General features: G+C 53.3%; 6 protein-coding genes across 9 annotated transcripts; 4 read left to right on the top strand and 2 right to left on the bottom strand.

Moving 5' to 3' along the window:
* Positions 1–1,334: 1,334 nt before the first annotated feature.
* On the bottom strand, positions 1,335–23,069 carry TMEM8B (transmembrane protein 8B). 3 transcript variants are annotated; one of them, XM_033164266.1, is made up of 13 exons: positions 22,975–23,069; positions 17,619–17,808; positions 14,966–15,173; positions 13,713–13,846; positions 12,447–12,718; positions 10,086–10,438; positions 9,257–9,353; positions 8,959–9,082; positions 8,223–8,365; positions 7,730–7,908; positions 5,288–5,434; positions 3,492–3,608; positions 1,335–1,704 (listed from the first exon to the last, which is right to left on the bottom strand). In XM_033164266.1, exons 1-13 carry the CDS (start codon positions 23,048–23,050, stop codon positions 1,360–1,362), a joined length of 2,385 nt encoding a protein of 794 aa, XP_033020157.1. In that variant the 5' UTR covers positions 23,051–23,069; the 3' UTR covers positions 1,335–1,359. The 3 variants fall into 3 exon arrangements, with proteins under 3 accessions (XP_033020157.1, XP_033020158.1, XP_033020159.1); XM_033164267.1 differs by lacking the exon at positions 13,713–13,846 and having other exon boundaries at positions 17,619–17,738; XM_033164268.1 differs by lacking the exons at positions 14,966–15,173; positions 22,975–23,069 and having other exon boundaries at positions 17,619–17,709.
* A 6,783-nt stretch (positions 23,070–29,852) lies between these two features.
* On the top strand, positions 29,853–40,191 carry FAM221B (family with sequence similarity 221 member B). Of its 2 annotated transcripts, XM_033164229.1 has the most exons (7): positions 29,853–29,912; positions 31,963–32,474; positions 33,109–33,252; positions 35,872–35,982; positions 36,975–37,178; positions 38,583–38,702; positions 39,935–40,191. In XM_033164229.1, exons 2-7 carry the CDS (start codon positions 31,973–31,975, stop codon positions 40,132–40,134), a joined length of 1,281 nt encoding a protein of 426 aa, XP_033020120.1. In that variant the 5' UTR covers positions 29,853–29,912; positions 31,963–31,972; the 3' UTR covers positions 40,135–40,191. The 2 variants fall into 2 exon arrangements, with proteins under 2 accessions (XP_033020120.1, XP_033020119.1); XM_033164228.1 differs by lacking the exon at positions 36,975–37,178.
* A 3,175-nt stretch (positions 40,192–43,366) lies between these two features.
* TAF1C (TATA-box binding protein associated factor, RNA polymerase I subunit C) lies at positions 43,367–57,128 on the top strand. The gene is made up of 14 exons (XM_033164688.1): positions 43,367–43,432; positions 43,570–43,669; positions 44,791–44,903; positions 45,002–45,097; positions 45,642–45,712; positions 49,647–49,885; positions 50,052–50,180; positions 50,283–50,400; positions 51,073–51,144; positions 52,020–52,155; positions 52,333–52,461; positions 53,510–53,687; positions 54,282–54,419; positions 55,976–57,128. Exons 3-14 carry the CDS (start codon positions 44,841–44,843, stop codon positions 57,118–57,120), a joined length of 2,514 nt encoding a protein of 837 aa, XP_033020579.1. The 5' UTR covers positions 43,367–43,432; positions 43,570–43,669; positions 44,791–44,840; the 3' UTR covers positions 57,121–57,128.
* Positions 57,129–58,863: 1,735 nt separating this feature from the next.
* On the top strand, positions 58,864–66,036 carry HINT2 (histidine triad nucleotide binding protein 2). Its single transcript, XM_033164147.1, has 5 exons — positions 58,864–58,955; positions 62,636–62,779; positions 63,506–63,610; positions 65,277–65,349; positions 65,899–66,036. The coding sequence occupies exons 1-5, from the start codon at positions 58,893–58,895 to the stop codon at positions 65,988–65,990; spliced, it is 477 nt and encodes a 158-aa protein (XP_033020038.1). The 5' UTR covers positions 58,864–58,892; the 3' UTR covers positions 65,991–66,036.
* Positions 66,037–81,724: 15,688 nt separating this feature from the next.
* SPAG8 (sperm associated antigen 8) lies at positions 81,725–90,299 on the top strand. Its single transcript, XM_033164195.1, has 7 exons — positions 81,725–81,885; positions 83,882–84,230; positions 85,857–86,031; positions 88,117–88,162; positions 89,542–89,656; positions 89,812–89,874; positions 90,143–90,299. Exons 2-7 carry the CDS (start codon positions 83,964–83,966, stop codon positions 90,263–90,265), a joined length of 789 nt encoding a protein of 262 aa, XP_033020086.1. The 5' UTR covers positions 81,725–81,885; positions 83,882–83,963; the 3' UTR covers positions 90,266–90,299.
* A 238-nt stretch (positions 90,300–90,537) lies between these two features.
* Positions 90,538–125,722, bottom strand: NPR2 (natriuretic peptide receptor 2). The gene is made up of 22 exons (XM_033164105.1): positions 124,592–125,722; positions 110,387–110,589; positions 109,666–109,779; positions 103,441–103,576; positions 102,255–102,349; positions 101,877–102,003; positions 101,523–101,607; positions 99,947–100,067; positions 99,638–99,712; positions 99,460–99,537; positions 97,318–97,422; positions 97,028–97,099; positions 96,461–96,620; positions 96,066–96,227; positions 95,039–95,207; positions 94,086–94,232; positions 93,431–93,554; positions 92,470–92,538; positions 92,151–92,325; positions 91,857–91,955; positions 91,472–91,563; positions 90,538–91,188 (listed from the first exon to the last, which is right to left on the bottom strand). Exons 1-22 carry the CDS (start codon positions 125,358–125,360, stop codon positions 91,120–91,122), a joined length of 3,246 nt encoding a protein of 1,081 aa, XP_033019996.1. The 5' UTR covers positions 125,361–125,722; the 3' UTR covers positions 90,538–91,119.
* Positions 125,723–138,257: the final 12,535 nt, after the last annotated feature.

Here is a 138,257-nt window from a genome sequence, read left to right as displayed (position 1 = left end):
CAAGCCTACAAGACCCCCAGAGGTGGGTGCTGTGTGGGCAGCCTAGGGGTCTGTTTCCAAGGAGCCACTGCGGCTTCTCCTCTTCCTCCCCCCCCCCAGTCTTCCAGGCTTCCCTTTCTCGTGCTAAAACCAAGAATGAAGTCCCTCCTGAAGGCTCCCTGGGCACAGTTTGGGTCTTTCTGAGGGCAGCCAGGCTGAGGTGCAGAGGTGGCAGTGCCCTGTTGCACCTGGTGAGCCCAGGGAGGAGTGGCTGGGCAGCAGGCGGGCAAGGCTCTTTAGCAAGCTGGACGGTAGCATCCTGCCCCTCCGACTGAGCCAGCTCTGACTGGTGCATTTCCAGTGCCCGCCTAGCCAGGCGCACAGACCTCCCGTGAGAAGGTGAAAGGGGCAAACGGCGTCAGCTGGGGGAAAGACACAAGAGACACCCTCTATGCCAGAGTGGCGCTCAGGGGCAGCGAGCATGGTACCCTCCAACTCCCTGCAGGCCCAGCCAGTGGCCAAGGATGAGGGGAGCTGGGCACCTGGAAGCGGGGGGGGGGGGCTGTCCCGTTTTGCCACCTGAGGCAGCAGGGGAATGTGCCACCCTCTGCTCCCCATGCCATGCCCACCCAAACATGTTGAGAGGAGGAGGGCCTTCTGCAAAGCCTTGCTGCTTGTCTGCGAGCCCCCCACCCCCGGTTGTTCTGGCAGTGGTGGAAGCAGCCGGGTGGGCCTTCTGCCCCCTGAGGAGGCTGTGGGCCAGCTCTGTTTGGGAGGCACCCCTTTGGCCACACCCAGACACAATGGCTGCTTTCTCCTTCTTGTGGGGCAGTCAGTGCCCCCAAGGACATTGTGGGTCCCACCCACAAGCCCTGGAGCATTCAGGACCCCCAGAGGCAGCTTCTGCAACCCTTGCCCCACTCCTGTTTGGGGCTGATTTCCCCCCTCGAGTCCTGGTGCTGGGGAGCTCAGCACACAGCTGCCCCCCTCCTCCTTCTCTTTCTGTGCCCTTCTTTCCCTGCCCCAGGCCTGTCCGGGATTATAGGTCCATTGGCACCATTGGCACATCAGGTGGTCTTTGCAGCAGCCCTGGAGCTGACAAGGGGGCGACTCAGCTCCTTGTAATGGATCCTGGTGGTTCTGCAGCCGCAACTCCTCCTCCTCCTCCTCCTCCTCCTTTCCTGCCATGGCCCTGCAGGCAGCCGTGTGGGCATCCCATGGAGGAACCTTGGAATGTTACTTGTGAGGTGGGTCTGGGCACAAGCGTCCCGGCAGGTGGGCATGTCTCTGGCTGTGATGCCCTGGGAGAGGGACCCTTCCCCGCCTGCCAGCAGCTCCTGCCTGCCTGCCTGCCCCCCTCCCCAGGCAGAGCGTCCCCCATCAGCTGGTGCAGACACTGGTGACGGAGGCCCCCGCCCCAGGGTCCACCAGGCCCAGCTCCTCCTGCTCGTTGATGCAGAGCTGGTAGCCGCAGCCTTTCCGGCGAGGGAGGGGGCCGGCCAGGCCGGGGGACTCGGGTTTGGCCTGGGGGGGCAGCAGGAAGCCCACACTTCCGGCGATGAGCATGTGCCAGATGCTGTGGATGTAGAAGTAGTTCTCCTCCGTCTCCACAAAGGCGTAGAGCAGCACCGCCGAGGCCGCGATCAGCGCTCCAGGCAGCAGGTAGAAGGTCCAGCGCTGCCACGTAGGAGGGTAGCAGTGCCTCCGGCGGATGCTACGGGCCGTCTGCGGAGGAAGGAGAGGGGCGTCAGGACCAAGCGACCCAAGTCCAGGGGGTTTGGGGAGAGACAGGGCTCCCTCACACCCTCCACGTTGCGATCCTAGTATCGTAGCATTGGAAGGGGACCCCTGGGGGTCATCTAGCCCAACCCCCTTGCAATGCAAGAATCAGAGCTAAAGAGCCCCGGGCAGACAGCCACCTGACCCCTGCTTGAAAACCTCCATTTCCTTCCTTGCATTTGTGCCTCCCATTGTGGGGAAGGGCTCCAGTGGTTCGTGTGGGGTGTGATCCATGAGAGGCAGTCAAGTACAAGATTCCTTGAAGTGCTAGAGAAGACATGTGAGGGAATGTTTGTTCCAGCCAGTCAAAACTTCCTGTTCCTCCTGGCTGGAGCATCCTTCCTTTTGCATGTGATAGAAGGGGGGCGTGACCTAACCTGTCCAGGTAACGAGGACGAGTCACGCAGCACCCTTCCCTCTTTTTGACTTCCTTCTTCGTTTGACCAGCTTCAGCTAGCAGAAGCACTGGGATTATTCCCCCATATGGGGTAAAGGTAAAAGTAAAGGTACCCCTGACCGTTAGGTCCAGTCACGGATGACCCTGGGGTTGTGGCGCTCATCTCGCTTTATTGGCCGAGGGAGCTGGTGTACAGCTTCCGGGTCATGTGGCCAGCATGACTAAGCCGCTTCTGGCGAACCAGAGCAGTGCGCGGAAACACCGTTTACCTTCCCACTGGAGCAGTACCTATTTATCTACTTGGACTTTGATGTGCTTTCGAACTGCTAGGTGGGCAGGAGCAGGGACTGAACAATGGGAGCTCACCCCATCGCAGGATTCGAACTGCCGACCTTCAGATCAGCAAGCCCTAGGCTCAGTGGTTTAACCCACAGCGTCACCCGCCTCCCCCCATATGGGGTAGATCCACATGTTCATACAGTCATACTTCTACGTACGTATCCCACTGGATACGGAATCTTTGGGTTATGGCCACGGCAAACCTGGAAGTGTATACTTCTGGGTTTCGCCGCACGCACATGCGCAGAAGCGCTCTATGCACCTTGCGCATGCACAGAAGCGTGCCTCTATTTACATAATTTTTGGGGTGTGAATGGACCCCCGGAACGAATTAAGTTCGTATCTGGAGGGTCCATTGTATTTGTAACTAAGTCTGCTATCAGGAATGCAACTATGAACTGATGTAAGTGAACTTCTTTTATTGACTTTGAATAAGATTGTGGCATCTTTATTCTTTTAAGAGGGATTCAAGGGAACTCACCAGGAACGTACAATTCAATCTGAGACAGACTGAATTGTATAATAGTGAGAGGCTCACACGAGCCTGCAACCAGATATCTGCTGTGCATGTGAGAAGGGGAATGTAACTGCTAAGTAAAGGAACTTGCTAGCGCAAGTTAGGAAGGATATTAATAAACAATATACCCTCTCCTGCCACCCTGAACATTCCCATAATTCAATTTCATTCCTATTCCGGGCTGAAAGAGGTGAGAGGAGAGGCCCTGATCTTTCGAGGAGCTGCTGATTTGCTTCCACCACACTTGGACCTGCATTTACTGATTTATGACATTTGTAAGACACACCTTCTCTAGGTGCCATACAAATAAGTTCTCTATTCATGGAAGCAAACCAGAGATGGACCGGATTTCAGGGGCCAGAACCCCAGATATGTAAGCCAGCTGCCCAGCACCTCTCTGATGCCAACATCTTTGCCAAGCTGCTGTGCCTGCCCCCAACCCTTCTGGCTAGAGGGCGAGCAAGCCGTGTCCCTACTCACCCAGGCGACGGCCATGATCCCTAAGGCAAAGAGGCTGGGGCCCAGGAGGTTCCAGAGCCCATGTCGATCCAGCTGCAAGGCCATGGAGAGCAGCATGGCACCCAGGAGGTACAGCACCTGCCCAGGGGAGAAAGTGGGGGATTGTGTGACTGGAGGGGGGGCGGATGAACGCTTTGGTGTGGATGCTGAAAATGCACAGGCAGTGAAAGGGTTAAAACCATGTTGTGGGGGGCGGGGGAGCCGAGAGGTCTTCCAAAGATGTGGGGAGGAAGAGGAATGTCTTGAACTCGATTCTTCCTCTGTGCCTGAGAAGTTCCTTTTTGCTTTGTCCAATTACAGTGGTATCTTGATTCTCAAACACTGAAAACCCAGAAGTGTTCCGATTTTCAAACATTTTTTGGAAGCCGGATGTCTGATGAGGCTGTCGGCTATTGTTTCCGGGGCGCCTGCACCAATCAGAAGCTGAGCCTTGGTTTTCAAACATTTCAGAAGTCAAACAGACTTCCAAACATATTATTTTGTGTTTTTGTTTTTGAGGCTTTCGGTTAATTTGTTTTTGCGACTGTGTGGAACCCAGTTCAGCTACTGATTGATGGATTGTGTGACTGCAGAAATGGATGAAAGGCCCCCCCCCCCCATCCAAACAATGACTATCATCAGTGCAGAAAAGAAAGAAAAAAAGTACCCATATTTTTCCGTCTATAAGACGCCCCCCATGTATAAAATGCCCTTATTTTTGCGGGAACAGCCAATTGCCAGTCCACCCTTGGCACTATCCATGTATAAGATGCCCCCTAATTTTTGACATTTTTAAGGGAAAAAACCTAGCCATACACAGAAAAATAAGGTAATTTTAATTTTTATAATTACAATACTGACCTATTTATTTTATACTACAGCATATTGATTCTTGCTTTCATTTTATGGATCAATGGTCTTGTCAGATATTAAAATCCATGTTAAATTGCTGTTTTAGGGGTTGTTTTTAAAAGTCTGGAAGGGATTAATCCATTTTGCATGACTTTCTATGGGAAAGGGCGCCTTGGTTTTGGAACAGACTTCCAGAACGGATTAAGTTTGACAACCAAGGGAGCACTGTGGCTGCCTGATTGCAGTTCTGCTTGCTATGCAACTTAATTTCTGTACATGTGGAAAACCCATCTCTCCTGCGCCAACTTACTCCAGGCTTTTCAGAGGCTTTCCCCAGGGGCGCTAAGCTGAATCCCACCCACCCCCATATTGATGGGGCTGCTATCCCCTGCTGCTGCCAGCCGAGTGCCCGGGAGCCCTCCCTGTGCCCCCCTCCACACTGAGGATCTCCGCTGGGGATGCGTGGGGCAAAGCGTCCATTACCAGCTGGTGGGGGGGCAGGGATGGTGGGCTGAGACGGCCTGGCTGGAGCAGCCAGACTGGGGGTGGGGCTTGTGCATGTGATGTCATGAGTGCGCAATGCCCCCCCCCAATGTTGGGCGCCACTCAGGGCACCTGGATCTCCCCTACCAAGGCCCTGGCTGCCTCCTCTCCTCTCCTGGTGAGGCTCCCCCCCTTCTTCCAAGGAAGCCCCCCCCCCAGCCACATAAGTGGCCACACTGGTCCTGCCACAAACACCCGTGATTCACTGTCGGCATCCCGTGTGGCACTGGCCTCGCAAGGAAGCTCTTCCCCTGTCCTTCTTGCCAAGCCTGTTGCAGATCATAGAATTGTAGAGTTGAAGGGACCCCCGAGGGTCATCTAGCCCAACCCCCCACGATGCCGGAATCACAGCTAGCGACTCCCTGCACCTTCGGTCACCTCACCTGCTTAATGACCATCTGGAGGCGGGCCATGGCAATGACGGTGACCCAGACGGACATGAGGGACCCCAAGAAGTCGCAGAACTGCAGCACGTCGTAGTCCATGATGCAGAAGACCACGATGCCCGGCTGGTCACAGGCGTGGTAGAACTGGAGGGACGGAAGAGGGAAGGGGCACCGGAAGATGACTCTGGTCATGCCAAAGCTCTGCGGGACTTTCAGGTGCCCCACAGCGTCTTTGCTATTCTGGCTGCACGCGATGCCCTGGCGGGGTCTGAACTGGCGCTGACTGAGAAGGAGCGGGGGGGCAGTGTGGGGAGCGCAAGGGAAATGCCCCTCTCCCCATGTGAGAGCGAGGAAAGTGTCTGGGAAGCGGCTGTGAGGCCCCAGGCCCACCGAGAAGGCAGGTGTCCTCTTCTCTCATTGCTTTGAAAATGAGGCGGAAGAGCTGAAAGGCGTCCCAGGGACAGAAGTAGCTGTTGGTGAGGTTGGCAGTGCCAAGGCGGCAGTCCCAGGGAGGCACAACACTCCTGCATTGCATTAGCAGCAGAGGCAGCAGGCGGGGGGGGGGGCATTTAAACAACTCCCCACCAAACCCCACCACAGCCTCTGACTAAGGCCAGGACAATGACTGTTGACACAGGCACCATACATACACAACAGGAGACCAGTCCATGAATTTGTAGCAATAAGCAGATATCATGTATCGTACTCTTGACAATCCAATATAGAATTAAATAATAATTCAACGGCTTGACCCATTTCCTTGGTTCCAAGGGCTAATGACTTCTCTGGAAGAGGGGAATCCAGGTCTCCCCTGCTTCCATAATCCCTTAAGCATAAGGTCACATCCTCCTTCCCCCTCCACAAGGTGGGAATTTAGCCACACAACAAGAGGCAGGAGGCGATCAAGGGCAACACATACCCCAGACAGAAACCCATTGGGATGGTGGATTGAATCCTGATACTTTCAAGGGAGAAGCCAGGAACGTCTTGCAGCCAGGGGGATGTGTAAAAACTTTTATTGTTCTTTGGGAAAGAGGGTAGTTAAAAGGTGTTGGGAACTGGAGTTATTGACGGGATGGGCTCATGTTTCTACATGCCAAACACTCCTACTCTGTGACATATTTGTGATGTATCGATGATGCTGTTGAAGAATGTATTATGGGAAATGGGGAGAGGTCTTAAAAGTTCACACAACCCCACGCTCAGGGTTCTTACTCCATGTGTGTGTGAACCTTGCTGCAACAAATAAAGATCAGGTCTACTGACCGCTGTTTGCTTCTTTACTTGGCCAGAGATTCCTTCTTTTGCTGACCAGGAGAGACCCGTGGGGAGGGGCACCCCGACCAGCTGGGCACTGGAGCAAACCTGCACCCACACTTTTTCCTTCACAAGGGGCACAGGAGCTGAGCTGCGCTTTGCCCTGAGTGTAACTGCTGGGGTTTTGCTTCATTTTAACTTGGCTGCAGACTCCTTTTTGAACCTGACTGATTTCTGGACCCTGGCGAAGTTGGGAAACCCCTTTTGCAGGGGTACCCCAACTTTTATTGCTCTTTAACCTGTTGGGGCTCCGTGTCGTGGAGTCAGTGGACTGGGGGACTAGGCTGGTCCCCTAAATGTCCCCAGTAAATTAGAGTATTAAAGTCTAGCGCCTCCTTCCCAAAATCCAGGAAGCTTCTCAGGATGGGAGGTGCAATCCTCTCACTGACCCCCCCCCCATCGCCTTCACAAGCTGTCGTCTCTGGGCCTAACTGTTCCCCTATGAACAATTTCACTGCATGCCGCTGTTGGGGCTCCTGGCAAGACCTCTTGGGCCTGGACTCAGTGGCGTCGCTAGCCTCTGCGCTGCTGGGGGCGGCGGCAGCGCAGAGGCACCCCCTGGGGGAGGGGCACGACGCGCGCGCCCCGTGACGTCATCATGACGTCACGACGCACGTGTATACAGAAAGGGGGGATTTCCCCCTTTCAGAGGCTTTTTTCGGCGGGGGGTGGTGACCATCGAGGAGGGGGTGACAAGCGTGACCCCCACCTCGCTGGTCGGGCCCCCCCCGCCGAAAAAAGCGGCGGAAAGCGGAAAAAGAAGCAGAGCGGTGCTTAAACGCGCCTGCTCTGCTTCCTTTCCAGGCTTTCCCCGCCCCCCCCCCGCGGTTTTTTTCGGCGGGGGGTGGTGACCAGCGAGGAGGGGGTGACAAGTGTAACCCCCACCTCGCTGGTCGGCCCCCCCCCCCCGCCGAAAAAAAGCGGCAGAAGCACCCCATCCGTGTGCTGCTGCTCCCGGGGTGACGGAGGGAGCAGCGGCGCGTGGGAGTGGCGGGAGGGGCCGCCGCTTGTCACCCCCACCCACCGCTGCTCACCCTGTCACTGGGGGCGTACCGCCCCCAACGCCCCTCCCCAGCGACGCCCCTGCCTGGACTGCCCCCCCTCCTGCCTCCTGCCGCTCACCGTGGAGAAGAACATGGTGAAGATGTAGACAGCAGCCTCCAGAATGTAGTTGTTGCGGACAGCGATCACCACCGGAGGCACAAACATGAGGTTGCTGAGGCAGAGAAGGAGGGTGGAGAGGAGCTGGAAGCCGTAGGAGAAGGCGGCTGTGTTGTCGGTGCAGCCCCAGCCGCTCCAGCCTGAGAGAGAGAGAGAGAGAGAGAGAGAGAGAGAGAGAGAGAGAGAGAGAGAGAGAGAGAGAGAGAGAGAAGAAGGAGGAGGAGGAGGAGTCAGGGCTGGCAGCCACAGGGGGGACCCAGAACAAGAGATGCTGCCGTTAGGGATTGAGCCTGGGACCTCCCACTGAGCTGTGGCCCCTTCTTCTTCTTCTTCTCCTGGGTGCAGAGCAGGGCAGCTTGCTCTGAGAGGACGGCGACAGCATCGCTCAGCCTCCCTGGGGTTGCAGGTGACCCAGGCTCCCCGCTCTGCAGCCCAGACTCCCGGAGCAACTCACCCGCTTTGCACTCGCAGGCCGCATACAGGTAGTTGTTGGTGCGCAGGAGCTTGCACTGGCCGTAGGGGCCGCAGTCGTTAATGCAGGGGGACAGGTAGGTGCGCAGGTAGACCTCGGCCGTCACGTTGCTGCAGGGCTCCAGGCTGGCAGGGGGAGAAGGAAGGCAGCTGAGGACGGGGCAAGGGATCCGGGATCACTGTGGGATGCCTGTGGGAAGGGGCCTGAAAGGGAGGGAGGCAGTGTGGTGTAGGGGTTAGAGTGCTGGGTTAGGACTAAATGATGAGTGGGGGGGGCAGCGAATTCCTGCTTTGCAGGGGGTTGGACTTGATGACCCCTCTGGGTCCCTCCCAACTCTACAATTTTATATGCCCTTTGAGGCCCTTGGAGAAAAAAAGGGCTGTAAATGTAACAAACAAGCAGATGGAAGAAAGCCTTTGCAGAAGAACAATGGGGGCCCCTCCACCCCACCCCCCAGGCAAGGGTCAGGTCTTATTCGTCTTGCAGGTGTCAACCCCAGGCCCAGTGGGGTGCAGTGGGGCAACTGTGCTTGTGATGATAGCAAACACACACCTGGATCCCACTGGGGTGGGGGAAGAAGTGGCTTCAGGGGCTGTGTGGGAACAGCACGGTCCCTGGAAGGAACAACCCCCCCCCCCGGTTCCCGCCAGCCCCTGCTGGAAAAGAAGGAGCCTTGGGGAGAGGGCAGGGTCATCGTCTCTCCTGCTGGCAGCCTCACCCACGGTCGGCGGCACAGAGCAAGCGCAGACTCAGGTACCAGCTCCCAGTCTGGGGGTACGGGATCCGCAAGCAGGTCAGGGGGGCCGTAGCGTTGATGGACAGGAGATACCCCGCCAGCAGCTCTGCCAAGGGAGAGGAAAGCAGCAGGTGAGCCCAAAGGGTGGCCCAGAACGTCACCCGCTGGCCACCCACCCACCTTCCCCTCCTGGCAGGGGCTTCTCCCCTTCACTCTGCAGGGAGGGCAGCCCTGGCAAGCCACCAGGAGGGGGGAGAGGATAACCTGGCATGAACCTTACCTGTCTCGCAGGTGACTGAGGAGTTCTCTTCGGATGCCAACGGGACCTCATGATTCAGGCAGGCAAAAACGGTGGCGTTCTCCCCTCGCAGAGAGGACTATGGAAAGAGACGGCAGCCTCTGATCTTACTGAGTTGTCAAATGTGCCGTTGAGCTCATTGCCTCAAGCAGTCTTGCATCTGGGGCAGGGTGGTGTCTCAAACCCACCAACACTTACCCCTGGACCACTTGTGAACTGCTGAGGGTCTTTGTGGACCACTCACAAATTTTTCTGCCTGTTGTAGAAATTGTAATGTGCCGGGCCACATGTGTGATTTTAGAATTTCAATTTTCATTGCTTCACTTATTTCTTATGTTGCATTTCAGTGCATTAAATCCGATATAAGAAAGAAAAGAAGTAATAAAAATACAATTAAAAAATCAATGTGGATATTTAATGTGGACGCATTGCAGACTACCTGAATGAAGGGGTTCTAGGTTTGGTTTCAGTTTTGATTTTATATTATGTATTTTGTATTCTCATTTTGCATTTTTCTGTTGTGAACTGCCCTGGGATCTTCAGATGAATGGTGGAAAACAAATTTAATAGATGAAGAAGCAGAAGAAGAAGGTCACAGACGGCTCATCATCAACAGACCACAGTCTGGGAACCCTTGAGCTAGGACACAACAGATGGAGGTTTAATATATTTTAAATAAATTTTATAATTGTGGAATGAACCCTTCCTGAAGCTGGGGCCCCATAGGCCTGAGCTCCCCACTCCCCATTAGCCGCTTCCTTGCCAGCGCTTCCCTTGCCTCCTGCCCCCCACCCCCTGCCTGGAGACTCACCACGTTCAGCCTCAGCTCCAGGTTGAGGGCTCCTCCGCTGTCCAGGATGGGCAGGAGGTTGATGGCAAAGATGGCCGGCCGGTCGGGGGGCACCGAGACGTTGGGGCCAAAGAAGATGTAGAAGTGGACGGAGAAGGTGTCCAGCTCATTGCGCAGGGTGGGGCGGATGGGGCGGCATAACTCGCTGGGCGCTGGCCCTGGGCTGGGCGCCGGGCGCTGGGTGCTGTTGAGCACGGAGGGAGGCAGGACCTCTGCCAGGGGCAGCCCCCCCATGGAGCCAAAGGAGTGGGGCATGTTCAGGCTGGAGCCAGGCAGCTGGAAGAGGGCGCGAACCAGGCCAGTCCGAGAGCAGTCTGGGGAAGGGGGGAAGGAGCAGAAGAGGGGCAGGTCAGGGGAGGGGTGCTCAGCAGGGCCCCCTCATCCCCACCAGGTCTGCCTGCCTGCCTGTCCCCTCCCCTGGCTCCTGGACCCCCCAGGCTCCAAACCCATGCTGGGCAAAGGCCTGGAACCCCCCCTCCCATATGGTGATGTGTAATGATATTATTTTAATATTATAATAATATTATAAAATAAAAAAAATTCCTTCCAGTAGCACCTTAGAGACCAACTAAGTTTGCTATTGGTATGAGACCAAATAAGTTTGTTATTATTTATAACCCACCCATTTGGCTGGGTTTCCCCAGCCACTCTGGACGGCTCCCAACCAAATACTGTATTAAAAACACAATACAACATTAAACATTAAAAACTTCCTTAAACTGGGCTTCCTTCAGATGTCCTTTAAAAGTAAGATGCAGTAGTTGCTTATTTCCTTGACATCTGATTCATGAGTTGGGGGGGGGGGGTGTCAGTCTGTATGTTGTCCTGAGCCCCTTGCTAATGGGGCCATTGTAAGATAATGCCCATAGCTTGCCATTTAAGCACCTTGTCAATAGCCCTTTGTCTCTCCCCCCCCCCATCTGACTGGTACTTAGGAGGAGAAAGGCCAGGGCTATTCTGCGTGAGCTGAGCTCAGAGCTCAAAGCAGGCAGAAGCTGGGAGAGAGAGCCGTGCAGGATTTCTCCTAGAATCCAAGGCTATGGCTTTGGGAGAAGCAAGAGCTTTTGGGGGGTGTTAGTGCTGTGAGCCCTCAGGCTCAGGTTGTATGTGGGGGGGGGGAACAAGGTAAAGGACCCCTGACAGTTAAGTCCAGTCACAGACAACTCTGGGGTTGCGGCGCTCATCTCGCTTTACAGGCCAAGGGAACCGCCGTTTGTCTGCAGACAGCTTCCAGGTCATGTGGCCAGCATGACTAAGCCGCTTCTGGCAAACCAGAGCAGTGCACGAAAACGCTGTTTACCTTCCCACCAGAGTGGTACCTATTTATCTACTTGCATTTTTGGTGTGCTTTTGAACTGCTAGGTTGGCAGGAGTTGGCAGGAGCTGGGACCGAGCAACGGGAGCTCACCCCATTTCGGGGATTTGAACCGCCAACCTTCTGATCGGCAAGCCCAAGAGGCCAAGTGGTTTAGACCACAGCACCACCCGCATCCCTCAGGTTGTATGTATGTGAACATAAAGCCATATATCCTATCAGGATATGTATACCTATCTCTATACATATACCGCTTGAGGTGAACTGGGAGGTGCTGCCCTGCTCTGCCACCAGCACCATGGCTGTGCCACCCATCCTGCTACCTCTGCCACTGGCGGAGAATCCAGCTCCCATTCTGGGGAGGTCTTGTGAGATTTCCGTGAGATCTCATGAGATCTCGCTGGAAATCAGCACCGATGCCAGCCTGACCTTCTCCACTGGCAGCGGAGGGGCACCTGCGAGGGCACCACCACCTTAGGGGATTTAGTGGGATATTTAAAATGCAGTCAAACCAACAATCCACGTTTTGCTAGACAGGCGCATGATGGGAACTGAAGCTCACGGAGTTTTCCTGTAACTTTGCAAGAGGGAACTCTGTGAGAGACACCCCCACTGTGCCCTGATAGTCACAAAGCTGTAGATATTCTTACCTGCAGGGTCTCTTCCTCATCTCTTCACCACCAAGCCAGAAATGTGAGGACACCTGCCAAGTCTGAGCTCCAATTCAAGCTAGACTTAAGGATGTCTTTGTACCCGAATTACCAGTGTAAGCCTGTCTGAGCAAAGCTGCTATATCTGAGTATTCTGAGTAAATGTTATTTGCACCCCCCCCCCTGGGCAGTCCTCCTCTTTACCCACCCCCTAAGGATTGAAGGAACCTCTCTGCACCTTTCCTTGTTGTCCGCCTGCAGATTCCCAGGAGGCCTTTGTAGACCCCCCCCCCTGCTCTGCTCCTCCTGTCCCAGTTTCTCCCACCCCGCAGCCGCCCCTCCAAGCCCCTCGCTCACCCTTCAGCTGCACCACCAGCTGGAAGTTGACGTTGGTGGCCACCCCCAGGTACTTCTCCACCAGGATGTAGTACCAGTTCTGCCAGAAGGGGAGGTCCAGGGCCAGGCGGCAGGTGGGGCGCCCCCGGCAGTCCACGGCGGTGGAGTTGTGCAGGGGGGGCGCCTTGCCACGCACTTTGAGCCACAGCGGGCAGCCCTCCCCACTCTGGTTGGCGCCGTGGCAGTTCCTCAGCTGCACCAGCACCCGGGATGTGTAGCTCGGGATGAAGACCCTGGAGAAGGCAGGAGGAGGAGGTTGGATGGTTGGTCCAGGGGTCTGAAGGGCTCCCACTCTGCCCGTCAGCCCCGACTCTCCCTTCAGAGAGAAGCAAAGTGTCTTTGAGCCCCAGGACTGGTGGCTCTGAGCCAGGAGGAGCTCATCCCAGGCTGCCTGCAGGGGGCCATGTGAGGTGGCTGCCTCGGGTGACAGCGGAGCAAAGAACAGACTGCTGGGTGCGCAGCATGGGCTGGTTATGCCAGCCTTCAGTGGAGGAAGCTGCTGGCCCACTCCCAGGGAGGAAGGAAGGAAGAGTCATGGGCCAGTCTGGCTAGAATAGAGGGGGGGGAGGCATTTCTCCATTGCCATTTGTCTGGCACTGGCCCTCTCCTGCTGGGCAAGGAAAAGTAGAGTTTGGGGAAAAACTAGGGAGCAACTAAGGAGACCCTCAGCTTTTCTTTAGGGATGCAGTTCCAGCCCTTGAGCATTGGGATGGGTTGGGGGGGGGCAGGATTACTGGGGGGGGAGACCCTGCATCACCCCTTCTTGTTTGCCATGCGGACTTCCAAGGAAAGGCAAGGATGAATCCAGCAGGAAGGAAGCCACGCAGGGCTTGGGCCAAAGAAGGCTGGGACCGGCATTTATTGATTATGAAAATCTGTCCAGTCTTCCTGTAGGTGTCCCACAGCATGATTAATTATGCAAATGAGGTCACTCTTCACGCAGATGCACCTCTAGCATTATTCATTATGCAAACGAGGTCACTCTTTGTGTATATGCTCCTCTAGCATTATTAATTATGCAAATTAAGTCGCTCTTCCCATAGGTGTCCCTCTGGCATTATTAACTATGCAAAGGAGCTTATTCTGCCCCTTTAGCATGATTAATTATGCAAATCAAGTCGCTCTTCCCCTGGGGACCCTGCTAGCATTTTCCCTGCTCCTCCTCTTCCCTACAAGCAGGGGCAGGGCATCGGGGGGGGGGGGGCGCTGTCTCCTTTGCGCACTCACTTGTACAGCAGGGAGCGGTTGTGGGGGGAGAGGACGTGCTCCGTCACGTAGCCAGGGTACAGCACCCCAATCCCCACCAGGCGCTGGACGATGAGCTGGGGCTGGAAGAGGTACTGGCAGTCCTCAGCGAGGCCCTGTTGGCGGGGGGTGTGTGTGACACGGTTAGAAGGCGGACCCCCAGCACCCTCAGTTGAGTGAGTGGCCCAGATTCACCACCAGAATTTTCAGAAGGACCCCCCCACACACACACAAACACCCAGTTGCCAGGCACCCCACCCCCAGCAAGCTATAGTCTGGCCAATCACAGCAGCACAACATTCCCTCCCCCACGCCTGCTCCCTGGTGATCAGCTGTGATTCCTGGGGCTGGACTAGATGACCCTTTGTGCCTCTTCCAACTTGTGGTCTGCAAAGAGGGCAAGCGGGGCTGTGCCCTGGCAGCCCCCTCTCCCCACCATCCCCATCACCCTCTGACCCCCGCTGCTTCAGATTTCCACAGGGCTGCACCAATTGCCCCTCTCCCTAAACCCCCTGCGCAAGTAGGAGTAGGAGGAGGAGTAATTCATTATTTATACCATGCCTATCTGGCTGGGTTTCCCCAGCCACTCTGGGCTGCTTCCAGCAAAATATAAAAATACAATAAAATATAAAAATACAATAAGTGGGTGGGTTGAAGCCCCCTGCCCAAGACGTTGGGTGCTTGGCTTACAGCTGGGGCCGCTGAAGGCAAGGAGCGGCCAAAGAGGGGGCTGGAGGTTCTGAGTGGGACTGGGGTGCTGGCATTCATCCCCAAGAGTTGAGCTGTGATGAGCTGCCTTGCAGTGGGTCACATTCCCTTGGGCGCTCATGGACGCTCCTCCCTGGAGGTTTTCAAGCCGAGGTTGGATGGCCGTCTGTCCCGGATGCTTTAGTTGAGATGCCTGCATTGCAGGGGGCTGGGCTAGATGACCCTTGGTGTCCCTTCCAACTCTACGAGACCACCTGTCCTCACAGCCCAGGGCTTTTCACCTTGACTGCTTGCCACATCTCACTGCTTCAGGTCTTTCCCAGCCCTAGTCAAGAGACTCTCTTAACTGAAGGAAAAGCCTTAATAAAAACTATTTTAAAATAATAATAATGAAGGAGTCATCCTCACCTGGGGCCAGCCCACCCATGAGGCAAGGTGAGTCAACCACCTAGGTCAGGAAACTCTGAGACCCTTCCCCATCACCAAGCCCAAGATCTTCCCCACCCCAGACTCAGCGGCCTCCTCACCTTGACGGAGATCTTGCCCTGCTCTTTGGGCAGGTGGGCAGCCAGGAACCAGTCCCCAGGCAGGGGGCTGGTGATGTTGAAGACGCCGGTGGTCCGGTTGGGCAGGGTCCAGGTGAGCGTGAGGGCAAAGGAGCCTGGCACAGCTGTATCCCGGGGGAAGTGGGTGCGCAGAGGGTTGATGACAGGGGGCGCCCCGGAGCGGAAGTACCTGCCAAGGAAAGAGGGGGGAGGTGAGCAGTGGAGCCAGGGCAGCTCTGGAGGGAAGGGTGTGTGTGTGTGTGTGTGTGTGTGAGACAGAGAGAGCGAGAGACACAGACACAGACCCAGAGACGAAGAAGAAGACGAAGAAGAAGAAGAAGAACAGAGAAGTCAGAGGGAGGGAGAAAATAGGGGGTGGGTGGGTGTCTTTATTTATTTATTTATTTCATCCTGTGCCCGGACCAGCAAGCTACAGCAACAGCAACACATTCAAAGTTCAAATGAGGGGTGATTGATTCATAGACTCGTAGAATTGTAGCATGGGAAGGGACCCTGAGGATCATCTAGTCCAACCCCCTGCAAGGCAGGAATATGCAGCTGTCCCATACAGGGACAGGAAACGAATCTGCAGCCTTGGCGTTCCTAAACCTCTCTTTTGAGTTGGGGAAATCTATCCCCAGTGTAGTCCGAGCAGATTCCTGTCCAGCCTCTCTCTCTTTTTTGGGGGGTGGGTGTGTGCGCTCCCAGGACAGAGAGTGCAAGCCTGCCATGGCCCCCTTGACAGCCCCCCCCCTACAGTCCGTCCTCCCTCCCTCCTTTCCTTCCCAGAAACAAATGCTTGCCTGCTTGCCATCCCATCAACGCCTCCAGCCAAGCTTCAGGCCATCAGGGCTGCTGGGGGCAAAGAGGGTGCTTGGGGGCATTGGAGGCAGCTGCCTATTGGCTAAGGCCGATGGTGGGGCAACGCAGTTCACACTCCCCCATGCCTGGAATAGTTCAGGAAATGTTGTTGCAGCTCACTCATCTCTCTGTCCAATCTCCTTCAACATGGGGGGGGGGGGCCTGCAGAACCTCTGCTGCAGGTTTGCCAGACGGGCAATGCCAAAAGTGCGACAGATGGGCCACCCTGTGATTCCCTCCCCCTGCCCCACTGCCATGCCTCAATCTCCCCTTCCCCCACCACTCTGACCTGGCCTGGCTCCCCCCACCATGAGCCCCTGCAGGTGGAAGGAGTGGGACCCTCCTGCCGGAGGGGGGGGGCTGCTTTCTTCTCCCCCAGGCTTGCTTCAGGCTTGTTGGGGACTTGGCAGGAAGTGATTTTTCATCCCCTTTCCCCATTTTCTCCTGAGGGGAAGCAGATGGCGGCGGGAGGGGGAGGGGAGTGCTCTGGTTGCCTTGGAGAAGAAACCATTGCTTCTTCCTTCCGCTTATTCTTTCAAAATTTCATTTCAATGCTGGGTTATTAATATTGATTTTCAGCATGGTGGTCTGTGTGTTTGTGCGTGTGTTTGTGTGTTTGTGCTCACGTCTCTGTGTGTGCAGCTTGGTACGGAAGGAGCAGAAAGATGACTCACGCAGAAGATGGTTCCCTATCTGGAAATCTCAGGAAACGTTCCAGGCAACAGATGGCCCCCTTGGCCAGTGGCTCTTCCACCCTCTGAGCCTGGCTGGAGATGCCCACCAGAGTCACCTGGGTGCCCTGGAGGGAGCTGGGCCTCTTTGGGGGAAGCCATGGCCACCCAAGAGGCACAAGGGTGCCCAGGTCCTCTGGATAGATGTGGTGAGACAGCTGGGACTTCTCCTTGCCATAGCTACCCATGCCCTGGTAATATCCAGATTAGATCACTGCAATGCATTATACAAAGGGCTGCTTTTGAAGTCTTCCCAGAAACTTCCATTAGCCCGGAATCCTCACTGGGGCAGCTTGAAGGAATGTGCCTCAGCAGCCCCACTGGCTTCAGGTCCTCCTCCAGGCTCCATCACCGTTCAGTCCATAGCTTGGCCTAGGGGCCCCTCAAGGATTCTGTCCTCGTTTGTGCATTAAGAGCCTCATCAGAGACAATTCTCCAGGTGCCCCCACCATCAGAGATGAGGGCAGCCTTCCCCAGGCAGATGCCCCCACCAGGTGTCATCAGCTGCGTTTGACATGCCTTTGCCATTTTAAAGTTTGATGCGCATCTCTTAAATATTGTAAACTGCTTTGAGACTCGAGGTGAAAGGCTGCTTCGATTTTATGTTTCAATCAAATGAAATGAGCCATAATTTGGACTACACAGGTACCTGGAGTACAAGGTTCCCTCGCTAGGAGGGGGAGGGTCTGCCCCATTCTGAGCATTCCCCAAGAGATCCTAGATCAAGAAGCACTTGGCTGTCCATTTGGCCTCAGGAGGGATGGTGTTGCAGGGCAGGCCTGGCTAGCAGACTGCAGGCTCATGAACCCCCTCCAATCTCATTGCAACATAGACACCGCAGGAGGATGCAAAATGAAGAGGCAACACCCAGCTATTTCTCCTGGAAGCAGCCGGGACCCTGTCCCAAACCCAGCACTGCCCACTCTGGGGAAGCTGTGGGCACAGGGGTGGCAGGAGTCTGGGCAGCCAAGAGGCTGAGGCATCCTCCCTCCCTCCCTCCCTCCCTCCCTCCCTCCCTCCCCCGACTGGTTCCCCTGACTCACACAGTGATGCTTCGGTCTGGGCACTGGTCCCCAAAGGTGCCCCCCTGCTCTTTGAAGGTGATGAGGTTCCAGACGGCCACGACCGTGTCCTCTGGGATGCGGAAATGGAAGAGCTCGATGCTGGTGAAGGAGCGGAATGGGTTCAGCTTGCGGGGGGTCCGGGTGAAATAATCGGTGACAAAGAGGCCTTCTGAGAGAGAGAGGAGGAGAGGAGAACAGTGGCAACACTGGACCAGCGCTGGGCTACAGGACACCTCCTCAGAGTAGCCCTTCCTTCCCCCACCTCCTTCACCAGTCTGCTAGGTGAGCAAAGGATTAAGGCACATGGAGTTTCCTGCTTAGTCCCAGGCACTCTGTGAGGTCACTTCCTCTGCTTGCCCAGGTGGGAAGGGAAACAACAGGAATATCACTTTCTCCCACCTGACGAACAGCTTCTTTCTTGTCATGCAGCCATAGGGAGAGGATACAGGCCCTGGGCACAGACACCATCTGTGATCTAAACCATATATTTTGGCATCTAGAAATCTGTTTTGCCTGATTTGTTTCACTGCTGTTTTCTGCTTGATTCACAACTGCAACTTAATGTTTTTATATTCTTGCATTACAGACTTCTGGGTTGTTATTTTGTTCAGAGGGATAATTGTAGAAAGTGACATAGCTTTGTCCCATGTTTCCGTGTTAATGCTGCAAAGGGTGGTATATTTTTAACTCTGTTAAACCAGACTCTAATCTTGCTCAAGTGAGTAAGCATAAGGATAATTAATAAATAATATATCCTATTATACTTTCCAAATCCATCCCAACAATTCTCCCCCTTTATGTTGCAATGCCCTGTCCGTGTGGCCAGCCCCTCTCCAGACATCTCTCACAGGGGCAAACAGTCAGTGAGCCCCATGCATTAGCTTTTCCAACCCTGCCAGGAATTAGGCCCATTGATCCACCCCCTGCCATCCTCCCCTGTCTAGGTCAACCCCAAATTGCAGATCAAAGCTAGAAATGACCCAACCCAGGAGAGGATTAATACACAAACCTTGTTCTTCCCAGCTGCTGCCCTTCCCACCACATCCCTTGTGCACCTGTGTGAGACACAGCCATGAACATGCTGGGGGGGGCAACGCCTCACTCCCCATCTAAATCTGCCCCACTAGAAGTGGCTCCCTCTTCCTTGGCAGATTAACAGATCTCCTTCCTGCTGAGAGAGAGGGGAGATTTTGAGGTCCTCCTAGGGGTTGGCCAAGTTGGTCCCCACCAAGGATACAGGCCCAGGGGAGGGTGCAAAAACTGCACCTCTCCACTCTGTGTAGGCTCCTCTGGTGAGGAGGTTGCAAGGCAACTTAGGTGCACCTCTGCTTTTAGGGTGTGACACTGAAATAAGAATCCAACACCCTTTCGTGTTAAGAGACTTTCCTCCAGCACTCCTCAGAGCAGAGAGCCTTCCGTCATCCTCCTGCCCTAGCCAGCCGCAAACAGCCCCCCCTTTAGCCTCCACAGATCACCTGTTGCCTAACAGGTAGGCATTGCCTGGCACTCCCCACTCCATCCCTGTAGGAGCAGCCCAGATTAACTCATTTCCAGCAGGAGGAGGAACAAGCAAGAAATCGCAAGGCCATCCTGTGCAGAGCAGCTTCTCCCCCACTCTGCAGAGGATGAAAAAAGCACACGCCCCAGCTTCAGAAGTGAGAGAAGGCAGCAGCTGACAAAGAGAGGAGCCCCTGCCATGGCTGGTGTGTGGGAAGAGAGAAGCAGCATGGCTCTGGAGCTGCTTCCTTTGTTCCACAGAAGACTGATGGGAACCTGCTCTGCTTCTCTCTGCTGCAAGTGGGCAGCAAGGAAGGGGGAAACCAAGACTGGCAGGTTTGCTTATTATGCATTAGCAGCCCCAAGAAGCCTGTAAAGAGCCTGCTGGATCTGACCAATGGCCCAGCTAGTCCAGCATCCTGATCTCACAGTGGCCAACCAGATGCAGGATCTGAGCACAAGAGCAGCTCTCCCCTCCTGCAGTTCCCAGCAACTGAGATTCGGAAGCATTGCTGCCTCTGACTGTGGAGAACAGAGCAGAGCCATCCTGGCTAGCCGTTACTGACATCCCGTTACTTCATGAATTTGTGCAATCCTCTTTTAAAGCTATCCAGGCTGGTAGCCATCACTGCCTCCTGGGGGAGTGAGTTCCACGGTTTAACCCTCTGCTGCATGAAAAAGGGTTTTCTTTTATCTGCCCTGCATAGGCTGATTCTCTCCCTCTCTCCTCTCCACTCCCTCCAACATATGAGAGTGCAGCTGCCTACAGGTTCCTTACCTTTCCGTCACCAGGGGAGCATTTGGAGTTGTTGCGGCCTTCACAACAGTGTCTTACTTAACACACCATGTGTGGCCTATAACCAGACTGGCTGCTTCACTCTGAACCAGCCAAAGTTTCTGAACACTCTTCCAGGTTGGCTCTCTGGGGAGTGCATTGCAGTAGTCCAAGCAAGATGTAGCTAAGGAATGTCTCCATCTGGCCAGGTCTGATGTCTACGCAAAAGCCCCCCTGGCCACTGCTGGAGTCAGGACATCCAGGCCCAGGGCTCAGTCTGGGTGTCCCCCCCCCCAAACTGCAAGCAGCCCCCTCCTTGACAGGCTGAGCCTCCTTGTCCTTCCCTGGCCTTTCTGTTCTCCTGGCTGCCTTGCCTAGACTGAATCTGAGGTGCCTCACCCTCCTCAAGCCTATTCCCAACTTCAGGTGCTGATTCAAAACTTGGTTCAAACTCCTTCGATTTACCGGTAAATGGAAAGGAGGGGGAGAGTAAGCTTGGTGTCATCTGCATATTGGTGACACTGAACCCGCAAACCCAAAGCAACCTCACTAGTTGCCACCTTTCTCCCCCCCAAGAGTTTTGAACCTCCATCTGCACCAGCCAGCAGAGTCAACAGAAAAGAACTGTGCAAGTTTTGGTCCAAGACAGCACGAGGGCTTGAGGCTGGGCATGGCTGCCTCCGTTCAATGGCCAAGGGGTGTGCCAATTCCCAGCAGCAGCTTCCTCAGGTAGGGCTGGGCAAACCACACTGCCGGGCAGTGCCAACAGCACTGAGCTGGCTACCAAGGGCCTGGCTTGACAGCTTCCCAGCCGCCCCCTCCCTTCTCTGTGAAGCGCAATGTACCTAGGTGATTTTATATAACAAACAAGCAAGCCTGGAGCCCCTTTGCAATGGCACTGCATCTGAATCTAGCGGCCTCTCCTGAGACCTTCTGCTGCCTTTAGGATACCCAGATTTGGGGAAAGGAGATCACAGGATGGCTTCTGAACTACCTCCCAGCCACGATGCTGGCAATCCCTTTCTCTCTCTCTCTCTCTCCCCCCCCCCCCCGCATTTGCTGGGCAAGGGCATACTCCACCAGAGAGCGGCGACGTGCGCATCCCAAGTCTCCAGAGAAGACAAAGAGGAGATGCCTTAATGAGGGCGATCCCCTCAAAGCCTGCGGGCGAGCGGCCTTAATGGGAAATCCCAGCAGGAGCTGCCCATACTCCGGAGCCTCCCAGGGGCGCGCGGAGGAGACAGCCCAGCCGGGGGCTTTGTGGGAGCAAAGGAGCTGACGCCCCCCCGCCCAGGCACGTCCTTCGCGAGGCGTGTTGGGAAGCTCATGCATGTAAACAGAAGAGGAAGAGGAGGAGGAGGAGGCGGCTCCGGCTCCGGCGGCGCGGTGGTTCCCTCCGAACAAAGCCCGCGCATCGCATAGGGCCCAGGCTGTAAATCAAGCTAAGTGCTGTCAGCCTCCGCCATAAAATACTTTTTTGTAAGTTCAAGGGAGCACATATAATATTCTGCCAGCCATTTCCCTCTCCATGAAAATGATCTCATTATTCTTGCTGAAAGCCATCAATTACCAGGTAATTAAATGTCCTGGGATGTTAGTGACAGTATCACTAAATCTACGACCGGAGTTATGAAGCCGGGCAAGCCACGGACGCCGCCGGCTCCAGAGAACGATCGGCGGGCAAGACCCAGGCAGGAGGGTGTCCATTAAAAAAGGCAAATGTGTCCCGTCCCCCGTCCCCCGCGCGCATGACCTCCTATTTAGCGAGGGAGGGGGCGAGTAAGACCGGGCGGGGAGAGTGGGAAATGGGCCAGCGAAAGCAGCGAAGGTGGCAGATCCCCAGTTGGGAGCCAGGAGAGGAATAGGCAATGAGAGCGCCGAGGGAGAGCCCTCGTGGTTTATTTAACCAGCAACGTAATGATGGATAATTTATTCCCGTGATTGAATTTAGACGGAGAGGACAGGAAGGGTCCACCGAGGCTGCAGACAAAGGGGACTCTGTGCGCGGGGGAGAGAGAAGCGATGGTACGATGGTACGGAGAGGCGGCTCGGAGGAGGACAAGGCGCTTGCCTGTAAATCTCTTCCCAAAGCCCATCTGGTCTGTGTGACTCGCACATCAGGCGAAAGGGAAGCTTAAGCCCCCGGGGAGGCCGGGGCTTCCCCCCTCCCACATACACACCGCACATCCTTCGACCGCTGCCCCCTCCCTCCTTCCCGACCCGTGGAGGGTCTTTGCATCACTCCCCTCACTGTCCCTCACTGTAATGTCCTCAGGGCAGAGACCTGGCGCGCGGGTGTGTCTGTCCACTTGTTTTACTCTGGAAAACAACATTATTATTCATTAAATTTCTATAACGCCCTACATCCGAAGATCACAGGGCGGTTTACAGTATAAAACACGAACTGCTGGTAACCAAAACAAAATAAAAAATAAAAAAATTATTTCCAGTAGCACCTTAGAGACCAACTAACCAGTTTAAAATTCAGAGGGAGGGAGGGACACCTCTGAGGCTCAGGCTTCCCTGCCCGATTATCTCAAAGTCCCTTTTTTAGGAGAAGGGCGTAAATCCTTAGTGGTCGGAAAGTGGCGAGCAACTCCACAGAGAACTACCGGGTAGAGGGCAGATGGGGCCGGTCTTTCCCTCGGCCATTCGGGAAGGCTGTGGTGACCCTCTCTCCGGCGGCCTCCCCTCCCCCAGCCAGCTGGAAGGCAGCTCCAGCTCCAGGCCGCCCCCTCCCTCCTTCCCGGCCGGCGAGGGAGGCTTTCAGCACCAGGGCGGGGGACAGCACCCCAGGCCTCAAAAGCCCCGAAGGCGGCTCTCCGAGCAGCGGCCTCTCTTTCAGCACCGGCGCCCAGGCCAGCTCCCGGGGCGGCGGCAGGGCAGCCGGAGCGACGCCTTCAGCACCACGATGCGCTTGGACAGCTCCCGGGCCGCCGCGCCCGTTTCTGTTCCCGCGGGGGAGGCGCAGACGCAGGGCTGGTCCCGAGACTCCCTTGCTGCACGCGCGTTTCGGGGGGGGGCGCCCTCCCTCCCCCCAGCGCTCTCCCCTCCCCCACTCACCGGCCGGGCGTCCCAAGCTGAGCCAGGCGAGCAGCTGGAGCAGCAGCTGGAGCCGCCCGAGAGCCGCGCGGCCCATGCTGCGCCCGGAACGGAGCCGAGCCCAGCCGAGCCGCTGCCGCCGCCGCCTCCCCGCCCGCCTGGACGCTGGGGCTGCCGCGCTCCAGCAACAGCAGCAGCAGCAGCCATGACGTCAGGCTCAGCTGCCGCCTGGAGCCTCCGCGCGTCCCCCATTGGCCCAGCGCACGAGGCTGCCTGGGGAGGCCACGGTCCATTGGCCGGCTGAGCTGCCCATCACTCACCGCTCTGCAGCGCCTGCCGCCTCCGGACCAGAGACCGGCCAGATGCTGAAAGAGGAGGAGGAGCAGGTCGCCTGGCGGAGCTGCCTGGCTGGGGGAAGTTCGGAGCGGAGGGGCGTTTCGAGTGCCTTCGTAGAGCAAGGGAGAGACTCTGAGAGGGCCCTGGGGGTGAGCCAACGGGATCTGCTGGGCCTATCTGTTCCTAGCGCCCACCCGGGAGTCTGGGCTTCCCCACCAGCTTCCAGCTCAACAGAGGGAGTAGGAGGGCATTCCCTCCGCTGACTGGGTCGCTACCCCCAAACCAGAGTGTCCTGCCCAAGCAGAGGATGAATGCTGGGGGAGGGGGGATTGTTGGCCCTCGCAAAACAACTTGACTGATTCCTCCCTCCGCCCCCGCAAGACAATTGCAGGGGAATATGTGGAGCTTGACGCACAGACACATGCATCGCTTCCACTTTTTCGCTTCCCCGCTTACAGCTCAGCGTGAGGCACCTGTATTCCCAGATTCGCGGGCATGACTTAAGCAGCTTCACAGCCCCATCTGGGTGTGACCCCCGAGGGAGCATTGCCTCACTTCGCCTTTTCTGCCGGCTGAGCCACCGGCAGCTGCAGAGACCTGGCAGGGAGCAGCGGAGTCCAGAGACAGCCCTGTCCTTGTGGCAGAGAGGCAGAGGCAAGGCTGATGTTGAACACGCGACTGGCCGCGGCAGGCGCGCGGAGTCCCTCTGTGCATTGTTTCTTCCTGTGCGCCCCCGCCACGCTCCCGATAGAAACACGCGAGCGAACAAAAGTAACTTGTGAAGCATCCTTTGAATGCCACCCTGATCAAGTAGCCGAAAGGGGTCTTCTTGAAGGTCTCTTGCTGAGCTGGGATAGTCGCTGTGTTTGGAAGGAAAGCAAAACAAAACAAGAGCCTGCAGGATCAATAGCCCATCTAGTCCAGCCTCCTGTTCTCACATTGACCAGCCAGATGCCTGCGGGAAACCCACAAGCAGGATCCCAGCACAAGAGCCCTTTCCCCTCCTCTGGATTCCAGCAACTGGCATTCAGAAGCATTGTTGGCTCCAACTGCTGAGGCAGAATAGAGCCACTGGCAATAGTCCTCTTCTCCATGAATTTATCTACTGTAATCCTCTTTGAAAGCTCTTTAGGTTGTTGGCTAGCATTGCTTTCTGTGGGAGTGAGTTCCACATGAAAAAGTACTTTCTTTTATTTCTCCTGAATCTTCCAACATTCAGCTTCATTGAGTTCATCCATTTTTCTCCATATAATCACAGAATTGTAGAGTTGGAAGGGACCTCAAGGGTAATCTAGTCCAATCCCCTGCAATGCAGGAATCTCAACTAAAGTAGCCATGACAGGTGACCATCCAACCTCTGCTTAAAAAGCACCAATGAAAGAGAGTTCACAACCTTTTAGGGTGTCCTCCCAGTTTGGTGTCATAACAACAACAACAACAACAATTTATTATTTATACCCCGCCCATCTGGCTGGGCTTCCCCAGCCACTCTGGGCGGCTTCCAACAGAACATTAAAATGCAATAATCTATTAAACATTAAAAGTCTCCCTAAACAGGAGTCTAAAGTTGGATGAGCATCCCCTCAATTCCATCATCCAAGTCATTTATAAAGAAATAATAAAAACAATTCCTTCCAGTAGCACCTTAGAGACCAGCTAAGTTTGTTCTTGGTATGAGCTTTTGTGTGCCTGCACACTTCTTCAGATACCTGTGCATGCACATGAAAGTTCGTACCAAGAACGAACTTAGTTGGACTCTAAGGTGCTACTGGAAGGATTTTTTTAAATTTTGTTTCGACTAGGGCAGACCAACATGGCTACCTACCTGTATTTATAAAGACATTGAACAACAACAGGCCCAGGACACAACCCTGCAACACCCCACTTGTCACTTTTTCCCAGGGTGATGAGGAACCATTAATGAGCACTTTGGTTTCAGTCAGTCAACTAGTTTCGATACTTTAACTAATACTAAGTATCATTAAGAAGAAATTAAGTTATTAATCAACTCTTAAATTAAGTTTTAGCTGAATCCCTATGCTGTATATGTATTAACTAAATTGAGGTAAAATGTTGTTCTTGATGGGTTGCTAGATTTGATATTGTTTAAATTGCAGTCTTGCTGCCTCGTGTTTTTTAAATTGTCTTACGTCAAGTTGTTTTAAATTCTATGTTTTGTTCGCTTGTCTGATTTGTTCTTGATATGGGCCAATGGCCGTAATAAATTTTACTTACTTACTTACTAGTCAGTCAACTAGCCACAAATCCACCCAACAGCTCATTCAACCTACATTTTACCGGCTTCTCTGCAAGAATATCATGGGGAACTTTGTCAAAAGCCTAAGATACACTACATGCACAGCATTCCCCTGATCCACCAAACTTGTAACTATCCAAAAAATAGATTCTTTTGACATGACTTGTTTTTGAGAAACTCATAGTAATCACACCATCCTTCTCCAAGTGCTCACAGGCTGACTGTCGAATGATCTGTTCTAAGATCTTTCTATTGAATGGATTTTATATGCAAGAAAGGATATCTTTTACAGTTTATCCTCCCTATTACTCACATGTGTGAGCAGAAAGTTTAAAGTAATCAGTTTTGCATTTAGAAGTCATACGCTTAGTTAGCAGAGTTTAAAATACCATCCTTTGCAGTATTAAAGTGGAATATTTGGGATTAGGCTGTGTAACCTTATTTTTATTTACTCAGGCTGTGGCAACAGACTTTATTTTTCCATGTTCCTTCTTAATAAAATAATTACACAACTGACAGTAAATTAAGCATTAAAATAGTATTTATTCGCATAAAGTATTGCACTCAAGTCCAGCAGTCAGTAACAGAAACCAGGCAGGCAAATTCTACTTATAGATTATGAAAGGCATAGTTTACTTCAAGAATGGAGTCTCTGCTGAAGCCGAGACCAGGCAGACATCCATCTGTCTCAGAAGTATTTTGGCAAAGGGAATGAGTTTTGAGGCAGGGGAAAGTAGAAAGGATTACACCCTTCTCTCTCCCCCCACCTCCCATATGCCATAAAACCCAAGGGAAGAGAAGCCACACAGTCCTCCTCTAGTAATCATGTAATTCTGTGAGTCTTAACCCCTTCATAGCCTTATTTAGCAAACATGCATTTGTTATTTTGACTGCAAATTCCCACTCTTTCCTGATACCAGCATCAAGCTGACCAGTCTGTAATTACCTGGGTCTTCTTTCTTCCCCTTCTTTGAAGATGGGGGACAGCAACATTTGCCCACCTCCAGTCTTTGTGATCTAAATCACAGAGCCTAGGGCTTGCCAATCAGAAGGTTGGCAGTTCAAATCCCCGTGATGGGGTGAGCTCCTGTTGTTTGGTCCCTGCTCCTGCCAACCTAGCAGTTCAAAAGCATGTCAAAGTGCAAGTAGATAAATAGGTACCGCTCCAGTGGGAAGGTAAACGATGTTTCCGTGCGCTGCTCTGGTTTGCCAGAAGCAGCTTAGTCATGCTGGCCACAGGACCCAGAAAAACTGTCTGCAGACAAACATCGGCTCCCTCGGCCAGTAAAGCGAGATGAGCGCCACAACCCCAGAGTCGTTTGCAACTGGATTTAGCTGTCAGGACTCCTTTACCTTTTTTTTTTAGTCTGCAGGGACATCACCTGTTTTCCAAGAATTCTTAGATTATAGACAGAGGCTTGATGCTGTGCAGAATTTTATAAACTCTTATCATATCACCCCTGTTACTCACCTTTTATCTAAACTGAAATGTCCCAAATGTTTCAACCTTTCTCCATAGGGGAGTCTCACCATCCTCTTGAATATTTCGGTTGCCCTTTTCTGAACCCTTTCCATCTCTACACCATCCTTTTTGAGTTGAGGCAACCAGAACTGTACACAGTACTGCAAATGTGGCTGCACTGTAGATTTGTATAATGGCATTATGATATTGGCTGTTTTATTTTCACTTCCTTACCTAATGCTCCCTTGCATGGAATTTGCCTTTTTCATGGCTAATGCACACTGGACCGACAGCTTCATCAACTCTCCTAGGATGCCAAGGCCTTGCTCCTGGTCCATCACTTGCAGTTCAGAACCCAGGAGGGTGGAGATGAAATTAAGATTTTCTCTCCTTCATGCATCGCTATGTAGTATGTAGCACGCATACTACAGTGCTACCTTGGTTCTCAAGCTTAATCCATTCCGGGAGTCCGTTCGACTCCCGAAACCATTCGAAACCAAGGTGCGGCTTCCGATTGGCTGCACTCAACCAGAAGCCACGTTGGACATTTGGCTTCTGAAAAACATTTGCAAACCGGAACACTTACTTCAGGGTTTGCAGCGTTCAGGAGCTGATTTGTTCGGCAACTAAGCTGTTCAGGAACTATTTGCCCTTTTCCCATTCACTCAGTTTGCAGAGGTTCTTTTGGAGCTCTTCGCAATCTCTTTTTGTTTGAGCAACCCTGAACAATCTAGTGTCATCAGCATAGGCACTTGGAGCCTGAGAGTAACCACTCCTGGTGCTGCAGACGCTGGGCTGACATGCAGGATGGTCCCTGCAGCTCCAGAGCAAGAAGATGCATAGCGGGGCTGGGACTTGGGCATGACTGACTCACTCTAGGCTGGCGGTGGGGTGGAGGGCTTGGAGCATGTCCTGCCAATCTAGCCTTGGCATCTTCAACCCCAGAGGAACTGTAATGCGATGTAATCTAAGGCACTGAGAAGAACACTGCAGGCCCGTCACCTTACAAGGATGGATGGCTGCCAGCCCCCTAATTCATCACACTTTTCCTCAGAGCACCCGGGGGGGGGGCATTTTTACATTGCCCTGTAATTTTGCTTTGATCATGCAAGTCCAGGGCCCTCTGCACTGCCAAAGCCTTGCTAAAAGTACAGATGGATTTATGGCACAGTCAAATCTGGTCCATAGCTGAAAGATGAACTCAAAAACTAAGCTGTACTAGAGGGTGAACAAAGAATATTCACTTCCGACTATTTGGCAAACATTTATTCTATATACAAATGATGATGACAATGTTCAAAAGACCCTGTGAAAAAGATGACTACTTGGAATTCTCTGTGACTTTTCAGCTTTAAGTGAGAATGGCACAAGGACAGTAGCCTGATATTTATAGATGAAACATTTTTTTAAAAAAAAAGGTTACTTACCTGTAACACCAATACTATGACTACTAATGACAATAATGATACTTTTTCCCAGGAATGGCAAATGAAACAATCCAAATTTGCATTTTCAATGTGCCTGTTTGATTTTCATTTTTATCCCACTGTATGATAAAAATTTCTTTATTATTTCTTTATTCTTGTACACTGTGGAAAGGTGTGTTCCTGCTTTAATAATTCAAATATTAGAACCATAGAATTGTAGAGTTGGAAGGGACCCTGAGGGTCATCTAGTCCAACCTCCTGCAATGCAGGCATAAATTAAATTTCAATTTAAAAAGTGTCAAATGTGCACCAGGAAAATCAGACGGTGTAGCCCATTTGTGATATTATTTCACCCCCACATCTGGAAGTGTGTTCTAGCACCCTGGGGCACTCTGCAAAGAAACTGATCTATAAATCTGCAATAAGCTGTGCTTGAAGACGGCTGGTGGTGGCTGCTGCTGTGCTTCTGTCTTCTCCGTTCTGTTCCTGAGTCTGTGCTCCCCCCGCCCTCCCACAACCGAAAAGAAGCCTAAGGATCCGAATGTGGGAATGTTGAGGGTGGCAGGAGAAGATATACTGATTATTAATATCCTTCCTAACTTGCACTAGCAAGCTTCTTCACTTAGCAGAGTGCATTCCCTTTCTGAAGCAGCAGAAAGCTGGTTGCAAACTGGTGTGAGTTTCTTAAGACAATAAGCAATTCAGTCTGGCTTGTCCAGAATGAAATGTGTTCTAATACTCCTGGTTGGTAAGACCCCTTTGAATCCCTCCTGAAAGAATAAAGGCACCACAGCCTTATTCATAAGCAACAAAAAGTAGTTTTACTTATGATCAGTCAGAGCCCAGTGTGATCCCTGAAGGCAGGCTTAAGGCTTAAAGTTACACACAGGTTTACCCCATGTGCTTACCAGGAAGTACACTCAGAAAAATACTCCTCAGCCTAGGATCTCCAATCCTTTGCAATCCTTCAAAAATACTCTACGCTGGGGCCCATAACCCTTTGTGGGCATGTTGAGGGTGGCAGGAGAGGATATATGGATTACTGATATCCTTCCTAATTTGCACTAGCAAGTTTCTTCACGTGGCAGAGTGCCTGCCTTCCCCTTCTCAACTGCAGACCTTCCTGGGCAGACACAGAGTCACCTGAGGGGTCTCATGCCCAGATGCTCAGACGCAGGTAGCTCATGCACATTCCCTCGATGGTCGAGACGGTGAGGAAGCCCAGATCCTGCACGTGTCCCGGCAAGGAAGAGGAGGCGTGGGTGGTCCTGCACCCAGCAGAGAGAGGGGCACCCCGGCACCCCCCTTGCTCTGCTGCAGGCACCCTTGGAACCCAGCTGGCTGCTGTGGCAATAAACAAGGCTTCTGTCGCCATGGCAATGCTCCCTCCCTCCCTCCCTCCCTGCGGCCAATGGGATGAGGGTTCCCTGGCTACAGCTGGCCTGGTCTGGCCTGCCCTGTGAGAAGCCCAGCAGAGGTAGGAGAGCTGCAAAGCCCGGCCAGCGGCCACCAAGCGGCAGTCCTGCTCCCCACCAACCCAGCTCCCCCCCCCCGCTACGGAATGACCAAGCTGTCTCGACACACCCCATGCCCACCCCCACACCCCGGCACAGGATCATCTTCGGGATGGCCCTTTCACAGCCCTTGTATCTGTTTAGCAGGGCTTAGCACGACTCAGTCTCCAAATACAGACCCTTTGTAGGGCAGAGAGGGCCCTTCAGAGGCTCTGGGTGGGTGTGGCCCAGGAGTGGCCTTCTCTGTGGTGGCTCCTAATCTGTGGAACTCCCTCCCCAGAGAGGTGTGTCTGGCACCTTCATTATGAGACGCACCTCCTTACCCTGCCCTCTGCCACATGTTGTGTATTTTTAGGACCCAGCTCATTTCTACAAATTTAGGTTGTTTTAATATTGTGTCTCAGACTTGGGGCCTTAGGGTGAATTGTGGGTAATAATAATAATAATAATAATAATAATAATACTAATAATAATAATTTATTTATACCCTGCACATCTGGTTGAGTTTCCCCAGCCGCTCTGGCTGGCTCCCAATCGAGTGTTAAAAACAATACAGCATTAAATATTAAAAACTTCCCTAATTAACATTCATAATCACAATAGGCAGTGTGGTGTAGTGGTTAGTGTTTGACCAGGACCTGGGAGAGCAAGACTGAAATCCTCACTCAGCCATGTAGCTCACTGGGTAACCTTGGGCCAGGCACTCAGTCTCAGCCCATCCGACCTCGCAGGGTTGCTGCGGATAAAAGGGAGATGAGAACCATGTCCACCACCTTGACTCCTTGGAGGAAAGGTGGGGTATAAATGAAATAGATTAAATAAATGAAATAAGAACAGTTCAGTGGCAGAACACATCCTATGTTAAGCTATGGAACTCCCTCCATGAGGAGGCAGCCATGACCTCTAACGTGGATGTATGCCTTTAAAAGAGGATTAGGAAAAATGATAGAGGACAGGGGGGTATCAGTGCTACTAGCCAGGATGGCAATGCTCTACTCCAGAGGTTTTCAACCTTTTTGAGTCCACGGCTCACTTGACCAACTACGTGTTTTTCTGTGGCACCCCTGTGGGGCCCAGTTAGGTCCCCCCTTGCCTGCAGAGCCGGCAGCCTCTCACCCTTTTCCAAACACCCTCCCTTGTGGAGTGTTCCCTCAGCTTCTTCTCCTCTCCCCTCTCCTTGGGGGTCCTCTGGGCAGCCGCTGCTGCCCCCCGTCTCTGAGCTGCCCTCCTGCCCCAAAGAGAGGGGCCTCCCAGGGCCACCCTTCAACCATGGAGCTTATAGCCAGGGCTGCTGCAACAAACAGCTGTGCAAGCCTTTGGGAGGCAGAGACGCAAGAAGGCACCAGAGGAGGGAGGGAAGGAAGGGAAGGAGGCCAGAGGCCAGTGCTGCCCATGGCACCCCTGACCACCATTCAAGGCACCCCGGGGTGCCACGGCACACTGGTTGAATACCACTGCTCTATGCAGTTGGAGACAGCAGTTCTCCTGGAAACCCCAGGAGGAGAGCGCTGCTCTTCTGCCCAGACCCTGCTTGCAAGCTTCCCATTGGGCAGCCACTGAAAGAACAGGGTGCTGCTGGACTGGAAGGGGCTACGGGCCTGATCCTGCTGTGTATGCAGAAGGTCCCAGACTTGGACCTCAGCACTTCCAACTAAAAAGGCCTTCTGTACTGAGGCCTCCTGCTGCCATTAGAGAGCAAGGAGGGCTGTTTCCGGTCACAGCCGAGGAGGCCCAGCTAAGTGGCCAAGGGTTCAACTCCAGGCAAGGTCTCCCCTCCCTGTGCTCACGCAACCAGGCTGTGTCCCTCTGGGTGTGAGATGCCAGAGTTGAGTCTCTGCCTTTTTTGGCCAGTCTCCAGCTGCTGCTCCTTCCTTCCTGTTTGGTCTCCAGCACCACCGTTGCCTAGTGACACACAATGCTGCCCCCCCTTCCCTTCCCTTCTCCGGCTGCACCCTGGGAATCCAGGTCAGCCCAGCCCCTGCCCTGCATTCACTGGCCCTGTTTGCATCCCAGAACAGCCAGCATGGAAGAGGAACCCACTGAAGACGTGCCCATGGGACCCTCAGAGGAAGAGCAAGAGCAGGGGGGTCAGAGGACCTCCTCCACCGCCCTGGAGGTGGAAGAGGAGATTATCCTGCCTGCTACCACTTCCTTAGATGACGAAGACGATGAAACCATCTTGCCCGTGTCCACATCCCTGGAAGGGGAAGATGGTGGCAAGGAGACGTCCCTCCCGCCTTCGGAGTGGGAGACCTCTGAGTCGCTGGTCCCGCGGGAGCAGAGCCCCAGCAATGAGGGGTCTTCTTCCCAGCCTCTGGAGAGCTCTGAGCCCTCTTCTTCCTTGGCCTCCTCACCTTCCTCATCACCCGTCTCCTGGAGGATGCAGAGGGACAACCAACTGCAACCCCTGGAGGAAGTGGAGGACACCGAGGAGACCACGGCGGAGCTCAGCAGCGTCCTTCCCCAGAGGAGCCTGGAGAAGAAAGCCAAGAAGAAGGGTGCCGTGGTCAAGAAGGGAGCTCTGAGTAGGTGACGCAGCAGGATCCGGCCCACAGGGGAGGGGGATTCTTGGGGAGGACTTTGGGTTGGCTGTGCCTAGGAGGAGGGGGTGAGGGTTCTAGGAGAGCAGCATGTGGCACCTGGAAGCTCTCCAGGACAGAGAGCCACAGCATCATAGAACTGTAGAATTGGAAGGGATCCCCAAAGGGCATCTAGTCCAACCCCCTGCAATGAAGGAATCTCAGCCAGATCACACTTGACAGATGGTCACCCAGCCTCTGGTTAGTGCTTAAAAACCTCCAAGGAAAGAGAGTCCACCACCTCCCAAGGGAGACCGTTCCACTGTCCAACAGCTCTGACTGCCAATATTCTACTGTGTTACCATCTTCCTTAGTGAGCCATGCAAACTGCTGTTCAAAATAATGTTTTTTGTAGAGCAGGGGCACAGGGGGTGAGTTTATGGCGGGGCCCCGAAAAAGTTTGAGAACCACTGATTCAAATCATTCCTATTTAGCCTTTCTGCGCTGAAGTGAACTGAGCAGATCACGAAGCACAAACTCTCGTTGGGCTGGGCTTATGAGTATGAGTAAATAGCAACCAGTCCATCGGAAGCCATTCCTCTCCTAATCCTGAAGGGCCGGATCCCGTCTCTCTTCCCAGACTACACAATGAGGCCTGTTGTGCCAGCTGAGAAGGCAGAGCTGATATCCGTGGCCAAAGCGATGCACCGGGAGAACTTTGGCAAGAACGTCAAGGAGCTCTTCCACCTGGAGAAGGAGGCAGCCCTGAAGTCCATCGAGACAGGTGGGGGGAGATGCTCCGACCTGTAAAGTGTGTGTGAGTATGCACAGGCACATGTGCAAAGTCCTGCTTTTAGGCAAACAAAATCCAAGGCACGCATGCGCGGGGGGGGGGGACCCACCTGCCTTGGCAGCAGCGCATGTGAAAAGCAACTCGGCATCAATGCCAACTGCAAGCTGAACATGAGGGAGCATGTTGGGCTGTGGGTGGCGCTGGGGTCTAAACCACTGAGCCTCTTGGGCTCACCGATCAGAAGGTCGGCGGTTCAAATCCCATTGCTCTGTATCAGCGTCTGCCAACCTAGCCATTCAAAAGCACACCAGTGCAAGTAGATAAATAGGTAGATTCCACCTAAACATTAGGAAGAACTTCCTGACAGTGAGAGCTGTTCGGCAGTGGAATTTGCTGCCAAGGAGTGTGGTGGAGTCTCTTTCTTTGGAGGTCTTTAAGCAGAGGCTTGACAGCCATCTGTCAGGAATGCTTTGATGGTGTTTCCTGCTTGGCAGGGGGTTGGACTGGATGGCCCTTGGGGTCTCTTCCAACTCTAGGATTCTATGATTCTATGGTACCGCTGCGGCAGGAAGGTAAACAGCATTTCCATGTGCTCTGGCTTCCATCATGGTGTCAGAAGCAGTTTAGTCCCTCTGGCCACATGACCCAGAAAGCTGTCTGTGGACAAACGCTGGCTCCTTCGGCTAGAAAAGTGAGATGAGCGCCACAACGCCATTGTCGCCTTTGACTGGACTTAACCTTTACCTTTTACCTTTATGAGGCAGCAGTGTGACACAGCTGCAAGTGCAATTTCAGGCTGCATAAATAGAACCGTAGTCTCCAAATCAGGAGAAGAATGAGTTTCATTTTATTCTGAGCTAGTCAGGTGGCAGTCCTCACCTGAAGTCCTCTGCGTGGTTCTGGAACAGCTTCAAAGGTTGAGGGCTCCAGGGGAATGGAGAGCTAGTCCTGTGTGGACAGGTCAGAGCAACTGGGTGGGCTGAGTTGAGCCTGGGGAAGAGAACATGAGGGTTGGGGGACAGGAGGGTCTTCTTCTTCTTCTTCTTCTTCTTCTTCTTCTTCTTCTTCTTCTTCTTCTTCTTCTTCTTCTCCTCCTCCTCCTCCTCCTCCTCCTCCTCCCAAGGCCTGATGGGATCTCATGGCACAGAAGGGGGCTCTGTGGCTGGTTCCTTGCTGCCTGTGAGGGCAAACGAGGCAACAGTTTGCCAGTGGAGCCAGTGGGCTTTCCCTTCACGGAAACTCCTTGAGCAGAGGCTAAATGCCCACCTGCTGGTGTCCCTCGTCCTGACTCTATGAATCCCTCTTGCTGCTCGAGGATGCGCTAGGACAGCAGACAGCCTCCCCAACCTCCACTTCCGAGGGTTCCTGGTGGGACGCCACGGCTCTAGACCATTTCTGCCATTTGATGTACTGGAAGCCCAGCATTTGGGGGCTGAAGAACTCTCTTTCCTCTCTCCCCAGGTAAGACATGAGAGGACCATAGATGCCAACTGCGCTGTGCCAGCAGGGACAGCCCCCATGAGGAGATGTCAGGCTCCCCACAGTGTTTCTGCCACCCCCAAACCATACCGGCCGAGGAGGTAATCCCCATTCCCAGCAGTGGGGTTATGAACAGGGGAAGTGGCTGGATCCTGGTCCTGTCCGTTGGCCCACCTGGCGCAGCGTGATCCGCTGTGGCTCTCTGGGGTCTTGGGCAGAGAGAGAGGGGCTTTTCCCAGCCTCCCAACCCAAATCCCGTGAGGTGGAGGGGGCAGGGGCAGAACCCAAGAGCTTCCTCAGGCAAGCAGCACCCCCACGCCCAAAGTCTGTTTGAGTGTAGAATGAAGGGCGCAGCTTGGCATGGGATGCCCCTCTTTCTCCCGGCCCAGAAGCTGTTGGGCAGACACGAATGGTGGTGGCAGCCCTCTCCCACGGGGTCAGGATGATGCCAAGGAGGCATTTGGGCTCTAGTCTAGAGGAAGGATGCAGGAGTAGATGGGCCTCTGGCTTTTATGCGCTTACAATGTGCCTTCAAAGCCCATTCAGAGAGCAAAGGGTTGTGGGCACTGTAGTTGACCCTTCAACAGCCTCCGTCCTTCCCACAGGGGTTAGGCTCAGCCTGGTAGAGGCAGCGCCTGGTGGTCTGGAGTGGCCAGGCCCAGAGCCCAGGTATCAGGGAAGGAGTGGGGGGGGAAGCTCCTCCCCTGTGCCAGTTTGGGGGTGTCTTCTATGAGGGTGGCAGCTTTGGAATCACCCACCTGTCTAGGCAGGGCATTTGAAGGGCCTTAGCCCTTCCCTGCTCTCCTTGCTCCCTGGCGGCTGTGCAGCATCAATGACCCCTTTCAATAACTTGGAGCAGCGCAGAGAGCTGCCTTCTACGGAGTCAGACCTAGCTCAATATTGCCCACCCTGACTGGCAGCAGCAATGGCTCTCCAGAGCTTCAGACCGGGGTCTCTCCCTTTCCTGCCTGGAGAGGCTATTGAGGACTAAGGAGGAGGGGTTATGCAGGGTGGGATGGGTACAGGGATGTGCCAGGCTTGGGTGGGCATGGCCTGGTGTGCCTGGCCCAGGCAGTGGGTGGGCTCAGCTCCCCTGCCTCCTGTCTGCCTGAAAAGCCGCCTCTCCCGCAGGCCTCTATATCGGCTGGCGCTGCCCCGAGTACCTGTGGGACTGTTTCCGCGTGGGCGACGAGTCCAAGTGTTTCTGCGGGCATCTGCTGAAGCAGCACCAGGTCTATGTAGGTAAGTCATGGGGGGGGGAGAGAGGTAAGGAGCTGGCAGTCAAGTCGTTGGTCCTGTCTGAGAGGACAGAGGGAATTGCGGGCATCGGAACCAAGGGCAATTCTGAGCCCTGCAGTGGAAGTGGCAGTCCCCCCTCCCTCTTGATTTGTCCACAGCCCTTGATGTGCTGAGGTATCCTGCTTCTGTCCATGGAGGTTCCACTTAGCTCTCATGGCAAATGGCTCCTGTTCAATGTGCGCTCCGTGAATGCGTCCAATGCTAATGAGGGCACTCAGGAGGCGAACGCAGCCATCATCTCACAAAGAAACGCTCCATGGCTAGTTCAATCATGGAATCCTCCAGGGGTTTTCAATTCGTGGATCCCCAGAATCAGCGGTGGAGGAAGCCGCTTGGGCGTCTGGGGTGGGGCACCCAGGGGTGAGACGAGCTGCCCACAGGGGTGGGGCGAGGGCGGGGTGAGCCACCCATAGTGGCAGTGCACACTGCAGGGCCTCCAAGGAGTCTGCCTGCCGTTTGGGCAGCATGGAGCCTGCAGGCGCCCAAGCCACCGCGTCCCTCCTGCGCGCTGCAGGCCCTGCGGTGAGTGCCACCCGGCATTTTGTCACCCTCCTCAGTGGTGACACCCAGGGCGACCCGCCCCCACCGCACCCCCTTCCTACGCCCCTGCCCAGAATGAGAAGGGACTGGGGACACCATGCAGACTGACCCCAACCCCAAACTCACAACTGTGCTGTGTTTCCTCTACAGTGTAGATAAAAGCTGACACACCTAGGGCACGCCCGCGGCAGGCTCTGCTGCGGCAAATCTTGCAAAGTGATGGCACAGGAGATATGGGGCATGTTCCGCTCCACAGGGTGGGGCATCTGTCTCCTGCCTTTGTTTTTGATTCCCCCAAAGGACTTCCCCTCCTTGGGCTCCTCCTGTCCCCCCAGCCCCTCCCTTCTCTTGCTAGCCACTCCTCCTGACCAGCTGGCTGCTGCTCCTTTCTCCAGAGAGACGGGCGACCGTGCCCTGCACCCTGCAGGGGTGCAAATGCCAAGCCTTCATGTTCATCCCTTCCCGCCCAGAGGAGGTTGGCGAATTCTGGCTGCGGAGGAGAACCGGCTTCGACCCAGCGGCCTGGCGCGCCAAATGCCGCTGCAAGCACACCCACGAGGAGCACACGCCAAACGGAGCCCGTGGCTGCAGTGCCCGAGGTGGGTGTGGGGTGGGGTTCCCCTCCCCACTCGTGTCCCTCGGGTGCAAGGAAGGGGAGAGGGTGCCTGGCGTGAAGGCCCGCCCACTGCAGTGGGTTGGACTAGATGACCCTGAGGGGACCTTCCAATTCTACAATTCTGTGATTCAGGCAGTGGGGTGGGATGAGCCGTTTTGTGAGGTGGGGCAAGTGGGTTGCACCATGCCAGTGAATCTTCATTTCTCTCTGTGCCTAAGCCCATATCCTTGAGGGTCTCTTGGCTGCTCCTGTAAGAAATAGGATTTCAGGAGAATCAGAACCAGAATTTCCATTTGTACCCATTCAGATTGAAAGAGCAGTTTTCACAGAGAAAGGACTGGGGCAAAAAGAAAAGGGCACTCAGACACAGCACTTTAAATTGCAGAGCTGTGCCTAGAAAGTGTGGGGCAAAAGCTAAGTGTGGGTGAGCCCTCTGGTTTTACAGAAATCACTTGTGGCTCTGCACTCTAAGCAGCACTTGTTCTTGCTGTGGGGGACACAGTTTATAAACCCTTGAAATAGCCCCCGCCCAAGGGGCTTCTTTAGGGTCTTCCCATGAGCCCCAGGAGAACTGAGAGGGGCAAGCAGCTGGCCCTTACATGGTGTCCTGCCCCCACCCCAGACAGGACTCCAGACCCTCCAAGTGTCCCTATTTTCCAGGGACGTCCTTGTTTTAGAGAAGCCATCCAGGTTTCCCACTTTTCCTTAGGATGTCACTACTTTGATCTGAGAAATGTTGGAGGGTATGGAGTTATCTGACCCCGAGCCACCAGAAGGCATGTTTAAAATGTTTAATATTTTTATATATGTTGGAACCTGCACAGAGTGGCTGGGTAAACCCAGTAAGATGTGTGTGTGTGTGGGGGGGTATATATAGTAAAATGATCATGATGGAATGGAACGTCCCTATTTTCATCGAAGAAATGTTGGAGGGTATGGGACTCATGGAGGGCCACTTCACACACTTCAGCCACTGAACAGAGGCCTGGTAACCCTCTCTATATTGCACAGACCCACCAGATCCTCCCATGCCTGGAAATGGGGGGCCCAAGTGGGCCTCTTCCCCCCAGTTTCTTCACAACAACCCTGCAAGGTTGGTTCCTGCCTTGCTTGAAGCTGCTTAACGTGATATTCAGGGCAGGTAGGTAGCCATGTTGGTCTGTCATAGTCAAAACATAGAAGGGTGCATGCACACGAAAGCTCATACCAAGAACAAACTTAGTTGGTCTCGAAGGTGCTACTGGAAGGAATTTTTTATTTTATTTTGTTGTGATATTCAGGGCTGTGTGGGATCCTCTCCCTGTTGCAGAGATGCCCCCCACATCCCACCCAGGCTGGCAACCCCACCCCCCAAGCACTGATGCCCCCCTCTCTTCCCGCCCTCTAGGCTGCTCCTGCCTGGCTTTCACCTCCAACTTCTTGTGTGCTGCCTGTGACCGGCGCTGGGAGGAACACGAGACTTTCTTTGAGTCGGAGGAGACACGGCGCAAGGGGGGCCGGCCGTGCGGTACGGGCAGGAGGGGAGCAAGGAAGGAGGGAGGGAGCGGGCACTGGGGGACACATTTCCCCCTGCCTATCCCTCTGGTGCCCACAACTGAAACTAGCCAGTTTCCCTCCCTCCCATCCCAATTCCATGGGGCTCTGCTCCAGCGGAAGCTCGTGAAGCACCGAGGGCATCCCCACATAGAGCACATTGCAGTCGCCTGGCCTTGAGGTTGCAAAGACATAGATTAACACGCTCTGCAGCTCTCTTTCCTTGGATATGTTACTCCAATAAGCCAAGCCAGACCTGTGTGCTCTCAATTTACCGTATTTTTCGCTCCATAAGACACACTTTTTTCCTCCTAAAAAGTAAGGGGAAATATCTGTGCGTCTTATGGAGTGAATGGTGGTCCCTGGAGCTGAATTGCCCAGGGGCCAAAAGAGGATCATGCTTTTTGTTTTACAAAGAGAAAAGGGGGTGTTGAAAGGCCCCCGCTCAGCAGCTGATCAGCAAGAGATCGGGAGAGAGATAAGAGTCCCGGCTCCCTTTCAGCCCCGCCCTCCTTTGTTGAATGTGCTACAGAGGAAGGTTGTTTGTTTCCCCAGCGACATGTGACTGGCTGATTAGATTATCTGTCTGGAAACTGTAGAAAAGGCTCCCTTTCCTTTAGAAGCTGCAGAAATGTGAGTTGAACACCATAAAAACAGAGCTTTTCCTCTTTGCTTTTCCCCCTTTGCAAAAAAGCTGCAAAACTTTTAGCTGATCCTCAAAAAAAATTTTTTTTCTTGTTTCCTCCTCTAAAAACGAGGTGCGCCCTATGGTCCGGTGCGTCCTATGGAGCGAAAAATACGGTACCTTCTGGGATTGGGAAGGTCACCCTAACTTTTCACAAAACCTCTGCCAGCCTTGCCATGGAGCCTCTGAACTCTGCATCTTAGCTGGGATTCTTGCATTGAAGGGGGTTGGGCTGGATGACCCTTTGGGGTCCCAATTCTATGAACAAAGCATGATCCAGGCCCAGAGGCCTCCCTCATTTTCATCCCTGCAGTTATCCTCATGTCCAAAATCAGATTCTACAACCATCTGGGGATTTTTCCACACGACATTCTGGTTTCAAAGCCTCCCCGATCCTTCCTGGAGAGCTAGCCTTTGGGTGCTCTGTCCTCCTGGCTCCCCTGGCTAGTGACTCGCTCCGGGGCCCTTCCTCCTGCCCCTCATGCCAGGCTCCGTCCCACACCTGCCTCTCTTTCCCCCAGGAGAAGCCTATCTGCCTTTTGCCGAGATGCCCGAACTGCGCGATGCCGTCCTGACGGGGCGCTCTGAGGACAGCTCTGCCTACCAAGCCCTGCAGGGCCAGGCCTTCCCGGCCCTGCCTGCCCCCTCTGGCTCACGCGCTCTGCCTCTTCCCCCCTCAGGGCCCCGGAGGATAGTGGAGAAGGACCACAAGAAGGCTTGAGGGTGGCCGGCGGACGGGACCCACCCACAGCGAGAGGCAATAAAGAGAGGCTGCTCTGACCTGCGGTGTCTGGGCGTCTCTTCCGGGCCCCTGTGGGATGGGGGGAGGGCTCTGCGGAGAATCCAGGGCCAGAGGGGGCTCTGGGGCAGGAGAGGGGTGATCCTTCTCCCCAGAGGAGTCAGGGTGGGATTCCCCCATGTAAGAACACCAGGATGGCCGGCTGGATCATCTAGTCCTGTTCTCACAGGGGCCAAATACTCCAAAGAAGCTAGGGATCTGGATAGACTGCCTGTGGCCCTGAGAAGAGCTTGGCCAAAGCGTCCTGTTCTCACAGGGGCCAGCCGGATGCCACAAAGGGAAACCCTCAAGCAGACCTGAGCTCAGCTGTAATTCTCCTGCGGCTTCCAGAAACTGGCATTCAGAAGCAACGCCGCCTCCAGCCGCAGAGGCAGAGCGCACCCATTGTGGCTAGCAGCCCTCGATAGCCCTCCCCTCCACCAGTTTCCCCTGTTTCCAAGTTGGTGGCTGCCATGGCCTCCTGTGGGTGGGAGTTCCACAGATTAATGATGTCCTGTGTGAAGGACTTCCTTCGCACAATGAGGCCCCCGCAGTAGCTGCCTCGCAGGGAGAATCTGGGCAGCTTTTTCTGAGCCAGCTGCCAGCTGGGGCTTCCATGGCAGCCTTTGAGAGGGGTCTTCCTTGCCAGCTGGCAGGTGGGCTTGGGCAGGGCCCCAAAGAATGAGCCAGGGGGTGCCACCCTCCAGGCCAATGGGTGGGCCCAGTGCCTTTTTTTCTAGAAAAGTGTGGGAATGTTCAGGGATGCAGGAAAGGATATACCAGTATTATTTGATTATATCCTATTCCAACTTGTGTTAACATATTCAACAACATCAGCAGAGTTTACATTCCCCTTTTAAACACACACAGTGGATGCGTTGCTCAGGTTTGCTAAAACCTCTATAATAATACTGTGCTAGTGTTTTCCCCTTATTCCCCCTTAAAAGATAAGACACGACACAGTCTTCTATAAAGGTATAAGAAGTTTACTTACAGACATCATGTTCACAATAGGATCCCAGAAGGCAGACTTTAGCTTAGAAAAAGTAACATACTTGTTGGAGACTATTCCATAGGGGAGATAGCTCCTTTTGTCCTCTCTTGGCTAGAGGCTAGAGGCCAAGAGAGCATCTTTAGCTAAGCAGATGTTGCTTGCTTAAAGAGCGAAGTCCAAAGAGAGAGAGGGAGAGATGGCGTCTGGCGCCCTTTGTTTTTGTTACCTGCACACAGGTGAGGCCACACCCACCTCCAGTCACATGTAGAGGAAGTCTGTCGCAGGACAGGAAGTTTTGACTGGCTGGTCCAGACATCCCCTTCTATGTCCACTCTTGGGATGTTGTACTTGACTGCTTTTGTGTTTCACATCCCACATAAAGAAGCTGAAGTTGTTACAGGAAGGGCTTGTTTTGGCTCTGGCCCCAGCCTCCCCATTTGCCTTGCAGGGGACTGGACTCGATGACTCTCAGGGTCCCTTCCCATTTTGCGATTCCTCAAAGTCAGACGGCTTCCCTCCTGCCCGCCATCGTACTACCCGGGGCTCCTGCCGCACTGGCGTTGGTGACTTTGGTGCCTCTAGCGGCTCCTGTGCCCGCCCTGTCCCAACCATTGTGAGCGCTGCCCGCGATGTGTCCAGCGCACACTCAGCCAGCAGCAGAACTTGCTGCATAGCAGGGGAAGAACATTGCTCACCACAATGCCCATTCTCACATTCCCCGAGGAGTGGGACTTGTGCTCTGGCCAGTCCTTGGGGGGGGGGCAGTGGCAAGGCTTTCCCCATGACGCAGCTCCCCATGCGGCTGAGTGTCTTGCAGGGGGAGAGGAGCTGCCGGTACTGCCCGCTGGTATCTGCAGAAAAAAGCACTGGGTGGGCCTTTCCTCCACCTTTCTCACTAGCTGGTGGTAGGAGCACAATAGCCAGAGAGTTGGGTGGAGAGATGAGCTGGAAGCCGGAGAAACAGAGACCTGCTTGCTCTCTGCTGGGTATCCAAAGCTGTGACTGTTTGGGGGTTGGTGCTGTGAGCCCCTCCAGCCTACGCTCAGGTTGTAGAGCTGTGCAAATGAAACTGGATCCCCTAAACAGCACAATGACAGGACACTTGAGCAAGAAGAATGGGAGGAGGGTGGCAGCAGGGGAAGGATGAGGCCCTGCCCGCTTAGCCTCTGCAGGATGGATGGTGGGCAGGGCCGTAGCTAAGGGGTGGTGAGGAAGGTCCCTGCCAGGTGAGGGAGGAGCACAAAATCAGCTAAAAATCTGTCTATAAATAAAAATATCAGCTGGGGGGGGGTGCAAGATCACCTAGCCATGGCTCTGATGTTGAGACCCCCTTGTGGGATGAGCCCCTTTGTGGGCTGACAGGGCAAACTCCTTGCACCTTCCGCTTGCCCCATTCTAAGCAGCCCAGGCCATCAGAGGAGACCCCCCCCCCTCGGTTCACTCATGACACATTGCTTGTGGCCAAAGATGTCTGGGCTGGACGGGAGAGGGGCAGAAAAGAGGACCCAGCTGCCAAGGGAGCCCACGTGGCTGTGCTGCCCTTGCCCCCTTCCTGGCACAGGGCTTTGTTTGAGCTGGAACTTGTGAGAACTCATTTCGGGCACCTCCCAGGTGGGCACCCTTGCTTGCCATTCGAAGTTAAGAACCTAAGAGAATGAGGAAGGTGTTCGCCGTGAGTTTCGACACCTCTTTTTCTAGAAAAGTAGCACTGGACGTTGCTGTGAAATGGACCCAGGAAAAGAGGGGGGTCAGCTGAGACTCACCCGCCTGCATTTCCATCTTTGCTTGTCTACTTCTCTAAGCAATCCGCACGCAACTATTGAACGGATTGCTTATGGACAAGTATAACGATATTTGGATCGCGTCTATAAAAAAATATAAATCTGAGCAGCGACCCCGCCCAGCCCACCAGCGAAACGAAGCGTTTCCCGGCGGCGCCCTCCCGCCGCTAGGGGGAGCCGGAGAACCTCCCTCCCGGCCCCTCTAGGCGCCGCCTCCGTGGCCGCTCCTTCCGCCTCGCCCGCCCCGTGGTCTGCGAGCGCGCTCGGCTCTTCGGCTCCCTCCGCCGCATCCTCCGGGCTGCGAGTTCGATCCCCGATGGCGGCGGCGGCGCCCGCCTTCCCGAGCGCCCTCTTCCCGGGCTACTTCCAGGCGGGGCCGCCGAGCCGCCACTCCCGGGCCAACCCGCTGGTGGGCGGATGGGGCTGCTACGGGCAGGTGCTGCCCGACCCCGCGGCGCCCGGACAGGTGAGGGGCCGAGGACGGGGGTGGAAGGGGAGGCCGGAGCCCAGCCGCCTGCCTGCCTGCCTGGCTGCCGTCGGGGGTGGGCAGTGGGGACTCCCTTGGCAAATGCACGACCCCCCCCCCTTCTCTGCGCCCCGCAGGACCCGCCGCGCTTCGTCCCCCGCCGCCTCCCGAAGCCCGTCGCGGAGAGATGGACGCCCAGCGAAGCCGCCCCGCTGCCCCTGACGCCGCCCAACGCCGGTGAGAGGGAGCGCCGTCGGGCAGGGAAACCCGGGCGGGACTCGGGGCTGCTCCGGATCCCAGGAGCCAGGGAGCCGTCGGGGGTGCTACTTAGATAATATGGGGGGGGGGCAGATCACATGACACGGTGCGCGCACGTTATTTGAATGGCAACGCCCATCAACTTGGGTGGGCATGTCTTATTGGGGGTGGGCAAAAACCCCTGGCCCCTCGGAGTTGGCGTCCATGGATGCTGCTGAGCCCGCAGGATGAGGCCCACACCCCACCTAGTCCAGCATCCTGTTCGCACAGTGGGCAAATGCCCCGAAGAACTGAGTACAGGTGGGTAGCCGTGTTGGTCTGCCATAGTCGAAACAAAATAGGAAATTCTTTCCAGTAGCACCTTAGAGACCAACTGAGTTTGTTCTTGGTATGAGCTTTCGTGTGCATGCATACTTCTGTTTCAGTGTATCTGAAGAAGTGTGCATGTACACGAAAGCTCATACCAAGAACAAACTCAGTTGGTCTCTAAGGTGCTACTGGAAAGAATTTCCTATTTTGTTCCGAAGAACTGAGATAGACTGCCTCTAGGCCTGGAGGTTCCCAAAGAGCATCAGGAGAGCCAGGCTGCTGGATCAGGCCAAAGGGGGTCCGTCCTGTTCCGGCATCCTGTTCTCGCAGGGGCCAAGCTGATGCCCAGGGGAGACCAGGGAGCAGAACACAGTCACAACTCTCCCCTCCGGTGGGTTTCCAACAACTTGTATTCGGAAGCTTTGCTGCCTCTGTGGAGGGAGAGCAGAGCCCTTGTGGCCACCAATAGCCTCTCCTTCTCTAGGGATTTATCCAGTCCTCTTTTCAAGCCATCCAGGTTGTGGCCACGCCTGCCTCCAGTGGGAGGGAGTTCCACAGTTTAGCCCTGCTCTGCGTGTTGAGCCAGGGGGACTCCTGGGCTCTGGCCCTGCTGGCAGCTGCTTCCTTTGGAGTCACTGGCAGGCTCCTGTGAACTGGCCGTTTGCCCTCTGGGGTGTCAGGCAGAAAGAAGCCTTTGCCTGGAGACATTGGGGACCAAACGCAGGGCAATCAGCCTGTGCCCAAGAGGTGCCCGCTGTGCCAGTGGCAGATGGACTCTCCTTCTCTCCCAGGCTGCAGGGTGCCCCCCGTGACTCCCCAGGATATCATTTTGCAGGGAAGGATGATGCGCTCCTCGGAAGCCACCCACACTGGCGCTCAGGCTGCCCTGGGCTTTCCAGATCAGGTAGTCAAGAGGGGGCCACCAGGGAGGGGTTTGGAGGGCATCTGTGGGGGGTGAGACCCCGGGCAAAGGCCCAGCCTGTTCCCTCTCTGCTCCCGCAGCTGGGCGCCTTCTTTGTGGACTATCCTGATGTGGCCTTTGGCACCATGGGCCGGCTCCTCCAGGACAACTTCTACCTGGGAGATAAGTCAGTCCGGGTGAGTGACCCTCCCTTGTCGCTGCCCAGAGTGTGGGGTCCTGCCCCCTGGCATGGGGCAGTGCAAAGAGATGCTGGGGGAGGGAGGAGCCTCCTTCAAGCGGGGAGTTTGTTTGTTTGTTTGTTTGTTTGTTTGATTGATATCCCACCTTTTAATACATGGATCTCCCCCTCCTCTTTTAACCCCCCCCCCCAAAAAAAAAATAACCCAGTGAGCTGGGTTGGACTGGGCCAAGAGGCACTGACTGGCCCAAGGTTGCTTAGCTTCATGTCCAAGTGGGGGATTCGAACCCTGGTTTCCCAGTCCGACACTCTAACCACTAGACTGCAGTGCTGTCGTGACTTGAGGCATGCTTGGATTCCCTGCTCTCTTCCGTTCACTCCTGGCTGCCCCCGTCTCTTCTCCTCCGTCAGGAGGAGGAGCAAAAACTCTCCCCTCCCAACAACCCTGCCAGGTAGGCTAGTCTGAAAGGCGGGGGGGGCAGAGAGTGAGACTCTTTCCTCGGGCTTCGACTGACCCACTTGGCTGCTTCCATCCCCTGCAGGGGGAAAAGCGGAGCAACGTCCGCCAGGTGAGCTCCCTGCTGAAGCACATTGATGCCCCTGATGCCGTGAGGTGAGTGACTCTCCTCGGCCGGGGTGGGGGGCAAAAGTGGGGCAGATGGGTCTTGGGGCTGTTCCTCAGCCACTGATGTTCACAGATGTCTTGTTGCTCTGAGCTTGGAGGTCCTGAGTGCAGTGTTCGAAATTAGCCAGGCACCAGGTGCATTTTGCGACTGGCACGGGTCCAGTGGCGGCCACGGGGAGATCACTGGGTGCCAGGCTGGCAATTGACACCTCCCTCTGGCCAGCCCCTCCACCTTTCTTGCATCTATATCCTGCCTGGGTCTCCAAGGAGGGCACACTTCACCCCCTACAACCCCGTAAGGCAGGTTAGAGTGTGACTGGCCCAAGGTCACCTCCGTGGGAATTCGAACCCTGATCTGCACTCTAACCCCTGCCCCACACTGCCTTCCTAATAATAATAATAATAATAATATTTATTATTTGTACCCCGCCCATCTGGCTGGATTTCCCCAGCCACTCTGGGCGGCTTCCAACAGAAATCAAATACAAAAATATCAAACATTAAAAACTTCCCTAAAAAGGGCTGCCTTCAGGTTTTTTCTGAATGTCAGGTAGTTGTTTATTTCCCTGACCTGTGATGGGAGGGCGTTCCACAGGGCGGGCGCCACTACCGAGAAGGCCCTCTGCCTGGTTCCCTGTAGTTTTGCTTCTCGCAGTGAGGGAACAGACAGAAGGCCCTCGGCGCTGGATCTCAGTGTCCGGGCTGAACGATGGGGGTGGAGACGCTCCTTCAGGTATACAGGACCGAGGCCGTTTAGGGCTTTAAAGGTCAGCACCAACACTTTGAATTGTGCTCGGAAACGTACTGGGAGCCAATGCAGATCTCTCAGGACCGGTGTTATGTGGTCCCGGCGGCCACTCCCAGTCACCAGTCTAGCTGCCGCATTCTGGATTAATTGCAGTTTCCGGGTCACCTTCAAAGGTAGCCCCACATAGAGCGCATTGCAGTAGTCCAAGCGGGAGATAACCAGAGCAAGCACCACCTTGGTGAGACAGTCCGCGGGCAGGTAGGGTCTCAGCCTGCGTACCAGGTGGAGCTGGTAGACAGCTGCCCTGGATACAGAATTAACCTGCGCTTCCATGGACAGCTGTGAGTCCAAAATGACTCCCAGGCTGCGCACCTGGTCCTTCAGGGGCACAGTTACCCCATTCAGGACCAGGGAATCCTCCACACCTGCCCTCCTCCTGTCCCCCAAAAACAGTACTTCTGTCTTGTTAGGATTCAACCTCAATCTGTTAGCCGCCATCCATCCTCCAACCGCCTCCAGGCACTCACACAGGACCTTCACGGCCTTCACTGGTTCTGATTTGAAAGAGAGGTAGAGCTGGGTATCATCTGCATACTGATGAACACCCAGCCCAAACCCCCTGATGATCTCTCCCAGCGGCTTCATATAGATATTAAAAAGCATGGGGGAGAGGACAGAACCCTGAGGCACCCCACAAGTGAGAGCCCAGGGGTCTGAACACTCATCCCCCACCACCACTTTCTGAACACGGCCCAGGAGGAAGGAGCGGAACCACTGTATAACAGTGCCTCCAGCTCCCAACCCCTCTAGCCGGTCTAGAAGGATGTTATGGTCGATGGTGTCAAAGGCCGCTGAGAGATCCAGCAGAACTAGGAAACAGCTCTCACCTTTGTCCCTAGCCCGCCGGAGATCATCGACCAGCGCGACCAAGGCGGTTTCAGTCCCATGGTGAGGCCTGAATCCTGATTGGAAGGGATCCAAATGGTCCGCTTCTTCCAGGCGTGCCTGGAGTTGTTCAGCAACCACTCGCTCAATCACCTTGCCCAAGAATGGTAGATTTGAGACTGGGCGATAGTTGGCCATATTGGCCGGGTCTAAAGATGTTTTTTTAAGAAGCGGTTTAATGACCGCCTCTTTCAGCGGGGCTGGGAAGGCTCCCTCACAGAGGGAAGCATTCACCACCCCGCGCAGCCCATCGCCCAGCCCCTCCCGGCTAGCTTTTATAAGCCAGGATGGGCAAGGATCAAGGAGACAGGTGGTTGGTTTCACTCGTCCAAGCAGCCTGTCCACATCCTCGGAGGTAACAGACTGAAATTGATCCCACGCAACTGGACTAGACAGGACTCTGGCACTCTCCCGCCCTGGCCCTGCTCCCACGGTGGAGTCTATCTCTTTCCGAATCTGAGCGATTTTATCCGCGAAAAACTTTGCAAACGCATTGCAGGAGATCTTGGGGTCCCTACCAGGCCCCGATGACGAAGGTGGCTCCGATAGATTCCGAACCACCTGAAAGAGTCTCCTGCTGCTATTTTCCGCAGATGCAATAGAGGCGGTGAAGAAAGTCTTCTTTGCCGTCGCTATCGCCACTTGGTAGGCTCGACGTTGAGCTCTAACCTGTGTTCGGTCGGATTCAGAATGGGTTTTCTGCCACCGGCGCTCTAGCCGTCTCAACGATTGTTTCATCGCCCTCAGCTCCGGGGAAAACCACGGGGCTGTCCGGGCTCCATGCAACCGGAGAGGGCGCTTCGGAGCCAAACAGTCAATAGCCCTGGTTAGCTCCACATTCCAGCGGGCCACCAGGGAATCGGCTGAAAGGCCATCAACATGGGATAAAGTATCCCCTACCACTCTCTGGAAACCATTTGGATCCATTAAGTGGCGGGGGCGGACCATCCGAATTGGTCCCACCTCCCTGCAGAGGGGAAGGGTTGCGGAGAAGTCCAGTTGCACCAGGAAGTGATCTGACCATGGCACTTCTTTAGTTTCACTTTTTTTTAATGTCAGATCACCAACATCCATAGAGGTGAATACCAGGTCTAAGGCATGTCCTCGGCTATGAGTTGGACCAGACTTATTCAGGGTCAGCCCCATGGAGGCCATGCTTTCCACGAAGTCCCGAGCGGCCCCTTGTAAGGTCGTGTCGGCATGGATGTTAAAATCCCCTAGGACGACCAAACTAGGTGACTCCAGGAGAACATCCGCCACGACCTGAAGCAGCTCGGGCAGGGAATCCTTGGTGCAGCGGGGAGGTCGGTACACCAAAAGGAATCCTGTACTGCCCCTATTGCCCAACTTCCAGAACATGCACTCAGAGAACTGGGTCTTCCCAATAGGACGCCTGGTGCAAACTAATGACTTCCTAAAAATCACTGCAACCCCCCCTCCCCGCCCACAAGGCCTGGGTTGCTGTGCGTAAGAGAAACCTGGTGGACAAGCAGCGGCAAGGACAGGCCCATCTGCCTCGTCCAACCAAGTCTCTGTTACACATCCTAGTGTCCTTCTGCTGTGGGGCAGCTCTATAAATTAAGTTGGCCAATAAATAGGGGGAAAGTGAAATGCCACTTACAGAATATTTTCCTTGAAGCTTGAATTTGTTTTATTCTGGGTTGTTTTATTTGATCTTTTAATGTGTTGTCAACTGCCTCGAGATGCTTTGGCTGAGATTCCAGCATTGCAGGGGGTTGGGCTAGATGACCCTTGGTTCCCTTCCAAGAGTCTATGATTCTAGTGAAATGAAATGAAATGACTTTAGAAAGCAGCCCTGCTTAGGGAAGTTTTTAATGTTTGATGTTCTATCGTGTTTTGAATATTCTGTTGGGAGCTGCCCAGAGTGGAAACCCAGCCAGGTAGGTGGGGTATAAATAATAAATTATTATTATTATTATTATTATTATTATTATTATTATTATTATTATTATTCAAAACATAATAAATAAATAAATATAAAAATGTCAGTGCAAAAAGTAAAGGCACCTAGACATTCCACTGACCCAAACCTAGATTTAAGGTGCCGTTTGGGAGTTTCTGACGCGGAGGGTGCCTGGCCCCCCGTGGAACCCAACTTGGTGTCCCCATTCTCCCAGGTGCAGCAAATCCCTGCAGGCTTCGTAGCTCACCTGCGAATGGCAAGAGCCGAGGCCTGGCTCCTGACGCCTCCCCCCCCCCTCCCCACAGCTGCAGCTTCTTTAGCGGCAAGAACATCATGCGCCAGTGCCGGGACTGGCTCTTTGAGCTCCCCCTGGAGCTGATGGCCGACTGGCTGCACGAGGACCTGGCGGAGCAGTGGAGGCGCCTTTCCTTCGACGAGACCCCAACCGGGGGGGCCTTGGCCTGGCTCCCCAGAGAGGGCAGCAGGGGGCCATCGCCCAGGGGCTGCCTGGTGTACCCCTCCGGGGAGGCCATGAACCAGCTCTGTATCCTTTTCTGGGGGCAAGAGGGAGAGCTCTGGGGCTCTGGTCTTTCTTCCATGAAACCTGCATGTGGGTTTTCTGGCTGGCTTCTCTCCCCCCGCCAGACCTCTCCTTCCTCTCCCTTGAGACCCCCCCCCCGGTACCCCTTCCTTAGCTGCTTCTTCATCAGGCTTCCAAGACGTGGCTCTGAAGCCCACCGCCAGAGGCTCCCTGAGGCCTCGGATCCGGGGCCTCCCTGCCCAGTTTGAGCTCAACGGCCGGGTCCAGCAAGTGGCAGCCGTCCAGGTGGACGGCATTGGTGAGTGAGGCGCCTGCCGGAAATTGCTGCCCTTTCTCCCCCAGTATTATTCCGAGGGTGCTGAGCCGGGTCTCTCTGCTCTGCCTCCCCCTCCATGCGCAGACTTTGTCGGGGTGCGCTCAGATTACCACTGCGGAGCATGGAAGATGAAGCCGGGAGGAGCCCCCACCCTGCTCCAAGTGGTTGGCACAGAGACCCCCTGCTCCTCCATCGCGGTCAGGTAAGAGGGAAGCAACAGAGGCTTGTGCCACCTTTTTATTTTTTTAAAAAACCTGCCCTTGTGATGTGGAGGCAGAGTCATGTCCCTGGGACCCCCTCTCATCAAAGGGGTCTGTTCAGTTTTCCCGGAGTCAAGAGACTGTTGTGTGTGTGTGTGTGTTCCCCCCCCCCCAGCCACCCCCCTGGCCCTCTCTGCATGCCCAGCACACTGGATTTATCACCCCTTTATCTAAATGAAGAAGTGCTGTGCTGTGAAATTCGTTATAAGATCAAACTGTTGGAAAGAAAAGAGAGAAGTATTGCCAGCCCCTGGAGAATCTCCTGGGGAGGGGAGTCTGGGTGCCACAACAGAGAAGGCCCTGCTGTGCTGCGTCCCAGCCAGCCCCCCCCCCTCCCGATGGCAGCAGAATCCCTTTTTATGTGCATTGCTAATGCTAATCATCCCTTGAATGTTCTTTATTACATGTGGTTAACTGATCTTAATTGATGCTTTTAATATTCCTTAGCAGTTTTATTGCAACCAAGTCTAGTGGGATATAAATCTTGCTACATGAAGATAGAACGGGGCTTGAGAGGCTGCAGTAGGGCAGGCCTGGGACTGGAGCTAAGGCTGGGGAGGGGGCCAGGGGTCTCTGCTTCCCCTGCGCATGATGCCTCTCCTGTCTCCCTTCAGCCCCCACCTGCCTGGCGAGCTCTCCTTCTGCACCCACAGCGGAGCCCTCTACGCCTGGAATGTGGAGACAGGGTGAGCACTGGGGGGGGGGCTAATAAGAGCCCCCCTCGTATTGTAGGTAGATGAAGATGGGCGGGGGAGGAAGACATGCTTGGCCCTGTCTCTGGAAGGGAGGGGGACAAAGGGAGGGTTCAAGAGCCCCTGACGATTACATTTTGGGGTGAGGAAAGGAAAGGAAAGGGAATGAGAAGTTACTTTGCAAAAGCGTTCTTCCAATTTCCTCCCCCTCAAAACGAGGCCATTGAAACAGGCAAAACAGAGAATGCTGAAATTCCTTGTGTGACTTTCTCTCCCAATAAACGCAGGGCTGTTTTTTTAAAAATTGTGTGGTTGGAAGGTTCCCCGGGGGTCATCTAGTCCAGCCCCCCCCCCCCACGACGCAGGAATCTCAGCTAAAGAAGTCCTGGCAGCTGGCCATGTGAGCCCTGTTGAAAAACCTCCAGTGAAAGAGAGCCAAGTGTTGGAGTCGTCAGTGACTCAAGCTTTGCGTTTGGGGCTTCGTGTTTGAGGATTGCAAGAACCCGGCTGTGTAATGAGATGCTCCGGGGGACGCAGTGCTGCACTTCTGATCTGCAGGCTCAGAGGCGATCGAAAGGGAGACCTTCCCCCAGATGCAACAGGGCGAGGCCCATGCCGGCAGCCACGCTGGGCCCAGTCCCAGAAGCCAGACTGTTCTCCTGCCACCTTCCTGGAAGATTCAGGATGGATAAAAGAAAGTTATTCATGCAGCACATTGTTAGACTGTGGAACTCCCCGCCACAGGAGGCAGAGATGGCCACCAACCGGCTGGTGGGTTTCTGGCACGGAGTGCGGGTGAGCCAGACTCTGCCCCCTGCTAGAAGAGTTGTGCCAAGTGCTAGTCAGCCATGCCCTCTCTTTCTTGCCAGGCTCCAGAAGCTGCACCAGGACAGCGATACCCTCTTCTTCCGGGACCCTTCCCCTTGGCGATGGAGCGAGTTTACTGCCCACCCGCGGGTGCTCAGCTTTGCCGACCGTACCGGCCTGGTGGGGATTGACCAGAGGGTGAGACTCTGGGGAGGGGAGGTGGTCCGGGGTGGGGGCGGGGAGAGGAGGTGCTGCAAGGCGGGTCCTGGCACAGTTCAGGGGACGAGAGGAGCCGGGCAGGGGGAAGCCCCCGGGGGTGGCGTCCGGGGACCCTGCTCTCCTGGGGCTCAGGCTGCTCCTCTCGGTTACCTCCAGGCGCCCTCTCAACATCGCGTGGAGCTGTTCAAGGTGGGCAGCGAGGCAGACTGCCAGCAGGGGGAGCGCGTGGTCCTCTCCAAGTACCTGGGCCAGGGGGAGCCCTACCAGCACCTCGTTGCCACTCAGGTGAGTGCCAGGGATTTCCTCATCCTCCAGAGAGCGGCACAGGGGTCCTCTTGAGACTTCCCAAGCTGGGGGGGGGGGGGTTGTGAACTTGTGTCCTCTCCCTGTGCAGAGATTCCCCCTCCTCTTCTCAGCCACCCCCCCCTCCCGGCTGAGGTGGAAAAATCATGGGGGCAACCAGGGTGGATTTAAATCAAATTGATTTCAATCACAATTTAAATCACTAGTCAGTAAGACTTGATTTAAATCATTATTATTTTTTACAGAAAGACTCCTTCTTGCTGGTATAATCTTGATATTTACAACCAGATGAAGGTTTCATTTCTGGACACACCTGCAAAAATTTATAAATTAAAATCAAACTTATGCTGGAGGTGTAAGCTATTAGAAGGAACTATGTACCACGTATTGTGGCGATGTGAAAAAATTGAAAAGTTTTGGCGTAGCATTCATGAAGAACTTAAAAAGATGTTCAAAATAACATTTGAAAAAAGACCAGAAGCATTTCTTCTAGGAATAGTGATGCAAGATATACCAAAGGACAAAAAGAAAATATTTTTATATGCAACAGCCGCTGCCAGGATTTTAGTGGCAAAAAATTGGAAACGAGATAGAGTACCCTCAATAGCGGAATGGCAGACTAAACTTTGTGAATATATCGATTTGGCAAAAATGACAGCAGCAATTAGACTACAAATCAATCAAAAAATAAGGAAAGTGTAGAGGAATATATGTCAAATTATTGTTCAAAAAGAAATGCATTGATATGTTTAGAATGAAGCTCGTAAAGTTAATTTGAAAGATAGAAAATAATTTTCGAAATAGTAAAACAAAAAAAGATCTCTACTGTATCAACACCACAATATTATAACACAATTTTTTTTTGTAAAAGGACATGCACAGACACACCCGCACTGCTACTGGACTCGGGGGAGGCTGTGTCCTGCGCATGGGGCAGGCATTGCAGGGGGCTGGACTGGGTGACCCTGGGGGTCCCTCCCAGCTCTCCGAAGAGTCTGTGTGCTGTGAATGTTTCTCTCTTCTTTGGCAGTTCTCGGTCTACGTGCTGGACGAACGCATCCCCCTGGTGCCTGCCCTCAGCTGGGAGCACATGATGTTGCGCCCGCCCATCTATGGCCTCCTCAGCCCGGCCGTCGCTCCGCAGCGCAGCCACAAGCTCCTGCTTGGCTCCCACCACGACCAAGAACTCTTGCTGCTGCAGTACGCAGGTGGGGGAGGGGCGAGGCAGGGGCTGGGGGTGGGCAGGGAGTGGACCAGATTGCCCCCCCCCATTGGCATATGCATTTACTGGGGTTTGAGCGGGTGGCGACTGACCAGAGACCTTGGGGTTGTGGCGGCTAGCACAGCGGAGATGCCCCCCCCCCCAAGCCTCTCCTGCCAGGAAGTGGGATGTTGAAAGGAGCAGAAGGACGTTGATGGGTCTAAAAGAGGAGGAGACAACATTTGGGGTGGGGGGAGGCAGCTACTGGTGGCTACTGGGCAGGGTGTCCTGGCGATGCTCCTGTGGTCAGCGATCCTTCTGGATCCCAGTTGATCCAGCGATCAGGCCGTTATGCTCTTACGCCCCCAAGTAGGACTCCCCGCAGCACCCAAACTACAGAGTCCCTTCTGTCAAGGTCTGCTGGTGCCCCCCAACTTCAGTGATGCACGATTGGGTGCCCCCCCTTTGGCCTGATCTTGCTGCTCCTGAGCTTTTCTGGTGGTGTGAATCTTTGGGGGGAGGGAGGTTGGGGGTCGCGAGGGGCTGGCTACGCTGGGAGACACGGATGTGGGCTGGGTGACTGACCCACCTCTTTCCGCAGGCGGTGCTGACTCCCCTTGCCAGCTCTGGGGCCCCCCACGGAAGGTCCCTTCCATCCGCAAGAGCCTGCCCCACTTCCCTGTGCAAGTGCCCATCCTGCAGGAGGCTCTGCGCCAACGTCTTGCCTTGCCCACTGCAGGTACGTAATGGGGTGACACACGCCCTCCCCTAAATGGTGAGCAAGGGCAGCTGTGCAGAGCAGTCCCTTCAAAATCCGACAGGAAGGGGAGGACTTCATTGATCCGTCAGAAAGCGGTGGGCACAGGGACCAAGAGGGGACCATGTCCAGGAAAACGGGTGGGAGGTATTGCTGAAGAGAGAATTAGCAAGAATGTTGAAGGACAAGCCTTGCTTGAAGCAGAGCCAGCATGGCTTTGGGGAGGGGAAATCCTGTCTCATTAGCCGATGAGGATTCTTTCCAGAGTGTCCACAAGCAATAAGAGAGAGGTGGCCCCACCAGCGTCAAAAGCTTTCAGGGCTTAGGGAAACAGAAAACCACTGCATAGCATCTACCGCTTGGCTCTCGAAATGTGGGAGCTGTTTGTTTGTTTTTAAAAATATTTTTATTGCTTTTCCATTTTTTTTACATTTAAACATACTTTTGACATTCACTTTATAAATTGCTCATCCAAGCATCGACTTCCCTCCCTCCTGCTTCATGCTTTCCCGATTTATATCTTTACATCCTAGCATTTATTAGTTTTCCCTTTCCCCTTATTCCTTCTGATTTTAAGTAATAGGAAAAGGGTACATATCATGAACATTACAAGTCTTCTGACAACCCTACTAGTGTTGTTAATTGCAGACAATGTACTTTAAAATATAATAAAATTTTACTTTGGAAAGCTTGATCCTGTTGCTTTCGGATCTTCCTGGGCAGTTTCGCCAAATGTGCATAGTCCATCATTTTCGCCTGCCGCTCTCCTGATGTTGGTCTCTCTTGCTGTTTGCATTTTTTGGGCTAACAGTCCTTGCTACAGTAGTTGCGTACATGAAAAATTTCTGATCACACTTTGGTATCTCTCCTCCAACTAACCCCAAAAGGGGTATGACATGTAGGAGCTGTTTGAGAGTGGAACTCTCCTTCCTTGGAGGTCTTGAAGCAGAGCTTGATGCCCCTATGCCAGGGGTGATTGGGTTGAGATCCCTCCATGGCCGGGGGTTGGACCAGATGACCTTCGGGGGGCCCCTTCCAAGTCTTAAGATGCTGTGATTCTATGAGTGGTGTGGACAGATGTATTTATCTGTGCTTTTTTGAAGGAAGATGCTCCGCAGCCCAGACCTGATCTCCATAGACCAGCATAAGCAAAACATCTAGATAAATAGCATAACAGTATGAATTATTAAATAAATGGGAGCAAGAACCAAACGTAGATTTAAACATACACTTAGAATACTCAATTAAGCATAGATAATGGATGAGTAAAAATTTATAAGAAAAATTAAAAGATCGGTTGACCCAGCTATATGGGGTGGGCTTCAGAAGTTCGGATCTAACAATATGGGGCTTCAGTTTAGGATTGAATTGTAGCACAGACCATTCTATCAGGGCAGCGCAAAATCTGGCGACTGAATGTGTGACTTCTGGGCTCTCCTGACCCCTTGAAATGAGGGGCCGGACTCTGTGGCTGTGCCCCCTTTCCTCCACTGAGTGCGCCCCCCCACTGATGGTTCTCTTCCCCCCTCCACCCCCAGGCATCGCGGCCGCCCTTGGCCAGCAGGGCCAGAGTCAGACCCTGCTGGTCTTCCAGCTCTCCGAAGCCGGCGATCTCTTCTACCAGCCCTTGCTCCACCAGGAGGAGGAAGAAGGAGCCTCCGAGGGGCCGCAACCGGCTCCAGAAGCCCCGCAGGAGGAGGAAGAAGAGGAGGGTGCCCCCCGAGGCCCTGACGAAGCAGCCGGACCCCGCGAAGACTCCCCTCCGCCACCTGCATCGCCCGCGGCACCCCTCGCCCCCTCTGTGGCCACCCTGTATGCTTACCAGCGCTGGCTCAAGGCCTTCCAGAAGGCCTGGAAGTGCCTCCCCAAGGCAGCCCAGGGCCAGGCACGGCTGCCGGCCGTCCTCAGCCAGCGCCGCCTCTTCGCTCGCCGGGAGCTGAAGGAGCCGGCCGGGGATCAGGCCCCCTTCTACGGGGAGGCCCGGCAGCGCCTGCGCCAGGCCATGCAGGAGAAGCGGGTCGTGTGCCCCCGGGAGCCGGTCGGCAGGGCCCCCTCGCCCCCAGGCCCAGAGCAGGAGGGCCCCCCGGGGGAGCTGGGCCAGCGCCTGGCCGCCTCCTGGGCCGGCGGCTGGGCTGACTGGTGGCAGGAGAAGCTGGGCATGACCAAGGCGCACAAGCAGCGGGCGCTGAGGGAGCAGCGGCGGAGGCGCAAGAGGGCGCGGGGCACCCCCAGCCTCTCCGGGAGCTTCACCTCCACCACCAGCTACCAGTCGGACGCCAGCGACTCCTCCTGGTGGGCAGCCAGCAGCCAGACCCCCAGCGAGGTCCCCACTGACTCGGAAAGCCTCCACTCCCTTGCTTCTGCCGCCATGGCCAAGAAAACCCCCTGCGTGGCGGCACCCGAGCCTCGCGTCTCCGTTCCCTGCTCCCCGACTGCTCCCCAAGGCCCCCGGCCCGCTTCCCAGGGCTCCCCCTCGTCCTCGCAGCTGCTGTCGTCCCAGACCCTCTCCATCCGCGGGATCCCCAAGGAGCGCCGCCAGACCCTCCGCAACTACCTGGCCATCTTTGACGAGCCCGAGGAGCCCCCGGCCGAGCTGCCGGCCAGCCAGGCCTCCAGCCGCGGGAGCCAGCGCCCCACCCCCTCCTCCCAGGGGCCCCGCAGGAGACCCCGCATGGGCTTCTGAGCCTCGCTCCTCCCCGTCAATGGAATAAAGATGAATTTCTGCTCCAGCCGGGCCTCGTGGCTTCCCGCGTCCTCACGGGGTCTCATTCTGGGGTGGGTGGGGGGCCTTCAGCCACATAGCACGGTCCTCCACACAACCTGCCTCCTCTGCCCTTTTCTTTTTTATATATATATAATATTTTACTGAGTTTCCATTTGATAATATTTAAGTCAGTTCTGCTAGTGTTGTTAATTGTTTGCAATTGCCTTTTCGGATTTTCCCGGTCAGCTTTGCCAGTTCTGTATATTCCACCACCTTCATCTGCCACTCTTCTTTGGCTGGTAATTCCTGTTGCTTCCATTCTTGGGCCAACAAAGTCCTTGCTGCCGTAGTTGCATACATAAAGAATTCCTCTGCCCTTTCCAGCCTTTCCTCCAGGAAAGGACTTCCAGGGGGTTGAGCTAGATGACCCTCAGGGTCCCTTCCAACTGTACAGCTCTCTGCTTCTATGGGCTGCTGCCTCCACCTGGCTCTGCCCCTGAAAAAAACCTTTCATTTGTGGGGGCTGGGGGGGGGGAGGGCTGGTCCACTTAGGGGGGACCAGAGTGCTGTGAAGGGATGCAGGATTTGACACACACTTCAAAGTGGGAGATGGGCTGGTCTTTTCCAGGGTTGGGAGTTTGGGGAGGCAGCGCCCACCATCGGTTCCTCCCAACCAACCTCCCCCTCCCCCTGGCTCGGGCTGTGTAATGATGGTGCATAAGGAGAGCTGTTGGATCAGGCCCAGCATAAGGAGAGCTCCTTCCCAGTGGACAAGTGGCCCTAATCTACAGATAGACTTCTTCTGGAGCTGGAGGTTCCTTAAGCTATGAAGAGCCTGCTTGCTGGATCAGGACGGGGGTGGGGGGTGGGCAATAAGTCCAGCCTCCTCTTCTTGCTCCAGCCAACCAGTTGCCCCAAACACAGGAGCAACCCTCTCCCCTCCTGACGTTTCCAGCAACTGGGATTTCTGTTTAATATTTTATTGCTTTATTTTTTATTATTATTAATATTCTAATGGGAACTGCCCAGAGTGGCTGGGAAACCCAGCTAAATGAGGGGGGGGGGGGTATAAATAAAAATAAAAAATATTATCTGACAGAGCTGAGCCGGAGTGGCTGGTAGCCCTCGAGAGCCCCCCCCCCTCCATAAATTTCACCAGTCCCCTCTTAAAGCCATCCAAGTCAGAGGCCCTCACTGGATTTATGTATAAGCTAAACAAGCTATAGGTTAGGGCCCCACTCTCTTGGGGGCCCCAAAAAAATTTAAAGGAAAAAAAAAACTAGATGTCCATTTCCAAAATATAATATAAAAACCAAATCAAACCTACATACAGAAACCATGTTTTGTGTTGTGTAGGCTCCTATGATGTAAGTCATGGGCCCCGCCTGCTAGCCTGCTCCCCCTAATATCCCTGGTTTTGCTCCTTTCTATATATAGGGTGCCTCCATTCTGCATGTGCAAATGGCTTTAGATACCTATTAGGTTCATAAATTACCATATAGCATATATTCAACAGCCACAATTTGTTGTTGACGAAAGGACACTTGCACACAGAAAAGGCCCCATTGCCTTCAGGAGCTTAGGGCCTCATCAAACCTAAATCGGGGCCTTCCCTGACTGCCTCCTGTGCAGGGAGTTCCGCAGGTTAACTATGTGTCTCCTGCACAGGTCTCGGGCGAGCGAAGGGTTAACGACGGGGCGGGAGGACCCAGGCGTCCGAGGGGCGGGGCTTCGGCGGCAGCAGAGCGGGCATGGCGGTGGCGGCGCTGGCGCGGGGGGCGCTCCGGCGAGGGCTGCTTGGACGGCTGCAGCAGGTACGGGGGCGCCGGACGCCTGGGTCCTCCTCCCGCGCCGTCGGGGCTCTCTCTCTCCTCGCCTCCCCCCCCCCGCGCCCCCAGGGTCTTTCCTCCCGGGCGTGGGGGTGGGGCACGAAGGTCGCCCCGTCCCGGGAGCCGGGGGTCCCCGCTGCTCCAGACCCGGGAGGAGACCCTTCTCATTTGGGGGGGGGCGACGTGGGTGGTCTGCCTTTCTCTCCGCGGAGGAACGGGAAGCGTCTCTATCTCTATCTCTCTCCCCCCCCCCCCGCCCCGAAGGAGACCTGGGCGGCTGCAGCGCCTCCAGCGGCAGGCGGGAGGGGGCGCGCACGGGCACGCGCGAGGGGGCGCGCGAGGCTCATTTGTTGCATCTCTCTCCTGCAAGGCGACCTGGGTGGTCCTCCTCCTCCTCCTCCTCCCCAGTTTATCCTCACAACAGTCCTGTGAGGTAGGCACGGTCCTAACCTGGCTCTCTCGCCCGCACAACAACCCTGCGAGGTGGGCTAGGCTGAGAGGAAGCACCTGGCCCCCCCAAGTCGCCCCGTCAGCCTCCTGGCCATGTGGGGATTTGCACCCTGGCCCGGCGCTCTAACCACTACGCCACCGCTGCCCCACGTGGAAAAGCAGTTTGGGCTCCAGGGTTCTGGCAGGGGGTCTCACCCAGCCCCTAACTGGAAGGAGGGTCTTCAGGGAGTGAGCCCAGACCCTTCTGCATGCAAAGCAGGTGCCCCCCCCAAAAGGACCTCTTAGAGCTGGAAAAGGTTCAGAAAAGGCGACAAAGCTGCTGTGCCAGACTGGATTTGATTTAAATCAAATTGGTTTAAATAATTATTTCAATCACTAGTCAGACTTTATTTCAATCATTATTTTTTTACAGAAAGACTCATTCTTGCTGGTATAATCTTAATATTTACAACCAGATGGTTTCATTTTTGGAATAATAAATTTTCAGAGTAGTTTTTACAGTTATATGAAAAATTACTGATTTGGTTGTGCTATTAGAAATACATAGACAGAGAAGTATGAAATTATTGTGAGATTTAATAAGTTAACTGTTTATATTTTGACAACTTTTCTGCTGTACCTTATTGGAAGAAGAAAAATAATCATGTCCTTAATAACAATTTGAACAATTTATTTAACTAAAACAATAACATTATAGCATATAATAATGTATATAATATAATAATTATAGCCCCACAGAGGACCTTAAGGTCCACAAATAACAATAGTTTTAGGGTCCTGGGCCCAAAAGAAGCCAGATTATCCTCCACAAGGGGCAGGGCTTTTTCAGTGTTGGCTCCGACCTGGTGGAATGCTCTGTCCCACTGTAGCCTTTTTACATGGCTGACCATTTCCGTTAACCTTGGGGTTCGCGTTGCACCACGAGTTGAGAGAGAAAAGGGGTCAATAACGACTCCGAAGAAATGAAATAGAGAAAGAATTTATATTCTGACTGCCTAGGACAGCAGAAGGCATCCGTGTGATAATTCACAGTGAAATACCCTAGGCGAAAAGATACATACAGCTTTTATCCTCTTCAGAATCCCTCTCCCCTCATTCAGCCTCATGAGTTCATGCACGTCACACCATTTGTAATATCAAAGCAAAAGGTCACTTTGGCCTCAAGTTCCTGGTGCTTGCCTGTCTTCATGTGCCAGGCCACCTATTCAATGACTCATCTTGTCTCCTGGCCAGAACAGCCCTGAGTTCATTACTTGGGTGAAAGTTAAAGCTTTTCACTCTTGAGGTATGGGTCAGTCTGCCCTTTGGCTGGCTCTTATAATTAAAGCTTTTTGCCTTTCCCTCTAATTGGTAGGATCACCCATCAAAGGATTATCCAATCCCCTTCACATCTCTGGCCAATTTCTGTACCTTCCACGGGAAGGGGCACTCTTAGCTACAGCTTTCCATTGATTAATAATATGCCAGCAAACAGAGAATATACACAAAAAAAAAGTTTCACAAAGAGAGCCTCAAACAGGTAAAAACTAAATTTCAAATAAAAGGACTTAGAGAACCTACAAACAAACTGAACATTATACCAATACAAAAGCCAGAAAATAATATCAAATACATGGGGCTAAAGTTTCCCAAACTCAGGTGACATCAATACAGTATACTTAAAAGGAAACATTAGAGAGGTTTGCACTTAAGCACAAAGAGAGCTTTCAGAAAAAGCAGGAAGGTCAGAAGGAGCTTGCCTAGGGATAGAATAAAATCATAGGGTTGGAAGAGACCACAAGGGCCATCCAGTCCAACCCTCTGCCAAGCAGGAAACACCATCAAAGTATGCCTGACAAATGGCTATCAAGCCTCTGCCACTGCCGAACAGCTCTAAAGCCAGCCATATGAATTTAAATGTCTTTCAGAAGGAGAACCTACCTGTATTCAGGGAGAAAGAGGGTCTCTTTCCCTTCTAAATAAGAAGATTTTCAGCCCAAAAATCCAGCTTAAAATCCATCTCTCTCTCTCTCTCTCCAGAGAGGCAACAGACTGTCTGCGCAGCCTTAGACAGGTGAATGCGCAGCTCTGAACAAAAAAAAAGGCAACTTTCTCTCAAAAGGGAAAGTAGCTTCTATGCCAGGACTAATTGGAATTCTATGCCAAGACTTCTTGGGTCAAGATGACCCTCTCACCAGGACTTAATTGGAATGGGCTTTTCATGCCAGAAAGTTTAAAGCCAGCTTGGGTCAAGATGACCCTTTCATGCTATGCAGAATAAGGGGCCTCTCTTAGGTGCTCACCCTATACACAGCATGTAGAATATTGATACAGAAGGAAAAAAAAACTCCTATAGGCCTTACAAGCTATAGACAATAAAACTAGAGAATTGAATTCTCTCCCTTCACCACGAGACTAGGGCCCTGCACGACCTGACCTCCTTCTGCAGGGCCTGTAAGACAGAGTTATTCCGCCTGGCCTTTAATCTAGCCTGATCCCCTATTCCTTTTCCCCTTCCCTTTTTTCTGAAGAAACCCTTCTGGGTCCCCACATTAAAATTCCTCCCTGGTCTCCCTACTGGCCTAGCAAGACTAACTTGGCCAGTTATCCCTGGTGATCCCACTGATGTTTGTTTTTATGCTGTTTTTTAGCTGTTTTTTTTAAGTTGTTTTATCATTGCCTTGAGCCCGGTCTTTGGATTGGGAAGAGAGGGTAGAAAGAAAAAAATATTATTATTATTATTATTACTACTACTACTACTACTACTATCCATGTTTGTGGTTAAACTGATGTGGTTTAACAATTTTTTAAAACAACAGCAACAAACAAACAAACAAACCACAGCTTAGACTGAGTTTTAGCACACATGAAAAACTTAAAACAAATCCTTATTTCCTGATGAATAACCTTTGGACTATAATCTAACTCAAATAGAAAACTATCTTTAGAAAGATTTTTCCTCCAAAAGCATTTTATTTTAAAAATCCAATTTAAATTTTTAGAACCCATTTTTAAAGAAATCTTTGTTTTGGATCCATCCTGTGCTGTGCAGAAGGGGGGGGGGGTTCTGAGAATGTGGGGTGCTCGCCCTCCACCAGGTTGGGAGGGGCTCAGAGGGCTCCCCCCCCCAAGCCTCCATATCCCTTAGCAGGAAGGCTCGGCGCTGCCCACCCTCTGTCCTGAGACTGGCAAGGCCTTTGCCCATGGCGGTTGATGCCCCCCTTGTCTGCCCACAGCCGAGGGCGTTTGTGGCCACCCAAGGGCCCCCTGACGGGGAGGTGGAGAAGGCCCAGCGAGCGGCCGAGGGGCCTGGCCCCACCATCTTCAGCAAGATCCTGGATGGCTCCATCCCAGCCGACATCATCTACAAGGACGACCAGGTGGGTACTGGAGGGAGTGGGCAGGGGCTTGGATTGTGCCAGGCTGACGTGCCAGAACCATTCCTCTCTCTCTCTCTCTCTCTCTAATATATTTCATTGGTTTATACAAGAACAAATTTAAATTAATGAAAAGAAAAAAAATCTTTTAACCTATCCATATATGAGATTTTCTGAATCTCGTGACTTCCCCCCCCTCCCCCTGCATGGGTCTTTAAAATACTTTTTCTAAGTCTACATATCATTACGTTCCCCACAGTTCTCATCTCTCTAAATTATCCATGTCTTTTGTTTCTTTACATGTTATTTTTAAAGTCCAGCTAACGTCTTTATTTGTTTACAATGGTCTCCTAAATAACTTATGAATTTTGCCCATTCTTTTTAAAAGTCATTATCTTCTTAAATCCCGAGTCTCCCGGTCAGTTTTGCCATTTTGGCATAGTCCAGCACTTTGGTAGAACCATTTTTTCCTAAGTTGCCCAGCTTCACACTCTGAACATGCAAAGGAATACTAATACTAATACTAAAATAATATATTTATATCCCACCCATCTGTCTGGCTTCCAACAAAAGATTTAAAATACATGAATGCCAGGGCAATTTTCTCTGCCCCTCTGAGGTCAGGCAGAGGAGGCCTGGCACCGGGTGTGTGAGGGTCGTGGGCACCCCCTCCCTCCCTCCCTCCCCCCCCCACAGGGCTCCTGACTCTGCCCCCTCCCTTCTCCGCAGTGCGTGGCCTTCCGAGACGTGGCCCCCCAGGCTCCGGTGCACTTCCTGGTGATCCCCCGGCGCCCCATCCCCCGCATTAGCCGCGTGGCAGAGAGCGATGCCCAGGTGAGCAAGGCCAAGGCCAAGGGCACCCCGGTTCCGCCCCAAGGGGGGAGGGGGGAGAAGATCAATAGGGCGTTCAAGGATGGAGGTGGGAACCAGAGCTCCTCAGCCTGGCACAGAAGTGAGAGGGCAGCTGTCTTGGAAATGATGGTTTCATAGAAAAGGAGCCTGGGGTTCTAGTCCTCAGTGGAATTTCAAATTACTTGTAAGAGTCTCCATTGTGGCCGTATTCCAAAGGGAGCGGTAAAATCATATCGGGCAAGGTGCTTTTTCTCTCACTTGTGCCTTTTCTTTCCCATTTGTGGAAACTTCACATGTAATTTCCTTGGGGCAGGGACCTGCCTTTGCAATTTCCCCCCTTATGCTCCTGCCAAACGTCACGGGTGCCTGACGGATTTACGTATAAGCTCAACAAGCTATAACTTAGGGCCCCACTCTCTTTGGGGAGCCCCAAAAAATTTAAAGGAAAAAAACACCTGGAAATCCATTTCCAAAATCTAAGATGAAAAACAAATAAAATAAAACCTACATACAGCAACCGTGTTTTGTGTTGTGTAGGCTCCTGTGAAGTAAGTAATGGGCCCCGCCTGCTTGGCTGCTCCCTGAAATATCGCTGCTTTGCTCATTTCCGTATTTCACTATTCATAATACTTCTTCTTAGTTGTATTTCAGTTCAACAATTACTTTGATAAAATTCATATTTTGTTATGTGCAAACGGCTTTAGATGCCTATCAGGTCCATAAATTACCATATAGCATATATTCAACAAACCTACATCTGGCCCTGCCAAGGGCACATGATAAATGCTCCAGGGAGCCCAAAGCCCTTTTGTCCCCTATTTGAGGCTCCCCGCCTATGGAATGCTCTCCCCAGGGAAGTTCGCCTGGCGCCTTCATTTACACCTTCAGGCGCCAGGCAAAAACGTTCCTTTTTAACCAGGTCTTTGGTTGATCCAATTTACACCCTGTGCCCTTTTAAAATGTGTTTTTTGGTGTGTGTGTGGGGGGGGGGAGCTATTGGGTTATTGTTTTTATTTTTTATGTATTTTGTGGTTTTATATCTTGATTTTATTCTGTGAAATGCCCTGAGACCTCCGGGTATAGGGCAGTATAAAATTCAATAAATAATAAGAATATAGAATAAGAATGTATGTGGTTACAATAAATATTTTAAGTGGAATGTATATAGAGAATACTTTTTAAAAAAATATTGTAATGACATAAATTCTGTAGCAGGTTTGGATGGCTTTTCTGCATGAATTAGGAGATAGTTACAGAGCCAAAACGATAAGAGTATTTAGGAGATATGAATTTTAGTGCGCAGTGAAAGGAAACTTGGGAATCACAGGGGGGAGATCGGAAGTCATGCTAGAATTAGTGAAGAATTAACTCAGTTCTGGATGTAAGAAGTGTAAACTCTTTTGGGGATTTCTTTTGGTTGAGTCCTACATATCTGATGTGTTTTGCTTTGTTGTGCTATGTTTTTTCTTTTAAAACCAACAAGATTAGATAGATAGATAGATAGATAGATAGATAGATAGATAGATTTGATAAATAATAAGAATCTGCATGCAACGCAGAGGAGAGGGTGTGTGGGTGGGGGTCCCTGCCTGGCCCTGTGGGGCGGCCCTGAGCCACCCCTTGACTCCTTCCCCTCCCCTGTCCCCAGCTCCTGGGCCACCTGCTGCTGGTGGCCAGTCGGATGGCGAAGGCCGAGGGCCTGGAGGACGGCTACCGAGTGGGTGAGTAGCAGCCCAGAACACCAACTCCCTGCCCCGCACCCTGCGAAATCCTGCCCCTGTGCCCTGCGCTAGAGAGGGGGTTTGATCCGCCCTGGAGGCTGGCTGGAATCCTGTAGGTGTCCCTCTGGGTGAAGACTCTCTGGGACATCGTCTTCCCGTGACCCCAAGATGCCTGAGCCCCCTTGGAGTCCGAGAAGGGGCGCTGTGCCCCTCTGAATTCCGCATGCCTCTTGAGGGGGGCACCACCCCCCTGAAAAACCCTCGCTGGGAGCCCCAGCTGCCCCCCTCCTTTGACCTGGGCAACCACTCCATGCTGCCCTCTCTGCACAGCAGCCCTGCAAGGTAGGCGCAGAGAGAGGGACTGGGTCTGCCAGGGGCCGAGGCCTGGCTTTCCTGCCCCCGAGTTGCCCCTCTGGAGCCAGATTGTGGTACCCTCTCCCTCCTCCTGGGCTGGGGCCCTTGCCTTGGGGCCCTGGGGCCCTTCTCCCCTGCACTATCCCTGCATCATCGGAGCCCCCCCATATGCTTCCGCCCTTTCTTCTCTTCCAGTGATCAACGACGGGAAGCAGGGGTCCCAGTCTGTCTACCACCTCCACCTCCACGTGCTGGGCGGGCGTCAGATGGGCTGGCCCCCCGGCTGAGCCCTCAGGGAGCGACCCTGGAATAAACACAACAGCAGCCGTGGGACCCAGTCGGCGTGATCTTTGCTTCGTGTGGGTCCTGGAGGGGGCCTGCTTTCCCCCCTTTTTGGGACGGGTCTTTCTCCCTAGGGCAGCTGGGGTTTCATCTGGCTCACAGCTCCTGCTCTCCCCCTGGAGAAGGGTGCAGAATCAAATTATGACGGAGCTGTGGAGTTGGGAGGGACCCCGGGGGTCCTCTAGTCCAACCCCCAGCAACGCGGGAAGCGGGACTTAGCACTCTTTCCCTGCTGCAGGAGCACCCTTGGCCCGGATCTGATCCCACAGAGATTCTGAGCTTAGGGAAACCTGAAAGCGACGTTTATTGCAAAAATTGCACACTGGATAGGAAAGATCCCCTCTTGCAATTGTTATAAGAAAAACCTGCTCCTTTCCCCATCATGGGGTACCCAGAGTCCTTAAGTGGGTTCCCTATCGGTAGGGGGAAATAACAGAGGCCAGCCAGAGAGTATTGAGAAGCAAAGCAGCTAGTAAGCCTGATCTTTATTGAACTCTTGCAACAGGGTCCCCTGCTCACCCCACGCAGGAGGGAGGAGGAACCCAGAACATTGGTGTGCAAGCTCTTTATATAGACTTTTGAAATTGCCTCCCCTGTAGCTCAAGACCACCACCCACCCCAAACATCATCCATACATCACAGAAGGAGGTGGTCCCCAGCAGAAATTTGAGTGTGTTGCTTCTCTCCTGTCTGCCAGGATACCTGATGATGCCTTATCAATTGCCTTTTCTGGGTAGCCTGGCCACTCCTTGGAGATGGTAAATCCTTAGTTCCTGAATCTCTTGCGCATATTGAGAGTGTGCTCAGCTGAACAGATACTTGCCAGACTGCATTTTCAGGGAGGTGTCAGCCCCTCCAGTCCAAAGACCATTGGGAAGCTTTCCCCATTTCCTTCCCCCTTGCAGAGAAATATCTGAGGTCCATTTGGGAGAGTCAACATGGCTTCAGGATTGTTCTGCTGTGCTATTTCAGACACGTGGGTTATATACCTATGTATGTGTTTGCCTTGTACATTTATGTACATTTAATTTATATATTTGAGACCTTAAATTCTTATAACACGTCCGAGGGAGATGCTGCTCCTGTGAGCCAGGCTTGCTCTTGCATCTCAGCAGGAGAGAGGCAAAAGACCATCTTTTCCTCCTCTCCCGTGGCTTCAAATATCAAAGCCAAAGAGCAAAATATTAAAACTCCTTCCACCTTCCCTGGACTCTCCAAGGACCTTACTCTCGAGTAGCAGCCTTTTCCTTGCCCCTCTCTCAGGCATGCAAAGGTTTCCTTTTACCCCCTTGAGTGGTCTGCCTCCCGGCTGCCCACCTGTCCCTACAGGTTCCCCTTGGCAATCTCACCCCGTCCCCAGGGGGCCACAAGAAGCCCCTTAGCCAGGAGATGTGCCAGCCCCCCACCCCCAAACACCATGGAGCTTTCTCTGCCTTGATCTTTGAGCCTCGGTATTTTTGAGGTTTCCAAGTTTCCCCTGCAATTCCCCCCAGTGAGCAGACAGGAGAGGCAGCAGTCTAGACACAGAGCCCAGGACCACAAAGTCCGATTCCTTCTTGAAGGTGTCCCGGTCTGGTCCCCACATCTGAAAAGGAACCTGTGGGGCTGGGAAAGAAACAGAAGAGGGCAGGGGCAGAAGGATTGGGGGCAGGCAGAGCAGCTGTCTGTCCCACAAGGAAAGCTACCACCATTGCGAAGACTGACGGAGTGGGACCTGCCACGCGTGGCTTGGAGAAAGGAGACCCCTGCGTTTCTCTCTTGTAAATATGGCGTGGGGAGGGCGGTTAGCCATTGAAAGTGACGGGCAGGGAGAGAAAAGGAAGTCCGAGCCTCTGGAATTTGCTGCTCCTGGGTGGCTTTGCAAAGGGGACTGGACATCTCCATGGAGGAGGAGGAGGAAGAGGGCTGTCGATGGCTGTTAGCTCACAACAAACCTCCAGGCGCAGGCGCAGTCTATCCCTGAATGCCAGTTCCCAGAGGCCTTTGCCACAGGAGATTTTTGCCCTGCTTCTGGGCTTTTGCAGGCATCAGAGTGACCACAGTGGGAAGCAGGAGGCCGAGTTAGATGGTCCCAAGTAGGTCTGAATCGTCTTGGCTCATCCCCATTCAGGTTTTCTGCTTCTGGAGCGTCTCTCTCTGCAGGGCCTATGAGCTGCCCCCTGGCAGTTTCCACTTCTGTGGGGCAAAGGTGTCGTTCTGCCACTGGCCAGCTGGGGGCACTACTTGCCCGCCAAGTGAAATTCAGGTCAGGTGAGCTCCCAGTCAGCAGGACGAGCTGAGAGGTGGCCTTGGGCCTGCCTCCCTGAGGAGCCACAGCACCCAAGGGTGCAGGCATGAGATCAGAAGCACAAAGCCAGGCATCGGCCCCACCTGTGGGCAGACTTTTTGCAAACATTGTGGAACAAATCAAGCTGGGGTGGCCAAAGTGGGTGGGTCCTTTTGCCCTTCTAGAGCTGTCACTCTCTTCTGGGGAGGGTGCCAGTCTGGGTCTGTGCTGTGGGAATGCCCAGGGGACCCTTTTCTGCTTCGCCACAAGTTCAGACACTCCCGAACTGGATGTGCTGTCATTTATTCTGTCAGCCACAGTTGCCCCCAGACCCCTGCCTGGAGACCCGTTTGGGGGGCGACTTCTCCATCCTGAGCAGCAAGTCATTCAGCTGCTGGTTTTTTTTTGTTTTTTTTTATTAAGAATTTATTAGCATTTTCATAACAAAACATAAACCCACACCCACACCTACATATATAAATCAAATACAAACACAAATACAATTCTTCTTGTTTACACACTTAAGAAAATATTCTAGTTCCAAATCTTGACAATTGACTTCCCCCACCCTCTCTCCTTCAGTTTTATATCCATATTCTACTTTAATAACATCATTTCTCTAAAAAATTTATTCAATTAATAAAATTCAAACCTTAAACAACAATCTTAATAACAATTCTTTGGATCTTAACAAATTATTCTTATATTAAATCTAAACTATTCTTCTTCCCTTAAACTGCTGCTAATATCAAAAAATTTCAAAATATCCCTTTTCTTATTAAAAATTAAAATAAAGCTTAATGTCTTAACCCTCCGATTTCAGATTACCATAACAGAGCATTTATATTTTATACTTGATAGAGTTCACCCTATCCCCCCTCTGTCCAATGTCCTTCTCCATCTTTCACCGGAACCGCTCCTCAAATTGTCCTCTTTTCTTATACGTCCACAGAACCAGTCCCAAAACCAGACACCGTCCCCAACAGTCCTTGCATCGAGCATCAGGATACACTGTTCATCTTCTCTCGGCTTCTCCCATTCAATGCTGCATTCTTCTATTTGTAAATATCTTAATTTCTTGACCATCGCTCCCGAGCTCACACCTCGGGGGCTGGATATAACATATCTCGCCGTCCTCGGGCTGCCACCACCGAGGCACGCTTCTTTTTCCGGGGATCGCCATGCCACAGCCGCTGTTGTCCTGTGGTTGCCAGAGTAAGTCCCGCTCCCTGTCCTGCTCACAGGTGTGTTGCCACCTGGCTGTGTACACACACACACAAATCTTTCCTCACAGCAAAGAAAGGTCAGCCAGGCAAAGGACCCCTTTGGACGGAGGGAGGGGGGGCAGGAGAGGCTGCTTCAGGCCAGCTTCCTGACCAGAAGGTGAGGCCACCATCCTTCATGTGCGTCTAACCTGGGGTGAGGAGACCTGCCTTGCCTGCAGTGGCATAGTGGGGCACAGGGAGGGTTGCCCTGGGTGCAAAATGTGTTAGGTAGGGGCACAAAATTTCAATGCCTGGTGCTGCCTCAACACAGCTACGTAATTCCGCCACTGGGCTCTGTTGAAAATGGCTTCTCCAGGAAGAGACCTCTATAGACAATGGAAATACTTTTCTTACCTCTACGGCTATGATCTAGCAGTTGAATGCGCATGTGCACTCTGCCCGTTTCCCTCCCTCCCACCCCGCTTTGCATGGCCCTGAGCGCTGGCAACCTACGCTACACCACTGCTTGCCCAGGGAGTCCTGCTCCCCCTCCCCCAGGCTCAACATGGTGTTAGAAGGTGGATGGGAGTGAAAGGAGCTCAGAATTTACACGGGGGGGGGGGGCTCCCCACAGGGTCTTGGGCAGAGAAAGGTCTTTCCCAGTTGGGGGGGGGGAAGCATGCTTCATCCAAGGTGTGGGCTCAGATCATGAGCCTCTCTGGCTGATCTCCAAAACCTGGGCATTTATTTTCTTGGGTTTTATCCTAATACTTTGTACACCACCATGATAGATAGATAGATAGATAGATAGATAGATAGATAGATAGATAGATAGATAGATTATAAATACATAAATGAGGATTTTATTTTAAGGGCCTTAAAACCTTGCTTTTTTGTCATGGCCTTTGAGGGCTAAGATCTGTCAACTGGACATAGTTTATAAGCTAAGTGTCTTATTCTTTCCTTGAAAGGTGCTCTGGTCTGAGTACCCTGGATGGAAATGGATATTTCAGACATTCATTGATTTTATTGCTGGTTTTAATGGATTTCCGTTGTGTATGCTTGGAAAATGCTTTGAGAGGCAGTTTTGCCATAAAGGTGGTTGGGAAAGTCAAAGGAACAATAGCCACAAAACCCCACACTTTGCTTTGTTAATGGAAGTGGGACAGGAAGCCATTCTCTGATCATAAACAAAGTATTATTTTTCCAGTTACCGGTAGGTAGCCGTGTTGGTCTGCCGTAGTCGAAACAAAATAAAAAATAAAAACCCCTTGCTTTTTCCTGTAGACCAATTGCACACTTATCAGCCAATCCCCCATTCCCACCCCCCTTCTGAGTAATACCCCCTCCCCACCCTCTCACTATATATAAGGGTCTGGTGACTTCTGTTTCGGTGTATCTGAAGAAGTGTGCATGCACACGAAAGCTCATACCAATAACAAACTTAGTTGGTCTCTAAGATGCTACTGGAAGGAATTTTATTTTATTTTATTCCAATTTGTTCATTGCCCCAGACAGAGCAGGTGCTATAGTTCTAACTTACAAGCAAGTTAAAATATATATATAAATTTGATTTTAAAACTTAGCCGCCACTATGAATTAAACATTGTAACAATATTAAAAACATCTCCATTTCCAGCTATACTTAAAGAGTCACCCGGGCAGAATATTCCAAAGAACCAAAACAATTCAGCCTTGGAGTGCAGAAAGGAAAGCCAGGGAGTTGGGTCCAAATAACTTTTACTCAGAGGAGATGCACTGAAATGAATGGACCTCAGTTTACCATGTCTAGTAGTCCCAATGGGTCTGCTCTGCGTAGGACCAGCACAGGATACGGCCCAAGGTGCAGTCGGTGAAATAAACAGACTAGGTGGCCCCCAGAGTCGCTGCTTTTACCAGAAAATAGGGGGGGGTGCCTGATTCCAGGCACCTCTGAGCAAACAGGGGCCCATCGGTGGGGGTCCCAAATCTCTCCTCGATGGTGGAGCCACGAAATATGGGGTGTGTGTCGGAGTATAGGGGTGACTGGCTGAATCTGAGGGAGGGACCAGGGCGCAGACACAGCAGCGACGAATCCTGTAGAAAACACAGTTTTGAAACTTGCTCTAAAGAAGTTTTTCATGCAGGCCGATGGGCCCGTTTGCTCAGGTGCCCAGAATCCATGGGGGGGGGGGAGGCTAAGTGGGGCTCGGGCTCCTGCTCAGTCCCTTGAACATTTCTCCCGCTTTGGTCTCTGCCCCCCACCTGCGGATAGTTGCTCAGAGGCGGTGCGGCCCACAGACCGAGGAAGGTGCCCGCCTGCTGCTCTTGAAGCTAGAGACACCCCCTAAGCTGGTGGCAAGGAGTTCCGCAGGTCGACGCGTGGCACAAAGCGCTCTATCCTTTTGCTTCCCTTTGGCCGGGAGGGCTGGAGGGTCCGCGCTGTGCAGGGCAAGAATCGCGCCTTGGTACCTATTTCTTTAGCCCCGCCAACACCCACCCCCCATTCTGCTGGCGCGCGGAGCCGTCGGGGCCCCGGAGGGACAAGGCTCGCTCTCTTCCCCTCACCTCTCCTCACCCGCCGCCTAATTTTAGCTCGTGGTGCCCAGGCCTGGGCCCTGCTTGGCACGGAGCGGTGCCTCCGGAGGGAGCGGGCGCGCGGTGGGCCGGGCGGGGTCTCGTCGGGGGTCCGGGAAGGGAGCAGCCCGGCGAGGAGAATGCCCCGCTTGTTCCCACCGGGCGGCCGACGCGCCAAACGGGCGCCAGGTGGCGCTGCGGAACCGATGAGCCCGGGTCCGCTTTGCTGCGCCTTGCAAAGGGGACGAATGCAAACCGGACGGGGTGAGCCCGGCCGTAGAGCCCCCTTTCCTGCCTTTATTAATAATCATTCCCCTTCGCTTCCAACGCAGGGTTGCCCCGGAGCACTACTCAAAGCTGCGTGGGTCAGAGTCGGGCCATCGGCCTGTCTAGCTGTCTTCTCTGGCGACCCCTCGTAGCCAAGTAGGATGGTCTTCCATGAACACGGTCTTTGTTCAAAACAAAATCGAAAATTCTTTCTAGTAGCACCTTAGAGACCAACTGAGTTTGTTCCTGGTATGAGCTTTCGTGTGCATGCACACTTCTTCAGATACACTGAAACAGAAGTCACCAGATCCTTAAATATAGTGAGGGAGTGCGGAGGGGTATTGCTCAGAAGGGTGGTGGGAATGGATGAACGGTCTTTGTTGTTGTTCAGTCGTGTCCGACTGTTCGTGACCCCCTGGACCAGAGCACGCCAGGCACGCCTATCCTCCACTGCCTCCCGCAGTTTGGCCAAACTCATGCCAGTCGCTTCGAGAACACTGTCCAACCATCTTGTCCTCTGTCGTCCCCTTCTCCTTGTGCCCTCCATCTTTCCCAACATCAGGGTCTTTTCCAGGGAGTCTTCTCTTCTCATGAGGTGGCCAAAGTACTGGAGCCTCAACTTCAGGATCTGTCCTTCCAGTGAACTCAGTCTTAGCAATCTATAAAACACTGTTAACAAAGGAACAACTAAAACATAAACTAAACATCACAATTAAAGCAAAAGACACATTATATGATTAACAAATCAATACAGCATTTATAATCTATCTTCTTTGGCGATCACTCGTAGCTGAGTAAGATTGTCTTCCATGAACACGGTCTTAATAGTGTATCCGTAAGTGACTGTGGAGGCCAATTCTGGGCCCACATGTCCTTCCACAGTGGGGACATTGGTTTCCAGGCAGGAGTTGATCTTGGTGAGGGTTTGCCAAGCGTGCCTTCCTCTTAGCATGTTTCTCCCTTGCATCCCGAGTTTGAGTGTCTTCACAGCCCATGACATCTTTGGTAAAGGCTGTTCTCCAATTGGAGCACTCGCAGGCCAGTGTTCCCCAATTATCAGTGTTTATACTACATTTTTAAGGATTTGCCTTGAGAGAATCTTTAAACTTCTTTTGCTGACCACCAGCATTACGCTTCCCATTTTTAAGTTCGGAATAGAGTAGTTGTTTTGGAAGACGATAGCGAGGCATCCGCACAACATGACCAGTCCAACGAAGTTGATGTTGAAGAATCATTGCTTCGACACGGGTGATCTTTGCTTCTTCCAGTACGCTGGCATTAGTTTGCCTGTCTTCCCAAGTGATGTGTAAAAATTTTCAGAGACACCATTGATGGAATCTTTCAAGTAGTTGAAGATGGCGTTTATAAGGATCTGGTAAAGTTGGTAGTACAAGCATTTTGGTTTCCCTGCAAATGTCCCAGTCCTCAAACACTCTGGGCTTCAATTGGGAGAAAGCCGCACTCGCAGAGCTCAGGCAATGCTGAATTTCAGCATCAATGTCAGCCCTTGTGGAAAGAGAACTGCGCAGGTTGGAAAGGTGATTGACACTTTCCAACGTTACACCAATGAGTTGGATTTGTGGTGCTGCAGAAGGGCTGTTCTGTGCTTGTTGGTGCAGCACTTTGGTTTTTTGGATGTTGAGTGAAAGGCCAAGGTTTTCGTAAGCTTTTGCGAAGGTATTTAGGATGGTTTGGAGGTCATCCTCTGAGCATGCGCACACTATGTTGTCATCAGCATACTGAAGCTCTACGACGGAAGTTATGGTAACCTTACTCTTTGCTTGCAGCCTGCTCAGATTAAAGAGCTTTCCATCTGTTCGATATATGATTTCTACTCCGGTGGAGAGTTTCCCTTCGACAAAGTGTAGGATCATGGCAATGAAAATAACAGATAGAGTTGAGACGATAACACAATCTGTTTTACGCCTGATCGCAATGTGAATGGTTCACTTTGAGAGCCATCATTATCTGTGATTATTGCTGTCATATTATCATGAAGGAGCAAAAGGATGTTCACATATTTATCTGGGCAGCCAATTTTCAGAAGGACAGTCCACAGGGCATTAAGATTTTAAGTGTCAAAGGCCTTAGTCAGTATTCAGTTCAAGGGTTGGTTTTGCTCTATGCATTTCTCTTGAAGCTGTCAAGCAGTGAAAATCATGTCCACTGTTCCCCTAGAAGGTCAAAACCCTTTTTGGGATTCAGGGAGGGTCACCTCGGATAAAGTTAGGAGACGGTAGATGCACTGTCTGTGCTTCTGAAGGAGACCGTGAGCTTTGCCATGAAGCAACCCTCTGCCATGAACCAATCCTTCCACCAATGCTTTTCTAAACATGCTTAGAAAATGACAAGATTGTACAATAATAATTGCACCGTACACTTCTAAATTTAAACCTGCATATTGTAGCATTTCACACACATGTTGTTGCCTCATTCCAGCCGTGTTCAAGGCCGACTGCCTTTTTCACAATCTGACAAACAATTGCAGAGTTTCAGGTCACCTTCTCCTTTTAATTCTGCCTTCTCTAAGCCCATGAGGATAATTTTAGCCTGCTGAGGATGCCTCAAGATTTGTTCTCGCAAGCCCAGGTTGAAGGCCTTTCTCTCTCTCTTTCCTTCCAGCAGAAATCCTGACCTAGGAGACATTTTGCTGCTGCCATCAGTAAGCGATCGATGCATAACCTTTTAGAAGTAAAAATAGGCCCTCGTGGGCTGCTCTGGTTTTCTCTGGCTTCTCCCAGGCACTGAGCAAAGGAAAGCCACAGCTCACTTCCAGGGCGGCTGTGTGGTTCTCCCTTGGGAAGAAGCTGGGGGGGGGGTTACAGGGGCTCCCCAGGACCTCCCACTGCCTGCATATCTGGGTGGGGGGATCATAGGAAATTGCCTTTATACAAAGGCAGACCATTGGTCAATTGAACTGAGTATCCTTTATACTGAGTGGCAGAGACTCTCCAGGATTTTAGACTGGGGGTCCACAGCCCTACCTTGGCTCAGTATACCTGAAGGAGCGTCTCCACCCCCATCATTCTGCCTGGACCCTGAGGTCCACCTCCGAGGGCCTTCTGGCAGTTCCCTCACTGCAAGAAGAACCAGGCACCTTCTCGGTAGTGGCGTCCGCCCTGTAGAACGCCCTCCCATCAGATGTCAAGGAAATAAACAACTATCTGACTTTTAGAAGACATTTGAAGGCAGCCCTGTTTAGGGAAGATTTTAATATTTGATGAATTATTGTATTTTAATATTTTGTTGGAAGCTGCCCAGAGTGTCTGGGGAAACCCAGCCAGATGGGTGGAGTATAAATAATAATAATAATAATAATAATAATAATAATAATAATAATAATAATAATTACTGCTACTACCTGGATGTGGTGGATTATGGGGTCTCTCCCTCTCTCTCTCTCTCTCTCTCTCCGTGGACATGAAGCTTGGAAGCTGTCTACATTTTCAACAGATGGAAAAAGTTGGTTCCACACCCAAGGGGATGGCGTGCACAGCCATTCCCCCCCCCCGGACCCACACAGATGTGCAATCCTAGAATGGTAGAGTTGGAAGGGACCCCCGAGGAACATCTAGTCCAACCCTATGCAATGCAGGAATAGTGCCATTGTGTTTTCTGGCCAAAGCCTTCTTGGCCTCTCCTTTCTGGGGCAGCCAAGGCACCATCTCTGCAAATTGCGGGGGGGGGGGGGGGGTACAGTAGAGCTACAAAATACAAGAGGGGTTAGTGACACACAGACTTAAAGGGGCCACAGCAGCAGAGTCACCCCAGCCCTGAAGAGCGCTGGAAGGAGTGGGGTGGAGCCAGAGCCAGGCAAGCAAGAGATTCCCCCCCCCGCCCCCGCTCAGCTGCCCACAGTCCAAGGCCAGGCCCTGACAGCCACCGAGATGTCTGGGAGCAGCTGAGGCTACCAAGGGAGAACTCCGCCCCCACCCCGTCCAGTCTCCTTTGGGGACGTGCGTCATCCCTGGTGGGCTGTTAGGAGTTTCCTAATGAAAGGCAAACAGCCCCCCCCCCCAGCACACACACACACACACACCCTTTGCCAAGCCCCATTGGTCATTGACTCCTCCAGCCAAAGTCAACAAATAGCAGAGCCCTGAGCGCATGGTGGGGGCAGGGAGAGGCCTGAAGGAGCTGCCTGTGCAGGGAAAAGTGGGGGGGGGCAAAGGGCCCCCAGAGGTCAGCCCAAGGGGAGACCCCATGGCCTGGGGGCCTTGGAGGGCTGCCCTCTCCATTTGCACCCCGGGGAGAGCACTGTGCACAACCCTCATGATGCATCCAAAATTATGGAATTACATCTTCAGGAGAAGAACAGGCTCAGGAGTAAAGCCTTCAGAAACCTGGAGTCCCTGAAGGGGTTGGGTGGTGCCTTGTACACCTCTTCCTTCAGCCAACTCCTGCAGCCGAGCTGGTGCCAAGACGGTGCTTTCCCATGGAGGCTCAGAAGAGGGAGGGCTGGTCATCTGGGCAGCCCAGGACCTCTAAACACAAGCTTGCACCCTGGGGTGGTCAGTTGGGTGCTGCAAACGCAACCAACACAATGCAGGAGGCAGCAGCAGGTACAAGTTCCTGGTCTCTGCAGCCATGGCGGCCGTTGTGATTCTCCAGCCCCCAGAGGCACGCTCCATTGTCTCTCGAGACAGATGGATGCCAGCAACAGAGTGGGAAGGGATCCCCAAGGGTCACCCAGTCCAACCCCTTGCAATTCAGGAACCACAACAGAAGAATCAAAAATCTCCAATGAAGGAGTCCTTTCCCTTTCGAGTGAGTCCCCTGCCCCACAGACGCACACCCCAAGTGCTGTGTGTGCGTGTTTAAGGTTCCTTAAATCGAAGCTGGAAAGGGCACAAAGGGTGCTGGGAGGTGGGTGCCTTGAAACAGTGGCGTGAGAGCAGTGCCAAGGAATGGCTGCTTCTCCACGCTCACCAGCTGGACTCTTGGGATCCCAAAGCCACACATGGACCCCCCCCCCCTTTTGGCTCAGGTGGTCCTGCAGATTGAGCCAGAGACACGGCAACCCATGATGGGGGGCTGGCGGGGAGCTTGTTTGTTTATGCACAGTGCCCAGGACGGGGTCTGGTGTTTTATGAGGATTGAATTGGGAGAACAATGTCAGAGGTGGAGGAAGAGTGAACTTCTTGTGGCTTCTGTCTGTCCTAGTAGATGAGAGACTTCCCTCCTTCCCAGAGAGGGCCTTCCAGGTGCGAGGCTTCAGAGCCCTGGGCTGACATGGCCTGCTTTGCAGTGGCCTCCTGGCGCAGGCAGGCAAGTCTCTGCCAGGGCCACTTCCTCCCAGGGAGAACCTGCAGGCCCAGACTTGGACTTCTCCTCCCTCCATCCCACTTCCGTGGCGCATGCGGGACTAGAGAGGGAGCAACATCAGAGGCAAAGGCTGAGCCAGGGGCCCTTGGAAACCTCCTTGTGCCAGGCCAGCTGCCGTCTCCTCCTCCTGGCCTGCCTGCAGAGGGAGAGCGGCTGGTTCAGGCCCTACACGGGGCCTGGCCTGGCTATTCTTAGTCCCACAGGCCTGGGGGGTCCAGAGTGAAGCAGCAGCAGCAGCAACAACAACAACAGGCTTCCCCACCAGGCACACAATCGACTGCCAAACAGCTGTCCATGCCACCCCCAGGCTGCAAGTGGGGCTGTCTGGCCTCTCCACCATACCGGGCACAATTGGGGGGGGTGGAGTTTCCAGAGCACTCTTTCTAGGCTCCATTAAAACAACAACAAAAACCCAACCATCCTTTTTCACGACATGCACACATGCAATCAATCAACAGGAAATGGGGCGCAAAGAGCCAGAGGCAGCTTCCCCATACTTCTCCTGTTAATTGGGGGGGAGGGGGGGTCTTTCCAGCGAGAACCACGTGGGAGCCCCCATTTCAGCCTCTAAATGTGGCGGCTGACATTCTGCTGCAAGGGCGGAAGCTTCTGTCACTCTCCTGCCATCTGAAATATTTGCATAAATAGTTTTTATTGTTTTACACCATAATGTCAATGTTTGCTGTGCCTTAACCAGGAGAACATCACCTTGCCGACAAAGGTCCGTATAGTTAAAGCTATGGTTTTCCCAGTAGTAATGTACGGAAGTGAGAGCTGGACCATCAAGAAGGCTGATCGCCGAAGAATTGATGCTTTTGAATTATGGTGTTGGAGGAGACTCATGAGAGTCCCGTGGACTGCAAGAAGATCAAACCTATCCATTCTCAAAAAAATCAGCCCTGAGTGCTCACTAGAAGGACAGATCCTGAAGCTGAGGCTCCAAGACTTTGGCCACCTCATGAGAAGAGAAGACTCCCTAGAAAAGACCCTGATGTTGGGAAAGATGGAGGGCACAAGGAGAAGGGGACGACAGAGGATGAGATGGTTGGACAGTGTTCTCGAAGCGACTGGCATGAGTTTGGCCAAACTGCGGGAGGCAGTGAAAGATAGGCGTGCCTGGCGTGCTCTGGTCCATGGGGGTCACGAAGAGTCGGACACGACTGAATGACTGAACAACAACAACAACAACAACAACCAGGAGAATTGCAGCCTGGGGCTGAGAGTGGGGGCTTTTAAAGTGGGGCACCTTAACCTCTGGCAATGCCTGTCTGGCACGGTGGGGCTGTCACCCTCCAATTAGCTTGCTCTGCTTTTAAAAAGGCTCTTAAAGGTAAAGGTAAAGGGACCCCTGACCATTTGGTCCAGTCGCCCACAGCGCCACCCATGTCCCTAAAAGGCTCTTAATACTGTTTTATTCTGATGGACATTTCTTATGCTGGAGCCCTGAGTGCATTTTTATTTATTTTTGCTCAGCTGTTGATTGTGGTGATATTTTTTATTGATTTTATGGAAAAAATACAAAAGGGTGTCTGTCAATAAAGAGACTATAAATGTAACAATTATAACAAATGCAGGAATTCTGCCCCCTTTCCCCTATTTCTTCACTATTTCTAACAGATTTTCTCAGTAGTATAATATATAATACATAATACATAAACATTGCTCTCTATTTCAGGCATTAGTGAATACAAACTAGGTGAATTTTTTTTAGGGGAAACATTAATAACAGGACATAGAGCAGTAGATGGTGGTGTTTTATGCTGCTGTTTTCACTTGGTGCTTTTTAAATCAGGTCTGGCACCTTTTCTGTTGTGATTTGTATTTCTGTTTGTAAGTTGCCTTGAGTTTGATTCTGTCATAGAGAGGGTGGGCTGTGGGTGTCCTAATTAAAATAGAATAATAAGCATAACACAAATTGTGAACTGCTTTGTGTGATTCAAAGTAAAAAAAATATTGTGGTGGTGGGCAGGGCTGGGAATGCCCCCCTCCTGCCTGGACTGGAAGCGCTTGGGGGGAAGATGTGATCCAGAAGCAAGTGTCTCAGCCATGGGGGGGGGGGGGCTCTAGGTTATGCCTGGCCTGACCAGCACTCAGCTAGTAAACTGAGGAGAGCATCTTCTCCTCATGCAGAAGGTCTGGGGCAGAAACATACTGGCCTGAAGCTCTGGAATGGTGGAATGTTGGAAAGTGTCAATCACTTCTCCTACCTGGGCAGTTATCTGTCCCCAAGGGCCAACATTGATGCCAAAATCCACCATCGCCGGAGCTTGGCGAGTGTAGCTTTCTCCCAATGAAGCACAGAGTATTTGAGGACCGCAACATTCACAGGGAAACAAAAATGCTCGTTTACAAAGTTATTGTAAAGGTAAAAGGCCAAGGACCCCTGGACGGTTCAGTCCAATCAAAGGCGATTATGGGGTTGCGCCACTCATCTTGCTTTCAGGCCGAGGAAGCCGGTGTTTGTCCACAGACAGATTTTCGGGTCATGTGACCAGCATGACTAAACTGCTACTGGCACACGGATGACCGTGAAGGAAGCCAGAGAGCACAGAAATGCCATTTACCTTCCCGCCACAGTGGTACCTATTTATCTACTTGCACTGGCATGCTTTTGAACTGCTAGGATGACAGGAGCTGGGACAGAGCAACGGGACTGGAAGGGACCACCATCACAGGGATTCAAACCGCCGACCTTGCGATCAGCAAGCCCAAGAAGCTCAATGGTTTAGACCACAGAGCCACCTGTGTCCTACTGGTAGTTATTGTACTAACGACCTTACTGTAAGCTTGTGAAACATGGACCAATTATAAACGCCATCTCCAACTCCTTGAAAGATTCCATCAATGGTGTCTCTGAAAAAATTTACACATCCCTTGGGAAGACAGGCGAACACCTTCGTTGGACTCGTCATGTTGTGTGGATGCCTGATGATCGTCTTCCAAAGCAACTACTCATTCCAAACTTTAAAATGGAAAGCATAATGCTGGTGGTCAACAAAAGAGGTTTAAAGACTCTCCCAAGACAAATCTTTTAAAAATGTAGTATAAATACCGAAAATTGGGAAACACCGGCCTTACGAGTGCTCCAATTGGAGAACAGCCTTTACCATGGACCTTTTTTCATCATGGACTTTGAAGATGCTCAAACTCAGGATGCAAGGGCAGTGGCGGAGGAAGCCTCTGCGCCACCTGGGGCGGCGGCACGGAGGCACCCCCCTGGGGGCGGGGCACCACGGCGCATCGAATGCACTGTGCATGCCCGGAATTCCGGGCATGAGTAGTGGATCCGAGCCGGCGAGCGAGCGGGCAGCAGGGGAGGGGCCAAGGAGTGTCACCTCCCCTCCCCTGGAACCCTGGGCGGAGCACCCCCTACTCCCCGCCCTTCCTACGCCACTGTGCAAGGGAGAAACGTTTGGCAACCCCTCACCGTGATCAACTTCTGCCCGGAAACCTATGTCCCCACTGTGGAAGGACGTGTGGGTCCAGAATTGGCTTACACAGTCACTTACGGACTCACCGTTAAGACCGTGTTCGTGTAAGACAATCTTCCTCGGTTATGAGTGATCGCCAAAGAAGACCAAACGAAACACCAGGATATTGGAGGCTCCACATGAGAGGGGCAGAATTTTGGGCACTCTGAGAAGAGCCAGAGGAGGGAGAAGGAACTCCATAATGAATAACAGGAGCAGCGGAGGAGGGGAGGGCGCTGGAGGAGAGCTGGGCAAGCGCCTCAGGATCAGCCCCTCGCTTCTGAGCACGTGCAGAGTGGTTGACCTACAGCTGCAGCCAAGGGCAGCCTTCGCGGGCCAAGGAGCTTGGCGGCGGCACGCAACCCTCGGGCACAAACAGCTTGGCAAACTCCCCGCGCCCGCCGCCTCTTCGTCGTCTTCGCCACAGCTGCTCGACAGATGCGCCCCGCGCAGCCCGCCAGCCCCTTTCCGGAGAGGCTGGGGGGAGGCAGGCGGGGCCTTCCCGCTCTATCCCGGGGGGGCGGGCTGGGGAGGGGCATGGAAAGGAGCCGCCTCTCCGGCCCAGCGCAGCGCCAGATGTGCTGCTGGCCCGGGGCACGCTCGACTCCACCGTACCCGCCGTCAAGGAGGCGCACGACCAACGTCCCCCGGACTCCCTGGTGTGGCTTTGCAGACCTGAAGGCGTCTCTTAGGCCCCCACGATCCTCTGCAGGGCCGGATTAAGGTTTGATGAGGCCCTAAGCTCCTGAAGGTAATGGGGCCCATTATATGTTCAGCTGTCCTTTGTCAACAACAAATTGTCGCTGTGAATATGTGCTAGATGGTAATTTATGGACCTAATAGGAGCCTATACAACACAAAACACTCTGCCTGTATGTAGGTTTTATTTTGTTTTTATCTTATATTTTGGAAATGTAAATCCTGGTGTTTTTCTTTACATTTTTTGGTGGGACCCCAAGAGAGTGGGACCCTAAACTGTAGCTTGTGTTGCTTATGCGTAAATCCGGCACTGATCCCCTGCCCTGGCCCCGACGGCAGGGGCGGGCTCCGAGGCAGGCGATGCCTCGAGGGAGCGGGCGAGCCTCCTGCGTCTCTTCCAGGCCCGCTTTGGCCCCCGCAAGGCGCAGCCTCTTCGGCCCGGCTCCCCACTGGACACCCTTCGGGGCAGAGACCGGCCGTCGCGAAGCCTCGCGCGGGCGAGAGGCGGCTTGGCAGGGGCGGGGCCAGAGGCCCTCGGCGTGCGCCAATGGGAGCCTTGCCTGCCGGCGCCCGCCTGGCCAATGGGCGCGCTGCGTCGCCGTCGCCATGGTAGCGGCCAGCTGGGGACCCCCCCCCCGTCCGTGTTTGGCGTCTCCGCGGCGCCGGTCGGAGGGATGGAGTCGGAGTGCGGGTGAGGAATGGAAGAAAGAGGCGGAGGCGCAGAGGGAGGGGCCGCCGCGCAGGTCACGGGGCGGGGGAGGAGGCGAGGGTACGCGGAACACGTGTCTTTCTGCACGTGTGAAAGGGGGGCCGTGGTCTCTTGAGCCGCATGCCGGTGGGTGGGGAAAGTCAAAAGTGGGCGCCACCCAGGATAGCAAGAGCAACCCTCACGCCTCACAGCAAACTGTAGCCAGGCAAAAGCCTTCCATAAGGGCACAGAGCATAGGTGGCGTGGCCTGCTGGGAATGTTAAGGGCCAGGCAGAGGGCCAGGGAAGCCCACATTTGGCTCCAGGCCTGCCTCAAACTGTTTGGGAGTCCGTTATTTCAAGGACTGCCCACACCGCAGGAACGTGCCCATGTTGAGGTGGGATTTGGGAGCTTTTGCTTGGGTGCCCCCCTTTAAGATTCATTTGGCTGAGAGGCTGCAGAGACAGGCCTTCTTAGTGGTGGCTCCTGTCCTGGGCACGGAATCCCCTTCCTAAAGCTCTGCAGTTGGAGCCATCCTATGTTGTGAACTGCCCTGAGATCTACAACTAAAGGGTGGTATACAGATTTAATAAATAAATATCAGCCCCATGTTTTCCCTGACTTTCAGGTAAAGATTTAACTCTATAAATTGCGGCAGGAATCCCCCCTCCCCCATGAAATTATGAGGCAAAGCGTGGTTTAATTTCATTTATTGCTGTGTGACTTTGGCTTGGTGTTCTGTGTTATGCAGGGGCAAAACTAGGCTTTATTTTACCCGGGTCAAAGACCCAGTTTGGCATACATACCTCATGAATATTTGCATACATTGGGGTCAGCAAACTTTTTTAGCAGGGGGCTGGTCCATTGTCCCCCAGACCTTGTGGGGGGCCGGACTATATTTTGAAAAAAAAATATGAACAAATTCCTATGCCCCACAAATAACCCAGAAGATGAATTTTAAATAAAAGGACACATTCTACTCATGTAAAAACACGCTGATTCCTGGACCGTCCGCGGGCCAGATTGTGAAGGCGATTGGGCCGCATCCTGCCCCCGGGCCTTAGTGTGGGGACCCCTGGCGTACATGCACACCCAGCCTGGGAGCCTCAATTCTGCCCTTCTGGAGGCTTCACTGGGGCAACGAAACCTGGCTAGCCCCCCCCCCCCAGCTATGGCACTGCCAGGCTTCCCACCTGGCTATCTTTTTGATGAAGAGCAAGATGCAAATTTTAAAAATAAACAGTTTCCCATTTTCTTTCTTGGAGTGAAGGGTCTGTGCCATTGTCTGCAGCCAGAGTCACCTTTCTGCCTGGAGCACAGCAGAGTCTGACAGCCTTTTCCCCTTCTTGAATCTGTGCAGGTCCCTGGCTCCCACCCTTCAAGTCGCACCTGCACCCAACGATGGAGAGGCGGCGCTTCCTGGCCCTGAAGCCCCCTGCTGCATGGCGGAGCCCCCCCTCTGCCCGGGAGAGGAGGGGCAGGAGGGCGTGGTGGTGTATGGCCCCAAGGAGATGCTGCCTGAAGATTCCCCGGTGATGGTCCAGACCCCAGCCTACTCGGTGGAGCTGCCTCCCTGCCACGGGGTCCCGGGGCCCACTCTTGGGGAGCTGCCAGCCACGGAACAGGAGGCGATCCCCGTTGTACCCCTGGAGCCCATGAGGGAGCTCCCCATTCGGGGAAAGTGCCTGATCTACAACTGGCAGGAGGAGGTAACGTTGCCTGGGCTCCTCACCCCTGGACTGGCAGGAGGGGGTGGCAAGGGGGGGTGTAACCAGGGAATGCCTGTTACCTTCTCCCCCTGCATTCCCCAAGTGAAGAGGCAGTCCTGCACCTGTGCCTGGGCATAGCTTTTGGATGAAACCCCTGCAGTTTGGGAATCACAACTAAGGAATCCTGGACAGGAGGCTACTCAACCTCTGTTTTAAAACGTCACGATTCCAAGGGAGTCCTTTCCACTGCCAAACAGCTCTTACGGTCAAAAAGTTCTTTCCAATAAATCTTTAATAATTTTTTAAAAAATTTTAAAAAAAGAAAGTTCTTCCCAATGTTTGGTTGGAAGTAGATGATCTATGGAGGCACACAGACCCAGCAGCAAATCCTCAGCTGCACCAGATTATTATTATTATTATTATTATTATTATTATTATTATTAATACCCCACCCATCTGAATGGGTTTCCCCAGCCACTCTGGGTGGCTCCCAATAGAATATTAAAAACACGATAAAGCATAAAACATAAAACATTTAGGCAACTTCCCTAAACAGGGCTGCCTTCAGATGTCTTCTAAAAGTTAGCTGGTTGTTTATTTGCTTGACATCTGATGGGAGAGCATTCCACAGGGCAGGTGCCACTACCGAGAAGGCCCTCTGCCTGGTTCCCTGTAGCTTCACTTCTCACAGTGAGGGACCTGCCAGAAGGCCCTCGGAGGTGGACCCCGGTATCCGAGTTGGAGACGCTCCTTCGGGTCTACTGGACCGAGGCCATTTAGGGCTTTCAAGGTCAGCACCAACACTTTGAATTGTGCTCAGAAACGTACTGGGAGCCAATGTAGGTCTTTCAGGACTGGTGTTATGTGGTCTCGGCGGCCGCTTCCAGTCACCAGTCTAGCTGCCACATTCTGGATTAGTTGTTTCAGTGTATCTGAAGAAGTGTGCATGCACACGAAAGCTCATACCAGGAACAAACTCAGTTGGTCTCTAAGGTGCTACTAGAAAGAATTTTCGATTTTGTTTTAAATAAAAGGACACATTCACCACTCTAGATCAGACCTCCAGAGAGAGTGAAGAGAGAGACCCCTGCCCCCAGCACCCAATACTCCCTTCAACCTTCAGTTAACTGTCCCCCAAAACCTCGTGCCTCAATTCTCCTGCATGGGCTGGCTTGGTCGTGGTTGCCATTCTGGGCAACTGGACTATACTTTCCCTGACAAAATACATGGCTGCTTCAGCTTTCCCTCTGGCTGATTAACATTCTACAGCCTTTAAACTGTGTTGGGGGGAGTTGTTTTGGTTTGATTTTGTCCTACTTATTATGTGCTTTTATCCTGTATTCTAATCTTGTGAACCGCCCTGAGATCTTCGGAGGAAGGGCAGTATATACATTTAATAAATAAGATAGAAATATAAGGCCCTCTCCACTGTGGATTGGGGAAGGGATCTCTAGGGATTGGGCAAGGGCTGTGGGGTGGCCAGGCTAAATCTGCTGCCCCTCGCTGCCTAAAGGGAGGAGACCCCGGGGGGGGGATGAGGGAGCAGCTGGCAGCCCCCTGCCCTGCCCTGCCCTGCCCAAGGGGTTCTCTGGCCAACCTGCAGCCGCCCTCTCTGCCCTCTTCCAGAGAGCCACCAACGACCTGGACCGCGTGCCCTGTCCCGAGTGGGGCACAGAGGCCTCCTTCTACCGGCATGGCCACCGGGGGCTGCTTCACCAGCACTTTCTGGCTGGCCTGAGCAGCAGCACCACCATGAAGGACGCCTTCCGCAAGCCCTGGAGGACTGGGCTCCCCATAAGAGGTGAGGATCTGGGGATGGAGTGGACGGGGGGGGGGGGGAGCCGACAGCGGCCCTTCCAGACAGCCAAGGAAAAAAAGCTTTGCCACAAAAGTGCCAGTTCGGAAGGCCTGTTTATTGTTTGCTTTCCGGTTTCTCCTCGTTAAGGAGACAGACACTTTTCGTTCTCGGCTCCAGACCCGCCCAAAGCACACCCACTTCTGGCTCTGACCACTCAGTCCTCCTGCAGAAATGGCAACACAAGGTGGGTGGGTGGTCTCTGTGGGTCAAAGCCCCTTCCTCAAAACAGGGGCTCCTCCTTGGCCTGAACTCAGTCAGATACGGGCCTTAAATGCCTTCGAAGCATAAAATTGTAGAGTCAGAAGGGACCCTGAGGGTCCTCTAGTCCAACCCCCTGCAATGCAGGAATCTCGGCTGAAGTATCCATGACAGATGGCCACCCAAGCTCTGCTTAAAAGCGCCCAAGGAAGGAGAGTCCACCACCGTCCAGGGGAGACTGTTCCACTGTCAAACCGCTCCTGCCATCACAAATTCCTTCCTGATATTCACTGGGAATCTCCTTTCTGGGAACTTGAATCTGTTGCCTCAGCTCCTCTCCTCGGGAGCAGCAGGAAGCCAGCTTGCTCCCTCTTCTATGGGGCAGCCTTTCTGGGGGCCCTTCGAGGCTCTCCGGTGTGGGCTGCCTTTAAAAGCCAGAGTTCCATGGCAGTGACGACGTTTTACCTTTAGCTCTTCCTTTTCATTTGTTTTTGAGTCTTCTGTGTTTTGATTGCTTTTTAAGCCCATTTCATTCTGGTTTGCTGCCCTGAGCCCTTGCAGAGCTGGGGGGGGGGGGGAGGCAGTAGCTCCAGCTCCTCCCCCCAGTCTCTGGAGGAGGTCTGAGTGTGAGGGGCCACAACAGTGGAGACTCTTTCCATGGGGCTTCCTGAAGGAGGCAGAGCCTGCCTGGCTGCTCGGGGGGGGGGGGGCACTGGCCTCTTGGATGTCTCCAGCTGCCACTCAGGCAAAGCTCTTAGCAGCCTGAGCTCCCACCCACCCAGAAACTGCTTCCCCCACCCCAGTCTAAATCAGGCTTCTCATGAGTCACCCGCTCTGCTCCCACTGGCTCCAAGCAATCGCCATGGGTGCTGCAAAGGGCTGCTCCTTTCCTGGTGGGTGCCTTTCTCCCCAAGGCTGAGCTGGAGTCAGTGGCAAAGCCCCCCCAAAGGCCATCTGGGCGCCCCCTCCCCCCAACCTACCCGTCTTCTTGGAGTGATGATGTTGGGAGTTTCATGGCAGAAATGGGATCTTTGTGAGGCCTGGAGAGCTGTAACCTGAGCTTAACTGGATAGATCACCTGTGCATTCTCTCCCTGAGCTGTTTTGTCTCATATAAAGAGAAAAGAGTGCAGCCGTCCTTGACCTCTCACCCGGGGTCCCCCTTTCCGGGGGAGCTTCTTCCCACCGCCCCTCACAGCCACCCCGGCCCAAGCCCACTGGGCAGCCATTCTGTGCAACATTTCTGTAGCCTGCTGGGGATTTCACCACTGCTAGTGGATCAGGCCAGGGACCCATCTAGTTCAGCCCACCAGATGCCTGGGGGAAACCAGCAAGCAGGATTTGAACACGAGCCCTCTCCCCTCCCGTGGTTCCCAGCAACTGGCATTCAGAAGCATTGCTGCCAGAGCTGAGCCATCGTGTCTTCGAGCCACCAAGATCCCTCTTGTCCTCTGTGAATGTGTCTCGTCTCCTTTTAAAGCCATCCAAGTTGGTGGGCTCACTGCCTCATGTGGAAGGGAGTTCCATAGTTTAACGGTGCTGCATGAAGGAGGACTTCCTTTATCTGTACTGAATCTCCCCACATTTAGCTTCGTTGGACACCCAGGAGTTCTGGTGTTAGACCAAAATAGGAGCCCCAACAGACAGGGGGAAGAGCCCTCCCCTAGCTTGTAGCTTTAAGACGTCACTGCTGCCCAGGGAGGCCAAGGAGACTGGCATGTGTGTGGGGGGGCACGCAGAGGAGGACATTCTGCTCCCCAATCTCCCCACACACTGGAGGTCCTTCCTGCCCTCTGAGATCTGACCTCGTTCCTTGTCCTCCTCCCCACAGGGCAGCGTGAGGCCATGCTGGAGTGGCTCCTGTACCAGAAGCACAGGTGAGCAGCAGGCAGAAAGTCCAGCCCCCCCCCCCGCCCCACCAGGGCAGCAGGTGAGCCGTGGGTTGCCCCCTCCTCCACCAGCTGGGCCCACCCTCCTGCCTCTGGAATGGGCTTTCCAAGGCGAGGGAGGCTTCCTTCCTTCTGGCTCCACAAGAGCTTTTGGGTACTCAATTGTGCAGAGCTGCAGCTGCCCCCCAGGACTCTCCCCCCCGCTGTGGCCATCGCCCATTTCCCAAATGGCAGAGGCTCCACCAGAACAGGAACACTTGCTTCGGCGGCTTTCGAGAGTTCGCCAGGCATTGTGGGGCTCGAGGGGACAGTCCGTCCTTGGGATGAGAGGGTGGGCAGGTGCATATGCCCACGCTGCCCAGGGCGGACATGCTCCCGAGGGGCGTGTGGTGCGGAGGGTGCCCTCCCAGGCGTGGGATATCCGCTCGGGTGCCTGCCTGTGACTCCCACGCCTCCCCCAGCTGTCAAAACTAAGGAGGAAGGGGAGAATGCTGCTGGCAAAGCAGTGTAGCTTCCCCCTTCCCCCGACGGCTCGGGGTAGGCTTGGGAGTCGCGGGTGGGCGGCATGCCAAATGTCATCCGGGGCAGTCCACCCCCACCGCACCCCCCTTCCTCCGCCCCTGGCCCTCCCTTACCGGAAGCAGATTGCAAACAAGTGCGGACAATGGAGAGATGGAAGCAATGGGGCTCTCGGAGGAATGGACTGTTAAGCCGCCCACTTTGAGAGTGGCATGGAAAGGGCCTGGCGCCGAATGCCAGTTTGCCCCTTTCGAAGGAGGCGTTGCAGGGGGTTGGGCAAGAGGATCCTTCTGGTGCCTGCCAACCAGCGTGGCAGGTCAGGTGCCGTGAGGAGACCAGTGCGGGAGACTTTTCCTGAATTGAAGAAGGTGTTTGAAGAATGAAAGAAAAGCGCAGTTTGGTGATGAGGCTGTGAGAAGCGTCCCTTGCCTGCATTGCCCCTTTCCTGGTAACTCCAGCCAAGGGACGGAGAAGAAAGCAGGACAGGAATCTGTGCGCGGGGAATAACAAAAGGATATTGGAGACCCCTTTGCTCAGAGGCAGGCGGAGGGTCTCAGGGGTGCAGCATCCAGCCCCAGATCTCAATGCTGAACCTTGGTGGGGGGGTCCTCCCTTCCCCCATATCCCATAGGGCCAGAGAAGGGAGGAAGGTTGGGGGGGAGATGGATCTCTATGCTGAATTTTGCTGAGTCTCCTTTGGGGTTGACGCAGCACCCCAAGCTCAGATCTTCCTGGGAAATCTCTGAGGTCTCCTCTCCTCAGTGGGGCTCCCAGCGGCAGGGAACTGGACATTGCCCCCCCCCCATTCCAAGAAACTGGTTCCCAGCCCCCTCTGTCTTTGTCTGCAGCAAGGAGCTGCAGGACGACGACTCCCCTCCGTGTGGCCCCATGGATACCATCTCCACGACGCACGACCACTATCGCAAAGAGGGCTTCGTGTCAGTGGTCCCTGCCCCCACCAAGGTGAGAGAGAAGCGTGACATGGGTGGGGCAGGCAAGCGCCCCCTCAGGGTGCTCATTCTCCTCCTCTGGCATCCCCCCCCAACCTCAAAAAGGGGGAGCAGGAGGAGGAGGAGGAGGCTGCCATGTGACTCTTGCTCTCCCCCCCCCCCCGCCAGCCCCACGACTACCGCCTGGAGCAGCCGCAGACCTTCTGGTTGGAGCACTGCCGACAGGTGCCGGTGAGTGGCACCCCCTCCCCGACCCCCACCCCCACCCCAAATGCCCCACATTCTCCCACCGGTGCTCCTGACTTTGAAGAGGCTCTGGAGGGCACTGAAAAAGGAAGGGGAGCAGGAGCTGGGTTCTCCCTCCCCCCTTGCACCTGTTGCTTTCACTTGACAAGGCTGCCCCCCCCCCCCGGAAAAAAAACCAAAACAATGCTGGCTCCCTGACAGGCAGAGGGAGGGGGTGGCCCACGGTGCCTTCTCACTGTTTCTGCCCCCGCAGGGCGTCTCCAATATCCGGACTGGCGACACCCCCTTTAGGAAGTGTGCGACGTTCACGACCCCCACCACCGAATACCTCGACCAGCCACTCCCCTACGGCCCAGAGAACTACCCCAAGCTCTAACAAAATAAAGGAGGCCAGCAACTGGCAGATTGGGGGTGCTGCTTCTGTCTTTTCTTTCCTTGGAGCTCCCCGGCTAGTGGGGGGGGGGCGCAGGATTTGAGGAGCCCCTGGACAGGCAAAGTCTCTCTCTCTGTTTTGGATCTGGCAGCAGAGCCAGGCTCCCAGGGCCAGGAGAAGGAGAGCAGAGAGGGCTGCCCCCCCCAGGCCCTTGGAAGGCACCTTCCGACCTCCAGCCGCACCCTGCTCTGCCCCGGACAAATCGCAAAGGCTGCCCCAGGTTAAAAAGTCTGTATTTCGACAAAATATTTTGCACTATATTTACACCCGGAGGGAGGGGGGAGGAGGGAGCAGCAACAGTGCTCTGGGTTGGCTCAGCCAGCTGAGTTGTGGCGCAGGATCCCACCTGCAGGGGCGGGGCGGGGGGGGGCCAGGAACCAGCCAGCCCCCAGGCTGGGCGGGGGGAGCACAAGCGGCCTGGGATGCGCAGGCAAGGGGGTGCTGCCTCTCCTTGGGCTCCTGGGGCCTCCTTGCTGGCACATCTTGGTCTGGGCGGGGGCAAGGGATGAAGGAGGTGGCAAGACCCAGCTCTGGGCACATTCCCCTGGGGGGGGGCCTCTCATCCTGCCCCTCCTGGCCCATCTTCTTCCTCTCTCTCGCTTTCCTTTCATTGCCGTTATTGCTCCCAAGTGCTTTCTTCTCTCTCCCCGTGTGTCCGCCTGTCTCTCATGGCTGGGGTGGGTGGGGGGCCTTATTGCTCCAAGGCAAAGGGGAGTTTCGGTGGCTCTTGGCGGTGGGAGGAGCCTGCTGCCCGGTACCCGTAAGTGGGAGGAGTCACAGGAGGGGGAGGAGCCACATCAGATGACAACGTTGTTGTTCTTCTTCTTCTCGCCCAGCAGCCAATAGGTGCGCAGCTTGCCCTTCCCCTGTCGTGGGGAGAAGAAGAGGCTCAGCCCTGGGTCAGGTCCCCCCCCCCAAAAAAACACCTGTACCCCTCACCCAGCAGAAACCGAGGGGGTCATGGCTTCCAGCATCTTGCCACAACTCTCCCAAAAGGTCCAGGGCAGGAGGACCAGGAACAGCGACCTTTTCCTCCCTGGTGGAGGAGCCAAGGGTGGGGGGACGACGACTGCCTTGTGGGGTGGGGGCTGCCACACAGCTTTCCCTTCCACCCAACCAACCAACCAAGGAGGATAGAGACCCCCCCACCTTCATCTCCACATCCCCCCTCAGCTCCAGCTCAAAGCAGCCAAACTCGTCCAGGTTCTCCTTGGTGGTACTGGAGACATGGATCTTCAAGGCTGGAAGACACAAGGGGGGGGGGTCAGGGCTAGCAGGACCCCCCTCCTTCCTCCCCTCCTTCCCAAAACGGGGCCAGAAGAGACAGATATGGGGCTGGGAAGATGCACAGCCAGCATCCACGTTGGGCCGGAGGGAGGGAGGACGGACGGACACCGGTTGTGGGGTGCTCTGTGGGGGAATCATAGAGCGGCAGTTGGGAGGGGCTCCAAAGGGCCCTCTAGTCCACCCCCTGCAATGCTGTGCAGCAGAAACTTCAACAAGGTTGGGGGTGGGGTGTGGAGAGGGGGCTCACCCTCGCCGCTGGACTCCATGCGCGACGCTGTGTTGACGGTGTCCCCAAAGAGGCAGTAGCGGGGCATCTTGAGGCCCACCACACCTGCACACACAGGCCCTGCAGGCAGGCAAAAGGAGCCGGCAGCTTAGAATCGTAGGGTTGGAAGGGACCCCAAGGGTCATCTAGCCCAACCCTCTGCAACACAGGAATCGCAATGACAGCCCCCCAAGCTCTGCTTAAAATCCTCCGGTGAAGGAGAGGCCAGGCGGCCCCAGGACCTGCTGCTAGTGCCCCCGCTCTGCCAGGACTCACCCGAATGGATGCCAACGCGAAGGCGCAGCTGCTCGTTGGGCCGGTGCCGGATGCGAAACGTCTTGACGGCCTCGAGGAGAGCCAGCGCCATGCGGACGATCTCGTGGGCGTGCAGCTTCCCGTTCCGGACCGGCAGCCCCGACACCACCATGTAGGCATCGCCAATCGTCTCCACCTGCGGGGTGAGCCTGTCAGGCAAGAAGCGGGGAGGGGGGCCCTCTTCCCTACAGCTATACGGTCCAATCCTGGCTCTAGTTTGGGGATTGAGGGACAGCTTTGGGTTCAACAGCCAGGACCCACAGGAACATTTTGCACCCACCTTGTAGACGTCAAAGTTATCAATGATGGCATCAAAGCAGGTGTAGAGGTCATTGAGGAGGGTCACCACCTGGGAAGGGAGACACTCAAATAAGTTGGGGGGGAGCCCAGGCAGTGGGGCAGGGGAGAATCTTGGGGGGGAATGAAGAGGTGGGGGCAGAAGGTGCAGAGTTGCCAAGGGAGCCGGGGGGGGGGCGAGTTTGCAGGGGGGATACAGAGAAGAGGTTGAGTGAAAGCACCAGGGGGGGGCACACACAGACATCGCTAGAGGGCCACCTGGGGATTTTCACCACGGAGTCCCCAATATGCTTTGCTTAGAGTCATAGAATTGTAGAGCTGGAAGGGACCCCAGAGGTCCTCTAGCCTAACCCCCCAGGACTCAGCTGAAGAATCCCTGGCAGGGGCCCACCCAAACTCTCTTGAAGGAGGGTCCACCACCTTCCGAGGCATTTCACTTTACACCTGATCCAAGGGAGGCAACATGTGTCGTAAAGGTAAAAGGAAAAGGACCCGTGGATGGTTGAGTCCAATCAAAGGTGACTATGGGATTGCGGCACTCATATCGCTTTTCAGGGAGCCGCTGTTTGTCCACAGACAGCTTTCCAGGTCATGTGGCCAGCAAGACTAAACCACTTCTGGCTCAACGAGACACTGTGACAGAAGCCAGAGCGCATGGAAATGCCATTTACCTTCTCGCTGCAGCGGTGTAGTGCCCTAACTGAAGCTGAAGACAGGACTGCAAAGGTGTCAAAGGCAGGTGTGGCATCTGGCATTGCAGGGGGTTGGACTGGATGACCCCTGGGTCCTCTTCCAGCCCTACAATCCTGACACCAACCACCTCCCTCTGCTGCTGCTGCTGCTGTTGGGAGGGGGCGTGGCCATGGCGTGTGGGTCCCCCTCATCCAGCCTAGTGGGACAGGGACAAGAGGGCACCACCCCACCCCCCCTCGCCCCCCCGCTACCTGCATAGGGGTGCTCTCGGCCGACAGGGAGGTGAAGCCCACGATGTCACTGAAGTAGATGGTGACGCAGTCAAAAGCTTCGGCCTGGACCGTCTCGCCACGCTTGAGCTGCTCGGCCACTGAGCTGGGGGGGGGCACGCAAAGTGAGTCACTGACCCCCCAACCCCTGAGCACCCATTACTGTGTGGGCAGGTGAGGGTGGGCCTCTGGGGTGGGCACCTCCCTCAGTGCAGCAGGCAGGCAGACAGGCAAAGGCAAGTACCCAGATCTTCTCCCCACTGAATTGGGTGGGGGGCAGCCTGGGTCACTGGGTAGGACATTTTGGAGAAATGCTGTAAGATGGTCCCTGCTTTGAGAGGTAATGGATGGGGGGGGGGATTGATGGAATTCAGTTGATTAGGGAAATTTAATAGGGGGGGGGGCTGAATGCAAGAGGGAAGTGGGGCAGGTGGGCAAGGTGCCAATTAGCCAAGGGATTAATTTCGGGGGATTTGGATGGAGATCTGGTGGGCTTGCTTCCCTGCGGCTTCAATTCTAATAAAGCACCTATAGCTATGAATTGGCACTTGCCTGGCGCCACCTAGCCTGCCTGGCTGGGTCCGCGTTCCACCACCCCCCCCCCACCCGTGCCCCCCACCCACCCCAGGCGACTCACTGGGGCAGGATCTGGTAGAGCAGGTTCTCGGCCTTGCGCTTCTCCTCCAGGTAGGCCTGGGTGCGCTCCTCCACCAGCTTCTCCAGGTTGTTGGCGTACTGCTCCATGCGAGAGAGCAGGTTGTCCAGGATGCTGGCGCTGCCTTCCCTGCGGCAGGAAGGGAGGGTGAGGGGGTCCAGTGGGGTGGGGGTGGGGGTGGCTCCTCCAGCATCGGGGTGGTCTCCCCCCACCCACATGGGCTGATGCTCCTGGAGGTGCCCGGGATAGGACTGCTGCAGCAGAGCCTGCCTTCCTTTCCCCGTGTTTTCCTCTCACACCCCCATCAATAAAAATCAATATAAATACCATATTTTTCCATGTATAACACACCCCCATGTATAAGATGCCCCCTTTTGGGGGGGACTCCAAATTAAGAAAATGGGGGGGGGGGAATACACTATCCGTGTATAAGACGCCCTCCCAATTTTTAACATAACTTTCTAAGAAAAAATCTTTCCGGTGGGGGGGTTGCGCCAAAAAACAATTGAAGAATAACAACAAGAAGAAGAATATTTCCTCTTGCATGCCAACATAATATGGATTCATTAAGCACAATGGGAAAGTCTCATCCCAGTGACTGCGACGATCAGAAGGTGTTACATAGGGGAACTATGATACTGGGAATAAACAACAGAGAAAACGCAGGAACAAAAATAAAAGACTTTCTCCGGACCAGCCAGAACATGGGAAGTCTCATTAAATCAATTAATTCAGAATGTATAATTGGCTCCTTTTTAAATCTGGATAAGATGTGGCAAGATTCGGAATGTTATTAATGAAAAATTAATAAAAATTATTTGAAAAAAGAAAAAAAAATCCAAGTCTTATACACGTAAAAGTACGGTACATAGCTAACTGAGGTTCTGCCCCCCTCCAACCAAAATCCTGGCTCCGCCCCTGTGGCCAGCACCCACTTGTTGAACCTCCGGATGAAGATCTTGATCTGGGCGAAGTCGGGGCGCTCGATCAGGTCCTGCGCCCAGCAGCGCTCCATCAGGAGGGCCAGCTCCTCGCTGTGCAGCCGCAGGTCCACCGTGGGGCGGAAGTAGGGCCTCTGGCTGTTGCGCACCTTCTGCACGATCTCTGCGGGGTGGGGAGGGCGAGTGGGGGGAGTGAACGCACAGGCCGGGCGGAGTGGGGTGGGGGCACAGCTGGCCGGTGGGAGGCTGTTATGGGGCGGGTGAGGGGGGCGGAATGGGTGACTGGGCCACTGAGACAATGAGGATGGGGGCGTGATGAGCACCCTGCGGGTGTCGGAAGGAGATGCGGAGGAGACAAAACGGGAAGGGGTCACCCTGGGTGGTCAACAGCAGCCGCGACAGACGTGATCACCATCAAGTGATGCCGGTCGGGGACTCCAGGCCACAAACACGAGCTGAATGTGTTCCTTCCTCCTCCTCCCGAGGCCAAAGGCTCTGATCCGGGATGCGAAGGTGGGCCCAGCCCAAGGGAGCCTGTGGGGAGACCTGAAGAGCAGGCACGTGGAGCAACGGGGGGCTTTGCAGGGGCCTCGGGACAGACCCAGAAGAGGTCGCCAGTGAGTGCCCCCACCCTCTTTGGCTCACACAGAAATGCGCATGTGCTTCCAGCATAAGCGCCAGTTGTGTCTCCCCTGCGATTGGTGGAGCTGTGTGCATTGTCCCCTCTAAACACAAGGCCTGGTGGGGTGAAGGGAGGACCCCCCCACCTAAATCAGGAATGCTTTCTCCCCAGCTGCTGGGACAAGTGCCATGCATGATACCTGGTGGATGCTGAGGTGTGGCAGATGAAGCACCCCTCCCAGGTAGGACCCACGCTCGGCCCCAGGATGGACTGTGGTCCAAGTGTGGCCAACTTTATGAGGGGGTCTCCTGCCCGCTCTTGAGACAACACCTGAGGACCCCGTGGTGGTTGTCATCGCCACCTCTGCCACCTCGGCTCGCTTTCTCCCTCTTCCCTTACCCTTGGGGCTGAGGTCCATGCCCTCGATGTAGAAGGCTCCGTTGCGCAGTGCAATCTCCTGAAGGATGATCCCAAAGCTGTAGACGTCGGCCTTCTGCATGGCCAGTGGGGAGAGGACCAGAGGCCCCTTTTGCAGCAGCTCTGGGGCTGTCCACAGCTTCTCTGGGGGGTAGGGGGGAAATCAAGGAAAGGGGGGTCAGGAGGCCAGGGGCTCCCACCTCCGCTCCCAATGGCAAAGACCAGCCCAAGTAGTGGAGGTGGGGACCTCTCAACCTGGCAGCGTGGGCACTCGCTGAGCCCAGTGAGGGCAGCAGAGAAGGCCCTCGCTAGTCTGGAGGAAAAGAGGCAAGGCAGGAGATGGAACGTCCTGCCGCCAGGGTGGGAAGGGCACTCACTGGCATACAGGGCATGGTTGCCCTCGCTCTCACTGCTATGCCGGAAACTAGCCAGGCCATAATCCGTGATCTTGAGAACGAAGCGACTGTCCACCACGCAGTTGGACGACTTGAGACTCCCGTGGTAGCCAATGATGCTGTTGTGCAGGAAAGCCATGCCCTGTGCCAGGCAGAGAGGGTGAGGCTGCTGAGAAGGCCCCGCAGGAGGAGCAGAAGCAACAGTGGGACCCACTCTCCTCCCAAGGCAGGAGGGGCAAGGCCAGGGCAGGCAATTGGGTGAGTGGCAGCTCCTGCAATGATTGAGCATGGGGGGAGGTGGGACTGAGGGGAGAAGGTTTCAGCAGAGGGACCCCAACCGAGGAAAGGCTTGGGAGTTACTGGCATTGCTGACCAGGATGGAGGGCAGAGAGGCCCCACTGTGGGGTGCCATCCTGCCAGCGGCTGGAGCCCCCAGCAAAGAGGCTATTTGCCCAGTCTGTCCCCTTTCATGCTCTGGGGGGGCTCCTCTCTTTCCCCCCGTCAAGCCTGGTTGTGGGGCTCCCTCTTGCCGCCTCCCGAGCCCCCCACCTTGACAATGTCATTGATGAGCGAATAGCGGAACATCCAGTCCAGGTTGATGCTCTCATTCTCCAGGACGTCCTGTTGGGGGGTGGGGGATGAAGCAGAGCGGCAGTTAGGTGTTGCCCCTGCGTGAAAACAGCCCCTCCCACAGCAATGGGGGGTTGGGGAGGGCACTGCACCCCCCCCAGGAGGTGGCCAGAGGCACAGCAGACAATGCTAACTGTGACCTCTCTCTCCTTCCCTGGCTGCAGCCATGCAGGGAACAGACACACACCTGTGCCCAGGTGCTTCCTTACCTGTAAGCTGCCCCGGGGGCAATACTCAGTCACAATGCAGATGTTGGGCGGGTCAATGCAGGCCCCAATGAAACGGGTCAAGTGGTTGAACTGCACGTCCCGCATCTGCAGATGGGCAGAGACAGGCAGGTAGAAAATCTGTCGGCCAAGAGCCCCCAGAATGGCCACGAAGGGGGACTGGGCTGGGATTTGGGTTGGAGGGGAAGAGGAGCCGCCTGCCTCCATCTACGCCAGTTGTCACAGCCGATGACGGGAAGGCATGCGGAGTGCACCAGGTTGGCAAAGGCTGGTTTATGTGGGCCATGCCTTTATCCTGTCTCCTGGTGCCATCCTTCCCTCCTCCATCCACCCACAGGCACACACATAAGGAGGGGGGGCTGCATTGCTAAACTGGGGAACTCTCCCCAGCAGGAGGCAGTGATGGCTACCAGGGCCGGATTGAGGTTTGATGAGGCCCTCGGCTCCTGAAGGTAATGGGGCCCTTTCTATGTCCAGCTGTCCTTTGTCAACAACAAATTGGCACTGTTTTTTGTGTTGAATATATATGCTATATGATAATTTATGGAGCCAATAGGTATCTAAAGCCATTTGCACATAACAAAATATGTATTTTATCAAAGTGCATCCAGGTGTTTTTCCTTTAAAATAATTTGGGTCCCCCCAAGAGAGTGGGGCCCTAAGCTATAGCTTGTTTAGCTTATACGTCAATCCGGCACTGATGGCTACCAACCAAGAGGGATTTGGCAAATTCCTTCCAGGAGAGAGAGAGATCAATGGCTCCAAGCCAGAATGGCTGTGGTCTGCCTCCAGAGTTGGAGGCAGTGAATGTCTCTGAATTCCAGTTGCTGGAAACCAAGGGAAGGGAGAGGGCTGCTCTTGTGCCCAGGTGCTGCTTGAGGGTTTCCCATTATAGAATCATAGAGTTGGAATGTAAACAGAGAGCAGTCAAAACACAACATTGCTAGAGTGGACATGAAGGCAACTCAGTCCTCCAGGCATAACTTCCTACCACCTGGGCTGAGTTAACTTCCTCTCTGACCAGAAGTAGGTGTGGTCTTACCTGGGAACAAGATCCCAGGTTCATTCACCATTTTCTCTCCGTCTATTCAAGAAGCGACAAGATGTTCTCCTGGCTCTCAGCCAAGAGAACAAAGGAAGCTACTTTTCCCTATAAATACTTTTTACTAAGCAAGCCTGCCATTCTGAGAAACGCTGTGTAACTCAGGAATTATGTGAGTAAACTCTTTTTATTCATTTAAGATACATTGTGTCATGTGTAGTCTTTTAAGAGGGATAAAGGGGAAATATATACCAGGAATATATATATACTATTTTAGGCTTTAGCAAGCCTGTGCAAGCGCATCTGCTGTGTGTGTTTTAAAAGGGAATGAAACTCTGCTAAGTTTGGAGCTTGTTAATTCAAGCTGGGATGAGATATATAAAGTAATATATCATCATCCACACTCCTAAGCATTCCCACAGGAAGAGACCCCAAGGGCCATCCAGTCCAACCCCCTGCCAAGCAGGAAACACCATCAAATCATTCCTGACAGATGGTTGTCAAGCCTCCGCTTAAAGACCTCCAAAGAAGGAGACTCCACCACACTCCTTGGCAGCAAATTCCACTGTCCAACAGCTCTTACTGTCATTGGAGGCATCTGGTTGGCAGCTGGGAGGCTGGACCAGATGGGCCCCCTTTGGCCTGACCCAGCAGGGCTCTTCGTGGTCTGTTATGGAACCTCCAGACCCAGAGGCAGTCTATCTCGATTGCTAGGTCCGTATGGGTGAGAAGAGGATGCTGAACCAGGTGGGCCATTGGCCTCATCCAGCAGGACTCCCTTGGGAGGTTGTGGACCTCTCCTTCATTGGAGCTTGGGTGACCATCTGTCTTGGATGCTTGAGTTGAGATTCCTGCATTGGAGGGGGTTGGGCTGGATGACCCCTGGGGTCCCTTCTAATGCTATGATTCTGTGATTCTGTTCTTCTGCTAAGACAGCTTGATCCAAAAGAGGCAGTGGCAGCCCAGGCAACAAACATGTTCTGTGCGTGGTTCTGGGCTCCACACCTGCTGGAGCCAGGCTAGGCCTCCCAAGTCACCCCCCACCCCATTTGGCTTTCCCCCCCCCCATGGCAGGCACCTACGTGTTTCAGCTCAAAGAGGACCTGCCGGGTGAGCTCTATCCTCTTCTTGTTGACGTGCTTGATGGCCACGACGTTCCCCTGGCCAAGAAGAAGAGGGGTCAGAGGGAGAAAGGGGGAGGTGTGGGACAACCTGAGCCCCCAATAGATATGAAGGAGGGCTGAAAAGCAAGGCACTCACCTTGAAGAGCCCAGTGTTGGCAAAAATCTGGTATTTGCCATGTGCTGTCATCAGGGAGCCGTAACTGGACCCACGCTGGGGTGGGGGGGGGGAGAGAAGACAAGAGAGTCACCTGCCTGAATGGCAAAGCTGGGCAGCGGTGTGTTTGTGTGTGCCAGCTGGGCAGCTGCCAAGGCCGGAGCGGGAGGGTGGGAGGGTGGAGGTGGCTGGTGGAGAGGAAGGAAGAGCAGAGGAGGAGGGGGCTTGGAGGGCCCCATGGCAGTGGGGGGCGGGTCTCTGGGAAGACCATGGGGCTCCAATGGGACCCACCAGGGAGAGAGTGAGGCGGCTCCCAGCCCCCTTGTAGTAGCGCTCTGAGCTCCCGAACTGGAGCTCATCCCAGCGGATCCGCCACAGCATGCTGGCCAGCTCCTTCTCCAGCATCAGCTTCCTAGGGAGGAAGGGGGAGGAGTCAGACCAAGGTGAGCCCCGCCCACTGCAAATCCAGCCTCCCTTTCCCCCCCTTCCCCAAAACCCCCCTTCCCCAAAACGCCTCCTCTGGGAAGCCCACCAGGCCGCCACTGCACACACAGCTTGTCTCTCCTACTCAAGAGGTAGACTGCCTTTCAACATGGAGGCTCCGCTCAGGTGTCCTGGCTAACAACCGCTAAAAGGCTTTGTAGCCAAATCACAAGTGCATGTTTTGCTAAGGCACAGGGTTAGTACACAGAGAGTCACTATACTTGTGTGTGTGGCCGCTTCCTTTGCCTCCTCTGGTCGGGAATTCTGGAACACAGGAGATAGTCCCTTGCACTTCCTTATGCCTCTGAGGATCCTCTGTCTTCCCACCATTCTTCCAGGCTAAGCAGACGTGTGTCTGGGAGCTCCAGACACACACACCCTATTTTGACACTACCAACTTTTACTTTACTGTAACTTAGAAGCATTTTTCTGCCTACTACATTGCTGTATTTGCTGCCTGCGACAAAATGTAAGTAAACTTTTGTGCCTTATCTTACTAGAAACATGGTTCATTCTCTGCAAAAGGGGGGGAGAGGGGGAAGGTCAGCAGAACACAATAAAAAGGTATCACCAACTAATTCCTAAGATTCAATAAGTTGTCAGACATGGAAGTGTTTCTACTCAGCTGGGAAGGCTTCACAGTCCATTTACTTTTTGTATTTCTCCCACATACATGGGAATGGTGGTTTCAATTTGAATCTACAGATTTAATCTCCCACAGCCCTGCTGTCTGCTCTGGAGTCCCAGGTGTGAGGCTGGGTTGGAATGACTCACGGAAGAAATGAAGGTGTGTGGCTGAGGCCTGGCTGTGGTTCCACAGTGGCCATTTTGAAAGCACTCTGTACATGCTCCAAATCCCTCTCTGCTCTGCCATCCTTTCACATGTTCTGGGACTGGCAGGGCATTGGAGTGGACTCCTAGTCAGTCAGGCCAGGCATACCCTGAGGGCTGGGCAGGAGAGAGAGACTGCTTGTCCTTGGAGAAGGTCACAGGGTGGGGGGCATCCCTTGCCCAGAGCTACTGAGCCAGCTGGCAACAGCCAAGCAATGTTTAGAGTCCTGAGCAGCTGCAAGGGCTCGAGTGCGATTCACAGAATCACTCAGGGGCTCTGATTCTCCTCCCTACATGTGGCAGCTCCAGAATGCAGGCGGCCGGGGGGGGGGGCAGTGCAGTGGAAACACTCGGCTGAGCCAAAGTATCTGAGCTAAGCCAGGTGGGCACATAACCAAGCCGTGGCGTTTCAGCCCCACCTGTTGGGAGGGGGGTCCTTGCCACCCCTTCTCAGCAGACTGCACTCTGCCTGAGCACCTTGGGTCTCCCTCGCTCCCTCTGCCCACCTTCCCGTGTGCCTGGCCCAGGAGACTCTCACCTGGGGCTCACTCACCTGAAGATCAGGAAGCTGGAGACGCCAAACATGAGGAAGGTGAGTCCCGCGCCCAGCGCCACAATGGCCAGCGTGTTGAGGGGACCTGGAAGGACAGTGGCAGAGTGGCAGCAGGGGGCAGGATCCTGGCATACCTGGCCAGAATTGCCTCAGGAGGGAGATCCGCTTTGGCCAGCTGGACTCGATGAAACATAGTGGGAGGTGGGCAATGCTGCCTATGGGGCGGGTGGCAAAAGGGGCAGCAACGGCCCAGCTGGCGGCTCTACGGAAGGTGAGAGGTAGCCGTCCCCCACCCTCAGGCTTGGGGTGCAGTGAAGTGGGAGGGCCAGCCCTCGGGGGACCAGATGCACCCACTTTTGTCACAGGAGGGGTCATCCATGTCAAAGCAGGGGGGGTTGTCCAGCGGTGGTGCCCCCTTCACCCAGGGGATGGCTCCCAGCCAGTTCATCTGCTTCTCTGCTCCCACATAGTGCCCCACTACCTGTGGGGAGAGGGGGAAGGATTTAGCTCATGAGGGCAAAGGGTCCCTGCCTCCCTCAGACACACCCATGTGGACCCCCAGCCCCCTCTCGCCCTGGGGCAGCCCCAAGGGCAGGCATTCCAAACCGAGGACCAGATCCAGCCCTTCTTCTCCCCGGAGGACTCCTCCCTGGCACCTGTTTGGTTCACCCTCCATCCCCGACCCACTCCAGGGTCACCCTCCCCACACTGCTTGTTTGCTCCCGCTCACACCTGGAATTTGCCGCTCTCCAAGTCCGCCATGGCCCACAGGTTGAAGTCTGTGTCACGGTCGTTGTTGTCATCCATGCTGACTGTCCCAGTGACCCCTGTGGGCAGGAGGAGGGCGGGAAAGAGAGGAGGTCACGGTGATCCATTTTCTTCCCACAATAAGAGTGTAAGGAGATCCTGCTGAATCAGGCCAAAGGGGTCCCATCCAGCCCAGCATCCTGTTCTCACAATGGCCAGCCCGATGCCCCATGGGACTCTCCTTTCTTGGAGGTTTTCAAGCAGAGGCTGGATGGCCATCTGACAAGGATGCTTAATTTGTGATCTCTGCATTGCATGGGGTTAGACTAAATGACCCTTGGGGTCCCCTCCAGCTCTACCATTCTACGATTCCATTCCTCTGATCATGGAGGCAGGGCAGAGTCACCTTGGCTAGTAGCCCAACTTTCCTATCACCCACTTGACACCCATTGCTGCTCATGAAACATGGAGGGTGAGGAGGAGGAGGAGGAGGAGGAGGAGGAGGAGGAGGAGGAGGAGGAGGAGGAGGAGGAGGAAGAGATGGCCTCCTGCCTTGTCATCTGTAAGATGTAATCCACTGGAAGCAGTCAACTACAACATTCCTTGTAATGCTAGAGAAGAGACATGAGGGAGGGAATGTTTGGTCCAGCCGGTCGGAACTTCCTGCAGTCACTAGGTAAATCTCCCTTATGGGGTAAACCTGTTTGTATATGCTTGTAACTTCAAGCCTTAAGGCTGCCTTCAGGCTCTGCCCGATCGTGAGTAAACTTTCTTTTTGTTGCTTATGAATAGGACTGCAGTGTCTTTATTCTTTTAGGAGGCATTCAAGGGGTCTTACCAGGAAAATATTAGAACACATTTCAATCTGGACAAGCCAGACTGAATTGTGTATTGTCTTAAGAAACTCACGCGAGTTTGCAACAGGTTTTCTGCTGTGTAAAGGGGAATGCACTCTGCTAAGTAAAGGAACTTGCTAGCACAAGTTAGGGAGGATATTAATAAACAAAGAATATATGCTCTCCTGCCACCCTGAACATTCCCACACCATCCTGCTCTGGGGACCCGTTCCCAGCGTGAGAGCCCACCCCTGCCTGCCTTGTCCTGGCTCAGGCCACCTGCCGGCTGCCTCCCACAAGCCCCCCTGCCCTGCCGGCCTCCAGCGCCCAGTTACCCTGGAACTTGCGCCCTTTCATCTTCTCCAGGATGCGGCTGGTGTTGCGCTTGGTGCCGCCCTCTTGCAGCGTCTCGTTCAGGGCCATGGCGTAGAGGAGGAGCCCGTCGTGGAAGCAGCCGGCCACGAGGTTCTTCTGCCATGGAGGGACAGGGGGAAAGGAAACAGGACGTGGGTGGGCTTGAAGGCAGGATCTGCAGCCCACAAGCAGAGGCAGGTGCCAGGCCCAGCCAGGAGGCAGCTGGACACTCTCATCACCGCCAGACTTTGTGGGATGTGCTACATAGGCAGCAGTCAAATACAACATTCCTTGTTTTCCTAGAGCGGACTTGCAAGGGGATGTTTGGTCCAGCCAGTCAGAACTTCCTGTTTCCTCCTGGGCTGGGACATACTTCCTTTGCATGTGGCTAGAGGTGGGCGTGACCTTACCTGTGCAGGTAACAAAAGCACAAGGCATACAGCCCTCCTCCCTCTTTTCCATCTTCCTTTCATAGTATGAACTGCAGTGACTGCCGGTCTGCAGTCACTGGGATGAACCCCCCATACGGGGTAGAGCCACATGTATATTGTTACGGGGAAAATCCAGGCAGGAGGCTACTCAGCTACCTGGCCGTCAGGCAAAAAGCCTGCGTGTTCCTGAGGAGAAATAAAAAGGAGTCCAGCCCCCAACCGGAGCAAAAGCAAAGATCAAAGTTTATTGCGCAACAGGTTCAAGTCAGGGCTGAACACCTGGGAATGGGTTGCAAGAACTTTTCAAAACTTTTCTGGTTCCCACAAGGCATCTTGTTACATGTCATAATTATGTCATTACTACATAGGTGAAACGTCAGAAAAGGGGCGGAAAGGGGAGGGTTATACGTGATTAACATTCTGGTAGACAAGATTAACATGGAGGAAATGAAATGCAAATCAGTGGTAAGCCCTGATGTATTCATCTTGAGTGTTCCTGGGAATAGAACAATGGGATTGCCTGGCCAGGTCTATCACCCTTCCATGGGTCCAGAGGAAGGAGATATGGCCTGTGTTTAACTGCTCAGCTTGGGAGACTTCGTTTAGGTGACCCCACCCCCGAATTCCATAACAATATACTTTGTAACTAAGTCTGCCTTCAGGGATCCACCTGTGAACTGATAATGTGAGTAAACTTCTTTAATTATTATTGTTGTTGTTGTTGTTGTTGTTGTTGTTGTTGTTATTATTATTATTATTATTATTATTATTATTATTATTATTATTATTTTATACCCCCACCCATCTGGCTGAGTGTCCCCAGCCACTCTGGGTGGCTTCCAACAGAATGTTAAAATACAATAATCTATTAAACATTAAAAGCTTCCCTAAACAAGATTGTGGCGTCTTTATTCTTTTAAGAGGGATAAAAGGGAACTTACCAGGAACCTAACAGTGAGAGGCTTACACAAGCCTGCAACCAGCTACCTGCTGTGCGTTTAAAAGGGGAATGTGAAACTCTGCCAAGTAAAGGAACTTGCTAGCACAAGTTAGGAAGGATATTAATAAACAATATGTCCTCTCTTGCCTCCCAGAACATTCCCACAGCCTTGTCAGAGGCCCAGCCCCAAAAGCCCCACCAGCCCCTGGGACTCAGCAGTGGATCTGGAGGAGCCTTGTCCAGCCTCCATCCTTCTCAGGTCCTGGGGGTCAGGGGGACACAGCAGCTGTCTCCTTACACCCTCACCGTTGGCCAAGTTCAGAAGATGTCACAGGAATCTTCAGGCACAGGGAATTCCTCTCAGGCATCCCAGTTCCACTCCCCTTCCACCCCAACCAAAATGTCCATTTTTACAGAAAAGAAGGGCTGCACTTCGGAATCCATAGCTGTGATTCCTGCATTGCAGGCAGCTGGACCTGATGACATTTTGGATCCCTTCCAGCTCTGCCATTCTATGGTTTCAGCAAATGGCACCTGAGGAGGAAAATTTCTTCTCCTCCAGATTCCCACCACACCCTCTTTGCAGTGTTCAAAATTAGCCAGGCGCCAGGCACATTTTGCGCCTGGCTATTGGCCACTTGCGACCAAGCGAAGGTGCCCGGGTGCCAGGATGGCGCCTGGCATCTCCACCACCTGCAGGCCTGGGGATCCTTGGTTCTGGGCTGCTTTCATACACTTATACCCTCCTGCAGGAATAGGCCAAGATATATGTGGACTGTTCCTCGATCAAGTGACTTTTATTCTTGAAGTTCTCAAAATTCTTAACCTAGCTCAAGCTTGTCATCTGAACTAGCCAGATATGCAACTGATAGTCAGTCAGTCAGTCCATCATTTGAAAAATAAGACTTTAGAGCCATCTTGCCCCAAAATGGCAACCAGATATTCCATTTTGGCGACTGTAACCCTGGTTTAAGGAGACATTTGACACCAAGCTTATATATATCCGAGTTTCTAACACTGCCTCTTTGCATAGCTTACAGCACCCCACTTTTCCTCCCCTGACTCCTCTTTGCCTCCCTATTTATTTCTCACCCTTGCCCCCCTTCTCCCAGAAACTCATGGCTGCAACAATGGGCAAGGGGTTGCCCCCTGCTCTCTTCACAACCACCCTGCCGTGTGGGTCAGTCCAAGAGAGGGTCATGGGTCAAGCAGTGAGCTCCCTGGCAGAGCAGGGGACCTGAACGGGGTCCCTATGAGGACCCCTCCTTGGATTCTCACTTGATTCTCAGGAATTCCCTTGGGAGGCAGGCGGGGGAGGGAGGAGAGGAAGCCTGGAAATAGGAACAGCAACGGGGGTGGGGGGAGCGGGAAGGCAGCTTCCTGTCAGCAAAGGTGGGTGCAGATGGGCCTTGCTTGGGCCAAGCTCTGAGGTCTCCCCTCCAGGCACACACCTTGGGGAGGAGAGCTTCCGTTCCTCCCCAAACATCTTCCGGGGGCGGGGAGGGGAATACTCAGCTCCTCACCCCAAGAACTGTGGGGTTTGTGTCCCTGCATCTGGCACAGAAGTCCCTCTCCATCTTACAAGGCAGGCAGGAGAAAGAAGCTCTCCAGACTCTGGTCCTCTCTGCAGCTGATCTTTATCAAGCTTGCAACATCCTGTCCCAGTTCAGGACTCTCGTCATCACCCCCCCCCCACGACAAGAACAGAAGAGGAGGCTGCTGGATCTGACCAGCAGCCCATCTAGTTCAGCATCCTGTTTTCACAGGGGCAGACCAGAAGCAGCAAGCAGGATTGGAGCCCAAGAGCAGCCCTCCCCTCTCCTCTCCTGGGGTTTCCAGCATTGCAGCCATCATGACCAGCAGCCCCACACTTGGCACCCATTGCCACTCACGGGAAAAACAGAGGAGGAGGAAGACACACACGCTCCGAAGTCTCTCTCTGCCACACCTTCCCCCAGTAAGCCCATTCACAACCAGCTGTTCCCCTTTTCTCTTTCCAGTCACATGCTGGGAAGGCTCCCAGAGCCACCAGCCAATCACCTATCCCGCACAAGCTGTGAGATGTATACAAAGGTAACAACAACAACAACCACATTCAGCCTAGTACATGAGTGGACAGGGAGAGGAAAGGACCGTCCACCCCCAGGACCCCTTTGCAAGGCATAGAAAGTGTGGCCAAAGGGGGTGGGCCTTGGTTCAATTCACCCCCAATCCCAGGGTCTCAGGGACCCTCAGCCAGCCGGTTACTCTCCTCCTGCACACAGTAAGAAACAACACAAATATCCTGGGAGGAGCATCTCCGAGGCTGAAATCCCAAAGACGACCTCACACCTTGGAGGGAGAGCTGAGTTCTGGGCTTCCCAGGAGACAGGCAGACAGAAAGCCCCCCCCCCTCCCCGCTCTCCCCACACTGTACTGAGTTACAGAAACACCCCTCATCTTGTCCTGCCTCCTTCTTTCTAAACCCCAAAGACCAAAACACTTTTAGCTTTTCCTCGTTGGGAAGTGACTCACATCTCCGTCCCCCAATTATTTTTCTTGGTTCAGAATTTCCATTGGAGATAAATTCCTTAAGCCATACGGACTCTGGTAACACCCTCATTCCTGCATTGCTGGGGGCTGGACTAGATGACCCCTGGGGTTCCTTACAACTACAAAATTTTATTAAACTATGAATGCAGGCATCCCCAGAAACTCAAGAGTCACGCTGGCCAGCCAGGAAGACATTTGCCCCATTTTGCGACACAGAGGGCTCCTTGAGAGCAGCTTCTGCCACTGACCGCAAGGCGGACTCTGCTCTTCCTCTAGATTTGTCACAGGAAGCCTGATCACTGCAGCCGCCCATCTCAACCCCAGACCCTTCCTTTCTCTGATGTTTCCAAGATGCCTGATGAGTTGGGGAAGGTGGCTTTGAGCCCCGAGTACTTGAGCTCCCCAGACTTCGCTGGATGAGCACCTCAGGAGTTTTGCAGCACACAGGACTTCAGTTGGTGGGTCAGAAGCTAGGGGGGGGGGGCTTGTGAGGGCATCCCAGGCAGAGCACAGCAAGGCTGTTGCCAAGCCTACGCAGAGCTGGTCTGAGGCCTGGGACAGGAGTCTGGTGAAAATAAAATGACAGAGCAGCTGGTCCAGTTACATAGGATGGCTTAGGGGCCCAGCCGACGTAGCTGTAGGGAGGAGAGTGTACCTGGTTGTCCCATCCCCCCCCCCTGCATGGGCCTGGCTGTTACTGCCATATGGGACTCAGCTAAGGCCACAATGGCATCTGGGCTGGGACACATTCCCATATTTGTGGGATTTCCAGTCAAAATCACAAATACATGATTACCAGACAGGCACATGAGGGTCTGGCACACATAGAGTTCCTGAATCAATATAGAAGGGGCTGGGGCTGTATGAGGTCACTTCCTTAACGCTTTTGCAGAAATTTATAACCATAATCTTATCTCCTTCCTCCCTGCCTGAGCTCTCTCTCTCTCTCTCTCTCTCTCTCTCTCTCTCTCTCTCTCTCTTCTTTCAAGCCAGCAATGTGAGCAGATCTACATGCTCCACTCAGAACCCAGACTCCATTTTGGAAACTAAGTTTGTATTTTGCAACATAGAAGTATTTTTGCCTGCAAATGACTCTGATGTATTTGCTGCCTGCATTGAAATGTAAGTAAACCGTATAAGTTTATCTTACTAAAATGTGTGGTTCATTCTTAGCAACAAAGACAAAGAAAAGGGAAGGTCAGTAGACCACAAATAAACCAGGATAAAAAAGTATAATTGCCTAATTCATAGCTTCTGGTAAGCTGCGAAAGCACTTAAGTGTTTATACTCTGCTAAAAGGGCTTCACAGCCTGTTTGCTCTCCTATTTTTTCTACACATGTGGGGCGGGAGGTTTAAATTTGAATAGAGAGAGAGAGAGAGAGAGAGCTCAGCACCACTGATTTTCAAAGTCTTTTCAGCCTTTCAGCTAAGAACCAATGCAAAAATCACTTAGCAATAATACTAATGGAAGACTCTGTGAATTATCACTTTAGGATTGATACTGTATAAATCCAGCTTGAATGTGCAAAAGGGGATCCCTTGATGCAGGCTGGGTCTCAGGTCTGGACCAGTTGAAGATCCCCAGGAGAGCATGTCATTTTAAATGACATCATTTGGCTTTTCATTCACTTTTCTGTCTGTTTGCATTTTATTTTGCTGTCAAATCGCTTTGAGACCTTTCTCTTTTTGCATAAGATGACTAACCAATTCTAAAAATACAGTAATAATGCTTGGGGGGCATTACACTACAGGGCCCCACCTGCTACCTTTGCCCCCTCGACTGGCTCCCCTCTGTCTCTGAAGGCCCATTATCAACATCTTGGCTGGGGAACATTGAGCTCACCCTCCCTGGAGGGACCAGATGCTTCTCAGCTCCTGTGGGGTCCCTCCCAGAAATCCCTTTAACAGCTGCCCTGTGACCCTTGAGATGCTAAGTGGCGCCTGCCTGGTCCTTCTGTCACAAGAGCTGGAGCCAGCCTCTTCTGCCTCAGCTTGCCCCCAAATGCTAAGCCGTAAAGAAGACCCCCCCCCCCCGCAAACCAACAGTGCCCTCTTTCTCCTCACCTTTGGCTCCCCCTGTTTGCAGCATCTCCCCTCAGCCTGGCAAAGGCACTCACCTCAAAGTCCAGACCACGGGCAGTGCCTGCTTGCCTGCCCCCCTGCTCTGAAGCCCATCCCTCTGTGCCCCCCTCCAGCAGCCCCCAACCCCAGCACCCTGGCCAGGGAAAAAGCCTCTGGCCCCACAGTGTGGGCTTGTCTCTCCTCCAAACGGGGAGCGGAGGGGACGACGACAACGACTTACCAGCGAGTCATTGAGCTCCACGTTGGACTCCCTCCGGGCACGAAGGATCAGCTGGCTCTGGAAACTCTGGTATTCCGGGTTCTGGGGCTCGTGGTAGGTGATCACCAGCACCGTCTGCAAGAGAGGCAAGGGCATGTGGATGGCGGAGTTGGAAGGGACCCCGAGGGTCATCTAGTCCACCCCCCAGTGATGCAGGAATTGCAGCTAAAGCATCCATGACGGCTGGCTGGCCAGCCAACCAGGCTCCAGGCCAGGCCTTCCTCCCCTCTCTCAGCTCCTTAGGATAACTGTGCCCCTGCCTGCCTGCCTGCTCACCCTCAGTGAAGGTGCCCAACTGAACCTGATCAGCCAGAAGTACCTTCCCTCCCCCCACCCTAGAGTATGGGGTTACTTAAAGGGGGGTCAGGGTGGAACAATCTTCTTGACTCGCCCCAAAAGCTCTGCCCACAATTTTAGACAGGCAGCAGAAGACAGCTGGCCGTGCTTAGAGCACCAAGGGGAGAGCCCTCTGTGCCTGCTCAGAGGTACTCTTCTCTTTATGATTAAGTCTGAGGCACCCATTGGACTCCCTCCTGAGCAGGCCCTGAAGCCCCAGGACCAGCCTCCCTCATGGCCTACATCTTCTTGTAAGGGGTTGGGCTAGATGACCCTCAGGGTGTCCCTTCCATCTCTATGATTCTTTGGTTCTCTCCCCCACCCCCTCTCCTGCTGCTGGACTTACTCGGAAGGCCTCCTGGAGGCCTCCTGGGTCCTGGCCCTCCTTGCTCTGCCAGGGCTTGCCCGCCTCCCGGTTGCCCTCGGCTCGCAGGCTCTCTCCAAAGACGTCCACGTAGAAGAAGACGTAGTCTCCAAGGGTCATGCTCTCGTAATGCGCCAGGCGCAGGATCTGGTGCAGCATCTCCAGCGGCCCACAGATGTAGATGACTGAGGGAGGAAGCACACAGAGGCAGGGGGCTCAGGCAGAGGCAGGGGGGAGCCCTGTCCCCACGAGACACCCCCAAAACGCAAGGCAGGCAGAGGCAGGATGGACACCTGGAGACAAGGCCTCTCTTGCCAAAGAGGGACACAGGTGTCTCAAAGACACACGTCACCAGGTGAAAGTGATCCTGCCAGCCTTGAAAAGTGGGAAAGGATTCAAGGCACTTGCATTTCTGCACAGTGGTGCCTTGGTACTCAAAACGCCTTGGTTCCCAAACGCTGAAAACCTGGAAGTGTTCCTGTCTTCTAACGTTTTTTGGAAGCCGAACATCCGATACGGCTGTCAGTATTGTTTCCAGGGCGCCTGCACCATCAGAAGCCGCATCTTGGTTTCCAAACATTTCGGAAGACAAACAGACCTCCAGAATGGATTAAGTTTGACGCTTTTGTTTTTGCTATTTATTTTGTGTTTTTGTTTTTGAGGCTTTTCCAGATAATTTGTTTTTGTGACTGTGTGGAACCCAGTTCAGCTACTGACTGGTTGATTGTGTGACTGTGGAAATGGATCAAAGCCCCCCCCCCCTCCAAACAATGACTATCATCAGTGCAGGTAAGAATTTTGTTATTTTTATCATGTACAATACTGTTCTATTTATTTTATAGTACAGTACATTGATTATTGCTTTCATTTTATGGATCAATGGTCTTGTTAGATAGTAAAATTCATGTTAAATTGCTGTTTTAGGGGCTGTTTTTCAAAGTCTGGAAAGGATTAATCCATTTTGCATTACATTCTATGGTAAAGCACGTCTTGGTTTTGGAACGCTTTGGTTTTGGAACGGACTTCCGGAATGGATTAAGTTTGAGAACCAAGGGACCACTGTACTCAGCTACAAACTACCCGTTTTCCCTCTTGTTATAACCCAGGAATGATTTTGCTGCAGCAGATCAGGTCTGTCCAGGCCACCCTCCTCCTCCTCCGAGGAGTCACTGGCAGCACACAGACTCTCCCAGCATCTGGTCCTTAAAGGTCGGCTGTCTTTGTGCAGGGAGGCGCCAGGAGTCCTTCCATTTCATTGTTCCTCAAGAGCAAGGGCGCCTGAAGTGCTTCCTGACCGGTTCTTTGCTGCTCCTGGAGTGCTGTGGGGCTGAGGGTTTGCTTCCGTCAGGCTATCCTGCTCTTATTTATTGCTCCCACAGAATCCCCCGTTTCAGGTAATCCAGAGAGGGCAGCCGAACCCCAGCTCCCTTCACGCCGCCTGCCCAGAAGCATAGACCTCCTCCAGCTAAGACCCTCTGACAGGGAGACCCTCTCCATGCCTGCTGCCTTGCCAGGTGCCAGCTCCTCAGACGGCTTGCCTCATAAGGACAGAAGAAGTGGCTGCTGGACCAGGCCAATGGCCCATCCAGTCCAGCATCCTGTTCTCACCGTGGGTGACCAGATGCCTGCAGGAAGCCGGCAAGCAGGACCAGGGGGGGCGGGCGGCATAAGAGCAGCTCTCTCCTCCTTCAGTTTCCAAGAAGAGCCTGTTGGATCAGGTCCAAGGGGCCCCCACCTGCTTGAGCATCCTCTGCCCCATAGGGGCTGGCCAACCAGATGCCCGTTATGGGGAACCTGAAAATGGGGTGTGAGCACAAGAGCACCCTCTCCCACTCCTTGGGAATCCCAGTATTCAGAGTTTTTGGCCTCCAAAAGGGGAAGCAAAGCAAGGCTAGAAGCCACCGATAGCCTCCCCCCCCCCCAAAAAAATTGTGTAATCCCCCTTTAAAGCCATCACTAAATTTTGCAGCAATTGAACTATGCACCATGTGAAGAAGTGCCAATTCCCTTTGTCTCTCCCAAATCTTCCAGCATTCAGTTTCATTGAGTGAGTTAGAGAAAGAAAATCTTCACCACCATTCCTAATTGTACACGCCTGGGTCATGTCACCATTTACTGGCCCTTCTTTGTCAATGAAAAAGCCCCAAATCTTCTAACGGTCCCTCATAGAAGACTTGCTCCAAGCCCTTGATCATATGATTTACAGCACTTCCTCACATTGTGTCCCATGTCATGGCACTTCAGGCCCTGAGCTATCTGTCAGGTTTGGCCTGACAGCTTTTTGGGGGAAACCTTTTTAAGGGCCCATCACACTGGAAGGAAAGGAGCCCCGTGAGCCTCGGGGCTTGGAGGGAGGGCTGCCACAAATCTCTGGCTGCCACGCCTTGGTTTGTTTCAACCATCTGTATTCCACCTAATCACAGTCATCTCTAAGCAGCGGACAAAAGACCCAATGCAATAAGACTAAAAATGACTTAAACGCTTCACATCAGAATTCAATTAAAAAGCCAGCTGGAATATAAAAAAGCATTCAGTAGGCTCTGGAGGTCCAACATCATACCCTCCAGCATTTCTCCAATGAAAATAGGGACATCCTATTCCATAATAATAATGATATTTTTAGTATTTATCCCCTGCTCCAGCTACTCTAGACAGCTTCCAACATACCGTCTATAAAAACATAACAAAACATTTAAAACACTAAAAATCTTCCCTATCCAGGACTGCCTTCAGAAGTCTTCAAAAGGTTGTATAGTTACTCATCTCCTTGGCTCAGGGGTCACATAACTCCATCCCCTCCAACATTTCTCTGAAGAAATAGGGACATCCTAAGGAAAAGCGGGACATTCCGGGGTCAAATCAGAAACCGGGACGGCTTCGGTAAATCCAGCACTGTCCTGGAAAAACAGGGACACTTGGAGGGTCTGCCACAGGGAGGTGTCCTGTCTGACCTCAACTGGGAGGGAGTTAGATTTAAGATTTTTTAGGATTTATTTATTTATTGTCATTGTCCGTATATACACAGTATACACAACAACGAAAATCAAACACCCAAAGACCGGATTTACCATACACATTTGCACATATCTCCAACACTCTCATCCTTATTAAAACATAATCTATTAAAACATAACATAATCCAGAGTATAACATAACCTATTAAAAGCATAGCATAACCTAAGAGCCTGTCTCATTCCTTACTACTCACTGCTTACTATTACTTACTACTGACCCTGAGATCATTATTAAGTGCAATCAAAGCTCTTGGATAGAAACTATTCAGAAGGCGTGTGGTTCGAGTTTTCATTATCATGTATCTTCTGCCCGAAGGCAACAGTTCAAAAAGGTTGTGAGCAGGATGGGTGGGATCTCTCAGGATGTTGTGTGACTTCTTCAAACAGCGAGACGTGAAGATCTCGTCCAGGGTTGGTAGTTGGAGCCCAATAACATTCTGGGCAATTTTAATTATTCTCTGTAAAGCTTTTTTATCCGTTACAGAGCTGCTCCCATACCACAATAGTATACTATAGGTTAAGACACTCTCAATGGTACTGTGATAATAGGACAGGAGTAGGTGCTGAGATAGATTCAATCCCCTGAGCATTCTCAGGAAATACAACCTCCCCTGCACCTTCCTCACAGCCATATTAATATTTGCAGTCCATGAGAGGTCCTCGGAGATGTAAATGCCCAGGTATTTAAAACTGCCAACCCTCTCCACCTCCTCGCCATTTATGTGCAATGGTAAAAATACACTTTTCTTTCTCCTAAAGTCAATTATAAGTTCTTTGGTTTTTTTGGTGTTAAGCATAAGATTATTTTCTTTACACCATTGAATTAACCCCTGTACTTCTTTCCTATAAGCAGACTCATCATTCTCGCTAATGAGCCCCACCACTGTTGTATCATCCGCAAATTTGATGATTGTGTTGGAATTATACAGTGGGGTGCAATCACATGTGTACAGGGAATAAAGAAAAGGGCTTAACACACATCCCTGAGGAGCTCCTGTGCTTAATACTAGGGTAGAAGAATAGTAAGGTCCCATTCTCACTGTCTGCGGCCTATCAGTCAGGAAATTCCTTACCCACAAACAGATCTTCTGATGTATACCCAGATTGGTCATTTTAAAAAATAACCTGTCTGGTAAAATTGTATTAAAAGCAGAACTATAATCCACGAACAACAGCCTTGCGTAGGTTCCCTGTTGTTCTAGATGACTCAGTACAGTATGAACAGCAATAGAGATAGCATCATCAGTAGATCTATTACTTCTGTATGCAAACTGGAACGGGTCTAGAGTGGATGGAAGACCAGCCTTAATATAATAGCTTCACATAGATGAGCCAAGGCACACTAATAAAATAATAATAATAATAATAATAATAATAATAATAATAATACTCCACCCATCTGGCTGGGTTTCCCCAGCCACTCTGGGTGGCTTCCAACAAAATATTAAAATAAAATATTCTATTGAACGTTAAAAGCTTCCCTAAACAGGGCTGCCTTCAGATATCTTCTAAAAGTCTGGTAGTTGTTTTTCTCTTTGACATCCGGTGGGAGGGTGTTCCACAGGGCGGGTGCCACTACCGAGAAGGCCCTCTGCCTGGTTCCCTGTAACTTGGCTTCTCATAGGAAGGGAACCGCCAGAAGGCTCTCAGCGCTGGATCTCAGTGTCCGGGCTGATTGATGGGGGTGGAGACGCTCCTTCAGGTATACAGGACCGAGGCTGTTTAGGGCTTTCAAGGTCAGCACCAACACTTTGAATTGTGCTCGGAAACGTACTGGGAGCCAATGTAGGTCTTTCAGGACCAGTGTAATATGATCTCAGTGTCTGCTCCCAGTCACCAGCCTAGCTGCCGCATTCTGAGTTAGTTGTAGTTTCCAGGTCACCTTCAAAGGTAGCCTCACATAGAGGGCATTGCAGTAGTCCAAGCAGGAGAAAACCAGAGCATGCACCACTCTGGAGAGACAGTCTGGGGGCAGGTAGGGTCTCAGCCTGTGTACCAAATGGAGCTGGTAAACAGCTGCCCTGGACACAGAATTGACCTGCGCCTCCATGGACAGCTGTGAGTCCAAAATGACTCCCAGGCTGCGCACCTGGTCCTTCAGGGGCACAGTTGCCCCATTCAGGGTCAGGGAGTCCCCCACACCCGCCCGCCCCCTATCCCCCAAAAACAGTACTTCTGTCTTGTCAGGATTCAACCTCAATCCGTTAGCCGCCATCCATCCTCCAACCGCCTCCAGACACTCTGAGTCCTGGAGGACCAATGACAGTGACTCCACTGAGGATCTCTGTGACTGAGCAGGATGTGTGTGATCCAATCTGTTTGGCTGATGCTTGAACTGACCTGGTGGCGTAGAGACAGCCAATGCAAGCCTTTGATCACGATGAGCTGATGATCATTTGATCCCATCAACAGTCAAGCCTTTTGCTGCAGCTGGAGCCTTCAGACCAAGCCCAAGGCCAGCCCCACCCAGAGCACATGGCAATAAGAGGGTCGTGAGGCTACCAATGCATGTATCACCATGGCCAAATTTCCCTTGCCCAAGAATGGCCATAGTTTGCAGACCAGCCACACCTGGTGAAAGTCACTCCTCGCCACTGAGGCTACCCGAGCCTCCAGCGACTAAGACAGGTCCAGGAGGAGCAACCCCAAACTTGGAAATCTTTGGACATGGGAACCCACACCCCAAAGTGCCTCCGTCTTCCCAGGGGTCAAGCTCAGACCCCCGGCCCCACTGCTGTGCCCAGACCACGGTCCCGGCTCCGAGGGTATGGAGAAGGAGCAGCCCTGGCGCAGCTGAGGCAGTGAGAAACGGCACAAAAACATGTTTGGGTTTGCGGTTGTGGCGAAAGAATTTGCAGGTTCCCGGATTCCAGCACCTTCTGCCTGGCTCCGTAATTGGAAACAGAGGGCCCCACCAGGCAGCTCCAGTTACAGGAAGGAGGGGGCGGCTCCTTGCGTGGCACATGAGGGGGGGGAGCCCTCCTAGCCCACGGCACTCTGCCTGCCATAGGAAAGTGGGCTGCAGCTTCTCCAGGGGGGAGAGGAAGGCCCTCTCCAAACCTCTCCAGGAAGCACGGCCCCCTCCTTCCCCAACATGGCCCAGCTGGCAGGGAAGCGATGTTGAGCAACAGCTTGAGAGGGAGCAGATGCCGGGGTATCAGTCACCCAAGGGAGCCCCTGAATGCACCCTGCTCTCACCTTTGCTTTTGCACAAACCCCAGCTATGGCCTTTGAGGAGCAGGCAGGCGGCAGACCTACCTCCAGGGCACACACGGTGCATTGGCACGACTACCGCACTGCCTGGAATGCACACTATGCTTCGCTGATGCAGCGCACCAAGGCTGTCACACCAGCGAAGAGTCACGGGCACCAGCGCTCAGCCCCCTCTCACCTTTGTCTCAAGTGGATCTGGTTAGGGTGGGAGAGCAACTGGCACCCTTGAAGGCAGGCAGGGAATCATTATCACTTCCAAAGGGAAAAACAGATGGGAGGGAAATGAGGTCAGGAAATTAGGTTGCACCAGAACCGGCATCCTGGAGTGAGCCCTGGCAGAGTCCAGGCATGCCTTCCAGATTTCCGGGCAGGGAGAGGAATTCAAGTTCAGCTAAAGGACTGGCTGGCATCAAAGTCAGCCTGACTCCCATCACAGAAAAACTGACAGCTTGATGAAGGGCTGTTCACCATACAAAGAAGGACAAGCTTTGCTTCGGAAAAGGCAGCCTTGCTGCAGCAAAGGCAAGTCCTTCTTTGCCAACCCTTTGAGTTCTTCAAGAGTGTCAGCAAGCAGGTTGACAGGGGTGATCTAATAAGACCCTGCAGACCTGGACTTTCCCCAAAGCTTTTGACAAAGCCCCTCCCAAAAGGGTCCCGAGTGACCTTCGCAGTCATGCGATAAGAGGGAGGGTGAAAAATAGAAACAGAGGGTAGGAACAAGTGGGCGGTTTTCACGAGAAGCAGTGCTATTTTTCTAGAAAAAGAGGTGCCAGAACGCATCATGAATGCCTCCCTTGTTCTCTTATAATGGTAATGGTGCCCACCTGAGAGGGTCAAGAACTGAGTTCCAGTGAGTTCCAGCTGGAAAAAAGTCCTGATGCTGGGCATAAGGAATGCTAGAGGGGTGGAAATGACTAGCTTAGAGGTGGCTTTACAAGACAATTTAAGCAAATTTAAAACCACAGAGCCTGGGGCTTGCCGAACAGAAGGTCGGCGGTTCGAATCCCTGTGATGGCGTGAGCGCCCGTTGCTCGGTCCCAGCTCCTGCCCACCTAGCAGTTTGAAAGCGCGTCAAAGTGCAAGTAGATAAATAGGTACCGCTCTGGCGGGAAGGTAAACGACGTTTCCGTGCGCTGCTCTGGTTTGCCAAAAGCGGCTTAGTCATGCTGGCCACGTGACCCGGCAGCTGTACACCGGCTCCCTCAGCCAGTAAAGCGAGATGAGTGACTGGACCTAATGGTCAGGGGTCCCTTTACCTATGTTTTAGAAGGCAGAGGAAGAAGAGGAGCAGGGGGCCTGGCAACGACTGAGGGCTGAGCCTACCAGGAGGCAAGTTTTCTGTGGCTGCAACTCCTAGGAACCAAAAACAACCCAAGAGTCTTGTGTGACCTTAAAGGCTAGCCAATTTATTATGGCATAATAAGCTTTTGTGGTCTTGAGTCCACTTCATCAGATGCAGAAACCCTCACTTACCCATTGGGAGGGAGGGTTGTAAGCAGTCAGATTAGAGAGAAATGAAGTGTGCCAAGTCCAGGCAAGGACCATTCAGTTAGAACTAGAAGGCCTTCAGCGCCACGACACCTGATCCAGAAATGGACTTGGTGTTGCTGAGTTAACTGACAGCTGCATTGCGACAGGAGGCCATTGCCTTTGTTCAGACCCAGATATATAATATTGTACTTATTGGTGATTTACGTCAGGCATTTCTTAGACAACAGGGCACATCTGACAAAGAGGAAAAGGCAGAGAACCAAGAGGAGCAACCTTCTGCAAGAGAGGGCACAGCACCACTTGCCGTCCCCTCCAGCCCTTCAATGCCTCACCAGGATCTCCAGCCTTTGACCACGAAGCTTCTCCCCCACGGCAGGCTCTGCAGACAGATAACCCCCTAACCTAAAACAGCTTCTCAGCAGCAGCAGCAGCAACAACAACAACAACAGGCACATCTGAAGAGAAGCAGAGCCAGGGGCAGGCCCTGCAGCATCAGGCACAGATGCCAGATCCGGCAATACTACCACAGACTCCAGAACACCAGGGGCTCCTTCACTTGCTCACCTTCCAACTGGACATCAAATGCCCTTCTGCAATTCTGCACCAGACAGGGAGGCCCGTCTCTGTGCAAAAGGAACACTGGCCAGGGAATGAATTGCCTGACCACTATAGTCCATGCATTAGCCACTGAAAGGCTGGATTACTGAAATGCACTCTATGCGGGGCTGCCCTGGGGCCTGGGGCAGAATAACGTTGTTGTTGTTGCTAAATTTGTATACTGCCCTTCATCTGAAGATCTCAAGGTGGTTCACAAGATGAAAATACAGAATAAAGCCACAAAATAAAGAGAACAACAAAACAATAACCCCCTCTCCACAAACACATTTCAAAGGGCCTGTTAATCAACCCAAGGTTTGGTTGAAGAGGAATGCGTTCGCCTGGTGCCTATAGGTGTATAATGAAGGCACCTGGTGAGCTTCTCTGGGGAGAGCATCCCGCAAATGGGGAGCCAACTGCAGAAAAGGCCTGTTCCTTGTGTTGCCATGCTCTGGATGTCTTGTGGAAGAGGCACACAAAGAAGGGCACCAGAGGATGACCTCGGGGTCTGGATCAGCTTATATGGTGAGAGGCAGTCCTTGAGGTATTGTGGTTCTGAACCATTTAAGGCTTTATAGGTCAAAACCAGTGCTTTGAATTGCACTTGCCGTCAGACCAGAATCAGCATTATATGGTCAACAGTTTTGTCCCAGTGAGCAACCTGGCTGCTGAATTCTGCACTTCAACTGAAGTTTCCAAACCATCTTCAGAGGCAGCTCAATGTATAACACATTGCAGTAATCTAACCTAGAGGTTACCAGAGCATAGACGACAGGAGTGAGGCCGTCCCTGGCCAGATAGGGATGCAGCTGGGCTACTAGTCAAAGTGGATGGAAGGCACCAGATGTCAAAGAGAACAAAAACTACCAGACTTTTAGAAGACACCTGAAGGCAGCCCTGTTTAGGGAAGTTTTTAATGTTTGATGTTTTATCGCTGTTTTTAATATTCTGTTGGGAGTGGCTGGGGAAACCCAGCCAGATGGGCTGGGTATACATAATAAATTATTATTATTATTATTATTATTATTATTATTATTATTATTATTATTATTATTATTAACAGCAGCACTGGCTGCCCATACACTATCAGGACAGGGGCAAAGTCCTTGTTTTACTTTACAAAGTCCTGAACCACATAGCTCCAGGGAACCTCAGGCAACCCCTGGCGCCTTCTATCCCAGCTCCGGCACTGAGATCATCTGCAAGAGCATCGTTGGCTGTTCCCTGAGTTGGCAAAGCTCCTTTGACAAGAAACCAAGAAAGTCAGCCTTGGGTGTCATCAGCCCAGTCCTGTGCGATGTTCTGCCATAGAGATTTGGAAGGCACCTTTCGTTCTAAGTTTGCTGAAAACTTTTCTTTGCCACCAGCCTTATGCAGGCAATTCAGAACAAAAACCCTTCTGTACTAGTTAGCTGGCGAACTATGATTTTAAGTCATTACATGTTTTTTCTTGTATATATGTCATTGTTGTAAACCACTCTGAAATTTATGAAACTACAGTAATGTATACAAGTGTTTTCAATAAGTAAATAAAGCTATAAATGGACGCAAATCTCACACCAGAAATCTCAATAGCCAAAAAGCAGCGGGGGGGGGAGCATTGTGAGGGCTCCCAAGTCACTCTGGGACCAACCTTAAGGTGGTCGTGTTTGAAGGGGGATTGTGACAGGATGCTGCTGAATAACATGAAACGCAGAAAACTGGAATATAAAAACAATAATAGAATTATACCCATTATTTTCCACCATTAATTTCTCTCATTGCCTGTTAGCACTGTGTGAAGGACTTCCTTATACCCATCCTGAATCTTCCAACACTCAGCTTCATTGAATGCCCACAAGTTACAGTGGCACCTTGAGTCCCAAGTGTTCCAGTTTTCAAATGTTTTTTGGAAGCCGGACATTCGGTGCGGCTGTCGGCTATTGTTTCCGGGGCGCCTGCACCAATCAGAAGCTGCAGCTTGGTTTTTGAAAATTTCGGAAGTCAAACGGACTTCCAGAATGGATTAAGTACGGCGCTTTTGTTTTGCTATTTATTTTGCGTTTTTGTTTTTGAGGCTGTTTCGGTTAATTTGTTTTTGTGACTGTGTGGAACCCAGTTCAGCTACTGATTGATTGTGTGACTGTGGAAATGGATAAAAGCCCCCCATCCAAACAATGACTATCATTAGTGCAGGTAAGAAAAAATAATAATTTTAATTTTTATCATCTACAATACTGTCTTATTTATTTTATAGTACAGTAGGCCTACATTGATTATTGCTTTCATTTTATGGATCAATGGTCTCATTAGATAGTAAAATTCATGTTAAATCACTGTTTTAGGGGTTGTTTTTAAAAGCCTGGAACGGATTAATTCATTTTGCATTACTTTCTATGGGAAAGCATGCCTCGGTTTTGGAACACTTTGGTTTCGGAACGGATTAAGTTTGAGAACCAAGGTACCACTGTACAGTATTGTGAGAGGCAGCCATGCTCCCTTGATACCTGCTATCATTTTATAAACTTCTACCCCCAGGTATAGGGTGGTATATAAATTCAATAAATAAGTAATAAAAATAAAAATTCCATGCCACCTCTCCTACTTGTCTTTTCTCTAAACTAGAAATTCCCAACAACACTGCAGCCTTTCTGCAAAGGAGGGTTGCTCCATTCTCTGGATTGTTCTGGTCGACCCAAACGACCCACATGTATCCGGGCGCAAGAGGGGAGAAGCCTCAGCAGGAGTTGCAGAGACATCCAACAGCTTGCAGAAGGACAAAAACAATATTCTGAGCATGCACAGAGTGCTCAGAGATGGTTGGGGTTGGGGAGATGGAATAAAGTGCCCTGGGAAAGGGCAGGAGGGACTGGCTGGCACACTTCACTGCAGGTCCCACTTGTTACACACACACACACACACACACACACACACGTCCCTGCTAATAATGGATCTCCCATGAAACATGTAATTTAGCCCTAGCTTTAAGCCGTTAAAATCACAGTGTGGGCAGAAGGAATATTTGCCACAAGAGATTGAGGAGATGGTGGATGACAGCTCTCCGCTCTCCCAGCATGGCTGAGCAATCCCTGCCTGCTCTGACCAACCTGCCAGCCTCAACTCAGGCTGCAACAGGCTCCTCTGGGGGTAGCCCTTCCCTCCAGGGGCCGCCCCCCTGCCCCTGCCTGCAGCTCACAGCCCTGCCTTCTCCCTTAGGGCCTACAACCTAGAGTCTCCTGATGAATCAGCAGCAGATGTGTGGCTCCTGCTGCTGCTGCTGCTCCCCAGGAAGGAGAGGAGAGGTTGATGCAGTGCAAACACACTGGAGGAGGAAATGTGGTATGCCTGTCAGGGTGCTTGCACTACGCTGACCAGCCACCCCCTCTCCTTCTGGGCTGGAAAGGGAGCGGGCAGCCTGCCAGTTTGTGAGTAAAACTGAATTACTGTGTCACGAAATGATGTGTGTCTAGAAAGTGTGTCAACAACATGAAAAGTTTGGAAAGTTCTGTTTTAGGCTATAGGTTGGAGTAACATCAGACATGACATTAAATGTGTCTTTGCGTGTAATGCGCTCTCTCACTCTCTTTAATGTAAATAGCAGCCTCCTGGAGTGGGGGGGGGCAGTAATTATCAGGATCAAAGCAGGCAAGACAAGTGGCGTCAACCCTTTCCTCCCCAGCTGCAATCCCGATGAAAACAGCTCCTCCAAAGTGCCCAAAACTTTACTGAGCTCAGACCCTGTTTGTCTCCTGCATAATCTTAGAATTTCAAACCCTGATGCTGAAGACCAAAGATCAGGTGAATATTTGCTGTGCAATAGCTATGGAGCCCCCAAGAAGGCGGAGGGAGAGCACTCACCTCCAAAATTCTCTGAGGGAAATGCTGAAGGCATTTTTTATTTAAACCGCAATCCTATGCATGCCTATTCAAACACAAGTCTTTTGCAGCTCAGTGAGGCTGACTCCCAGGTGAGTGCTGTAGATTTTACAAGAGCCTTCCATAAGAAAGATGTTTGAGGGCCAAAGCATGCTCATGAAGTGGGAGGGAGGGAGAAATGGGTTGGGGAAGAGGTTGTTCAGAGAAGGCCCTGAGTGCCGCAGGTGGCCATGGGAGACCCATAGGCCAAGGGGGGGGGGCGGACAACTGAAGGATCAGGCAAACCAGAAGATCCCACCAGTGGGTGCTGCCAGGCAGAGCCTCAGGCAAAAGCAAGAGGCAGCAAGCTGGTTCTCTATAACAGGAGAGTCCTCCGCAGGCCAGACCCCCCCCCTCCCCTAAGAGCAGAGGACAGGACCCTCCCTCTAACTCCCCCCCCCCCAACACAGCCCTCCGGCCCTCTCACGGGAGCCTGGCCTGTGGTTGCTGGAAGGCCTGGGGAAGCACCTCCCGTCCTCTCCTCAAGCCACAGCCGGCTCCCTCTCTTTCAGCAGCACTTTGGGGTGGTTGTTTTTTGGTGCCGGGAGAGAGAAACGGGGCCCGCCGTCTCCTCTCGGCTCCCAGCAACTGTCAGCCAGGAGACATCAAACATCTCCGCCGGCCTTCCAGGGGTGTGACATTCCTGAAATTCTCACATTTAAATCTAACCAGCTCCTGTCGTAAAAGACGCAGCAATAAACTTTCCCCCCCTTTTGGAAGGGGGAGAGGCGGCGGCTTCCCGACAGGCAGGCTCTACCTCGCTCTTCCCTACAAAGGCCGGCCTGAGATGGGTCCGAGCGCGGCCCCAAGGCGCGGCATTGGCATTGGCGGGCACCTCCAGCCCACGGAGCCCCGTCTCAGGCCGGGCCGCCCCGCCTCGCCCACCCGCCCAGTCCCCACTCGGCATCAGGCCGGAGGGGCAGCGAGTGGGCCGGGTGTCCGCCCTCTTGCCCTGGGCTGGCTGGGGGCGGCGGAGGCAGCAGCAGCAGCAGCAGCTGTTCTTTTCGCTCACGGCGCCCCCGGCCCGCGCCAGAAACGCCCCCGGGAAGCTCCGCGGAGGCAGCTGGCCAGGTGCGGCGGCGGCGGCGGCGGCTGAAGCCGCGGGGAGAAGCGAGGCGAGGCGAGCGCGCGGCGCATCTGGCAGCACGACGCGGCGCTCCTGCGCCCGGGCGGCCGCTTCCCTCGGCACCCAGTCCGGCCGCGCGCTCGACCCTCCGTTGCCCCAGGTGGCGTCCGGCAGAGGCGCTCGGGTCAGGCCCCTTCCACCGGCCTGGCTGTGGGGATTGATCCCGCCCCACGCCTTCCTCCCTCCCTCCCTCCCTCCCCCGAAAAAGACCCATCTGGCCATCCCAGGCGGGCTCCTTGCCCGTCCGGATGACACAGCAGCCGCCGACGAGGCTCCATTAGCAGCCGCAGCTGCAGCTCGGATCGATAAGTGCCTCCTGGCGCATCCATTAAGGAGGAGTGCCAGGCTGCCCTTGGCCAGCCCCCCCCCCCCCACTACGCCCGAAAGTGGAGGGCTCGATCCGGCTTCGGCGTCTGTGAGCATCACCCCCACCCCAAACTGCCAAGCGGTCCTCCTAGATGTTGAGACAGTTCCAACCGGGTTCGCTTGGATGGATGGATGGATGGATGGATGGATGGCCCTGGGATGGGGCGGGGGGGGCATGTATTTCTCCGTGACCGCACAAGGGCAGTTCCTCCGCAGTGGCTCCCCACCCCCCAACCAGTCCAGGAGTGCCCCCCTCCGTCCCCTCTCGGAGTCGCAGAGCCCAACTCGGGACAAAGATCTCGATCTCCGGTCCGACGGCAGCGGAGGAGGTGCCGTCTCGCCGGGAAATGCCCGCAGACTGAGCGGGGCTTGGGGGGGGGGCGCTGCATGCAGACGGGATGGACTGCAGGCACCAGGGACACGCGCACCCCTTCCCGCCCAGGAGCAGGAGCAGCAGGCGGCCCCCAAGCGCTGCGACTCGCTCACCTCGCCCGTTGGCCCGGATGAACTGCACGGCGGTGTCCGGGCCGCCGCCATCGTCTCCGGCGCCGCCTGCGTTGTTGCTGCTGCTGCTGCCGTTGTCTCGGGGCGCGTAGATGTGGTAGCCGACGGTGAGGCCGGCGTGGCGGAGTTCCTGGTAGACGCCCTCGATGGTGAAGTAGAAGGGCCGGTCGTCGGTCTTTCGGTCCACGTAGAGGAGCGCGGCGCGGGAGCTCCAGTTGAAGCGCTCGTGCAGGAGGGCTGCGAAGGCGCCCAGCTTGGGCGCCGACGGACCGGTGCGCACCAGCGTGGTGTAATGCTCCTTCTTGTGGCTAAAGTCCGAAGCGACGGCGCCGGCCGTGAGGAGCGGCAGGCCCCAGTGCGAGGCGAAGCGCCCCACCGAGGCAGCCGGGTACACGCAGCCGGGCCCCAGCAGCACGTCCGGGTCGTAGTAGAGCTTCAGGTCCACGGCCTGGAGTGGCGCCACCGACTCCGAGCAGGCGCCGTTCAGCTCCGACGTGGCGTTGACGGTGCGCATCGACAGCCCGGCGGCCCGCAGCGCCGGCTCCAGCGCCTCGAGGGCCAGGCGCACGGCGGGGCCCACCCGCGGCAAGGCCCACGGGTAGCTGGGGTTGTGCTCCGGCAGCACCAAGGCCACCGTCACCACCGTCGCGGCCGCGCTCCCGTTGGCGCCGTCGCCCAGGCCCGACGAGGCGGCCGACAGCGACAGGGCCACGGCGGCGACCACCAGCAGCGACATCGTTGGCGAGGCCATGGCGGGGGGTGCGAGGAGGGAGTCTGCTCCGCTCGGCTGCTGCGTGGCTGCCCGGGTGCCGCTGCCGCTCGCCACCACCTCCTTCGCTTCGCTGCCGCCGCGGCGCCGCCGGATCCCTTCTGTGGGCCGCCGGGCTGCCCTGCGCTCCCCAGGAGAGGCCGCCCCCTCCGCGGCCAGCCCCAGCCGCCCACCCTGCGCCTCCCTCCGGACGCTGTGCCAGAGCCGTCTGCAGACGTGGGGGGGCAGCGCCCCCTGGTGCCTCGGTCCGCGTCCTTCGACGCCGCCAGCCCAGGCGCACCACCAGGCCAGCAGCCGGGCTCCAGAGGCGGCGGCCCGGGGCGCGGCTCCATCCCGCCCGCCGGGGCAGGACCCGGCCCGCTGCTACTGAACGCGGCTGCGTGCTGGGTGGAGGTCGGCCCGCCCGCCGGCTCCGCGGCAGCTGCCCGGCCGCCTCCATCGCGCGCTCTCGCCCTCCAGCGTCCTGCTCGCTTCCTAGCCCGGCCGCTCCTTGGGCGAGGAAAGCTCGGGCGGGCCAGGGAGCGGCGGCGGCGGCGGCGGCCCTATCTATCCCGAGCGCGCACGCTGCCCTCGGCGCCTCGGAGCGGGGCTGGCTCTTCCTCCTCGGGGCCTTGTCTGGAGGGTTCTTAGCGGCGCAGGAGAGGCCGGCTCGCTCGCTGGCCGGCTCTCTTTCTGTCCTAGCCGCGGATCCAGCAGCCTTTTGGTTCGCTCTGCTCCTTCCAAATGGAAGGAACCGAGCGGGAACGCCGTCCAAGCCACTTGGAAGCTCTGCGCGGAGTCCCGCCTGCGGTGTCGGCTGGAGAAGCCGGAGACTCGCCTCTCCTCCGGGCAGCTGCCGGGGGAAAGGGGCCAAAGGCGAGGCTCTCCATTGGCTCTCGCTTGCCCTCTCGGGAAAGAAATCTTGAGGGCGTCTCAGATGCCTCGCTAGGGCGCGCCAGTCAAGGAGAGCACCAGAGACCCGGCAAAGTGGGCGGAAAGGGCATCCCCCGAAGCCTTTGGAGTTGGAAGGGACCCCCGGGGGTCATCTAGTCCAACCCCGCAGTGCAGGAATCTCGGCTAAAGCATCCATGACAGATGATCATCGAGCATGTGCTTAAAAACCTCCAAGGAAGGAGAGTCCACCGCCTCCCCAGGGAGACCATTCCACTGTCCAGCAGCTCTTGCCACCAGAAAGTTCTTCCTGATAGAGTCGAAATCTCCTTTATTGTAACTTGAAACCATTGGTTCGAGCCCTACTCCCCTTCATGAGTGGAAGGGGGTCAAGATAGCGGGCCCCGCGTGTACAGCATTAGGGGCGGCCCCGGTGACCCTGAGGAGCAGCACGAGAAGCACAGCACAATGTGAGGAGTCGTGGGCATGTTGGACTTGTGTTTGGTGCCTTGACTGTGCCTAAGATGAGCTCGGATCTTCCCATACTGATGATGGAGGAGACGGTGCTCTGAGCCATTGGGTAGCGCTGGGCCCAGCCTGTGGTGGCGCCCCGTGTTTGACAACCCTCAGTGTCCCCACTCCCCCTGGCCACTCTGGTGCTGGGGGGGGTATATATTCTGAACAGACAGAAGGAAATAACTTCTTCAAATGACCTGGTTTCAGTTCTGGCGAACCCTCTGGGTTCTCTGCAAGCATTGCAACAAATCCGCTCGCCTTCAGCCCATACGAATGCAATTAGAGTTCTAAAGCAAAGGGGGGGGGGTCCTGAACAATTATGTCCCAGGCCAGCATCCTCCCATCAACAAGCACGCCCTCCCCTATTTCTGTCAGGGACCTTAGCCCACTTCACCGCTGCACAAAAGGAGGAGATGCATCTACTGATCGACCTCCAGATGATTTGAAAAGGATTTCCAAGTCCCAATTGTTTAATCAAGTTTAGATTACTGCAACATGTTATACGTGGGGGTGCCTCTGAAGGTGGTTCGGAAACTTCAATGAATGCCGAATTCGTTGCTTGCCAGGTTGCTCACCTAAGCAAGATGCTTTGAGCATCTTACACCAGTCCAACGGCCTACAATGCAGGGATCTCAGCATGTCTTCAGGCACCGGGGGGGGGGGTTTCTCTTCAACCGGGCATTCGGCTGATTAACATTCTGTGGCTTTTTAAATGTGTTTGTGGGAGGGTTTGCTTCTGTTTCTGTTTCTGTTTCTATTATGTATTTTGTATTCTCATTTTGTATGTTTCTGTTGTAAACTGTCCTGGGATCTTCTGGTGAAGGGCAGTATACAAATTTAATAAATAATAGTAACAGTAATAGTAATAATCTTAACAACAACAACAACTGTGGGAATGTTCAGGGATGCAGGAGAGGATATACTGGTATTATTTGATTATATCCTATTCCAACTTGTGTTAACAAGTTCAACAATATCAGCAGAGTTTACATTCCCCTTTTAAACACACACAGCGGATGCTTGCTCAAGTTCGCTAAAACCTCTATAATAATACTCTCCTGGTATTTTCCCCTTAATCCCCCTTAAAAGATAAGACACGACACAGTCTTCTATAAAAGTATAAGAAGAGTTTACTCACACATCTGTTCACAACAGGATCCCAGAAGGCAGACTTTAGCTTAGTAAAAGTTACATGCTTGTTGGAGACTATTCCGTAGGGGAGATAGCTCCTTTCGTCCTCTCTTGGCTGGGCCAAGAGAGCATCTTTAGCTAAGCAGATGTTGCTTGCTTGAAGAACGAAGTCAAAAGAGAGAAAGCTGGCGTCTGACCTCTTTGCTTTTGTTTAACCTGCACAGGTGAGGCCACACCCACCTCCAGTCACATGCAGAGGAAGTCTGTCCCAGCGTCCCAGGAGAAACGGGAAGTTCCGACTGGCTGGACCAGACATCCCCTTTCTATATCCACTCTAGGGATGTTGTACTTGACTGCTCCCGTGTTTCACATCCCACATCAACAGTATTCACGGGACACCAAAATGACTAATCCCTCCTGAATTAGGCTGCTGAGATTCACTTATCTTTGTCTGGAAATATTTGGAGACCACTCCGTACAGACCACAGGTGCCTCTGGGCTGAGGGACAAGGCCAAATGCTCGTCGCGCTTCGGAGAGGCGGGAGAAATCGCTGCAACTTGGGCGGCAGAAGAAAGATACGCTCCCTTTCTCCTCCTCTTCGGGTGCCTCTGCATTGTTGATGTTCTGGATGGAGAGGAGTATGTGGGGAGCCCTCGCCCGCCATCACAGGAGTGTCGAAGGAGGCAAGCAGGAGGCTCCCTCATCCCTTCGCCTAGGGATGCTGTTGCCAAAGCTCAGGAAACGAGCGGCGGGAGGGAGACAGATGCTCCTGGCTGGACCCCTTCCCTGCAATGGCCACGAACTGACCTGGCACCGATGTGTCTTTGAGTCCCGAAGGTGGTATGGGCAGGGCTGGGCTGGTGGGGAGTCCCCTGTCCTGCCCAAGTCTGTGAGGAGGGGTCATTGAGCAAGCAGCTCCCCGGACAGACGACTCTACCCTCCCACATCTGGCTGCGTCTTCCTTCTCCCGTAGTTCTCCACTGACCACAGAGGGAAGAGATATTCGGTCCAGTCCAAAGACTTGGTGGGGGAGGACACCACAATGGCCAGCAGAGCTGTGGGCATTCGCCTGTCTCTGAAGACAAGAGAGGAGTGCACCTTTGTGGGTGAAGTCAAACTGTTGGGAGCTTGCAGCACCTGCTGTGGCTGTAGAGACAGATAGGGGAGAGACATGTTTTGTTGCAGTTGGGGCAGAGGAAGGGAATGTGGGCTTGGGAGAGCACATCTTTCCCAGAAGCTCTGCCCTGCCGTTTGATGCCCCAAATCTCCCTGACACGGTGTGTGCGTAAGATGCTGAGGCCTTGCTCCTGAGGGCTGTAAGTTGCTCAGACTCACTTCCATCAAGCAGCAGGCTGTAGGGCAGACCTTCATCTTGGTCTTGGTCATCAGCATCCCATTCTGCCATGCCTTTACAGCCATTGCTGTAGCTGCCTTGCCAATGCACTTGTCCAGCTCAGCATCGATGGAGAGGTTGTTGGTCATGGTGGAACCCAGGGAGACAAAGCAGCAGGGGGCAGGAGAGAGATCTCAAGTCCCAGCAGCGCTTCCTGGTCCCGCTTGTCTAGGTCGAAAGTGACACCTGCTGGCCAGTGATGGGAATGCAGCTTCCTTGCCCTCGGCACATACTGTACTTTTATTTTCTTTTTTATTAAAGTTTTTTGTGTTACTGTTATACCCAAACGAGACATTGAGGCTGACAGCATCAATCCTGCTGCATTCAGACAACTGAGGAGGAATGACCACTGGAAGGAGCACAGAGAAGAAACGCTCTGGTGCATTTGCAACCTGATGCCTTCACCTGCCCCAGATGCAACAAAACATGTCTCTCCTGCATTGGTCTCTAGAGCCACAGCAGGCACTGTAAATGTCACCCCCAAAGGCACACTCCTCCACTGCCTCCCGAGACAGACAGGTGACAACAACCAGATGGCAGGCTATGGCCATTATCTTGCAAAGGAACTTGTCTGACTAGTTCAACAACAGAATCCTGCATTGGTTTTTTAACCTTTGCTGGATCCAGGATTGCCATAATTAGAAAGCACTCAGGACACCATGCAGACTGAGCCTGCCAAACTCACAACACCACTCATCTCCCAAACTGTGAGCTCAACTGAAGCCCCATGCCCAGCAAGGGAGGGAAATGCTGGAAGGGAAGCATGATGGAGTCAAGATAGTGCACTGCTGGTCAACAGCCACAGAGGTGGTCCTGCAGGCACGCTGTGTGTGTGTGTGTGTGTGAGAGAGAGAGAGAGAGAGAGAGAGAGAGAGACTGCGAGGAACACCTGGCAACCCCGGAAGTGGGATGGAGGCCAAGAGGGAAGGGCCCTGGGGAGTCTGCAGTGCTGAGCCCGTCCTTCTCTGCCACTACACCTCTCTTGCGGTTGCCAGTTGCTCCTTGCCTGCAAGACTTACTAACAATGAAACTGCATATTTAGCGGAATCACAGAATTTTAGAATTGGAAGGGATCCCAAGGGTCATCTAGTCCAATCCCCTGCAATGCAGGAATAGTTTAAAACCAAATTGTCTTTTTTCTTAGCCTAAATTTTAGCAATTGTAGATTGCTAGTTAAAGGTTCAGATTAATAATAAAGGCACTCCCTGAGCTATGCAGTGGTTTTCAGCTGCCCTAAGCCCTGAAAGCTTTTGACACTGGTGGGGGCACCTCTCTCTCATTGCTTGTTGACACTCTAAAAGAACACTAATAGACTAATGAGACAGGATTTCCCCTTGCAAAAGCCATGCTGGTTCTGCTTCAAGCAAGGCTTGTTCTTCTACATACTTGGTAATTCTACCTTTAATAATACTTCTCATCAGTTTTCCTGCAATAGATGCCCCCACCTTCAAAAAGCGGGGGAAATAAAACCGAGGTAACTATGGACCAGGCAGCTTGACATCAATACCAGGAAAGGTCCTAGAATAAAGATTAAACTGTTGATCTGTGAGCATTTAGAAAAGGATGCTGTGATTACTAAGACCCAGCATGGGTTTCTCAAAAAGAAGTCATTCCATCTTCAACTATCTGTAGGGCTGTCACATGGAAGAGGGAGCGAGTTTGTCTTCTGCTGCTCCAGAAGGTAGGACTTGAACCAACAAATTCAAGTTACAAGAAAATAGATTCTGACTCAACCTCAGGAAGAACTTTCTGACAGTAAGAGCTGTTTGACAGAGGAACAGACTCCCTTGAGAGGTGGGGGGCCCTTGGAGGTTTTTAAGCAGAGGTCAGGTGCACACCTGTCAGGAGTGCTTTAATTGAGATTCCAGCATTACAGGGGGCTGGACTAGATGACCCTTGGGGTACCCTCCAATTCTACAATTCTATGAAATATCTATGAAAATAATCCTGGAAATGGGTTCTATTTAAATTTCACCCAAGGCGGATTGTTCCAGCTTTGCAGCTCTGCTTGGAACAATCCTCATGCACGAAGCTTTGTTTTTGTGAGGAGAGGGCAATCTTTCACACACACACCCCTTTGGAAAGAGAAAATGCTCTCGGCTGAGGCATCCTGCTTGCTGCCTTTGTCTGCTGTGAAGGGCAACGCAGGCCCAACAGAGTCAGATAACTGACCTGCTCAAGAGACGTCCCATCAGCCAGGAATTCCCTCTGTGGCCAAAGTCAACTGCATCTTGATAACTTATGAATAGATGTTCTTGTCTGAAGGAAATTCCAACATCCTTATGTAAACGTCTGTCCTGAGGCCAAGAAAACCATCTTGGTCTGCTTGCAGGTGACTTAAGACATTGGACAGCCTTATGGGAGGGGGGGAGAGAGCTCCACCTAGCATTGGAGTAAACAGTACAGATGGAGGCCGATTCACATGAGGCAACAGGCGTGTTGCAGGGCCTGGGACTAGCAGGGGCCCCCTGGGACCTTCAAAGTGAATCACCAACATCCTGAGCAGCTGTACGGGTGCAAGCATGCAGGGCGGACTCTTGAACACAAATATTATTATTTTATATTTATTTATATCCCGCCTTTTTGATGTGATTTATTATATTTCTGTGCCTCTTTTCATTCAAATGTATCCCAAAGCAGCTTATAAACACTAAATAACAATAATGGTAGAGCATAACAAAGCATCACAAATACAGCATAAATCATATGGAATAATAAGTAACCAGTGAAACAATCACAAACTATAAAACGCTGTTAACAAAGGAACAACTAAAACATAAACTAAACATCACAATTAAAACAAAAGTCACATTGTTTCATTAACAAATCAATACAGTATTTATAATCTATCTTCTTTGGCAATCACTTGTCACCGAGTAAGATTGTTTTCCATGAACACAGTTTTAGCAATGAGTTTGTAAGTGACTGTGGAGGCCAATTCTGGGTCCACATGTCTTTCCACATTGGGGACGTAGGTGTCCAGGCAGGAGTTGATCCTGGTGAGGGTTTGCCAAGCATGCCTTCCTCTTAGCATGTTTCTCCCTTGTGTCCTGAGTTCAAGTTACTTCAAAGCCCATGACATCTCAATTTTGTATTTATTTATTGTGATCTTTTCTGTGAACCGCTCTGAGACCTCTGGGTATTTGTTGTTGTTGTTCAGTCGTTCAGTCGTGTCCGACTCTTCGTGACCCCATGGACCAGAGCACGCCAGGCACGCCTATCCTTCACTGCCTCCCGCAGTTTTGGCCAAACTCATGTTAGTGGCTTCGAGAATACTGTCCAACCATCTCATCCTTTGTCGTCCCCTTCTCCTTGTGCCCTCCATCTTTCCCAACATCAGGGTCTTTTCCAGGGAGTCTTCTCTTCTCATGAGGTGGCCAAAGTACTGGAGCCTCAACTTCAGGATCTGTCCTTCTAGTGAGCACTCAGGGCTGATTTCTTTGAGAATGGATAGGTTTGATCTTCTTGCAGTCCATGGGACTCTCAAGAGTCTCCTCCAGCACCATATACCTCTGGGTATAGGGTGGTATATAAATCAAACCAACCAACCAACAAACAAATTGGAGTACTTGCAGGCAAGTCTTTCCCAATTGTTGGTGTTTATACTACATTTTTTATAAATTTGCCTTGAGAGAGTGTTTAAACCTCTTTTGTTGACCACCAGCATTACGCTTCCCATTTTAAAGTTTGGAATAGAGTAGTTGTTTTGGAAGATGATAATCAGGCATCCGCACAACACGACCAGTCCAAAGTAAAATAAAAAATATAAAAAATCCTTCCAGTAGCACCTTAGAGACCAACTAAGTTTGTTCTTGGTATGAGCTTTCGTGTGCATGCACACTTCTTTAGCACATGAAAGCTCATACCAAGAACAAACTTAGTTGGTCTCTAAGGTGCTACTGGAAGGATTTTTTTATTTTTTATTTTGTTTTGACTATGGCAGACCAACACGGCTACCTACCTGTAACCAGTCTAAAGTAGTTGATGTTGAAGAATCATCGCTTCCAAACTGGTGATCTTTGCTTCTTCCAGTACACTGGCATTAGTTTGCCTGTCTTCCCAAGTGATGTGTAAATTTTTTCAGAGACACCGTTGATGGAATCTTTCGAGGAGTTGGAGATGGCGTTTATAAGTGGTCCATGTTTCACAAGCACACAGTAAGGCTGGTAGTATAATAGCTTTGTAAACAAGCATTCTGGTTTCCCTGCGAATGTCCCGGTCCTCAAACACTCTGCCTTTCAATCAGGAGAAAGCCGCACTCGCAGAGCTCAGGCAATGCTGCATTTAAGAAATATTAAAACAATATTAACAACCTTAACAATACAGCAACCAAAAAATAAACTGAGCACTGTTAAGTTCATTTTTTATAAATACCATATTTATTTTTGCGTCTTATCTTACTCTGTGCGTGTGTAATTATGTATTTTTTTATCTTTCAATAAAGTTTTTTTTAAGCTCTCACACAACTCTTCCCACCCCCTTGACTCATAATCTTTCACTCACTAAAATACCCAAACCCCTAATGCCCATGGCAGCCACCTCTCTCCTGAGGGCTCCTTGGGCTGGACGTGGGGCAGCAGAGGTGAGACCAAGAACCTTATGGACAGCAAACAGCGTCTCTCTGCCTCTGCAGATCTTCCTCCTCTGGAAAGAGCTCCCTTGGGAAGGCTCCTAGGGCTGGAGGGTGGAGAAAGCAAGTGCTCTCTGGCCAACACAGAGTCTCTCTGGCCTCACCCACACAGGGACCCCAGATGGCTTGCAGATAAAAACGTAGAAAAAACGTAGATAAAAACGCTAAAAACGTAGGGGGAAAGCTGCAATTAAAAAGAAGCAAGTGCCAATAGAAGTAAAACCATATACAGAGAGGTCTATTAAAAATACAGATAATTACAATAAAAACATCACCTCGCAATAAAAGCATATGTTGTAAGAATATTAAGGTCTTATATATATATTAATTGTTCATAAGTGTACCAAGCAAACATGTACATGAATGTTTGGGCCACATGTCTGAAGCAGAACCATTTTGACTCCCAGCTGACCAAGTATTTCTCTACAAGGAGAGAAGACAATAGGAAAAGCTTCCCAATTCTCTTTGGGACTTACACCTCCCTGTAAATACAGTCTGGCAAGTATCTGTTAAACTGAGCACACTATCAATATGCGTAAGAGATTCAGGAACTAAGTATTTACCATCTCAAAGGAATGGCCGGCCTACTGGGGAAAGGCAATCAGATAAGGCATTATCATATAAACTGGCAGGTAGGGGGGAACAAACTTGTCAGATTTCTGTTGAAATTTGTTGACGGTTACACCCCTTCTGTGACAAAACAAAATAAAATAATATTTTATATATATATATAATTTCGTGTGCATGCACGAAAGCTCACACCAAGAACAAACTTAGTTGGTCTCTAAGGTGCTACTGGAAGGAATTTTTTATTTTATTTTGTTTTGACTATGGCAGACCAACACGGCTACCTACACTTCTGTGACGTTTTATGATGTTTCTGGGGGTGGTCTTGAATGGCAGCGTGGGCAATTTCAGATTTCTATATGGGGGCAGGGGCTCCTTTGTTCTGGGTCTTTCCCCTGCTCTCCTGTGTGTGGGGCAAACACCCTGTTGCAACAGCCTTAGTAAAGATCAGGCTTACTAGCTGCTTTGGTTTTAAATATTCTCTGGTTGGCCTCTGTTATTTACTCCTACCGATGAGAACTTGCAAGGGACTCTACGAGGGTTCTTGTGTACCCCATAAGGGAATAAAGGGCAGATTTTTGTCTATTACACATAAATATTAAAAATAACTCAAAAGCTGAAAGGACAGTAAGGAGGCAGCCAGTCCAACCTCTCCAGGAAGGGAGCTCCAAAGATGTCTCCCCCCCCAGCTCCCCCCCCCCAGGACTCTTGTTCCAGGTGGGCTGAAAAGACCCTCTTGGGTGGGGGTGTGAAGGGGAGAAAGAGGGACCCTGCATTGGGGGGGGAGAGACTAATGAAAGACTCCCTCCGCCTCATGAGGCTGTGCCAGGCACGGTCCCAGAAGGTAAAGCAGCAAGGAAATTAGGAAAGGAGGTTTGTGTCCTACGTGACTAATTGCTGCCTCATTACTTAATTAAGCCTTGGGGGCCGGCTGGGCACCTTCCGTCTCTGGCTGGAGGGGCAGCCGAGGCTCCTGCTCCTGGCAGAGGGAGAACGTCCTCACGGCAGATGCTCAAAAGGGGGACTTGCTGCCTTCTGGCTCCTAACTCCAAACGGGGGCCATAAACTGGGTTGCTTGGGCCATCCTTGGCAGAACCTCCTGCCCTGGGCTGGACCCCCATGCCCCCTCCGTTCCCCCACCCCCGTGGCCACAAGGCGGGCAAATCTCTGGCCTCTGAGCAGGTGCTTTTCCAGAGCAGCAGCAACCTCTGCTCTTTCGGGTGCATCAGACTCCACACAGATCAGCTGGAGGCAAAGGGCGGCAGCAGCAGCAGGAGATTCAGTTGAGATTCCTGCACTGCAGGGGGTTGGACTAGATGGCCCCTGGGGTCCCTTCCAAATCTGTTATTCTGTGAGGAGGAGGGAGCAGCTGCCAGGGGCTGTAAAGGATCCCTATTGCAGATCCAGTGCTCTCTGCATTTCAAACCATCCTCCCTCTCAGGGGCAAGACCTGAAAAATACAAGAGCACCACCGAGCAGTCAGTGGAAATCTGCTTCAGCAGAATGTGCAGGAGTGCGTGGGCTCCAGGTTAGCTGACACGCACTAGCACCCACCCACCAGGCCAGATGTTTCCTGGAGTTTCTGGAACATTCTTCTCCAGGGGTTTTGGGCCAGCCTGCGGCAGCCCCTTCCGCTTCTCAATATCTGTGCCAGGAAAAATATCAGGGACTGGGAGATGGGAGGGGGGATAGGAAGAGGGGATGGAGCTCACTGCTCCCCCAACCCCAAGAGAGCAGGTTTGAACTTGGGGCCCCTCCAAAACCAAGCGTAGCTATTCATGCCCCCCAACCCGAAAGAAGCTGTTTGGGAGGGGGCTGCTCAGAGCCCTCGCATGGGATGCTCTGCAGGTAGGACAAGTGCTAGAAGCTCCTCTTCAGGAACACTCTCCACCTGCCTCCCTCCACACAGGCAGGCAGATGCACAGGTAAGAAGGGGCCTTACTCAGACCCATGGTCCACTGAGCCCAGTATTGTCTACACTGACCGGCAGCAAGGACTCTCCAGGATTTCAGAGCAGCCTCACCACCCCCTACCTGGAGGGACGGAACCTGGGGCCTTCTGCAGGTGCTCTATTCTGGAGCGAGGGCTCCTTCCCGGAGAGAAGGGGGTGGGCACACTCTGCCTTGCTAGGATGGGGGCGGCAGGAAGCCCCACAGGTATCTCAGGGGCACACCTAGAAATGGCATGTGCTCAGGATGTCTCTCTAAAGTTAGGCCAGAGGCTGCGACTTGGAGGAAGGGTCAAGCACCCATGTTTGAAATTAAGCCTGGTGAGGCTGTGCTTTTGTGTCCTCTCTCCTGCCAGCCTCCATCTCTCACTCCAGGTCGGGGTGCTCTTGCTGCCTGCACCCGAAGCACCCCTCCCGGCCGCTCCTTCCCGGGGGAATGTTAAGGAAAGTAGGAGAGGAGATATTGTTTTGATATGATCCCTCCTTGCAGAGCACATTCCCTTTGCAACCTATTGGAAGCAAGTTGATGCTTCGTTAGAATCCTTCAATTAAGCAATCCAGTCTGGCTTGTCCAGTCCGGGTTGTTCCTGGGAGGTTGCCCCTTTCATTCCCCTCTTCAAATAATAACAGAACAACACAGCCTTCTTTAAAAGTAAGAATAGAGTTTTATTCACATTCAGTTCACAGCAGGAATCTGAAGGCAGGCTTTATCTTGTGGTTACAGTGAAAAGAAGTGTGAGCTACATCTCAGACTTTCTGCTTGTGGGCTCCATCCTATGCGCTGGCTGAGAGAGAAGGTTGCGTGGGCAGCCCTTTGATCTGGTCAGCCTAGGGCCATCCCCATCTACCTGGTCACACACAAGAGGAGGAAGCTCCAGAGCAGGTAGGACAGGAAGTCCTCCCAGTCTGGAGTCACATTCCCCAGGCTGGGTGTCCATTCCAGGCAACAGGAAAAGCTTGTACTCGACTGCTTTAGTAATAATACACGAGCCCACTCCCCAGGGGCACCCCCCTCTGTCAGGTGAGTGGCACTTTCCTGGAGCCCCCTCCCTCCCTCCCCGGCCGGGAAGGAGAGGCGCTCTCTCGGGACTCTTTCTGAGTCACCACATAGGAAGCACCATCATGCGCTCATTTCCTCGCGGAGCCTGCAAAGCACCTGCCGGAGAGGATTTATGGGGTGCCAGCCGCTCGCCCCTCCTGACACGCTGCCTCCAGCGGAGGCGGCTATTTTCCTGCCTGGGCAGCCGGTGCCAGAGCCGCTGGCCCTGGACTCCCGGGGTCTTTCCTGTCACGTCCCACCATTCTCTGGAAGAGGGCAAAGGCCCTGGCAAGGGGGGCACGGCCATGACAGAGGACCCGCTTCCAAGCAGAGGCTCGCAGGTAGCAGAAAGGGAACGGGCGCGGCCGCCAGGCTGCTCTGCAAAGCACAGTGTGCTCACCAAGAGGGAGGCATTTCAGGCAGAGGAGAAATAGTTCTATATACCAGGGAATTTCTATGGCCTTTTAAACTTGGGGGGGGGGGGTTGATATTGTTTTTATTTGTTACTATGGATGAAGGGTGGTATAGGTAATTATTATTATTATTATTATTAACCCCCTTACCCAGGAGGCAGTGAAGGCCAGCAACCTAGATGACTTTGTCACGGTTCAATAGATGGAACACATTCACAGACGGGAGGGCTATTGGATAATAACAGTAACAATAACAATTTCTATGCCACCACCCATCTGACTGGGTTGCCACAGCCACTCTGGATGGCTTCCAACAAATATAAAAGCATTATTAGAATTAAAATCCTCCCTGTGCAGGGCTGCCTTCAGAG

This window comes from Lacerta agilis, chromosome 11, assembly GCF_009819535.1.
Source record: "Lacerta agilis isolate rLacAgi1 chromosome 11, rLacAgi1.pri, whole genome shotgun sequence".
NCBI classification, from domain to species: Eukaryota; Metazoa; Chordata; class Lepidosauria; order Squamata; family Lacertidae; genus Lacerta; species Lacerta agilis.
The sequence above is the reverse complement of the archived record's forward strand: the minus strand, read 5'-3'. Positions and strand labels throughout refer to the sequence as shown.

Coding starts and splice junctions, on each gene's coding strand:
- TMEM8B (XM_033164266.1), bottom strand. CDS start 23,050: ATGGGCCGCGCGGCTCTCGGGCGGCTCCAGCTGCTGCTCCAGCTGCTC. Junction 9,354..10,085: donor TGGAGCTGAGGCTGAACGTG/GTGAGTCTCCAG, acceptor CTCTTTCCATAG/TCCTCTCTGCGAGGGGAGAA. Junction 3,609..5,287: donor TCCAGATGGTCATTAAGCAG/GTGAGGTGACCG, acceptor TCCCCTGGGCAG/GTGCTGTACCTCCTGGGTGC.
- FAM221B (XM_033164229.1), top strand. CDS start 31,973: ATGGAAGAGGAACCCACTGAAGACGTGCCCATGGGACCCTCAGAGGAA. Junction 32,475..33,108: donor GGTCAAGAAGGGAGCTCTGA/GTAGGTGACGCA, acceptor CTCTCTTCCCAG/ACTACACAATGAGGCCTGTT. Junction 35,983..36,974: donor GCAGCACCAGGTCTATGTAG/GTAAGTCATGGG, acceptor TCCTTTCTCCAG/AGAGACGGGCGACCGTGCCC.
- TAF1C (XM_033164688.1), top strand. CDS start 44,841: ATGATGCGCTCCTCGGAAGCCACCCACACTGGCGCTCAGGCTGCCCTG. Junction 50,181..50,282: donor CGTCCAGGTGGACGGCATTG/GTGAGTGAGGCG, acceptor CTCCATGCGCAG/ACTTTGTCGGGGTGCGCTCA. Junction 52,156..52,332: donor TGGTGGGGATTGACCAGAGG/GTGAGACTCTGG, acceptor GGTTACCTCCAG/GCGCCCTCTCAACATCGCGT.
- HINT2 (XM_033164147.1), top strand. CDS start 58,893: ATGGCGGTGGCGGCGCTGGCGCGGGGGGCGCTCCGGCGAGGGCTGCTT. Junction 62,780..63,505: donor TCATCTACAAGGACGACCAG/GTGGGTACTGGA, acceptor CCTTCTCCGCAG/TGCGTGGCCTTCCGAGACGT. Junction 63,611..65,276: donor TGGCAGAGAGCGATGCCCAG/GTGAGCAAGGCC, acceptor CCCTGTCCCCAG/CTCCTGGGCCACCTGCTGCT.
- SPAG8 (XM_033164195.1), top strand. CDS start 83,964: ATGGCGGAGCCCCCCCTCTGCCCGGGAGAGGAGGGGCAGGAGGGCGTG. Junction 88,163..89,541: donor CTCCTGTACCAGAAGCACAG/GTGAGCAGCAGG, acceptor CTTTGTCTGCAG/CAAGGAGCTGCAGGACGACG. Junction 89,657..89,811: donor TGGTCCCTGCCCCCACCAAG/GTGAGAGAGAAG, acceptor CCCCCCCGCCAG/CCCCACGACTACCGCCTGGA.
- NPR2 (XM_033164105.1), bottom strand. CDS start 125,360: ATGGCCTCGCCAACGATGTCGCTGCTGGTGGTCGCCGCCGTGGCCCTG. Junction 100,068..101,522: donor TCCAGCTTCCTGATCTTCAG/GTGAGTGAGCCC, acceptor CTTCCTCCCTAG/GAAGCTGATGCTGGAGAAGG. Junction 97,423..99,459: donor TCCTCTTTGAGCTGAAACAC/GTAGGTGCCTGC, acceptor GCCCATCTGCAG/ATGCGGGACGTGCAGTTCAA.